We start from the raw sequence: 126,899 nt of genomic DNA, 5'->3' as shown, positions 1-126,899 counted from the left end.
GTCTCTGTTTTTTCTAATTGTTCAAAGTCAATATTCTTGTTAGGTATGACACCCTCACTCAAGAATGGAGGACCTTTCCACCACAGATCAGCATCATGCAGCTTGTCAAAATTCAGTCCTCGGGAAATAAGGTCTGCCGGGTTTTCCTCTGAACGCACATAATTCCACTGGCATGTCTGTGTTAGGTCTTGGATCTGCAACACTCGATTAGCAACAAAAGTTTTTAGTACATGCGGAGGATTCTGAAGCCACGCTAACACTATGGTTGAGTCACACCACAGACATATTTTACTGATGTCCAATTTCAATAAAGGCACCATCTTTGCAACAAGCTGTGCTAGCAGTACAGCTGCGCAAAGTTCCAGTCGAGGTACTGTCAGCGGTTTTAGTGGAGCTACTCTGGACTTGCTGCAAAGCAAATGTGAAGATAAATTATTGTCACTTCTACAGCGTAAATAGATGGCTACTCCGTATACGTGTTCTGATGCATCTGAAAATCCATGAATTTGTATATCAGAAAAACTATCCTGTAAAACATATCTACTGACTTTCAAATTGTTGATAGATTGCATTGAATCAATAAAAAGTTGCCAATCCTTAATTATCCTTTCGGGTAGCGGATCGTTCCAATCAAGCTTCAATAACCAAAGTCTTTGGATGAAGATTTTTGCTTTTGTTATCCCTGGACCAAGCAGTCCTAATGGATCATAAATGCGAGCAATAACACTGTTCTCTTTGTGTAAGTAGTTGGTTTCTTGATGGTTGATTTGTACGAAAAACAATCTATCTTTGGATTCCATAATAATCCTAAAGTTTTGATGCTCTGATCGTCATCGAAATTACTGAAAGAATATTCCTCTTGTCCATCCGGAAACTGCAAAAGATCAGGATGATTAGCACACCATCTGTGCAGACGCATTCCTCCACGTGATAATAGGTTAATCAATTGCGACTGTAATTCTTTAGCCTCTATTAGAGTATGGGCTCCTGTGAGTACGTCATCGACGTAAAAATCCCTTTGTACTATTGGCTCTGCTAACGAAAAATTATTTTTCTCGTCTTCTGCTAATTGATTAAGTGTGCGTGTTGCTAGATATGGTGCGTTGGAAGTACCGTAAGTTATAGTCTTCAGTCTATAGACCTTAACTGGTTCTTCTTCACTACTCTTCCATAAGATGCGTAATAAATCTCTTTGATGTTCTTTAATCAAAATCTGACGATACATTTTTACAATGTCTGCTGTGAAGGCAATTTTATGCGTTCGAAATCTGCAAATAATATCAAATAGTTCGTCTTGAACTAACCCTCCATTCAGCAGAATATCGTTTAACGAAATTCCAGTAGTCGTAGGAGCAGTGGCATCGAACACTACCCTAAGTTCAGTGCTAGGTTTCTCGGACCTGAAAACCCCATGGTGAGGAAGATAATATGAGAAACTAGAGCTATCCCCTTCATCAATTTCTTCGGAATGGCCTAATTCATTATATTCCTTAATGAAATCTTCGTATAAGTGTTTCATTGCGGGATTGCGAGTGAAGCGTTTAAGTAGATAATTCAGTCTTTTGCTAGCGTTTTCTCTCGATTCCCCTAAAAGGCTAAGTCCTTCCTCCTTAATTGGCATTTCCACTACATATCTGCCATCATCTTGCCTCGCGTGTGTACGAAGAAAGTGCTGTTCACAAAATTCCTCTTCCTGACTTTTCACTTTTTTTGCTTCATTAATACCTTCAATCTCCCAAAACCTTCTCATGTTGTCAGATAAATTATCCCCATTTTCCACAAACCCACAAAAATTATCAACACTGCCTTGCTGCGGCATGCGTACTGACCCGCTAACGATGTATCCAAAAACTGACTGATGGAGAATCAGGTCTTGCATATTTATTCTATTTGTCCCCAGTAAATCAAAAAATATTTCGTTAGATAATAAAACATGTATTTGACCAGGTTTATAAAACTCTGGATCAGATAAACCAATGAGTTGCAACTGCTTAACATCAGGAATGTTTATATATCTAGCAGGCGTTACGCGAGTTATTTTTGGAACAACAAAAAATTGTAAGGTACGAATAAAATCTCTAGTAGCGTTAGCGATGGTTGCTATAGCTTTTTCCTTAACACCCATAACTGTACCATTGATACCTGAAATAGAAGCGTTTATTTTTCTTTTCTTCAAATTCAATAACTCAGCACCTTCTTTAGTAATGAAATTATTTTGAGAACCGGAATTCAGCAAGGCTCTCAGCGAGATAAATTTTCCATCATTACCCTTAACGAAAATAACTGCAGTTGAAAGTAGAACTTGTTTATTAAGAGAACTGCAAATATTCAACGCAGTACCGTTAATGGACTTTGCTTGGTTGGTTTCATTAGTGTCACTAACCTTTTGGCTGCTTCCCATTGGAGTAAATGTATCAGCATTTGGAGAAAGATTACTGCTTAATTTATTAGTCTTGTTTGTGATTTGATTCGATGCGCCATTTGCTTTATCGAAATTTTCTTCATTTCGATCAAAATGTAAGAGCGAATTGTGAAATTTCTGACATTTTCTGCATGTATTAGAACTTTTACAGTCCTTGATTGTGTGGACCGAAGATAAACAATTGAAACATAGTTTTTTTGTCTTTACAAATTCCAATCGTTTCTTGACTGTTAGATTTAAGAATTGCGCACATTTCAACAATAAATGATCAGCTTTACAATAAGGACAACTTTTTGAATTTTTCGAAAGTGATGTAAGAGCTTTGGTATTAAATGAACGTTTCGATTCCTCATGCGGAGGTTTGTAATGTGATAGGGTGCGAGCGTGTTCCTTCAAAAAACATGTCAGTTGTTTAACCGTTCCTATCTCGTCTTTTTTAAGTGACCTTTCCCACCAACACCGAGTATTTCTATCCAACTTTTCAACTAATAAATAAACAATTAACGTGTCTGAAAATTCTTCCACCTTTTGCTCCAATGCTTCCAAGGATCGTAAACATTCATGCACCTTATCGATAAATTTTAAAAGCGACGAAGTAGAATCACTCGTTTGAGGTATAGAAATTAATTTCTTTATGATAGAATTGATCAAATCTTTTTTGTTGCAATAGCGATCAACCAACAGATTCCATGCTATGTCATAATTCGAATCTGAAATTGGAATGGACTGAATAATATTTAAAGCGTCTGCCTTACACGAACTCTTTAAATATTGCAATTTTTGCGCATTAGTTAATTTGCAATTTTTATGCACAGCTGCGGAAAATAAATCCTCAAATTCAATCCATTCTTCGATTTTCCCATTAAATATTGGAAGAGACAATTTAGGCAATTTTATATTCGAAACAATTATGTCTTTACTCGAACCGTTTTCATTTGAGCAGCTATTCCTTTGAGAACGGATCTCAGAAATTTTTCTTTTAATTTTCAAATGAATTTCATCGAGATTATCTACTACATTTATAATTTTCCTTAATGAATTCGTCAGCGTCCTTTTCTTCACAATGTGCGAATAAATAATCGAAAATGTTACTTAATTCCTTTTTAAATTCTAATATTTTTGATTCGTATAACTCCAATAAGGAAATATCTGCTTCATCCACTGTAGAATTTACCTTATTTTCAAACTTTCTGATACTGCATTTTAAACTTTTTTTGTTAGCTTTAATCGCTTTCAATTCACTCATCATGAACAAATAAATAATTTATCACTTACCGTGATTGCAGATTTCTCGACAGCAACACCGGAAATGAACGATGACACAGTATTCAATCTTAATTGCGTAATCCACACGAAAACGAAAGCATTCCAAACACTCTATATGAAGTTATGCGTAATACAACCAAACGAAAGTATTACAAATGTTCTAAAAGGTTAATTTTAGCAACGATGTCTTTTACCTCCGGCTCGGCGGGCCATAAAGTGTTCATGCGATGCGTGCGTTGTTATACAACAATTTCAAATTAACTAGAAGTGGACTGTACTAAATATTTTATTCAACAACTTTAATCAAATGCGTGCCATCTTTCAAGCGATGACTTACTACTAACAACAACAGCAATAAAAAATAAAACTGAGTAAGCGTTTACAGGGTTGCTGTAATGAACATCTGCGCCATGCAAGGCGCCAAGAAGAGAAAAAATGACGTAATTTTACAGTTAAATAGTCTTAATGACTTAACACCCTTTATTTTCTCTCTTTACAATGATTTCCGGACTTCGGAATACAGAGACCAACCACTTGTGGTCTGAACGTAAGAATATAAAAATATTAACTAAATTCTAACTAAACTAACTTTGGATTAATAAACAAGTGTCTACTTGAAGATTGGCCGTATATTAACAGAAAGGCCGTATGTAGTACAGAGAACTGTTAACACTACAATACGTTTAAAATTATCAAGAGGATTAAACCTCTGGCCTTGAAGGCAACCAGCAACCGAGTAAAACTGCTATGGCAAGCGGCCTGCTCCTAATCACTCCTTCCTCTCTCTTGCTTGGCAAAAAGCCACAACTTAAGTACTTGGCGTTCGCAAGACAAATTTGCATAAATAAGTTAAAGCTTTTAATTCTGCCCGGAAGTAGAAAATAAGAAGTTATAGTAAAGATTTAAAATAAAATAAACGTTAGTAAAACTTAAGATCCTTACAACACAAATGAAAACATGGATATGACAGAGATTGTTCATACACTAACAAAACAACTACAAATGTCCGAGAGTAAGAAAAGAGAATTTCAGAAAGCTACATTAGAAGATGAAGGGTTAATGTTAGTGAAAGAATATTGGCAAAATGGATGGCCTTTGAGTGTTGATAAAGTTCCTAATGAAGCAAGATCTTATTTTAAATTTAAAAATAAGTTGGGTGTTGAACAAGATTTAGTTTTTTTTTAATAATCGAATTGTAGTATCTGTTGCATTAAGAAAGTGTATATTAACATTATTGCATGAAGCTCACTGTGGGATTGAAAAATCAAAAGCTAGGGCTCGACAAGTACTATTTTGGCCAAGAATCAACAGTGACATTGAGAATATGATTTCTAAATGCCTAATTTGTGATACGTTCAGGCCTCAAACAGTAAAAGAACCTGTTTCTCATGAAATTCCCAGTTTACCTTATGAAAAGGTTGGTGCTGATATTTGTGAGTATGCGGGGAAAAGTTATCTAGTAATAGGCTGTTACTTAACTAAATGGGTAGACATAATTCCTCTAAAAAATAAAAGTGCAGTGGAAGTTACTAGTAAATTGAAATCGATATTTGCAACACATGGAATACCCAAAACTTTAATTTGTGATAACGTACCATTTAATAGTTGGAAAACGAAGAGTTTCGCAAGGGATTGGGGATTTGAAATAATCACTAGCAGTCTTCGATATCCTAAATCTCATGGATTTGCAGAAAAGTTGGTAGGTATAGCTAAGAGTTTATTTAGAAAAGCAGAAATAGAGAAATTAAATGAGGCTTTACTGGAATATAGAAATGCTCCAATTTCAGGTATAAATTTATCACCAAGTCAAATGCTATTAAGTAGGAATTTAAGAACACGATTACCAATTACACAAACAGAATTGAAACAAACTGTAAAAGATCAATATAGAGAAAAGGTGAGGAGTAAGCAGAAACAGGCTAAAATCTATTATGATTGCATGCAAGGGAAAGACCTGAATTTATTCCATGGGAAAAGGTAATGTTGAGATGAAAAAATAAATGGGAGCCTGTTATAGTTTTAAAAAAGCATTCAAATCCTAGATCATATTGGATTCGAACAAAAGATAATAGGGTAATTAGACGGAATAAATTCCATTTAAGAAAAACTAAAAATCAGAATTTAGTGACATTAGACTATTATGATCTATTTAATGAGAATGAGGAAAATATAAGTAGTGAACATCCAACAATACATAATGATCCTCACCATCAAAATAATAGCAATAATATTAATCGTGATTGTGTATATAAAACAAGAAGTGGTCGCAATGTATATTGACCATCCAAATATGATAATTATGTAATGCATTGATTCCTATGAGTTTCCCAAAAGAGGGGAGATGTTACACATGTGTGGCAACACACTAGTTGCTGGTCAAACTGAAGTGAAGTAATTGTCAGTTAATGTTGGGCTGGAATAAACAATGTGCTATGTGAGAGTGTTGTAATGAACTTAATTATAGATCAATAAATATTAATATGATTAAAACAACGCCAAGTACGGCAGCCCAAAAATAATGAAGCGGTGATTTCTTCAGGGAAAGTCTTCTCCAGCTACCAGATGTTGGCTGCTCTCACTGTTCGAAAAATTCAGCCTCCAAGGCCACTACAAGAGGTCAAATACCCCTTCACGGAAAGGATGACGTAAAACACTAACCTTGCTTCGGGGTCAAAATCCGATACATGGAAAAGCCTAGCCGCTAAAATTTTCACCACCGTAAGAAATCCACAGCAGAATATTTCTTTTCTCGACATCCCTGAGCAAAGGGGTGCAAATTATGCTAATCCGCACATATGGTGCATTACTTGGCGAAGGAATTCGGTGCGCAGCAGGACAAAGATAAGGAAATTCTGAGAACCAAAATTCGAAGTGGACAATTTTTGATCGGAAAAATTACTAAATAGAGTTTTCATCACAATTAAACAAATTTAGTACTGTAATATTAAAACTATTATTTGACAACTTGTAAGGATCTTAAGTTTTACTAACGTTTATTTTTATTTTAAATCTTTACTATCACTTCTTATTTTCTACTTCCGGCCAGAATTAAAAGCTTTAACTTATTTATGCAAATTTGCCTTGCGAATGCCAAGTACTTAAGTTGTGGCTTTTTGCCAAGCGAGAGAGAGGAAGGAGTTAGTCGAAGCAGGCCGCTTGCCTTAGAAGTTTTACTCGGTTGCTGGTTGCCTTCCAGGCCAGAGGTTTAATCCTCTTGATAATTTTAAACGTATTGTAGTGTTAACAGTTCTCTGTACTACATACGGCTTCCTGTTAATATACGGCCAATCTTCCACGTTTATTATTCCAAAGTTAAGTTAGAGTTTAGTTAAATATTTTTATATTCTTACGTTCAGACCACAAGTAGTTGGTCTCTGTATTCCGAAGTACGGAAATTATTGTAAAGAGTGAAAAATAAAGGGTTTCGTATACCCTTCCTGTGTATCTTGTCTACTTCCCACATTTATTGAACATAGCTTTAGTAAGCTCCCTGTTCCGAGTCAGGTCTGTGTATGTTCCCAAAGAAAGTAAGACGGAACATTGAACCTGATAGTGGCGCCCAACGAAGAAGAATAACCATGGCCGAGTTTCAAGAAGAACCTGTGCTGCCTGCAGAAGCGGCTCTGAATCCAGAAATGCCAGCTGCCGCCCTGGAAGGATTTGGTTACATCGTCCAGACCATGCGCGCTTCGATGAAACCAGAAGCAACATTTAATGGAAACTCACCGGTAACCAGTTTTTTGGAAAAATTGGATGACCACTTCATGCTCTACCCCGTGCACAAGTTTCAAAAAGTTACCTTAGCTACCAGCGCTTTGAGGGGCCAAGCGCTTAACTGATTCAAATGTATAGGCAGAAGTCTCTTGGGTCAAGCAGGAAGTCCCCCTATACTTACGAAAATTTCAAGACTGCCCTAGTAAAAGCCTTCCCTGTCGTAAGGGATCGTGCGAAATTAGAAACGGAACTTTTCAGCATATATCAGCAAAGAATCGAAAATCTCTCAAGCTTTATTTTAAGAAAAATTCACGTCTTCAAACTCTTGTATGGAAACCGTCCGGATCCTGAGATAATTCAAGTGATTTTGCCGAGGTTACTTCCCCAAGTGCAAGACTTTATTGAATTAAGGAATCCGACTACACTGGAAAAGTTATTTTAGCTAGCAATCCAGTTTGAAAGTAGAAGAACGGCGGACATTGAAAGAAGACGCCAATATCAACAACGAAACCAATTTGGTGCGCCAAGACCACAGCAAAGTCAAGCACACGGCTACGGAAGCAAAGCGAATCAGTGGGCTAGGAAACCCGAGCATTCAAAAATAGCCGGCGAACGTCGACAGTTCAATAGCAATCCAGGAAAAAAGTCTCAAGGCCAGTGGAAAAGGAAAGCATGAAAATGAAAAATGATTTAAACTAAAACGGATTTCTGCTGACGGGAGGGTGCGGAAATCCGAAGGCCAAGAAAACCCCTCTTCCTTCAAGTTAAATACAGTAATGGTGAAAAATTTGAAGTGTTGGTGAATAATATCCCAGCCACCGCACTCCTGGATACAGGCGCGCAGTGTTCCTGTGTGGCAGAAGATTTTTTTAGGAAGTATTTTCGTAAATATCGCATATATAATTCGGATAATACGACAGTGTTAGCTGCGCAAGGAGAAAGATGTAAGTGCATAGGTAAATTACCGCTATACGTCCGTATCAAGGACGAACAAGTAAAGGTTATGTTTTTTATAGTAAAGAATCTGCAAGCACATATTATCTTAGGAATAGATTTTCTTTCAGAGGCACAAGCAACGCTGGATTTTAATGAAGTGTCCCTTATGCTGACAATGAAACCAGTTCGAGAAGAAAAGGCTGAACCGCCGATGTTAAACCTTGACCACCTGCCTAATGAAGAGCAACGAAGAATCCGACAAGTGGTAAGTGAATTTGCTTCGTTATTTAGTGATATTCCAGGATTTACTCAAGTTACTAACCATAGTACTGACACCAGAGGTTCAATGCCAGTTCGCCACAAAGCATACCGGTATGATAAGAATAAGGAAAAAATTATAGAATGGCACATCAGCGATATGCTACGTAAAAAGATCATAACGCCCATCTCAAGTAGTTATGCTAGCCCGCTGGTTTTATGTAAGAAAAATAATGACTATCCATTGACACATCCAAAAAGGTGGCGATTTGCGATTGACTACCGTAAATTAAACTCCATAACTAAATATCCGGTATATCCGTTACCTATTATTGAAGAAATTCTAAGGAACATAACGTCGACCAAATATATGACGACTTTAGACTTAACGACTGGTTATTTTCAAATAGGGGTTAGGCCTGAGGACGTGCCTAAGACTGCTTTTATAACCATGTCTAGCACTTATGCATTCCTGCGTATGCCGTTTGGCCTTTCAGGGACACCGGCAACATATCAGCGTTTTATGGACATTGTGTTAAGGCCTGTTCTTGGAAAGTCCACATTTATCTATTTAGACGATATCATTATTACTAGTGATAATCTCGAGCAACATGTACAGGATTTAAGACAGGTGTTTTCTTTATTAAATAAGGCCGGTCTAAAAGTTAACGTCAAAAGTGCAAATTTGCAGCCCCTGTATTAAAATATTTAGGTTACAAAATATCTCAGAAAGGAATCGAGACAGACGAATCAAAAATAATCGCTGTACAAAAGTATCCGACTCCAAACATGGCGAAGAAGCTCTCTTCTTTTCTAGGACTTTGTTCATATTATAGGTCCTTTATAAAAGATTTTGCAGCTATTGCTGAACCATTGTTAAAATTAAAAAGGAAAAAGGCAAGATTCTCGTGGACGGCCGAAGCCAATAGTGGGTTCGAAAAATTAAAGCAAGCATTAACGCAAGCCCCTGTGTTGAAATTTCCTGAAAAAGATGAGAATTTAGAAATTTCAGCGGATACTTCGGATTATGCGGTAGGAGCGGTACTTTCGCAAAATCGGCAGCCCGTGGCATTTTTTACCCGAACTTTAAATCAAACACAAAGAAACTATTCCGCGACCGAGAGAAAGGCACTTGCAGTTCTGTTAGCAGTGCAAAAGTTCCGAGTCTATTTTGGAAAGGCGCCAATACCAGTGTACTCTGATCATGCGGCGGTAACTAGATTGTACTCAGGAAAAAACTTATCCCCAAGGTTAATAAGATGGGCACTCAAGCTACAAGAATATAATCTGGTAATCAAGCATACCCCCGAAAAGGAAAATATCGTAGGAGATGCCCTATCCAGAATTAAAATAGATGAAGAAGGTAATACTGTAAAGGTGGCAATGCTCACAGCATGTACAATAAACTCCCGAGAAACTGTAATAACTGTAATAATGGGTAAGGATCCTGAGTTTGGAAGCATTAATGTGTATTTAAAGGATCCTGAAAGGGAAAACCTTATCCCCAAGGTTAATAAGATGGGCACTCAAGCTACAAGAATATAATCTGGTAATCAAGCATACCCCCGGAAAGGAAAATATCGTAGCAGATGCCCTATCAAGAATTAAAATAGACGAACAAGGTAATACCGTAAAGGTGGCAATGCTCACAGCATGTACAATAAATTCCCGAGAAACTGTAATAACCGAACTGGGTAAGGATCCTGAGTTTGGAAGCATTAATGAGTATTTAAAGGATCCTGAAAATTTTAGCCACCAAGATATTGTGGCGATAAGAAATAGGGCGGCCCATTACGAACTAATAGATGGTCTATTATTTTATACAAAAACTACGAATTCCAACAACGAATTTCGACCTGTTATCCCAGCTAGTCTTAGATTAAATATCCTGCAGGAATTGCATGACAGCCCTTTAGCTTCTCATGCTGGTATTCGAAAAACTATACAACGCGTACGCGAGGCAGTCTATTTTCCTGAACTGCAAAAGTTAACAAGGGCGTATGTCCAGTCCTGCCCAACATGTCAAGCAGTTAATTATATTAATTTCCGCCCAGCCGGGTTTCTAAATAGTATTAAATCCGAATTTCCAAATGAAATAATTGGCATCGATTTATTGGGCCCTTTCCCAGAAAGTCAGTTAAATAAAAGTTGCTATCTCCTTGTTACAGTTGATCATTTTAGTAAGTGGACCGAAATTGTTCCCTTAAAACGAGCCTCCGCGAAAGTAGTTACTTATTCTATTTTAAATAAATATATTTTAAAATACGGGGCGCCCCTAAAAGTTATATCGGATAATGGTTCTCAATTTGTAAGTAATGTATTTGAAGACATGTGCCAAAAACTGGGCATACGTCATTTAAAAATGGTCCCGTATCGGCCGCAATCAAATATAGCGGAACGGGTCAATAGAAATATAGTGAAAATTATCCGTAGTTATGTTAAAAATTTTCATAAAAGCTGGGATAACTATGTCAATGAATTTGCTTTCGCCCTTCGGACCGCAAAACATGATACAACGGGCAAAACTCCTGCTGAGTTATTTTTAGACAGAAAGATTATAACGCCGTTAGATAAATTATTTTATGTGCAACAAAGAGCCCCAGAATTTAAAATGGGTGATATAGAAAAATTAATTAAAGAAGCAAAAAAGAATACTGAAGTAGCACAGAGAAAACTGAAGCTTTATTATGATTTGAAACGACGGGGAGTAACTTATAAAAAAAGGGATGAAGTGTTAAAAATTAAGTATTCTCTTTCTTCAGCACCAGAAGATAAAAGAGCCAAATTTTTTCCACGATTTGAAGGACCATATGTGATAGAAAAAATAACTCACGCTGTAGTGGTGTTAAAAGCCAGGAATGGTGAAACATGCTCCTCAAACATTGACCAAATAAAACCATACTCTGACCGTAATAAAATGCAAATATTCAAAGATCTTTTGCAGGATCCGGCACGGCAGGCACAAGCTCCAGAGGTGGAACAACGACAAGTACAAGGGCAAGCCATTAGGAGGCAGGAGCAATTGAAAAGAAAGTTTCCCCGTTGGAAAATTGAAGGTAACACGAAAAAGAAGCCGTTCCACCGTCCAGAAAAGAGAGCTCTCGAACACCCCCAGAATGGAGAAGGGAGAAGTACGACGAATGCAAAGAAAGCCAGGAGAAATAACGGCAACTATAACCCGGCTCCCAAACGGAAGATCTACTCATCGGACAGGACTCTCCGCAGCAAATGTCGCCGAACTGCGGAAGGGCCACCAGCGCCGTAGGAAAACGTACAAGGAAAATTTGAACGGCCAGCAGCGAGGTCCAAGCAGGAACGCGAAAGAAGTGTCCCGGTTCCGCCAAGACCAGCTGCCATCAAACGGCCAAGACCACAGGCAGAGGCGAAAAAGAAGGTATTCAAGGGTGACCGAACTGGAGAAAAAAGAAAGCTTCTAGAGGAAGGCACTGAAGGGCGAGCCCGCACATGAAGGAGGATAAATTAAACTAGAATCTGCGCTACCTTCCAGGACTGGGCTCAGAAAAGAATGTCCGAATATCACAAAGATAAGTAAAATTTTATGTTACTTTGCAAACTTAAGTTAATCTTTCATTCTTACTGCAAGTGGTAGATTTCAAGAAGTTTTACCTCATGTGAGGTCTACCTTTATCGCCAAAAAGGCGAGAAATGAGTTGTTACCGATTTTGGTATTATGTTTTTCAATTACTCGCGCGTAAAACTAAAGTTGATGTATAATAGGAATGTGTAAATACTTAAATATTGTAAAAGTTCTTGTATAAATTTTATTTAAAAACATTCTGGCAAGAAAGAAGTTTTAGTCTGAAAGACTTTTTGAAATGTAGTATTTCAATGTAGAAGAATTGGCACTTGCTTGGAAAAGAATAGAAGTTAACAATGTACTACTAATGTATGTTTTAAAATGCATAAAATTAACGGCATGTTAATATGTTTTTATATACAATGTGAACTGTTATTTTAAATGTTAAGAAATACTATGATATGGTAAAAGTGAAAGTAATGCAAAAAAAAGAAATTTAAACTTATTCGTGTGACTGAAAAAAGACCAAATTATGGTGAATATGTGTTAAAGGTTGAATGAATGTAGTTAGGCTCTCTGACGCTACACTTCAGAGTTAGCCACTTGCAGAATAGTACCTCAGGATTTAGAGTTGAAGATAGGGTGTGTTACGAGGTTTTGTTATGTTGAATTTTAACACGTTAGTGTTTTGATTGTAGGAGGCAGTGTTGAACACGTATACATAAACACATTCGTGTTTGGTGTTCTTTTACAACACATGTCAGAGAGCACGGGGAGAGATAATTAAAATAAAATCATGAATGAAATAAGAATGTTAAGAGAAATGTAAATATTTATGTTACTTGCCATTTCATTGTGTAACATTTCATTAAACTAGTTTTCCTTCCAGATCTCTGGAAGGAACCAGATTTGAATAAAAGCTCCTGTTTAGATGCAGTACAGATGAAAAATTGGTTGTCCATGGAGCTGATATTGTAAAAACAAATTTTTTTTTAAATTTCTAGTTTCTAGTGTATGTTTGTAAAAGATTGGCCTCGCGTTAGATTCTAGAGCTAAAAGTTTTCAACAAGTCGTTTTAGACCTCAGTTTTAAACTAATTAACTCTGGCGGGAAGTATGTAAGGATCTTAAGTTTTACGTTTATTTTTATTTTAAATCTTTACTATCACTTCTTATTTTCTACTTCCGGCCAGAATTAAAAGCTTTAACTTATTTATGCAAATTTGTCTGGCGAACGCCAAGTACTTAAGTTGTGGCTTTTTGCCAAGCGAGAGAGAGGAAGGAGTTAGTCGAAGCAGGCCGCTTGCCTTAGAAGTTTTACTCGGTTGCTGGTTGTCTTCCAGGCCAGAGGTTTAATCCTCTTGATAATTTTAAACGTATTGTAGTGTTAACAGTTCTCTGTACTACATACGGCTTCCTGTTAATATACGGCCAATTTTCCACGTTTATTATTCCAAAGTTAAGTTAGAGTTTAGTTAAATATTTTTATATTCTTACGTTCAGACCACAAGTAGTTGGTCTCTGTATTCCGAAGTACGGAAATTATTGTAAAGAGTGAAAAATAAAGGGTTTCGTATACCCTTCCTGTGTATCTTGTCTACTTCCCACATTTATTGAACATAGCTTTAGTAAGCTCCCTGTTCCGAGTCAGGTCTGTGCATGTTCCCAAAGAAAGTAAGACGGAACATTGAACCTGATAAACTAAGTTCAATTAAATAACACATAATAAAAGTGTTTCTTCAAAAGAACTAAGGATGAGTCTCATTTTCAAGACTGAGTTTCTTCTACAATTAATTGACGTTACAACCAGTCAGGAAATATGAATTCCAGAAAACTTTAATAGAAAGAGGGGGTAAAAGTTAAGCAAACTTGAAATTAACACACCAAAAGTGCAGCAATAAAATTCTATAAAATTAATAATGTTACAGTTAAATAACCTTAAGAGTCAGAAACAACCAAGTACAAAAACCAAAGTAAAATTTTAAGTTCCTAAACTCTATTAAAGTTAACCAACTTGAGAAAAAAAATTAAAAAATTTTAAAGTTTCAAAACTTAAAGTTTAATAAAAGTTACAGCTTAACACTTACAACCAAAATTTAAACAAACTAAAGCAAAATAATACCTTGAACACTGACCAAACTGAATTAAGAAGCGCTTAACTTAAAGCTTGAAATTAATAAACAATTAATACATAACAACTAGTTTTTCTCATTAAATGGGTGACACATTCTTTTAGAGGACATAGACCTATTATTAGGTAACAGGATTTCAGATTTAAAGGGTAGTGGCAATTTATATCGGCCATCAAGAATATTTAAATTCTCTTTAAATTGCTTAAGGGTGTCAGAGTGAGCAAGTTTACGTTTTAACATCTTTAGTTGAATCTGTTATGGCAATGGCATCTAAATTCTAATGTTCGGTTGCACTAAAATTAGCACAATGCAACGAAACTACATTCTTGCGCAAATTATTTTCTAGTAATGCTGGGATAGTAACTGAAGTAAGTTCTTTACATAAGTTATTTACTTTGCGAATCTCAGTGTATCCGAATTTAGTCTCAACCACAGTTACACCCGAGTTCAGTTTCAGAGAGCTGCCAGTTTGTCCCCGATGACATCTGCTCCTAAAACAATTCGGTGCAAGTCAGACATATTTATTCTTTTAATTCTTTTAGGGTATTGTGGTCAAATACTTTTGGAGCAGATTCACATGTTTTATTTTGAGTGATTCAAAATTATGGCCATACGTTCCCTCAAAATTTCTTAAATTAACATCTAACGCTAAATGGGAATGAGGACTCGGAACAAATTCTATGGAAAGCCATGTATGAAAAAAATGCAGAGTATGACATACAGTGATGTTCAGCTTCGTGAAGAATTACAAACATCGGAAAACATCAATTTCATGTAAGTGGATTTTAAGACAAAAATAAGGCCTAAGTATAAAGCTCGACTGGTAGCTCGTGGCTGCACGCAACAAGAAGGTTTTGACTATAATAATATATTAGGGTTCAAAAGTTTAGCATAACTCGTAAAATGTGGAAGAACGTGATTTCACGTGCCATATGGAGATCAGATAGGTTATGTGCAATTGCTGTGTTGCGAGCGAGTTAAACGATCGCAAAGGCCGAAGGATGGCACAAAGATGCCAAACAGAGATGTTTTTGAAAGGAAGAATTCTTGGAATGTTGGAGTGGGGGCGATCTTGAACTAAAGTGCCTCAAATTCTAAATGTTCTTCAGTGTGTGATCTCAAGACTGTGGCAGAAGTTTCGGGCGATGCTACTCGCCAACCAGTTCAAAGTCAACCAAGACTAACAACCATTCGTTAAGACCAATATTTGGCAATAACTGCGTGATGACGTCAGAGGAAGAGCTTTACAAAAGAACTCAATTCAGCGCTCATATCCGCCACAGGAGCACGAGTTAGGCAAACTATAGGAGACTATCATGCTGGTCTGTATACCAGACGACCAGCCGTTTGCACTTTCACGCTTGGGCATAAACGCGCTCGTCTAAACTGGAGTTTGAAACATTAGCATTGGCGTCTGCAAAAGTGGGCGAATGTGATTTTCAGTGACGAGTCTCGGTTTACTCTGAACACTGATTCTCGTCTGATAACGATATGAAGAGAACTTAGAACTCGTTTTCACCCAAGACACATCATGGAAAGACATCATTTTCCTTCAAAGAGAATCATGGCGTGGTTGTGTATACAGTCTTTCAGTTTATGAGAAAAATTTGTATTTTATGTATTATATCTTCTCTCCAGGACTCACTTAGGCATTTCTGTCCTTGCATCGCTACATGAAGCAACCAAATGAAGATAGCCGGTATACAGCGGCGGCAACGGCAAACAGAACGAGTTACAATGCAATTTAGTTAACAGTACAGCCAGTGCTTAAATTGCGCCGGAGCCCACCGGTGCTTCTCAATTTTCTAAGATAAATTACAATTTTAGCCGGAGCGCACCGGAGCCCTAAATAAGATGAGCTTCGGTACTTCTTTTTATAAAACTAAACCAAAATTTAAAGGGGAAAAAATTTTAGAATTCCTAACGTTTTAATTTAACAATAAGCAGACCTTGCAATACTCTATTTCCCTAGAAATACGAACTCATGAGACGTTCAAGTAAAGTCCCCTCACTCACATGCGGAAACCTTTCCCTTTAAGAAACGCAATAAATTTGGGGGAGTTTGTTTAGGAACGCGTAAATTTATCGCCATGCCATCGTATCTAGTGCATTGTTATCGATGCTTACAGTTAGTTATCCTCGCAGGAAGGAAAATTTGTGTTCTTAAATGTGCGTAAGTGACAGCGAGTATAATAAGAGTGAAATACTGAGATAAACTGCTCAAGCACGTCCTACGCATAGTCTCCCCACAGTATCCACTAATGGGGGGAGGGAAAGCGTAACCAACAACTTTACGTTCATCCTTAGGAATCAGATTCAGGACTCATTATACCCCTGACCACTGGCGACTCGTAATAAGCACTGTGGAACTGCAGCACCCCCAATTTCCACTTATTATTATTTTTAATATTTAATATAGTTAAGACACAATAACACGCCGAATAAATACTAATTCAGAAGTCAAAAAACAAAAAATCAGCGTTATATTTACAAAATTTTCACAGGACTAGTTTCGATGGTTTTACCGAACCACCATCCTCAGCTGCAAAACCGCAAATGAACAAGATAGGAAATAATGATTAGATAAGATAAGAAAGCGTGGACAAGAATAAGCCAGTGGCGCCATCTGTTGAAACCAGAACTAAAACATAATTTCTTTAAAGGTCGAAGGCAAATTTGGATTGGAATTAGGATGGTTAACTAGAACAGAAAGATTTTTATGAATGTAAAATGCCTCTAGAAAATCCAGTTCTCCAATGGAAGATGTTTTTTGAATAATTTTGGCAGCAGAAAAATTGAAAGTGTGATTTTCGAACCAATAATGTTGAGCAACAGAAGACTTCTGTGTTTCCTTTTTTCCAACATATGCCTCATCTTCCTTGACGCGAAATTTTAAGGCTCTCTTAGTTTGGCCAATGTAAATTAAACGACACTGGCAAGGAATCGTATAAATACCCCAGGAATTCATATCCGGAATGGGGTCCTTGAGTAAGGAACTCTTAATTTTATTGATGGGAGAATAAACAACCCAAAAGTTAAATTTCTGCAAAATATGTGCAACTTTATAGCTAGTTGATGGAAAGAAGGGAATGACAACAGAATTTTTATAATCTCCTAAAACAAGAGTGTGTCTTTTAGTGTGTTGAGATGAGAATTTTTTAACTGCTTGATTAATAATGTTGGGTGAAAAGCCACTGTCAATAGCTATTGCTTTTGAATAATTTAGTTCTTCATCAAGGGCTAGTTTGGAGGAGCAAACTTGAAGAGCATGGAAAACATAGGAATAAAATGAAGCTAACTTTTGTTTAGTCGGATGACATGATTTAAAGTGTGGTGGAAGGCAAACCGATGAAGGTTTACGGTAAACCGTAGTACTGAAGTTGGATGTGCTATGTGTGGCCAGAATGTCGAGAAAAGGAAGAGAATTGCAAGTCTCAAGTTCAAAAGTGAACTGAATAGCAGGATCAGTAGAATTCATTGTTGAAAGAACTTTATTTAAATCATCTTTATTGCCTTCAAACAGGGTAAAAGTATCGTCTACGTAGCGGAAGCATGCCGGGAAGTTTAAAGTTTCAAACAATTTTGATTCGTAATAATGCATGTAGATATCAGCCAGGATGGGACTGAGGGGGCTTCCCATGGCTAATCCATCAGTTTGCTTGTAATATGTTTGTTTGAACTGTTTGAAAAAAACACATTTTGTTTTCCAAAATAAATATTACGTGCTCTTCAAGTTTGCTCCTCCAAACTAGCCCTTGATGAAGAACTAAATTATTTAAAAGCAATAGCTATTGACAGTGGCTTTTCACCCAACATTATTAATCAAGCAGTTAAAAAATTCTCATCTCAACACACTAAAAGGCACACTCTTGTTTTAGGAGATTATAAAAATTCTGTTGTCATTCCCTTCTTTCCATCAACTAGCCATAAAGTTACACATATTTTGCAGAAATTTAACTTTCGGGTTGTTTATTCTCCCATCAATAAAATTCAGAGTCCCATACTGAAGGACCCCATTCCGGATATGAATTCCTGGGGTATTTATACGATTCCTTGCCAGTGTGGTTTAATTTACATTGGCCAAACTAAGAGAGCCTTAAAATTTCGCGTCACGGAACATGAGGCATATGTTGGAAAAAAGGAAACACAGAAGTCTTCTGTTGCTCAACATTATTGGTTCGAAAATCACACTTTCAATTTTTCTGCTGCCAAAATTATTCAAAAAACATCTTCCATTGGAGAACTGGATTTTCTAGAGGCATTTCACATTCATAAAAATCTTTCTGTTCTAGTTAACGATCCTAATTCCAATCCAAATTTGCCTTCGGCCTTTAAAGTAATTATGTTTTAGTTCTGGTTTCAACAGATGGCGCCACTTGCTTATTCTTGTCCACGCTTTCTTATCTTATCTAATCATTATTTCCTATCTTGTTCATTTGCGGTTTTGCAGCTGAGAATGGTGGTTCAGTAAAACCATCGAAACTAGTCCTGTGAAAATTTTGTAAATATAACGCTGATTTTTGTTGTTTGACTTCTGAATTAGTATTTAATATAGTGTGTCCTTTAGTCTTTAATTCTTTCTTTATACTTTTACAATACATAATCCTTAAGCTTTATGTCAGTAGCCATCCCCCACTTTGTCAAAAAGGTATGAGTCTTTGGAACTGCGCGCTTCACAGTTCCAGCGACGTGGTGTTTGGCTGTTCTGCGCATGCGCACACAGAAAGCAGCACGCGAGCAGGGTAGAGAGAAGAGCACTGTCGCTCTTGCAGTGCCAAAATTCTGGCATGTTGTTCGAAAAGTGATTTCTTTTTACTCCGCGCGTGTGGTACTCCTCCATAAGGTGGAACTTCATCATACGGACCATAAACAGAGTTCATGAAAATTTGCAACCTTTTAAAAAATTGCCTTAGTGAAATTCAATCAACATCAAATGCAGAACAACAAATGAAACAACTGTTCCTATAGCAAAAGCAATATGAATTTTAAAATATCTAAATGATGATAATTTCAAGTTTTAGTTAGAGCTTTTTTACCAGATGCCTAATGTTGAAATAATATACAATCAAATGCAATTCAGAGAAATTAGTGTGTTTAAAGTTAACGAATATATTACAAATTCCAAATCTGCTATCTTAGAATTAAGAAACTCAAAGTACTCTGAGAATTTTCCAAAGACACCGATGGCAGAAGAATAGAAGAAGGAAATATGTGACTTTATACTATGTATTGATATACTGCAGAGATATTCTTCCACTAATCACTTAGCAGCTTCTAAATTGTTAAACAAGAAATGCTTCACTAGTTTTAGGAATGAACATTCTACGTAAGAAATAGTACTGACCGCTGAAGCATATCCAATGATTGACAAAGGAAAGCTTGAAACTGAACTAAAAATATTCTATTGTAGGTCTGATATCCATGAATGCTACAAATATAACCTAACGCTAAATGGCAACAGTCAAAAAAATTTTGAAACATCTGACATCTGAATCGTTAGTTAAAGAGATTTGACACATTTTTGATGGACATAACATTTCCTCTTATCCAAGAGTAATTGCTTTATGTTACCTTTATTACTTTTGACATGTAATTCTTCCATGTAGTGTTTTTTCTTATAATTATAATTCTTTCTTATTTGCTTGGTTAAATGTAAAGTTTACATGGCCCTCTGGTTATAAACTGGCAGCCCAACAGTGGGCCCGAAGCCTCAAAAATTTAAAACTTATTACCGAAAGCGGAGCGCAATTTTTTTCTTCGAGCTCTTCCTGCGTTAAAAGAAGAAAATTACCACCCTGGTGATATGGAAAATTTTTATTTTTGACAATCTGGAAATTAACAGCCACCCTAGGAGACTGCACTTAATGCTGGACTGGATTAATCCAATATCCTTGCGCTTATTGTAAAGCAATCATGTAGTAAGTAGGAATTGTATTTCATATAAAGTTAAATTGATTATGATAGTTTAACATAGAGTGAAAGCATGTTTAATTTTCTAAATAAAAAGAAATAATATTTGAGAATAAAAAATAAATGGATCAACAGAAGGAAATGACTGAAAATATGTCATTAAAAGTCAAAGCTACTGGAACGGATGAACCAAAGAATAAATGTGGAAATTCTTCAGATCCTAAATTCAATCTTATTAGTCTCAGTTATCATTGGTTAGAGAAGAGACCTAAAACTCTATTTGAAAAACCTGCGAAGAAATGGAGCAACTCATCAGAGGCTTGGAAGAAGAAAAATAAGACCTTGACGATGAAGTGGAGGAAACGGTTTAAAAACTGAAAGGCTCTAGTTCTACAACAGATGATTGTTCTAGTAAACTTTTTAATATTCTCATAAGAATCAAAATTCAAATTTAGAAAAGGAAAATAAGTGGCTCAAAAATGTGTTGCATTAAGTGCAGTCGTCTAGCAAAAGTAATGAAGATAAGCAAAATAGTAATTCCACAGGTGCTGTCAAAGTTGCCTTCGAACTATTCTGAAATTTTCAAAATGTTTACTTTAAAAGTTCCTTTCATAGTAGGGTGGATCTGATATTGTGATTTGGCTTTTAAAATTCGAGAGTCGCTTCAAACCAGGGGGAGATCCAACCCCATATAATGAACTTTTCAAGAACTGATTCAATGTTAAATGAAACATCTCGATTCAGTGATGTTTCAGGGAATCATCCCGATTCCATGTTAAATGAATCATCTCGATTCAGTGAAGTTTTAGGGAATCATCCCGATTCCATGTTAGATGAATCATCTCGATTCAGTGAAGTTTTAGGGAACCATCCTGATTCCATGTTAAATGAATCATAACGATTCTGTGAAGTTTGAGTGGAATAACCCCGATTCCATGTTAAAAATGAATCATCCCGATTCATTGATGTTTTGGAGAATCATCCTGATTCTGTGCGGTTAAATCAATCATTTTAAACTCGTCATCAAAAGATTCCCGGTTTACTCCTCATAGAGATGAATGTGAAATATCTTGCGGACTCTTCGTCGAGATGTCATCAGGGCCCGAGGGGAGTCTATAACCTAACGCTAAATGGCAACAGTCAAAAAAATTTTGAAACATCTGACATCTGAATCGTTAGTTAAAGAGATTTGACACATTTTTGATGGACATAACATTTCCTCTTATCCAAGAGTAATTGCTTTATGTTACCTTTATTACTTTTGACATGTAATTCTTCCATGTAGTGTTTTTTCTTATAATTCTTTCTTATTTGCTTGGTTAAATGTAAAGTTTACATGGCCCTCTGGTTATACAAATTAAATGAACTACCGAAATTTATCTTCGAAAATAATCTAGATGACGTTCTTAGTGGAATTACGAAACTGATAAAAATTCTCTTGAGAGTTCCCATGACTACATCAGAGGCAGAACGTTGCTTTTCAACATTAAAAAGAATGAAAACTATTCTAAGAAGCACTAGAATTCGGAAAGACTAAATACGCTTGCATAGCTTTCAATAAAGAAAAATTTCCTCAGTTGTCATCCAGAGATCAAGGAGAAAATTATTGATTGTTTCGCGCGAAGTAAAACAAGAAGAATGGATTTCATTTTTAAATGAATAGATAAAGAGTGAACTGTAAAAATTTTGGTTAAAGTCATTCAGAAATGTTTAATATTTTTATTATAAGATTTCCTGATGTTTTAAAATAAATTTTCTTTTCATACGTTTGTTTTCTTTTAGACAATTTTAAAACAAAGGTTAAATTTTTTTGGAACAGCACCCCCACTAATTTTAGCCACGAGCCGCCACTGCCCGTGACATACATCTGCTTGATGACTATAATTATATCAGCAGAGAGGCGCGGTGAAAGAGAACGTTCTCTCTCACCAAGATTCCCCTCATTTTTTGTTTCTACCCACTCATACCCTCATTCTGTTCCGCCTTGGAATTTTCATGAGCTATACTTTAAGTACATTTAAGTTTTGTGAAGATAAAAGAACTTCCCCCCCCCCTACGATCAGAGCTTACATTGGGCCGGAGCCCACGGGGTCTCGGGTCCGGTGCTTCTTAGTTTTTGTAATAAATCATAATTCTAGCTGGAACGCACCGGAGCCCTGAATAAGAAGGCTGCGGCATTTTTTTATGTAACTGAATAATAATTTCAGTAGAAATTTTATTTCAACAATTAAATTTCAATTTATGTCTTTACATTTTATTTAATTACTTCAATATATAATAATTATCAATTAAACTAATTATTTATCTAATAATTATCAATTAATTATATAATTATTGATTAAATAACAATTTATAAACATTATTTAGCTATTAATTTTATAATAATTAACTATTTAATTTTGAAATTATTAACGAGTCATTTTATTTATTCACTCTTTGCTGACGATCTTCCATAGGGCTCCGACACTTCTAATCTTAGAAATTAAACCCTGAGTATAGTACAGGGATGGGCAAACTTTTTCGGTCGCAGGCCAAAAATCGAAAACAAAAAGTTTGGGGTGCCAAGATAAATTTTTCAAAAATTTTAAAAACAATATACAAGTATCACAATTTAACTATGTTAATCAGATGAATGAAATTGCGATTTCATTTTTAAAAGTTCCTTATATTGAGGTTCGATGTGAGATGTACTGATTCTAAGGAACGAGGCTAAATGCTCATCTGTCAGTCTATTTCTGAAATAATTCTTTCTAAGATTCATAGTTGAAGACACTTGCTCACATATATAAGATGAAGCAAACATAGCACTGATTTTCTGGGTGTGAGATATTAAATTTAGGAAACTAACTTTCGATAATGATTTATAAAACTGCTTGAAATGATTGTTAGATTGCACCTCAATTAATTCAAGCTGCAAATCTGAGCTTACTTCTTCACAATTTACGTTAAAAGGCATGGTAAAATTATCCAATTCTGTTTGAATGGCACTGAAATCTGTGTTCGAACTCAAAATGCAGTTTTTTTTTCAAGCCATCTTCATAATGCTTAAGCTTCTCTTCATTCACTGAGGGTATTCAATTTAACCTCGGGAAATGAAACAAATCGTTCTTAGCTAGCTGCCCAGCAAGCAGATTAAGTTTTCTTGTTAAGTTTTAGATTAAGATAATTAAGATTTTAAATTTTTTGTAAGAGGTCTAAATTCACCTATATCGGATTCCCATATGTCTGCTCCCCGAGAAAGAGATAACGCTTGTTGGCTACAATCTACAGCTATTACTAACAACGAACTTCCGTTTCTGCACTTTACCAATTGAAAGCTGTCTGTGCTTGCTATTTCTGTCAATTTATGTTTTTAGAACGAAAATAGAGAAAGTAAAAAGACCATCAGCCCTTTGAAAAAAAGGGGAAAAAAATAATATTTAAACAAAGTAGAAATGGAGATGGTATGTAATATATAAATAAATCTTTCTGTTAATTTGCCTTGGATCGAAAAATTTAAATTCTATCCACGGGACGGATAGAAACTTCCGGAGGGACGGAGTTGGCACGTGGGCCGTAGTTTGCGCATTCCTGGTATAGTATGTTGCAAATAAGCTTAGTAGATATAATCGCTGTTTGCGGTTTTATTGCACAAAACCTTTTATAATGAACTGTGTCTTTTCCTATGATATCTAAATAAAACTTATTTTCTGTCCAACAGAAGCTCTGAAGTTATTTACCTGACAACAGGAGGAAATTACAAAATTTAGTTATTTCTTAATACTTGTCCTCATGATCAAGTCTTATGATACAATTACCATTTCTTCTAAATGTGACTTCTTTAATTCAGTCACTGCACCCACAAAACAACGAAAAATCAGAACATTTCCTTCAACAACAGATTAACAGAATGAATACAGATAATAAGCACGACATGGTTTCAGAATATGTTTAGCATGAGAGAGATTTTGTTCACTGTAAACACTTGCAGCAGAATAACTAATGATATATATACTGCTTAGCATATTTCTGTCAAAAAAATGATAAATAGGATTCAACAGGATTCTTTAAATGCAAAAAATATATCAAAACCTGGAGGAAGTTGTGAATATTAAAACTTAACGTTATACATTTATTTGCTATACAATAGTAAAAATGGTTTCGAGTTGAAATAACTAACAATGGAAAATTAAAATGCAGATAAAGTATTACCTGCAAAGCAATGACAAAAATGTGGCTCAGTATAATTGAAGAACTACAGCAAAGCAATATGCATTTCCATTAGTTGAATTGTTATCACAGTCAAAAGTCGTTAATTCGGACACCCATAATCCGGACCTCAAAGCTACAAATTTTCTGCGCATGCGTCGCGTTCACGCATGCGCACAGGCGTTTAAGAGTGCGCGTAAGACTTTTACGGCTGCGAATATGTTTGTGCGCATGCGCGTTTAATGTGTAACGGAGGTATAAGCTAAGCTAAAATTATCTAATTCAGTTAATGTTGCAGATCGCATTGTTCCTTAATCTTCGAATTGGATCCGGCTTATTATTTTTTGCAGACTGTTAGAGCAATTTCATAAAAGTAAGCTTGAACTTTCGATTATGTCAAATAGAATTTCCGATATATATTTACTAATATGTAATTTGTATCTACAAAGCGAAAGTATGTTTTGAAATCCGAAATCTGTTTATCAGTTTCACGCCGCGGATTGGAAGTTGATCTGTCAGCACTATCCTTATCTTCAGAGCAGATGTTTTTATTTTATTTGGCTTCCTTACTATCCTACTAAGTATTATAATTCCTTACTGAGTGTAGTATTTCATCTCGATGTACTCCGTCTTTGATATGATTTAAATCAAGTTCCTCGTCATTATAATTCGCTTCCGATAGTGAAGAAAGTGACCCAGAGGTTATTGAAAACGAAAACATTTCGATTGACAAATTATTCGGTATTCTCAACACAGCAATTATAAGACTTGAACAGCGGAACTTAGTAATTAAACAAGAAATTATGTCTGTTTAATAGAATTAAAGAGAAAGTATTATCACATGAAACGAAGCAACTTACATTGAAAGAAATGTTTAATAAAGTAAACAAATAAATATTAAGCTTTTTCTTTTTGTAAATTTTGATACCCTTTACATCATAATTGTTCTTTATTTCATAAATTACGGTTTCATATTTTTAATTTTGTAATTTCTGCATGCCATCTTACCAGATTTAAACTGATGATCTATAATCCGGAATCGCCGAAGTCCCGACGAGTCCGGATCAACGACTTTTGACTGTATTTTTTTTTTTAAATACCAGTACAACACCTATGAGAACATATCACATTTTTCAAACATACATTTATTATCTCATACTAATGTCAAGTTTGGCTTATAATACACATATACAAATGAGAAGTTTGGCTTATGATACACATAATACACACTGTTATTTTAACTGGATCCAAACATGCACAAAAAAAGAAAGCAGTTTTTATACTTTCCACCATTATGCAGACAAATACTCTTGTTATACCTAAAAAAGTATTCTGCAACAAAACTTTGGTTGTATTTGCAATCTAAACTTTCTTAGAAAATTAAATACACTTCACATATTTCATCAAAAACACTAAATGTAACTTAAATTCTTATGTAACATAAAAAAAGTAAATGCAAGCTGTCAATTCTACTTCTTCCAAACGAATTAAATAAGTCCCTAAAACTGACAATTTAACAAAGCTATATTTTATATCTAATCTACATAAATACTGCTAACTGATAAATTAAGAAGAGTTGCAATAAATGAAAATTTTTGATCCTTTAGACATGAAATAAGTGCTTGACATTTAATAACATTGGTGCTTGACATTTAATTCTTGTAAAGTACATGCATTTTGCAAATACAATATTTAGTTTGAAATGGTTAATTTGGTACACTCAAAAGTCGTTAATTCGGACACCCATAATCCGGAATGATCTATAATCCGGACCTCAAAGCTACGAACTTTCTGCGCATGCGTCGCGTTCACGCATGCGCACAGGCGTTTAAGAGTGCGCGTAAGACCTTTACGGCTACGAATATGTTTGTGCGCATGCGCGTTTAATGTGTAACGGAGGTGTAAGCTAAGCTAAAATTATCTAATTCAGTTAATGTTGCAGATTGCATTGTTCCTTAATCTTCGAATTGGATCCGGCTTATTATTTTTTGCAGACTGTTAGAGCAATTTCATAAAAGTAAGCTTGAACTTCCGATTACGCCAAATAGAATTTCCGATATATATATATACTAATATGTAATTTGTATCTACAAAGCGAAAGTATGTTTTGAAATCCGAAATCTGTTTATCAGTTTCACGCCGCGGATTGGAAGTTGATCTGTCAGCACTATCCTTATCTTCAGAGCAGATGTTTTTATTTTATTTGGCTTATAATTCCTTACTAAGTGTAGTATTTCATCTCGATGTACTCCGTCTTTGATATGATTTAAATCAAGTTCCTCGTCATTATAATTCGCTTCCGATAGTTGAAGAAAGTGACCCAGAGGTTATTGAAAACGAAAACATTTCGATTGACAAATTATTCGGTATTCTCAACACAGCAATTATAAGACTTGAACAGCGGAACTTTGTAACTAAACAAGAAATTATGTCTGTTTAATAGAATTAAAGAGAAAGTATTATCACATGAAACGAAGCAACTTACATTGAAAGAAATGTTTAATAAAGTAAACAAATAAATATTAAGCTTTTTCTTTTTGTAAATTTTGATACCCTTTACATCATAATTGTTCTTTATTTCATAAATTACGGTTTCATATTTTTAATTTTGTAATTTCTGCATGTCATCAGATTTAAACTGATGATCTATAATCCGGAATCGCCGAAGTCCCGACGAGTCCGGATTAACGACTTTTGACTGTATAGATTCTATCGCTTAAAGAGTCACGTGGATACAAATGAACTAGCTGCACATAAACTGAACTTGTAAACGTTTAAAACCAGATTATAGAAAAATTACTAATGATACAATCAAAATTTCTACTTAAAACTGTATCTTAATAAGTACATTAAAGACCTTTTTTATAATCCAAGCACAAGTTTAAGGCTTTGTTGAGAACAGCCAAACTCATTTATGACTTTGTCACCAACAACGTATTGCACATATGAAAACAAAGCATTTAATGCTAAACAAAAGATTAAATTTTTCATAACTTAAATAATACGTTTCATAGAATATACTGACCATTGAAGGAAAAAATTTCAAAATATATAAAATAATAAATACACTAAAATATTTAGCAAGTTCACTGTACTTAAGTAATAGCTACCATTTACAACCCATATTTCTATTTACGGCATTTTATCTTTACACACTTTTAAAAATTTCCTTGAGAATTACTGGCCAAAGACTTATAATACAAAATACAAAAGGGTTTTTAATAAACTCATATACACAAATAACGCTACACATTTTATAGAAAAATATAACCAATCTAACGTTCATATATAAAATAAATGTTAAAGTCAGTTTTCCCACAACAACAAACTTTCATCTTTTCTTTGCTTAGATTCAGGCATTTACAATTTAAATGTAGCACAAAAATAAGGATCAACGTTCAATGGATTCAAACAAATACCACTAATTATGTAAACCAAACATTTGAACAAAAACTGAGTGACATTTAAAATGCACCATAAATAACAATTTTTAAGTGAACAGCAAAATTATAATCATCAAAACTCTTGCTAAACCCTGCAACAGAAAATTATTAAACCCCGTAACAGAAAATTTTAATGTTCAATAACTGTGCAAATCATAAATGAATTTTAAATACAAGTTTGTGAATCTACACATGTAATATTTTTTACATTACCAGTTTTCAACAATAAAGCTGCATTAAGAATATTTTGATCATTTCCTCAGAAGTGAAGAGCACTACAAACATTTCAGACATATGCATATTACATCATGAGACTGAAGACTATGCAAGTTTGACTATTTATATATCACTTTTCTTCACAACAATTATCCACAATTTGTACATAAGTGAATTTTCATATACAATTTAATAATTACTGCATTTTAAATAATAATTATGTACTTTATTGCCAAATATGTCTCCAGTAAATAACATATGAACATAATTTTATTTTGAAAGCAGCTATACATCATATTGTTGCTTAACAACAATCAAATGGCAAATTATGTATAGTTTTTACACAATATGTACAAATGCAGCGAGGTGATATAAATCTTTGGTTTTTGAGCATAAAAGCAGAAAATGTACATATTAAACAAAAAAATATACACATTATAGTACAGCAACAAACATGACATACTGACATTAAAAAATTACACTGAGTATGATTCGTGAAACAAATACTTTGTTCAAAATATACATTCACATTGAATTTAAATAAAAAAAAATCACAGAAAATCATTCTCTACATGGACTATTGAACAACCTGAGCTGCTTGCATATAAATTTTTAAAAAGATATGTATATCACAGATTTAAAGAAACATAACTGTACATGCCACCTCATATCCTTCAATATATTCCAGCTCTTCAGTTATTTTTCGAGCAATTTCCCACCCACAGTCAGTTCCTGGTTCAGATGCTTGGTGGACAAGACCTCTTAGTACACTCTCATGATAATGAAGCTGTTCACGCAAGAAATAAAACGATTCTAAACTTTTGCCATCTAGCAATGTTACATCTTTAGTTATATGAGATAAGTCTAAAGTATGAAAGCCCATACCACTCAGATGCTTGTAGTAACGATCTAAAGCTCCATTTTCCTCAAATATATCCACGCTTAACATTATATTCTTATTTGTTTTTTCGGAATAAGTGTTTGAGGAATGCAAATCACTGCAATCTGATTTAAATATCAATAAGCGTTTATTAGCATTTGACTTAATATTTACATTTTCTGAATCAATATTAGTATCTGACTGAGTTATTTTAATACCAGTAACATTATTTGATACATGCAATTCTTGACTATCAGGAGTGATAAATGCGAGTTTTGCAAGGCTATCTGTAATTTCATTGACAGGAATGCATTCAGTATCAAATCCTACAGAAGGAAGAAGCTTTGCAACACAATCTGATGCTAACTTTTTTATATCTGCCTCATTTGCAGTCACTGAATTTATAACTGTGCTCTGAGAAACAGAATTTAATTTTTGTTTATCACTTTCAAATAATGGAACAGATTTAAATTTTTCAAAAATTTGTCCACCCAGATTGGAAGAGTGTGAAGCACAGTTATCACTTTTTGTATCACACTTCAGAGATACACTCTCTTCAGTATCAAAAACCTTTGCTACAGAATTTAATGCTATCTTTTTTATATCAGCTTCACTTGGAATCACTGAATTTATAAGCAGGCTTTGAGAAACAGAATTTGATTTTTGTTTATGACTTTCAAATAGTGGATCAGATTCTAATTTGTGAAAAATTTCGCTATCCAAATTGTCAGCATTTTCTGAAGAATAGCTCATATCCTTAAAATCACATTTTAGAGATGTACTCTCTTCAATATCAATAGATGGAAAATGCTTTGAATTTGGTGCTACTTTTTTCACATCAGCTGCATTTGGAATCACTGAATTTACAAGTGGACTTTGGGAAACAGAACTCGATTTTTGTTCATAACTTTCAAATAGTGGAACAGATTCTAATTTTTGATCAATTCCTCCATCCGAATTTACAGCATGTACTGAAGCAGAACTGACAGCTAAATCTGCAGTATCACATTTTGGAGATGAACTCTCTATTTGTGGATTTGTGGACATTTTGGAAATGCACTCTCTACCTACAGAATTTGGTGCTACTTTTTTCATATCAGTTGCATTTGGAATCACTGAATTTACAAATGCACTTTGGGAAACATACTTTGACTTTTGTTCATGACTTTCAAACAGTGGAACAGATTCTAATTTTTGAAAAATTTGTCTATTCATATTGGCAGCATTTTCTGAAGAACAGCTCACATCCTTAACATCACATTTTAGAGATGTACTATCTTCAGTACCAACAGACGGGAAATGCTTTCCTACATAATTTGATTCTACTTTTTTCACATCAGCTGCATTTGGAATCACTGAATTTACAAGTGGACTTCGGGAAACAGAACTCGATTTTTGTTCATAACTTTCAAATAGTGGAACAGATTCTAATTTTTGATCAATTCCTCCATCCAAATTTACAGCATATACTGAAGCAGAACTGACAGCTAAATCTTCAGTATCACATTTTGGAGATGCACTCTCTATTTGTGGATTTGTGGACATTTTGGAAATGCACTCTCTACCTACAGAATTTGGTGCTACTTCTTTCAAATCAGTTTCATTTGGAATCACTGAATTTACAAGTGGACTTTGGGAAACAGAACTCGATTTTTGTTCATAACTTTCAAATAGTGGAACAGATTCTAATTTTTGATCAATTCCTTCATCCGAATTTACAGCATGTACTGAAGCAAAACTGACAGCTAAATCTTCAGTATCACATTTTGGAGATGCACTCTCTATTTGTAATAAAGTCTGCATTTGATTAGGAGAAATTCCTTTACTTTCTGTAATTACTGGAATGGGAGATGTAATACCGAGTCTTAAAACATCCGACATTTCTTTTATATCATGCTTTCTTGATGAATTACTGACTGATGATACTGACATTCCCTGCAGTTCAGATGAGCATGCACTATTAGATTTCAAATTTAATTTTAATAAACTATTTGATGAAATATTTGAAACAGCAGCTGATGCAGTCTCATTCTTTGCAACATTTATTAAAATGGCTAAAATTGTTTCTTTAGAAACCTCAGCATTTTCTGCAGCCTGCTGTTCAACTGTTACGCTTTCATCTGTGGAAATAGCAGAACTAGAAGCAAGCAATGAATTTCTATTCTGAAAATTCTTTTTGAAACTTCTAGCTCTAATACATTTAGATTTTTTTAATGAGTTTTTTGGCTTGCTTTTTCCATCCGAAGCTTCATCAACAGACTGCATCATTTTATTTGTGGGATGTTCTTTCTGATAACCATTTATTAAATTACTGAAATCTTTTTTTACATCAGCTTTTTTTGAAGATGGAGAAACAGACTCGCACTGCAATTTTCTATCAGATTTTATTTCACCTTTCAAATGATAGTGCTCAACACTGATTTCACTTCCCAGCTCATGTTCAATTAAATCTTTATTTTGTTCAGATAAAATAACATCAGATAAGTTTCTAGTTTCTTTTGACTTCTCTTTGTATTTTTCAATTTGATTTACATATCTGTTTTCATTTTCTAACCTGCAAACTTGTTTGTGCATATACTTAGTAGGTGTATTACTTTTATGTGAACTTTTATTTTCCAGTTCTGATACATGGAAGGGAAATTTTATTTCATGTTGTATGTAACTTGCAGTACTACTAACCTTTTGAAAATGCTTAGCTGTAACACCACGTGTAAGACGAGGATCTTGTAATGAATAGCCATTTATGCAAAGCTGCTGAACTTGCTTTTTTTCAGGACTATTTTTTGAATATGCATAACCACAATTACTGTTAGTTCTATTATTATGACAGAAACTCCATTTCACCCGCTTCAGAGAAATGCCATCTTTCTGTTTATGGTTCCGATAAAAATGAAGGCGAGGATCTTCTGGTGCAACTGATATTTTATCTGTATTAACTGATGTCTCATCAGATTCTAAAGAAGAAACACATTTCTCAGTAACTAAAATTTGCGATGCAGAATTACTGTGGCTGTGACTTGGAATCTGTAAACTTTGAGTGTGATAGTCACCAGATTTGAGGCTGTGGTGATGAATTTCCTGATCTTCTGCTGATGCAAATAATACTTGACATGAATCAATTGTTGCCTGATCAGACTCTGCATAATGAAAAACACCGCTGTTAGTTTTTGAGGTTTGTGATACTGAATTATGCTGAATCGCCAGATTGTGATGAGAATCTCCAGATTTAAGAATATGATGATGAGAAGACATAGGACTGGCACTTTCTACAGATGATACATCTAATTTTCGTTTCTTAGAGCTAAATGCAGGATCAGTGACCAGAAATGTTGACCAGGTTTTACTGCACAACTGCTCAAGTTTCTTCCAGTCCAATTCATCGGAATTTGCTTTATTTGAACTAATGTCAGGCACATGAAATTCTACAGAATTAATGGTAACAGTTTCTTGATCAAAAGAATTGCTCTGTTTTCTTTTAACCTGTGAACTTTTATGCACCTTATCAGAATGTTTATGAAAAAAGTCCTTACAAATATGGCACTCGGATAATAAACAATTACATTTATAATGATAAGGAGACATCAGCTTATATGTTACCGTATTGCTTTCAGTAGCAGAAATTTTACTGTAGCAATTACATGAACTATTATGCAAGATGTAATCTTCACTTGTCTTTAAATTACCAGTTTTTATATTGCTATGAGAAGATAATATATGGTGAATAAAATTCTGATTTTTTTTGTTTTTGCTGTTCCAGATATTTAAACAAAAGTAAAAGTTTGATATAATGTCCTTGTGAAAACAGCACCAATACTTTTTTAACATGAATAATAAGATTTCATTCACAGAAGCAGCTTGCAGAGTTTTATAAAATACACTTCCTTGAATAACTTGCCATTTCCAAAGTCTATGTTTTCTTTTTTCTATTTTATCTTTATATTTTCTCCTTACTGGGTGGCATGAAGTTTTCTTTACAGCATGAAATGGAAGTAGGGTTGGTTTTCGACTGAGTATCACAAGACTGACAGCCATCATCTAATACACAGGTTCTCCATGAAGCAAACAGAAGTTGCCAATCTTCAGTAGCATCCCACTTCAGTCAATATATTTATCAGACCTGCAATTAAAATTTATTTTAACTTAGAGACTTGTCAGACATTTTTCCTGCATAATAATTCTATACAAATGCAAGTAACCACATGTCAAAGCATTTAACTGATAATTATCATCTTTGATCATATTTACAGGGTTCATACACATTTCTGCACACAGAAATTAAGTACTTTTAACAGGGTTGCCACTCAAACAGGAGAATGAAATTCCCTGACTTTTCCAGGTTTTCCAGGTGCGTTTCAAGAAAATTCCAGTCTATCCGCGTAATGTACGTTGGCTACGCTAAGAGGTAAATTATGGTATTACTTGTATTGTGTAGCAAATTAACTAATTATTCAATAAATCCCAGAGGACATTTATTCTTAATTATTCTTGGTATACTTAGTTTGATAATTTTGTTTACTTTTCCACTTAAGAAACTTAATAAAATTTAAGATATATACATTAGATAACAAATGTATGTTTTATTTAATTATTACTCATGATAATTACCAGTTCAACACGAGGCTAATCCGGTCCTTATAAATCACTATGCAATGCTAAATAGTTAGGTTAGATTTTAGGTAAATTTAATTTGTGTGAGGTATGTTCTTAAAAAGCACCTTAACACTTGAAAACACAAATATAATTATAATAGTTGTTGTTTTCTCCATTGAAGATTGAGATTAGAATCTTCCCAATCTGGAATAAAATAAGGCTTTTTTTGCAGACATTCTGCAGCTAAACGAAAGAAAGAAATCTATTTTAATAAATTGAGGTATTTTATATTTAGTTCGCAGCATACATAAGAAAAAAATATGTGCATTAAATTTCGTGATGGTATGTCATCATACTGCTAGAATTAATTTCAAGATTATGCCAGAGAAAATTTCCTGAAATTTAGAAATATTATTTACTAATAATTAATAAATTTAGAGGGAAGAAGCATCATTAAATTATACGAATAACATAAAAATAAAGATAATTACTTAAAAATTGAATTAGAATAATCAACGATATTTTAGCGAATATAGTTATATTACATGGTAAGCCTAGATGACAGATTACTATTTTTTATTTTACTGCAAAATGGCAAGGTATTAAAAAGAAAAGTTTAAAAAGATTTTGCGGTAAAATTCTAGTATACGGTAAGGCTTTGGCACGATTTTGAAAATTGTCGCCAAGACCAAAATGACCCGTTTACTGCGCATCATCATGTCGCCAAATCCATACATGGAGATTATTTTAACCAAAAAACGTCTATGCAAAGAATCTCTAATTCTTTGGTCTATGTAAAGAAGAAAATTTTCCATACAAGTAAAATGCTATTACGCCGCTAGAATGCGGAGGGAAAATTTGCCAAGGAATTTGGCGACGGAACCTGGCGGCCAGAATTTCCCTCTCCGCGATCGTTTCTTCTTGGATTTTTCGCAATAATTTTAAAAACGGATTTTCGTAGTTCCCCCCCCTGAAAATTACTAACCTATGAATTAATTTACTTGCGCCAAAAAATATTTTCTTTTAATTTAGAGTTTAACTACTTGCGCTAAGACTAAACTTCACGGTTGCGGTGCCGTGCGCTATAATATAGCAAGTGGTAAAGTGTCTCATTTACGCCGCTCCGCATCTGCGAGTGCAATCCAGAGCTGTAACTCGAGAAATAAACAATCTCGTTGTTAGGCGACGTGTGCACAATGTTATTTTCATTTTTGCGATAAATGCTTATCGACGTGGTGTTCACGTCGCTCGCAGTTTGAAACAAAAACATCTCGACGTGCGTGGCACGTCTTTTTAGCGCAAGTGGTTAAAGAAATTTTAAAGGATATTCATTTAATGAACTCTTGATAACGTGACCTTCGAACTTCGACACCGGTTTCCAGCTTTGGCGGCAGATATATCACGCATGCACAGCTGTTTCCCTCTATGATGGAACGGAGCCACGTCTGTTGCAGAGAGGTTTTCCTTCTTTACAATACATATTCTTTGATTCTAACCTCTATGGTACCGTATGCTAAGATTAAACCCATTTTGTTTTATACGAGAACAGGTACTTTCTTTAGTTCATGCACTGCACATGCGATTCTCGAGAATACTGGAAACCAAACCATTGCGGGAAACTTGCTTTGCCTTTCTGGAAGGTAATCAAATTGGAGCTGCGAAAATTGGCTCTATGCCAGCAGACACTCACGTGATAGGCAATTCGCCAAAAAAGTTATCTCTTCCGACGTTGGCGCAAAAATCGCTTTTTTTGGCGGGATCATTGTATGAACTTCCCTGACTTCCAGATTTTGACAAAAATACTTAAATTCCCTGACTTTTCCCCGAATTTTTTGGTCAATTTTCGAATTCCCTGACTTTTCCCGGTTCTCCCGGTTTTCCGGGTAGCGTGGCAACCCTGTTTTAAGGACCATTAATGAAAAAAATTAAGGACCTATGAGCAAATGGGAACTGAATAAACTCTATTGAAGATATTATCTATGCTTAAATTTCACTTTTGTAATACCATCCTAAAAATAAAATAGATCCCTAAGTAGTACGCATTATTACTAAACATGAATTAAGATAATTGTTAATAAGTTTGAGAATAAAATAAACTTTATGTAATTTATCAAGTAGCATTAAATATTTTACACTTATAATAGTTGGTCATATTTGAAAGAAGATAAGCGACATTTACGTTTTACTAACAGTTAGCTTAATGTCTCATTTTGTCACATACTTGGTCCATCTAGAGGTTTAGTAAATAGTAAGTAGATTTAATGTCAAACTGCATAGGTTAAAATGAGAAGTAAGATCATAATCAGCACGATTCATAACAAAAGACTGAATGTTGTCACTATTGTTGTTTGTCTAGAGAGAGACCTGCTGATTAGAACAAATCTGAAAGGCCTGATGTAGGCAAAGTTGGCAAGTGTTGAAAGTTAGTCAGGCTCTGTTTGATGCAGTTAGTGTCATAGCTTCATCTACAGTTCCAAGGTTTGTAATCCAGTTAATATACTTTAAGGTTCCAATAAGCCATTAAAGCACCAGAGGTGATAAGTTGTTTTGTATTATTTTAAGTCTCAGTAGATGCATTGAATAGGTTTTACTTGAATTTTTACATTTTTATATTTTATCTTGTGACCACAGTGAGCATTAATGAAAGGCAATAACTCACTTTAATGAAAGGCAATAACACACTTATGTAGAGATAATTTTTAAGGGTAAGCAGTTAGTTATAAATAATTAAGTTAGGTAGTTTGATAACCTTAGTCATTATGGATTTACATGACCACTATTAAATTTTATTTTTTAACAATATTTGTTAAAAAAGCCCTATTAAAATCAAAAGCTAATAAAATTTCACAGTTTAAAATATATGTAATTCATGACACAGATTCTTAAACGATATTAAGATAATTAATTACACATTAAAAGCTACAAAACATTTATATTTTGTAACAACACCAGTCAACAGCGGTGTAGCTAGAGTGCAGCAAGGGGGGGACATCTGTCCCCGTGCCAAGCATCCAAGGGGGGGGACCAAATTGATGCTATGAAATTTTTTAATGAAATGTTTTCCATTCTAGGCACACAAAAAGGGGCGCAAATTCTTCAGTTGTCCCCGGGCGCTTGAAACTCTAGCTACGCCCCTGCCAATCAACAAGATATTTATCCATCATTTTAATTTGAAGCCTTCGCAGACATTTTGGCTAGTTTATATCAATTTCTTTCTCCTTTAAACATCTTTTCTAACAATTAGAGATTTGTCTCAATATTCAAACCAATGCACTCACTAGTTTCTGCATGCTTTATCTCCTCACTTGTGAACCTCTCCACAATGTACCTATGAGGGTTTATTTGATCTGGGAAAAGTTAAATAGTCCAAAACCCTCGATAAACGTGAAGCATATTATCGCTATGCCTGAAATTAACTCCAATATCAGACAAAGGTTTAAATAAGCCGCTTTTTTTAAAAAGAACTTAGAACATAAAGACATGTTCTGATGCTAACAAAATCAATTACAGCTCACAGTGATGTAATTAAACAAGAACACTCAAATTCAAACTAATAATGTGGACTAGTGGTCAACGATTATACAATTTAATTTTAATTTAATCTGGCTCAATAAACTATCATATGAGGAAATAGAAATGGGAAATTATAGTAAAGGTTGAAATCATAAACAATTGGATAATTTACATAATAATAACTGCACCTATCTTTGAAGAATAATTTCCATTATGTATTCAGTTTTTCTTCTTCAACACGTTTCCTTTTCATTTTAGAATTTTTGGATTTAACTAAGATTTATGTTATTCTAAAAACACTAAATGCATTTATAATGTACAGAAAAAGCGGCTAATTTTATTTCATTAGTAATATGAACATTCAGAAGCAATATGAAATATATATAGTGAAGGCCAGTTACAGAGCTGATGTTGCAGAATTTCTAGAATTTAGTGACACACCGAACAACAAAATCTAGAAATAGCAAAACTTTTAGAATTTAGAGCAGGCATTAGAAGCAGAATTTAGAAAGGCACTAGGCAGCAGAATTTAGGATCCACAGAGATCACATCAGGTGGGAAAATGCTTAGAGCCAGCTATGTGTATGATGCAATAAGACATATTAGATGAATCTTTTAAATTGTAAGTTTTCAGTTTCTTTATTAATAAAAAAAATTCCTCTCTATAGTGCCTGCCCATAAGACAAGATTAAAAGCATTTTTGATATTTTCCATGCCTCAGTCTAGTGAAAAGTAGAGAAAATAAAGGGAAGATAAACATGTTAAGATTCTAGTATCAGAAGTAAAACATTCAAATATTATGTTTTCATTGTTCTTCTAGATATTCTCCATAAAGTAAGAAATTCATTGCAAACTTTCTTAAAATACATCCATTACATGTTGATACCATGGTGACATTTTTTATATTTTTCATTTTGTCACATATTTCTCAAATCTTCTAGAATCGTGGGTCTATAAATCTTGCCTTCTACACCTTCCAAACTGCAATGTCTAAAATTCTAAAGAAAAATTATTCCTATCAATTCTGTAACAGCAAAAAGACAGAAATATTTTGGGAAAAAAAAAAAAAAAAAAAAAAAAAAAAGGAAGAAAAAGTGTAAAATTAATTTTATAGAGAAACCTGATGCATATTCTGAGATGCATATGGAAAAAAGCTCTTACTATGAAAAAATTAAAAAGAAGACATTTTTAATTACATAGCTAATTTTGCTTTTGCTAAGAGCTGTTTCGTAAATTGTGCTATAGAGCACAATCTTGTTTATATATCTTGTTTATTTTTCAGATTCAAAATTTTATATAATAAGTTGAAAAAATGAAACTTTATAATATGACAGCGAAAAATAAAACACAGACACAGAGATTGCATCAGGTGGGAAAATGCCTAGTGCCAGCTATGTGTATTGTGCATTAAAAAATATTAATGCCTGCTCATGTGATAAGATCAGAAGCATTTTTGATATTTTCCATGCTTCTGTCTAGTGAAAAATAGAGAAAATAAACATGTTAAGATTCTAGTATCAGAAGTAAAACATTCAAATATTATGTGAAACATTCAATATTGTTCTTCCAGATGTTTGCCACAAATTAAAAAATTCATTGCAAACTTTCTGTAGAATACATCCATTACATGTTGATACCATGGAGACGTTTTTCATTTTGTCAAATATTTCTCGAATCTACTAGAATCGTGGGTCTATAAATCTTGCCTTAAAATCTTTCTAAACTTTCCAAGCTGCAATGTCTAAAATCCTAAAAAAAACTTATCCCAGTATTTCTGTAACAGCAAAAAGACAGAAATATTTTGGAAAAAAAAATGGAGGGAAAAGTATAAAATTAATTTCATAGAGAAAACTAATGCATATTCTGAGAATTTTGAATATTATGATACAATTACATGGGAAAAACTCTTACTATGAAAAAATTAAAAACAAGACATTAATTAATTACATAGCTTATTTTGCTTTTGCTAACAGTTGTTTCGTAAATTGTGCTTTATAGCATTATACCTTGTTTATTTTTAAGATTTAAAATATTGTATAACAAGTTGTCATATAATACGACAGCGAAAAATAAAAGTGTTTTATTTTAATGTTAATTTTTAAATATAATTTCAATATATTACATTAATGAAATTTATTAATGTTGCGATGTTTTAAAAAAAATCGTCGAAAAATTCTCAGATCTCGGAATTAAAAAGTTTCTATAGAAACTAATCTTAAAATCGCCAAAATGTTGAAAAGTCGCCAAATTTAGAACCGTTTAATAATTCACATCCCCAAAAGCGAAAAGTTGTTTAAGAGCTCTTTACTAGAAAAAAATGAATTTCGAAATGCTAATGTTTCACTTCTTGCTTAGAAACTCGAGTATCCCATCATTTATATTAGGAATAGAAACAAATTATAACTCATGAATCCATTCAAAAGATAACCATATATACGGCAGTGAATCGCCAAAAATATTCCTCAAAATGCTGATTCACACTCAAAGTACCAGTCGTAAAAGAAGACAGAAATTTCAGATGATTAAAATTAAGGACCTTCTGCTGATTTTGGCCAAAATTAAGGACTTTTAAGGTTCAAAAATCGATTCCAAAAAATCTAAGGACTCTTAAGGACCGTACGAACCCTGATTATTTATCAATAATTTGCATACATCTCAAACCGAAACATTCTACATAGAAACATCGTTGATTTTACACCTAATATTTTAAATTCCTGACGCCAAACTGGCGAATCATTATTTACTATATTTTGCTTTCAACACTGCATGTTTATCAACACATGACAACTTGAGTAATGACGTAATGCAGCGATGCCTAAACAATTTTATATATACCGGTGGTTATAATTAAACTGCCCCTATAAACGGCATCTTACAGAGCAAGCGGGTGAACGGAACGCAACGAAATTTTGTATATGGGCTATAACGACTATACACGAGATGCGCTCACGGAAATTCGGGGTAAAAAAAAAAAAAAAAATAGTTCCAAAATGTCCACAAGACGGCGCCTTTTCGAGAAAAACAGGAAATTTAACACAATAAACAACCAAAATAATTTCCCGACTCACCTGCAAATGTATGGTGTGGACATTCCCTGGGTCAAGCAGGTCCCTTATCTTGGGGTGATCCTCAATTGATTCAGTCTCTTACATGGAACCCACACGTTACACATATACTCAGGAAGTTTCGAGCTAGTAAAGCTTCACTCTTCCCCTTAATTGCTCGAAACAGTGTTCTATCTATTGATAATAAGTTGCTCATTTACAAAACCATGTTGCGTCCAATTCTTAGTTATGTATGCCTCATCTGGGCATACTCGCGCAAAAGTTTGAAATGGCAATTACAAGCTGCCCAAAACGGGGTATTGCGTATGATATGTAATGCCCCCTGGTCCATTCGGAATAGCCAAATTCGTAAAGAGTTAAGAATAGAGGATCTTTGTGATTTTTATTGCCGCCTATCTAGGGCATTTTATGATAAACAGGAACTTCTGGACAATCCTGTGGTTGTTAACTATTGTTATGATACTAGGGACCCCAATTTCAGTAAATGCAAGGGCGATCCTAAATGTTAGTAATATGTAATTTTGTATATGTATTATACAAATGGTTGCTCAGATTCTTTATTGTATATTGTTCTTTTTTCCTCCTGATTGCATTTTGTTTTTACTAGTGGCACTAAGGCGTCGCACTTCGTATTTTGTTTCTCTTGTGTGTACATGTAATCAATCTTCTGTGAAATAGTTGCTAAAAAAATAGTTAATTATGTATGGATTAGTAATTAGGTACTTAAGGAAAAAAATATGTATTTAACTATTAGCAATTATGTACTTAAACTCTTACTCATTTAATTATTTAGCACATTCATAATACAGACAAAAGTCGTTGATTCGGACACACATAATCCGGAATGATCTATAATCCGGACCTCAAAGCTACAAACTTTCTGCGCATGCGTCGCATTGAGGCATGCGCGTAAGACTTTTAAGGCTGCGAATAGGCGTGTGCGCATGCGCGTAATACGTTTACGCTTGTGCGTTTAATGTATAACGGACGGTATAAGCTAAGCTAAAATTATCTAATTCAGTTAATGTTGCAGATTGTGTTGTTCCTTAATCTTCGAATTGGATCCGGCTTATTATTTTTTGCAGACTGTTAAAGCAATTTTATAAAAGTAAGCTTGAACTTTCCATTATGTCAAATAGAATTTCCGATATATATTTACTAATATGTAAAGGATCTACAAAGCGAAAGTATGTTTAGAAGTCCATTACATAAAAAGTGGAATTGCTGCAAAAAATGGACAAAGGCATATCCTTCGTTTCTCAAACCATTCTGAAATCTGTTTATCAATTTCACGCTGCTCTGCGGACCGGGGGGGGTAAGGCCTAAACGCCGCGGCGCGCAATGAATTGGAAATTAATCTGTCAGCACTATTCTTATCTTTAGAGCAGATGTTTTTATTTTATTTGGCTTACAATTCCTTACTAAATGTAGTATTTCATCTCGATGTACTTCGTCTTTGATATGATTTAAATAAAATTCCTCGTCATTATAATTCGCTTCCGATAAAGAAGAAAGTGACACAGAAGTTATTGAAAACGAAAAAATTTCGATTGACAAATTAGTCGGTATTCTCGACACAGCAATTATAAGACTTTAATAGCAGAACATTGTAACTGAACAAGAAATTATGTCTGTTTATAGAATTAAAGAGAAAGTATCATCACATAAAACGAAGCAACTTAAACAACTTACATTGAAAGAAATGTTTAATAAAGTAAACAATTAAATATTAAGGTGGTGGTTTTTTTTTTTATTATTATTTTTTTTTATTATTTTGAAACCCTTTAGATCATAATTGTTCTTTATTTCATAAATTACGGTTTCATATTTTTAATTTTATAATTTCTGCATGCTATCTTACCAGATTTAAACTGATGATCTATAATCCGGAATCGCCGAAGTCCCGACGATTCCGGATTAACGACTTTTGACTGTAATTTACTACTGTCCGAAAACAAAAGAATTAAATTTACTGTGAAGGAAATAAAAATTGCAGTTCTAAAACAATTCAAATTTCCAATTCTTGTTTAATGGAAAAGCAACTCTTCACATTTTTTCTATAATATTTGACACTGAAATATGATTTAATGTCACAATTGGTATTTATTTGTTAACAACACAACCATCTTTAGAGCTATTTGGCTATTTTTTACAGATGAAAAGGTAAAATATACTTATCGGGTGTAAATCGGATATTTTTCGATACTTTAGATTCCTTAACTACCAATGTTTATCGCAAGTCAGCAGACATATTCAACATATCAAAAAGACTTCAGAAATTTTACATACAAATTTTATTTTTTAAATAAGAATTGTTATAACACATTTAAAAAAACTAGAGAAACCCTGGCATTTTCTTCATATTATTCTTCTCCCCATGTACTCTCCTTTTTTTTCTTTTTTTTTTTTTTTTTTAAATTTTCTTGCACGAAGTAAAAAGGAAGTATTGTAATCGCGAAAAGTTTCAGGCAGCATATTTCAACGAAAATATCCATTTTGACCGCTGTCGAATGCAATTTAACTATGTTTTTGAAGGACATCTGTACGTAAATACAAAATAAAACTTTTCCTCCAAAAAAATTATAAAACTGCTTTAAAATGAATTCTGAAGAGAATTTTTAGTAGCATTTGTACGTACGTATCTCGCATAACTCAAAAACGAATAGCCTCAGAACGTTGAAATTTTGTATATAGGACTGCTATAACATGCAGATGTGCACCTCGTATTTTGATTGCAATCAGCGGCACCAAACGTTATATATCCGAAATCACCTCATATGCGGTCAGGTCGTAAATTTACCATCCCTTTTTTCAGAGGGAGAGCCGACGAGGAGGGGATAATCTTGCTCGGGGTCTTGAGAAAATGTGGGAGGCCGTTTAAACATGTTACTTCTCTACATTCAGTTTTATACAGAAAAAAATACAAATTGAATTTTTCTAATGAATGGAATTTTGTACAATGAAAATTTATTATTGAACGATAAACTGTAAGATAAATAGCATCTTTTTTTAAAGCCATAGGTGTAGAAAGACAGATATTTGTTACACGAATGAATTTGTAGTAAATATTGAGTTTTTCGTTTCGAATGCTATGTTCCATGTATGCGAAGTAGCTGAGTATGTGAGATAATAGTCATAACCGAATGGCTTTCAACCTTTTCACGGCTAAGGACTGTTTCTCAATTACATTGTGGTCGCTGCTCTTTGGTTAATTTTCTAATGACATATAAACAATAATTTTTTTTTATTTGAGACTTATGAATAAATTAACGCAAACTAGACTTCAAAAAATTCTTCAGAATGAAGTTAAATAATACCTAAAAATACATTATTGGTGCACTTTTGGGTTTTATATGTAGTAGTTAATATGGAATCCTTAAATTATATATATCTATGTATAATTATATATAAACAGAACAAAATATAGAACAAGGTATAAAATATCAAAGAAAAATATCTTTATTATACAATGTTCATTACCATACGTATGTTTCCGTAATATCAATATAAATGGTTAGTTAGGTTTCGTAAACATATAATTTATTTTTATATTTTGTATTTTTTGTATTATACATATCTGAAGTTTAATTTTACTTGTTCTCCTTTTGGGTTACGACTTTAAGTGAGAAAGAATTGTTAAGGCATTTATAGGGATTACATTACATGCAATCAGTTAAGATCCGACTTTTCCTTTCTTTTAATCATTGTATATATTTAAATACTACTTTATAAGTATACATAAAATATAGCAGTTTTTTAAGCTACTTATTTATATATCTATTGTTTGGTCTGGTTTGTTTGATTATAGCAAAGCATTCGACGGCTATTTGCCTAAGGGTAAGGGTGCCACGCGGAGAACTTTCTAAGCAAAAATGACTCTTACGCACGTTACACGTGGGGAAAACCACGAAAACGCCAATACAGCCATCCCGTTCACCGGGATTCGAACCCGGATCGATCTGCCGGAGTTCAACGACTTTACCGCTCAGCTGCTAGTAAGCCACACACACACATCCACACATATACATTAAATTATATTTACATGTCGTTTATTAAGTATAATTGAATGTAATTTAATCATAAAGAGTTAGAAAATATTCTACGGAATTACTTCACTTCGTAGACTTTTTGTAAGCTTCACCATATTTCCTCTTTTCTAATTATTCTTGAAGCATTTAACTTTTTTAAAAAAGGGCACATTAATACGGATCACTGAACTAAGGTACTCGATACAAGACAGATTAATCAGCTACTAAATTTTGATTTTCATTGAGTAAAAATGAATTCATCTGCATTCTATAAGAAAGCAGATATTCAAAAAATGTTTTTTCTATTCTCGCAGTCATAATATTTTTTTTAAATATTCAGCTAATTCATATTCAAATAAATACTCCAATCCATTACAATTAGTAATAAATCGATACAGTAAATAAATAATTAAAATCAATTAAATGGAATTTTAATTGCCATTTTCCCTCTGATAAACCCCTCTTTAGAGTTCAATAACAGTCGATCAGCTTTTGTTGGGGTTCATTTTTCTTTATGGTATGCTTACGTTATATATAGTATATGTATTATTGCTCATACTCGTCAATTGCAACTTTTAATATCTCTTGGAAAAAAAATCAGTATGGGAATCCAGAAAATTATTCTTAGTGACTCTAAAACTATTATTACTAAGCATTGTCATTGCACAGTGTTTAAAAAAAATCCCATTTTTTAAAGGTAGATCCTATGCTCATATCCTAGTTAGTCTACAATTAAAAGCTGCGAGTCAAAATTAAGGGGAAAGGAAGGAAGCCTTAATTAGAAGTAGTTATAGGAAATGTTAATCAATACTTATTATCTTATGGATTAAACACTTACTCCCTATTTGATCACGTGTATGGCAAACGGATATTCGTCAATCATAAAGAAAAGAAAGGTGAATCAAAATGAGTTATATTCTTGTTTTTCAAACTGCAAAACCATCTTAAGCTACTATCGGATTTAATCTTTAAATTATTCCAATAATAATCAGAACAATGGGGGCCACTATTCTTAACTATAATTTATTAATGCAAATCCTATTTTGGTTTCAAATGCTTTTCATTAATTACATTAATGATATGGATATTTACTAATTATTACTATTACTAAAATAGTTGTAAATACTTTATTACTGATATGTTTATGTACTATTTTATTAAAAAACGTATTTATTAATTTATTAATATTAATTAATTATTTATTGATAAACCAAAAGTGCATACTAATATTATTAAGCTGTTTAATAAACACGTAAAAGAGCACTTCAAAACTTTTCGTATCCTATGTAATTTGTCTCCATTCCGGTACCGTGTGCATCCTTGTACGCGTTACTGACTTAGTGAAACACAGAGGAGAGCTCCATTCAAGATTTTATTCCTGATCTACTGATACTGAATGAGACCTAAAAACACTTTTTTTAAAAAAATAAATCTCCTCTTATGATCCCTGACACAGCCGTTTACTTTCCCCTTCCGTAATTAACGTCAGTCTCCTGCTCTTGACCGCATTTGCCAAGCCACCCCCGGCTCAGTGACCTCAGTTTCTTTACTCTTATATGTTTGTAAATTGTGCATCTTTTGCTTTAAAAATGATTGAATTATGTTGTTCTTATCCTTCCGGTTAAGGTCTTTATACCTTTAGTGGCTAAAATTTCATAAGCCGGGTAAGTTGGCGCCAAACTATTTTGGCCTTCCAAATTTGGCGAATTTTTTAGGCGCACTAAATGAAAGCACTAAAATGTGATTTTTAAACGTAAACAGAATAGTAACTTTTAAGTTTTGCAGTAGTAAAACGTAGTTATTTTATGTAAACAGAATAGTAAAATGAGATGATAAAATACTAGATGAGTAAAACAAAGTCCAACAGCTTTGTAAGTAAAAGCATAGTCCTATATACAGTGTCTCACAAAATCTCACAAAAGTGATGGGACACTTGTGCTTTACAAAAGGAAACTGTAATAAAATAAATTTTAAAAACATGTACAAATTTTTTGCGGGTGTGTTTCATACTTAAATTTAGTAACAAATTATTACATAAGATACATTTTCTCAAAATATTAAAATATTAATTTAATAAAAATACAATTGTTCAGAACGGAGCAAAAAATGGCTCACATAAGTGATGGGACACCATTAGATACTAACTACGTACTACAATAACAATATTTTTGGAGGTTTTTATTTTTACTCAAAAGCAATTGGCAATAATTTATAAAATCGTCTGCAGTATTTCTCTCCAGTTTGGTTTGGCAATTTTGTGTTTTTTAGCTCTGTGCAGCCATGAATGCTAAACGAAAAGAAACTTTGCCTGAAATTCGAAATAAGGAGTTATTAATTTGCATATTGAACGTGGAAAATCTATTAGAGAAACTGCTGAAACAGTTAACTTGAGTCATTCAATAGTTTTCAATATCATTAAACGATATAAAAAGAATCATATGATTCAGGATAAAAGAAGACCTGGCCGACCATCAAAGCTACTATCCAATGGAATAAAGCGAATTATCGTTCGAAATATTAAAAAGAATCCAAGAATGAGTGCTCCTAAAGTTTCTGCTGATTTACAAGCATTATATGGAGTAATTGTAATTGTTAATCCTGAGACTATTAGAAGAGTAATTTAATCTGCTGGATATGACGGTAGAGCAGCCAGGAAAAAATTCTTCGTAAGTGAAAAGAATAGAAAACTCAGACTGGCTTTTGCAAAATCCAACATAAATAAGAATTCTGATTACTGGAATGAAGTTATATTTGCTGATGAGAGTAAATTTAATATATTTGGTTCTGACGGTAGAATCTTGGTGTGGCCCACATAGCACAAAAACATCCTTGGGATATCCCAAGGATGTTGCTCGCGGGATATGCGCACATCCTTAGGACATCCCGGAATATCCCGCGAACCTCCTAAACACCTCCTCCCGAGTGCTTAATGTCACATCCCGGGATATCCTCAGGACATCCTAACCAAGTCCCATCGACAGCGTGCGGGATGTTATTAGGATATGAACTCCTTACTTACTACATCCTCAGGACATCCCGGGATATCCCACAAACCTCCTAAGCACATCCCATTATATCCTAAAAACATCCTATCTATGTCCCATCGACAGCATATGGGAGGTTATGAGGATTTAAAAGTCCTACTTACTACATCCTCAGGACATCCCGTAATATCCCAATTTCCTCTTAAACTCATCCTCCTGAGCGCTTAATGTCACATCCCAGTATATCCTTAGGACATCCTATCTACGTCTCACCGACAGCGTATGGGATGTTATCAGGATTTGAAACACTAGTTACAATATCCCTTTAACCTCTTAAATACATACTCTCAACTGCTTAGTGTCACATCCCAGTATATATACAGAGGAAAATTCCAGTGAAAGTATGTGAAGGTATGATGATCTAAAACCTACTTTTTTTACACAGATAGTCTCAAATCCTTTTCCTATGGTTGCTATGGAAAAATCAGAAATGTTGAAAATATTTATACAACTTATTTTGTTTTTAAATCTGAATTTGTGAATATATTAAAACTGAGCAAGGAATTTAAAATGAATTATTAATAAAAAATATTAAAACTGAAAATTTTGCTTTTATTTTTAAGATATTAAAAATCTTTTGATCATTTTTAAACATCCAATAGACCCCAAATTGAATTATTCATAATTAAATTATTTTACAAAATCAGTTAATTTGTATTAAAAATTGAATAATAAAATTAGCCATTTAATAATCTTTACATAAATGAATCATCTTTCTTTAAAACATGTAAGGAATTTATAGTGTTTTGATGACACTGTTGGGAAATTGTTAAAAGAAATAAATTGTATTTTTAAAACTAAATCAACTCCTAGCCTCAGAATAAATAAATATGTTTTCGTAACATGAGAATGCTGCAGGCTTTTTTATATATTTAATATTTAGTTGTAAAAATTTGACATTATGTTAACAATTCTTTATATCATTCAAAAGGTAACTCAAGAAGCTCTTCTAAAATTCTATCTTTCTGCTCACACAATTAAAAAAAAAAATCTGAAAGGCCTCAGATTTTAGCAGTCACTCAAAGAGGCTAAAAGTTTATGAATGCATAGATTATCAATACAGATGGGGCAGTAGAAATAGCAAAACATTTTATAAGATACTGACACCAGAAAGTTATATATCTTCTATATATTTGAAAAATGAAGAAATATATCATGTAATTATGTAAAAATATTAAAATGTTTTCAATTAGATATATCATGAATTAAATGCATTTTAAATCAATCAGATTAAAAATTAAAAAAAGCATTGTTAAGAATTGTGTGTAATGCTTTTAAATAGCTTGGCTTGTTAGTCAATAATATATTAGATTTTAAAGGTAAATATGTTAAATTTTGCCAAATGGCAAGACTTGAATGAAAAGCGAAACAAGTTTACGATTGACAATATGAAGTCACATTTCAAAACTAATAGCCCTTTTAGATTAAAAAAAAAGTTTTGAAAATAATTTGCAATGGTTCATCGGTATTATTTTACGCAAAATTCAGTAAAATGAAATTTACCCGTTGAAATCAGCACCAAATTAAACTTTGTAAATTCTAGCGCATGTTAAAGGTTGTCTCATCCATAATTTTATTACTAACCATTCATTTAAGAGCAAAATAAAACAGTAATTGCCATTTATATGACAATCAATATCAAAAATTTAAATCTGCATTTTACGCAACATAGAAAAACTTCAAAAGATCTACTGTTTACCATGCAATTAAGGCATTTTATTCTGCAATCAACTCCACCAATTATTAATTCCATTAAGTATATTCAGTTTACACTTTCTGCTCAATATATGCTATGTAAAATTTTCCATAAATTTATTAATTCATTTTATTTTGAGGTGAGCTTTTATTCAACTCTCAATGTCAACGAGAATGTTTAGTTCAGTTTTTATTCGGTCTCAAAAGAGAAATCAAAATACGTGGATTTATGTACGTGTATTTATGAATCAAAATACATGAGAAATCACAGTGAGAAAAGCACTGCTACCTTAAACTGTGATTATATATAACAAATGCAGTGAATTATAGTTAAAAAATAGTGAAAATATTTATATTTATGAACTATTTCATATATAACATTTTCAGTTTCGCATATGTGGCAATTTAAGAACTTTACGTATACCAATTTTTTGAAATATCTGCAAATTTTTGTATTTTCAAGGAAAGCTTATTCTTTCACCTTTAGTATATAAGTAATGGTAATTTACCAGATAAAATTACTTAATGGGGAATACAGAAAAATATCTAACCACTTACCTTTGTGACTTCATCTGCAGAGAGACTAAAAAAGTAGTTCAGCTAAATCTGCTATAATAAATATGTATAATAATGCTAAATTATGTAATATCTATTAATATGACAAATTTTTGTAAAACTATTTATTTGGATGAAAAATAAACACATTCAGAAATTTATGGCGCTATATTATGATTAACAGAGGAAAAACACTTTTCAAAATTCAAAATAGTTTTTATTAATCCAATTTATCACATTTTATTTGAATTCATGAAAAACAATCTTATATCCATGTATTCTTATATATATATAAGAACTCTTGATAAATTGGATCTCTGTCATTGCCTCTCACAGCACCTAAAATAAAAAAACACTCACAATTACTATATGTGAATATAATTCATAATTAAATTTAAACAAATGACTATTAGAATGCAAATTAAAGGAAACATTTAAAATATTTTAACATTTAGCACCTATAAACAGAGTAGCAATTATTTGATTTTTCGATTATAGTAAAATAAACATGGGGGATGCCTTTTAAAATTTTTTATGTCAGAAAATAAACTCAAACCACCAGCTGAACATATGAGCAGTTTTATCAATCAGCCACTGGTAGGTAACCTGGATACTGAATCAACATATAAAGTTGCCAAGATAAAGAGAGAAACAAAATTATGATAATCACATCTTACCTATTCATAAAACTATTTTAAATTTAATGTGTAGGCAAGTCCAAAAAGAGTGAGAATGAATTTATTTTGCAACACAAAGTAAAGTCTTGCAGGAGCAAAAAAAAAAAAAAACTTGTCTCACGAGATTGGCAAGTAAAAAATAATTAACTGCATCTGGTAACATTTATCTGACAACTCATAAGTAATTGTTAGCTATGTGCAGAAAATAAAATCTGATCATGTTAATGCAATTTTAAACTTTTGAATTTAACCGCAGAAATTTACCAAAGTACTTGTAACAGTAGTAAATGAAGATGTGGCTAATCTTTACTGTATGGTACACCTTGGCTTCTGTCTGAAAAAAAATCGCAAAGTGGTATTGGTTGTTTGTGAAATGTGGAAGCCCGTTGTGTCAAATAAGTTTTTCGGTAACCCTAATGTTGATAATGTTGGCGAAAGTAGCCTTTGGAAAAAAAAAAAAATTTTTTTTTGTCAATAAAAAGGAGTTATTTCTGCAAATATTGCCAATGTGTTGTGATAAATTTAGTTTTGGGCTACTTTTTTTAATAGTAAACCTTTTGTACGGACCCAGGTTTTTGGTTCTTACCATTCTTTTCAATTGCTGTGTTTGGTTGCACGGAAGTGGTATGGTCTTGTATTTTGAACATGCTATTTATTATTTTGGTGTGGGTACCATCGTTTGAGTATGTCTGAGGTGACTAAGAGATGAAAAATTTAATTGAATTGCTTACCTGGAGGATGGTGGTGGGAAGCCTAAACATATGCATGTGAAAAAAAAAGGTATGTTAAAAAAATGATGTTTCATTTATTTTTTTGTCTCTGTGTGTTAATTTTTGTTAGAAGATTTGTTGTTTAATGTTTTTATGTTAGGAAATATGTATTTTTGGTAACTTATTCCTCTCTGTTTGTGTATTTTTGGTTGTCTGTGTGTTAGGCAGTGGCAATTTTTTTCTGGTAACTATGATATTTTTAACTTTCTGATTTTCTTAAAGTGAAAATAGATCAATGTGTACATGGACAAAGTTAAGGCAGTGCACAATGCCCAGTTTGTGCAGTTCTCTGTTTTAATAGGTCGATGTGTACATGGACACAGAGTTCGTGTATGCCTTTGACTTCTTATTTTGGTTTTGTGTAGCGGCCACCTTGAAATTGGTGCCGATCCTCTCAGGTGACGATCTTGACATAAAAAAAAGAAATGATTCGCCAAGGGTTACATTAGAGTAAATTTTTATCAAAGATGTTCTACCATAATCACCATTTCAGTGGTTTAAACACTAGTGGAGCAGTATGCAGAGATGAAGATTTGAGTTTTGTTTACACAGCATGATGGTTTAGGCACTACAGCCATTACAGTGAACAAAATTATAATAAACATAGCCACAATAATTGTCTATAAATATTGATGTATAACACTGCATTAACTAATATATTTCTTATGCTAGTATAAACAGAATCCTTATTCGAAGGGAAAATCAGAAGACTGTGCATACATTTTCCTTTAACTGAAACATGGATTTGACCATACAAATCTCAGTCTTACGGGACATGCCACACTATGCAGATAGACAGTAAAAAGTGCTTGTGTTGTTTTTATTTGTTAGAGGTATGAAATAAATATACTTCTAGATTTTAATTTTTTCTTTTCTTGTTTTACATTTGGATTACCTATCAAAAAGTAAGGAATTTTGATATTATTACAATATCGAAGTTAAAATAACAATTATTGGACATGTTAAAGTAATGAAAATTTTAAATTAGGTTAAAAAGTAACCCTTAATGTGGCATATTTTTGAATTAAACTCTATCAACATTAAAAACAACAAAACGTCCCTCTTTATTAAGGACTCTAACTAATTTTAAATACGGAGCTATGAATGAATTTTTTCCCTTGCATGTTATAATAACTGAAATAAAATTACTCTGATACAGTCAAAATTCCTAAATGCAAGTACATAAAATTTACTTTAGCAATTTAAAGAGATGAGACACACTGAACACATGAATAAATTTCTATCAAAGAATAATTTATTAAATTTAGCCCATTCCATAGTAAACTTTAACCATTAGATTACATTATTACACCATGTTATCAGTTTGAAAAGCAAGTCATATGCCAGATCTTGGATGTAAAAGAAATGCACAAAATATACAGATTATTGAAAAATGATGTATACCAATGTTTATAGATATGATTAAATGTAACAGAAAATTTACTGTCACAACCACATTTTTAAGTGAAATGTATTATTTTAACATTTTACAATATTTAAGGTATGGCATTAAATGCAACATTATGTGCCTGGACATAAGTTAGTAAATTAAAAAAATAATAATAATCAAAGAATGAATGTCATGAAAAATTTCAAAAACAAGCAGAATTTAAGTTAGAAGACCTTTAGACACTTATGATAAATAAATTTGAGAATTCTTCACCCAAAATTAAATTATAATTAACTAAAACCAGTTTGACTGACCTTCTACAAAATCCTTCAGCTGCAATTTTTTCTAGCTTGAAAACCAAATTCTTCTCCACATGGTAATAACATCTCAACCAGTTGAAATTCCTGCAGAAAGTTTGATAACACAGTAATAGAATTAATAGAATAGAAAAATTAACACAAAAGTATAAAACATCATTTAAACTTAACATTATTACAAATTTTGGTGCTTTCTGACTATCTGCAAAGCTGTGAAAATTGGCAAAATGGTTAGTTTATGGTTCATATCTACTGCTCTGTTCACAAGTAGTAATTCAAATAAGCACTTTATAAGAAACAAGAAATTTTAGGATGCACATACACAAAAATATATATATTGGGTCAATATTCACATATTTTTCATCGAATGGAATACTATTCAGAAATAAAGATTAAATATAAAGCATGTAAATACATGTGTGTGGTATGCATATTCATAGTTTGCTATTATCATGTGCATACTCTTGCTGTTTTAGCTTAAGTTGAAGCTGTGAGGGTAGATGATAAGAAAGTATCAGAATTTTTCATGTATAAGAAAAGATTGTCCTGACAATAGTATCTCAATTGTTTAGCACTGACATTTACATAGCGCATTAGAAATATATAGTAATATATGTATAATAAAAAGATAATTGCATATTATTAATTCATTTTTTTAAATGCCAAACTTTAACAATTCTTTCACATATAATTAAACAGAATTCTTTCACATGAACATCTAAAATCCATTCTTAACTAAAGAATAAATAATAAAACCATGTAAATTTCTTATCAAGCCCATCATTTCCGAAATGTCTACTTCTGAAAGTTCCCAGCATTTCTCAATATATTATTAAACTAAGCATCAATGATCATCATGTTCGCTAATGTGGCAATATCTTTCACACTTCTTTGTTACCACAAGTAACAAGTAGGCTTCAATAAATCTTTAACTGTTACATGCTACTTTTGTCTAAAATTTGTACAAATAATAAAATTAAATGAGCTCTTTATAATATGCTCGAAATAATTTTGTATGAAAATTTGTACGTTATATATTGGCCTGATTAATGATTCAGGAAATAATTCAGGTTTTCAAAGTGCTTCCAATAATTCAAATTTCAGCTTGTGTCAAAATAAAATCTATAACACAAAGATAAGCAAATTTCCTTATGAACAATGCATTTTAACATTATTCAATCACACAGTACTGATTGCTTCAATAAACATTACTGTAACTGTGTTATTTAAAAGACTGTAATGTTTTAATTATTTCCTTAATTAAAACATTACAATCTTTTCCTTCCTTCTAACACCAAAAGAAAACCCAGATAAGAAATATAAAAATATCAGCAAAAATAAATTATATTATTGAATGACACTTTACATTAATTAAACTTATGCATACATTATTTTATTATAAATTATTTCAAAATCAAAGAAGAGAAGGGGGAGAAACTTTAATATTGACATTTCTAAAATGATATAAACATTAATCATTTAGTACAGTTTGTTATTTCAGGCAAAAAGAATTCACTTTTCTGGATAGCATTTGTATTTCCATCTCACTTTCAATGAAACATTAAGAGAAATGCATATAATTTAAACACCAGTTTATTTTATTTATCAGACAGATTATGTCAACTCGAAAAAACCTATCAGTAAAATTCGGAAGCAATAATTCTGAATGTTAGGCAACTTGCAAGATTCAACAAAAATTATCAATACTTTTATTACGTATAATGACAATACTACAGTAACATGAACATAAAATTAAACTGCATATAACTATAAAATAAGCCAGCATATAATAATGGTGCATTGGTTTCTAAAACAATGGGCTCGATGAAAAAATACATGTATTATGGTAGCTATTCATATTCTTCAGCTTTCCTAATATTCTCATGTTCACTTTACATAACTAAAGTATCTAAAATACAATAAAAATGCAAACAATATTTATGAGAAAATGTTAAAAGCAATCATAAGCATTTGATTGAATGACCATATTTTGTCTTCCTGCAAGTCGAATCTTAAAATGATATGCAGTTTGAAAAATGCTTAATCATTTTATAAAATATTCAAAAAAGATTAAAAAAAGGTACTGTTCTGTTATCAGGACCGGGTTCAGAAATGTATTTATGTATGCTTGTATATTTGTATGTGTGTGTGTCTACATTCAAACATCTATGCACATACTTACGAACACAGGTTCATACATTTCCGATTCTGGTCCCAATAACAGAACAGTACCCCCAAAAAAACTTGAATTACAAACTAGATTAAGATAATGTTTCAACCATACATATTTTGGACAAAACAATGCAAACTCTTATTTTTATATAATTGTTCAAACTATTTAACATAAATTTATTGCTGCAATAAAATAATAAGCAATCTGATCACACATATTATTTTGAAACTGAATGCATAAACTAGACTAAAAAAAATTCAGTCATAAAGATTTGGATAGCAGGGCAAATTAGATATTTGAAAAGATAGCCAGCCATTGAGATACACGTAATTCACGACAGAATGGTAACAATTCATAAAGCTGTGAAACATTTAACTGTCAAAATGACATAAATAACACAAATTCGAAAAGCAAAAAAAGTAAACATACAAGTATTGCAACTGAACTTACCTTTCATGCAACAAGAAATATCCATACAAGTTAACCTCATGGCGCAGCCATTTTGGATTTCGTTTCAAATCAGACAGATGTTTACGGATTTGCGGAAGAATACGAGGAACTAGTAGTTTGCCGGATACAATGTACAATGACGCGAAAGAATATAGTTCTGTAGAACTTCCTACATTATTCCGTAATAAACCTATTTCCTAATTTTTTCTTTATCTAATTAATTAATTAATAGGGAAATAGTTAAATAATGCCGAATTCATTTTTAATGAAATGTAAAATTTTGCATGTATGGGACGACCACCTTCCATCCAATATTTCTGAGAATATAAACAAATTTTGGAATCTGAGAGTATCAGTAAATAAATATATAGAGTATCGCCTCTCAAACGACCACTTCTGAAAGTGACCAATAGTTCTGAGATTATAAATAAATATTGATATTAAGCATTATTTCTATAAGACGACCATCTCTATATAAGACCAAAGTTTCTAGAATCTTGGATAGTCATCAGAGATGTATCTTTACTGCGAAATTATCGCACGACTGTAATTCAATATCAATAACAGATCGCGCGATTGAAAAACATTTTCTGTCCTGTAATTAGAGGAAAAAAATTTTCCTTATGAGGTATTTCTCCCGCTTTCCTAGCGTGCCTTCGTGGTGTAATAGTTCTGCACGCTGGGCCGGTATTTCAGAGGTCCGTGGTTCAATTCACGGCGAAGGCGGTTGCTAATTTTTCATCTCTACGGCTTCCCCAAAAAATCCTAATGTCTCTACAGTGGCGCCCGAACTAAAAAGGTGTTGGATGAAGTATATCCACACCCAGGATTTAGTGATTGGATCCCCTTAAAAAAAAGTCGGCCTTTAAAAAGAGAAGTAATATAAGGTATTTCTTCCGCTTTCCTAGCGTGTCTTCGGCCCACCAGCGGCCGAGCGGTAAAGTCGCTGAACCCTGGTAGTGCGATCCGAGGTTCGAATGCCGCGAACGGGCTGGCTGCATGGGTGTTTTCGTGGTTTTCCCCATGTGTAACGTGTATACGAGCCAGTTTCCCTTAGAAAGTCCTCCACGAAGACATCCCTCCCCTTAGGCAGATAGCCCTAGTGTGCTTTGCCATAATTAAATACACCACCACCACACCTAGCGTGTCTTCGTGGTGTAGTGGTTTTGCACACTGGGCCGATATTCCAGAGGTCCGTCCTTCGATTCCCGGCGAAGGCAGTTGCTAATTTTTCATGTTTCCTGCTTCCAAAAAAATACCTAATGTCTCTATACCCAAATTTAAAAAAAAAAATCGTTTCCGTAATTAAATATATATATATATCTAATTTTACCTATATTTGTAGTAGGGTTTGTAATCTGTAAGTAATTATACATGTAATTTATTCATTTTTTATAAAAAAAATATACGTTATTTAGAATTTTGCAAATATTCTAGAAAATGCTAATCCATTAAAAAAAATCTTTTCCATGACTAAATAAATTTTTAAAACGTCAGAAAAAATAGCAGTTAAAATTAATAACAAAATAACAAGAATAAATCATCAATCATAGCAATATTTTTAATGTACAGCATTTAGAAACAACTTAGTAAAATACATATGAAAAATAAAATAATGTGCACGTTTCAGATGTGCAATGTCAAAAAATTAAAACTGGTAAATTTGAGAACAAATATCCTCAAAATATTTGACAACGAAAGTCCTCCGGACAATGCAGAATGAATGTCCTCAGGATGTGAAATTGGTGAACTCCTCAGGACATCTGAGAATCAACATCTTCAGGACATCCTGTCATATCCCGGGACATAGCGACTTAAATAAGACATCCTCAGGATGTTAAATTACGATCTCCTCAGGACATCTGAGAATCAACATCCTTAGGACATCCTAAGTATGTCCCGGGATATTGCGACTTAAATAGGACATCCTGAGGATGTTTTGTGCTATGGGGGGGGAGAATTTTAAAGAAAAATTTAAAGAAATTAAAATTTAAAGAAAGTAATTTAAAGAAATCCAACAAAATATTAAAACCTTTTAAAAAGTAAAATTTTTGGATAAATATTTGATGGAAAATTAAGTTTCCCATCACTTATGTGAGCCATTTTTTTGCTCCGTTCTAAACAATTGTATTTTTATTAAATTAATATTTTAATATTTTGAGAAAATGTATGTTACGTAATAATTGTTACTAAATTAAGTATGAAACACACCCACAAAAAATTTTTACATGTTTTTTTAATTTATTTTACTACAGTTTCCTTTTGTAAAGCACAAGTGTCCCATCACTTTTGTGAGACACTGTATATGCAATTCATCATAAAATAGTAGAATGAACAATTCTTATAAATAATTATTGAGTAAATAAATGTATACACTTATCAGATCAGAGCACTGCGAAGTCAGTTTTAACGTAAACAGAATAGCAAATTATGCGTATTCAGCATCATAAACTAACTAAAATATTCAAGTTACTATCGTCGTGGAATTCAACACACTAAACAACCTTCTTTCAAAGCTTTAAATATTCCACATCTTTCGATTGCCACATGCAAGAAACAAAACTAAAAAAAAAAAAAAAAAAAAAAAAAAAAAAAAAAAAGAAAAAAAAAATTAACTAAATAAAATTAAATGAAACATTCATAAATTATAAACTTCATGTTATATGAAATCCAACATTCTCCAACCAACAACAGCTTAACCTTCTGCAAATATTTATATAAATATAATATTAAACATATATATAACAATAATATTAAACAGTAAACTTTTAAAAACAAACACCGTATTTCAAAATTAAATTTTTAAAAAATCTGGCTACACTAAATTCGCGCTCTTACAGTTACCAAAATAAAGCTCTAGGTTTGCCACAAGAAAACATACAGCCGGAAACTACAACCAAATTAAAATCGCGCCAAATAAAAAAACTCTCGCCAAGCTTGGCGCTCACCCCGATTATGGAATTTTAACCCCTTTAGTAAATCTGCAAGCAATATTTGTACAATTATCAACAATTTAAAAGCTGTTTAGCGGCTCAGCCTTAAATAACATGGCGGATATATTTGTTTACATTTGAAACAGCAGAATAGTAGATTTGTTGCCAATCTAGAGACACTAAGCTTGGCAACAAAGATAACGCCTTCATTTATTATTACGAATTAAATCATGCTTAATCCTTTCAGGAATTTTTTCGAGGAAATACGTGTTTAAGATTTACTTCGTAATTTTTAATACAAATATTTTGAGTTTTTATGTTTTTTGACTTGTCGCGAAGTGAGAACTGAATTAATTGAATGAGAAATACTCAATCGTCTATGAAAAACTGTTTCTTTTTTGTTTTGTTTGCTTAATTTCTTTTATACATCATTCTAGCTTTATTATAGTATTTGAATAGAACATGTGGCAACGATTAGATAATTCTATTCTTTAAATTATATAAATTTTGTGCATTCTGAGTTATAATATGAACGAACTATAATACTGTTAAGTGAATCTAGCGCCAGAGTGTCGCTATGGTTAACAAATACTAGAGTGAATTTTAAAGAATGCATTTATTCTATTGTGGTTTATGCGCTGTCGCGAAGTAGATTTAATTCAATCCAATAGTGTTTGTTTAAATGAAATGCAAGAAAAAATGCGTATAATTTAATATTCCGTACAAGGAAGTCATGTGGTGTACACATCAGATTTTTTAGCTTAAATATCAGAACTCTTCAAACTCGGAGTCTCGCACAACTTCGAGCCCTAACTATCTAGGAAATACATCATCATTGTTGCCTTCAGCGATTTTGCAGCAAAGTACTGTATTCTTGCGGTAGTTTTACTTCAATTTCTTTCATTGCTGACAAATCTCACAGATACATATTTGAAAACTGAGTTTTAGGCCTCTCCTCAACAAATATTAACGATTTTGGTGTGAAAACCGTTGAAACTTGGATTAAAACTAAAAGAACACATATGACAATAGCTATGCTGCGTGAGCGAAAAGATTGTTACAAACATGGCTGTCATAGTTCGATACAATTAGAAAATTCGGCGACTAAAGTGAGTGTAATATTACGTAAGTACCATTAACGGAAAATGATTAAAATAGAATCTTCTGTAAGGTTGCACAATGAAAAGAGTACGGACTACCGAGACTCCTAAGAATTATGAAAATAACAATAGATTTCATGATTATGCCTCTGATGACCTTTCCCTTTTTACCAAAATCAGATTTCTTAATAGAGCAGAAATTATGATTTATCGGCTTCTTAAATCCCCTTCCAGACTTTAGCATTAAAGGAAAGTCCCTTGAGCCTTATGCTAATTCTTTGCTAACCGACAGAATTCAGCCCATAGAATCGATATAAAAGTTCAGACACTGTTTCTAATTATGAAACTATACTTTTTTTCTATGAGAAATTCTTAAAATTGTTTTCTTTAGCTAGCCAACTTGGCAACGTGGGTTGGGTACCGGCGGTATCTGCAACAAACGTATTTTGGAAACAATTTATGACTAAACGTATGTAAGGGAAATTCAGAAAACAGAATTGCATGTAATAAATTCTTAATTTCAAGTGTTTCAGTCAAAAGTCGTTAATTCGGGCACCCATAATCCGGAATGATCTATAATCCGGACCTCAAAGCTAAAAACTTTCTGCGCATGCACCGCGTAGGCACATGCGCACATGCGTTTTACGCGTGCGCGTAAGACCTTCACTACTGCGCATATGCGTGTGCGCAAGTGCAGAATACGTTTCCGCCTGCGCGTTTAATGTATAACGGACGGTGTAAGGTAAAATTATCTAATTATCTATTTCAGTTAATGTTAATGATTGCGTTGTTCCTTAATCTTCGAATTGGATCCCGCTTATTATTTTTTGCAGACTATAACAGCAATTTTATAAAAGTAAACTTTAATAGAATTTCCGATGCTGGAAGTTCCAAAGGATCTACAAAACGAAAGTATGTTTCGATGTCCAACAAACAAAAAATGGATAAAGACATGAAGAATGTGACAGAGAGGTTAGTGAAAACGAAAAAATTTCGATTGACAAGTTAGTCGGTATTCTCGGCACATCAATTAACGGGACTTGAACAGCGGAACTTTGTAACTGAACAAGAAATTATGTCTGTTTATAGAATTAAAGAGAAAGTATTATCACATAAAACGAAACAACTTACATTGAAAGAAATGTTTAATAAAGTAAACAAATAAATATTAAGCTTTTTTTTTTTTTTTTTTTTTTTTTTTTTTTGTAAATTTTGATACCCTTTAGATCATAATTGTTCTTTATTTCATAAATTGCGATTTCATATTTTAATTTTAGAATTTCTGCATGCCATCTTACGAGATTTAAACTGATGATCTATAATCCGGAAAAATCGATAATCCGGAATCGCCGAAGTCCCGACGAGTCCGGATTAACGATTTTTGACTGTATACTTTTTTTCTATGAGAAGTTCTTAAAATTGTTTTTTTTAGCTAGCCAACTTGGCAACGTGGGTTGGGTACCGGCGGTATCTGCAACAAACGTATTTTGGAAACAATTTATGACCAAACGTATGTAAGGGAAATTCAGAAAACAGAATTGCATGTAACAGATTCTTAATTTCAAGTGTTTTCTTAAATTTATTTTGGGAAGACAAATTTACATTAAAATACTTCACTTTGAATAAAATGCTTCCCAAATTTACATTAAAATACTTTTACTTTTCACTTCTTCAATACATTTCTTGTACACTTTTTATCATTTCACTCATATACAATTTCATGTTTGGAACAGAATTACCGATACTGATACAAATTACTACGTTATAGCAAACACACACATTGTCTTTCCTGAAAAATAATTTGCACACAGACTTTACATGAAACTTTTTGTTAATCATTAGTGACTAATGCTATTTCCAATAGCGGAATGTTTTCTTTGATGGCAAGATGAAAACTTTTTAAAGGCTTTTTTATCAATGACCCCATGAGAAATAAACCTTTAAAAAAAAATGTTTGGTAAAAGTATATTTTAGGGTACCCCTTGGCGAAACTTGGCGGTACATGGATACCGAGTTTGTGCAATTCTTTCATTTATTATTTTGGCTCGCGGCGATTTTTGCCGCGAAAATCGCCGCTACACAAAGCCAAAATAACAAGACAAAATTTAACAAACTCGGTATCCATGTACACATCGACCTATTTTCACTTTTAAAAAAAAATCCTCGAATTGCACAAAAATGGCATTGTGCACTCCCTTAAATTTATCCATGCAAACGTCGCCTATTTTCGCTTAAAAAAAATCCAATAATTGCACAAACTTGCATTGCGCACTCCTTTCACTTTGTCCATGTACACATCGATATATTTTCACTTAAAAAGTCAAAGGAGCACCCAATTCTACAATACAGGCAAACAAAAAATACATAATCTCAATAAACTAACTATAAATCAAATAATAAAATAACATAAAAAATGAAAAACGTTATACATTTAAGCACTACAAGAAGCAAATATCCACTTACACCATTTAGAAGTTCCTTCGTCTTTAGTCTGTGGGCACACAAAATTCCTTAACAGCATCCTAAAATTATCTGAACTCGAATCCGTATACAGGCGTCACCTCATCTAAATCTTTCTTCCTACAAACCCATTCAAATCCATCTAAACGGATTTTACGTTCGACTAGACGCATATCCTTCCTACATACAGGACACTTATAATGGCTACTAAGTAAACCTTCATTTACACGCCAGTCAATGCTCTTTTTCCCTTTCGTTCCAAATTGTACAGAAACTTCAAATTAATCTTACTACTTTCAGCCATTCTACCGTCTAAACAATAAAACCAAAACACAACACAAAAGCGCTTACAAAACATCCCAGGATTCAAAATTTCCCAGAATCATGCACCCGATTACGTCACAATAGGGTTTCCATAACATTCAACTACCATAAATGAAACAACAACTTCGCCACAATACAAGGGGGTACCTTAAAATCTACTCTAACCATTTTTTTGGGAGGGGGCTTCAAAGATGACTTTCCGCTGTTAGAAATAACGTTAATATCCTTGTCGTGCTTCTATTTCCTCCTTCCGTCAATTATAAAACTGCACGAATTCGCCATAAGTTCAATTTTCAAGTCATATTCTCGTCTATCAATAAAAATCCATGGTTCGATTCTTAAAGATTCTACTTCTGAATGAGAATTTTTAGTATACTTTAGTCAGTATGATTTGGATACAGAGAATTTATAGTATATCTTGTCAGTATGGTTTGACATACAAACAGCCACACTAAAACAACGTTAAATTTCGTGTCAAGGGACAGGAATCTTACGTCCGAAAAGGCGAAATTAGCAAGTCTTCAAGAAGTAATATTTGGAAATTTAATTATAATTTTGACTTTGGGTCTGCCAAAACCATTCGAAAAGCTTCTTCCATTGACTGGTGAATTGGATTTTCTTAAAGCTTTTTTGCAGTTACAAAGATTTATCTTGTTTAGTTAATGACTAATTCCAAACGCTTTTAAAATTTTATTAACTGAATACCCCTGGACATAAAACTTCCAAACAACTTAGGTAGCCCCACTGGACATAAAACTTTCAAAACCGATTGGTATTGCTTTTTGGTGAAAACTTAGCAGTTGATTTAAAATTGAACTTACTGTTAGTTTACCAAACGGAAAAAAAAAAGCCAGAGCACTGAAAGAGAAAGAATTGTTTCCAATTGTTCGGAAATCAAATAAAAATGCCCAAGTTACTGCATTAATATTTAAAGATAGGTCCACTTTTTATTTCGTGCCGACTGTTTAGCAATATTGTGAAAATAGACAGTTTCTTACAATTTAAAGCATTATTAATTTTAGACCATGCTGCAGGATACCCAAGATCTTAGCAAAATTTACAACCGGAAATCAGTGTTGTGTTCCTTCCTCCCTATACTACCTGCAATGTTCTGATTCGAATCCTGTCTTAATCCTGTTCATAATAATTCGCTTCAATGCAGGTTAGTCATAATTTTACTGTGCAAAATACGGTTCAATAAAATCACTCAATATGTGAACACATCAGCACACGCACTAAAACTATATACAAAATTTATTTACAAAATTTTAACTATTCTAAATTACTCTCAAACGAGAGTTCAAATCATTGTTACCGAGTCAGTCGGTTTTTGCTACAATTCTTCAGAACAGAGTGCAACCCAAGTAGGGTTGCCAAAAAGTACAAAGTCTAGTTATGCGCTTCAACGCTACCTGACGGCAGTAACAACACTACCTGCCTCATACAGTCCATGGACCAAACAGCAATAGCTAAGTTTAAAATATATTATGTGTGGACAATAATAACCAAGACCATCAAGGCAACTGACAGGAAAGATGGGCCGACATTAACAGATTTTTGGAAGAACTATAACATATGGAACCCAATAAACAATACTGAAAACTCGTGGGCTGGGGGGGGGAAGTCGACAATCAAAGATTCCTGGAAACAGTTATGCCCTCGAATGATGAGTAATTTTATAAGTTCTGAAGAAACACCGGAAGCTGTAACAGATAAACTAGCCTAACGAATAACTAAAATTGGATGTCAACAATGAAGATATTCATGAGTTGATTGAATCTCAGTGCCTCAGTCAAATGAATACTTAATTGAGCAACAATGAAAATGAGGAAGAAACAGTTGAGAAATTCAACTAACTTTTGGCGAGTTTATAAAGAAAATATCCGAAAGCACTTAAAAGGCCTCGTTAACTTCATTATATATACACTTATAAATAAATATTTTAAAACACAATTTTTGGTGCATATCTTTTTACATCCCTCTGCTTTCGTACTATTCGACATTCGCAAATACTTTCAGGAACAAACTATGGACGAAATAGCCGTCCGTAGTTGAAAATGAGAAAGTAAAAACTTTACAAGCAAATTTGCGGAAAGCTCGGCAATATTTATGGATTGCTGGGGATGTTATACAACACTCAGTAAGACTGCTAGAAAGATCGTACACATCCTCGTTTCATTTCCGTGTACTTATTAGGGTTTTCAAACCCGGTTTTAAGTAAATTTGTCAGATTCGAAAACCGGTTTTCTTATAAAGAATTGATATTATTAAGTAAAAATTAATTTTAAGCTTATTTGATTTGCTATTCATTCTATGCAACTGGCAGCAAGCACATTTCTTCAACGTGCTTGTGCATTGTGCAGCTACGTGGAAAAAGACGTGTCTAACCAATTTATTTTATGTTAGTAATACATATGTGCAATTCGTCCCGTGTCACTCGTGTCACTACAAGTTCGCTTAATATTGTAAAGTGAAAAATGGAAACATTTCTATTTTACATTTTTAAAACTTCAACTTTATTATATACATTTCTTCTCTCAAAAATTAATGTAAAATTAAAAGTTCTGGCTTCTGTCTAACGGGATTTTAAATAAAACACAGGGTATTAAAATAATCTATATTTTCTTTCGCAACGTTTCGACATAATTGTCTTTATCAAGTTTCAGAATTAGATTAAGAAGATGCGTGTTTGCGCATGCTCTAAAAGCAGCTGCGCACGCGCGGCAGAGATGAAAAGAATTGCTGAGAGCTGCTGTGTGTGTGATATGCGAATTCGATTATTTAAATTATCAATAAACAATTATAGCAATCCCAGTGATTTGAGGTAAGAGCAGTTTCCTTATTTAGCTTTTAGTAATTAGAGTAAAGGATCTGTAATTCCAGAATTGAGGAAAGATTAGTTAAAACTCGTAGCTGCGGAATTAGGTCTAACCATTGCGGAAAAGCACGAAAATAGTTGATTTAAAGAATTTGATAGAGAACAGTAAGGTTTTTCAAAACCGATCCTGAGTTAGTTAACAGGATAGCTGATTATGCACTTGAGGAAGCGAAAAAACTCAAAGCCGAAACCGAGTCAAAATTTGCGTTACAAAAACTTGAAAACGAAATAAAGCTACAATTAGAGAAAATCAAAGTAGCGCATTTGGAGAAAGAACTTGAAATCGCGAATATGCGAAAGGAGTTGTCTTAGAATAAGTCATATTCGACAGAGGAGAGTTTAGAAAATTTAATTAAAAGTATTAAAACGCTATGCATCCTAGTACCTTCGAGAGTAGAGTCGTTTAATCTTTTTTCCAGTCCTTTGAGAAAGCGTTTAAAACCAAAAGTGTGTCCGATGAACTAAAATCAGAAATTCTTTTAAATATTTTGGGTGAGAGAACAAAAAATTTAATGGTTTATTTGACTGAAGAAGACTTACGCAGTTATAATAAGCTTAAAACAATAATGTTGAAAGAATTTCAACCAACGTCGCAGGAGTATTTAAAGTTTCCAAAGAGCACAAAAATTACATTCAGAAAGTTATGTACAATTAGCGTCAAGATTAATTGCTACATTTGAGTATTTATTGTCAGTTGCCTAAACTGAGTGATTTTAAATCAGTATGTGAATTAATTGTATCAGATAAAATATTCGGTTTACTTGATCGCGAATTGATGACACATATTGCAATAAACAAGGAGAATCATATTTTAAACCACAACGGCTAAGACGAGAATGTGACATATATTTAACTTCAAAGGGTAAAAGTGAATATACGAAACCTTCTAACGGAAACAAAATTAAATGGCATGAAGGTCACGAACAGCAAAAGTTTCAGACAGCCGGCGCCGACAATAGGTGCAAGGTTGTGCAGGGCACGACGGCGCCGAGTCATAAAGGCGCTGGGCAATCATTAAAACAAGCAATTCGTCTCACTGCCTGTCTGAACAGTAAAATTCTTGTCATATTTGAAAGCTCCTCCGGGTGTCAACTGAGGTGAAACCTGAGAAGCTACTGATTAGGATCTGTACTTAGGCAGTCTCGGCGGCGGGTGTTTAAAATCAGTCTGCACAGGACTGGAGTCATCGCTAGCGATGGCTGTTTCAAGCTTGGCAGGGACCATATCTCGTCCGTTCCGTTGGTTGTGGTTGAGCTACACAGTCAGATATTCATGGTTCTCCGGGGCAAAACACCCCCGTCTGTGGAGTTAGCGAATTCAGCGAGCCTTTAAACTGCTTGAGATTACCAGTGGGTGCCTGGAACCTCAAAACTGTATATTCATATGCTTTCTTGGTTTCCTTCTGGGGGCGCCTAAAGACGACATCTGTATACCATGACAGGCTGGATTGGTGGCCCAGTCCGTCGGCTCAGGCAAACTCGAAGCAGTTCGCAGAAAAGTTTGCCCGCGTATGATCGCTAACCCGGCGTAATGGTAGTCGATTTTCGAGTCCTTGAGTTGTACAAGCACTTAAAATCAAAAATAACACAGAAGTCCAACGGGATACGAAAGTCAACAGATGCAGGAGACCATATGGCAGAGTCTGAACGAAAACACCCGCGGCAGCAGGCCTGAGGCGAAGGTAAGTATGCAAGTAGGAAACGTAGTGCATGTGCAATTATTATGGCAGAATAGCAAAAAGAAATGCCTAGTATTGCTCTAGTATATGAGAGTCCTAATAACTTCGTGATAGACGTGGGATACATACAATCATAATATTACAGGTACATTAGAAATACACAATATTTACAGGGAAAATATACAAGCAACAAGGGTTCCAGAGAAAAGACAATTTGTAGTGGGATGATGTACAGGAATAATATGGTGTAATAGCGAGGCATAGGTGACAGGAACTAGACTAACTAGTTGCATGAATCAATAAACATAAGCAAAGTTAGTTGTTGAGGTATCTTAGTACCGCAAGCGGTCTTTTGCGGTTAGTATAGGAGAGCACGGGAATGGTGCTGTTAACACTTCCGGGATCTTATTAAAAAAGTTCTCCGCAAGTTTTGGCACATAACAGTTGAGTTCGGGAATATGTAGCTCATGGTGAACTGCAGAGTTTCGAATGAACCGTCGACAGTTCACCGCTTGCCTGAGTACAATATTTTGAAGAACTTGGAGATTCATCAGATTAGTTTTGCAGGCGGAAGTCAGAATGGGACGCAAAAGGGTCTTGTAAATGAGTAATTTATTGTCGATAAATAGAACAGAGTTCCGGTCAATTAAGAGGGTAAGTGTTCGTTTACGAACACGGAAACCCAGTCCGTCTGACAGTGTTTAAGTGACTTCGTTCTGCTTTCCGGATTTGGGGCTTCTGTTGACCATTCCTCCAGAACGTGGACGTGGAACGTGAGTTTCTAAGTATTCCTGTCGACTCAGCTTAGCCTTAAGCTCGTCGGCCTGACCGATAGGTTAGCGGCCTCTTGGATCGCCTCTAGGGGTTGGGGCTTTTAAACTGTGTTAAGTAAGTCTCGAGCTTGCCAGGTCTGAGTGCCCCTTCCTCCTAATGCACTATCGTATTTCACCGAAAGTTATAACCAGGGCAGGAGTTTGTCGCTGGTGCTCTCTTCTGTCTTTTTTGAACGTGAAACTACGTGATGCCGATGCGTATGTAAGGGTACACGCATTCGACATATTGCTTAATCCTTATTTTGTGTTTACTGTTGCAATCGTAGCAATTTGTGCAACATTTATCTTTTTTGTGATTGCTTGTTGTTATTGTTTTTCTACATAAAAACGGTAAGTGCAGTTACATATTATGTTAAACTTAGATCAATTTTTTTTAATGCGGAAAAGCAACGATTTGAGCTTAATTATTTGAAAACTCTTTGCCTCTCATGTTTGAGCCATTGTCGTATTCGCCGTGTAAATTACTAATATCGAAACCAGTTTCCTCCAAAGTCTTTAATAAGAATGTTGTTTGTCCTTTACCGATGGTATCTGTTGAAACACAAAATACTAAAATCCGTTCTTCAATACTCATATCTGTATTTTCTAAATTAAGATACTCAACAAATTAATATTTGCTCTTGATGCCTGGCATCAGGGGTACAATCAAGTAAAATATAAAAATACTTTGCTTGTTTGACCTTACTTAAAACAATTTGCTTTATATTTTCCTCTAATAAGCTAATTATTCCATTTTAAATTTTTATCTTCAAGGTAATGAAGCATATTTTTTTGAGTTTGAATTTGATTAATATATGCAGACATGAATAAAAAATTATTATTTATTCCGAATAACTTGTTACTGGAACCACGAAAAGGCTAAGTTTTATTTGGTTAAAAACTGAACGGCATAGATAATTCTTTCAAATACATCGCGCCAATGCTTAGTCTTTTTAATATATTTTGAAATTCCGAATCAACAGGTTTATTCTTTCGTAATCGTTCCAAGAAATCGGAAAGATGTAGATTTCAGAAATGAATTTTATTTTTTTCATGAAATTTTAAGTGCTCATTTAAGTGGTTTCAGTCGTTAAATTCAGAACTAATCAGTTTTACGTAGCTGAAATTTAAAAATTTTGCAACAAAAACAATAAACAGAATTTTTTTCAGCAGAATTTAGCAACTAAACCCTTTTAAATCTTTCTTGTTGATGGACAACTAATGCTAGTAGCGTTAGCTTGGGTATTCCCTGGGTTTTGGAAAAACTGAGTAATTTTAAAGTTCTGGTTTATTAAGTCTTCCTCTCACTTTCTTATTCTTCATTGCATTCTGATACTTAGATTTTTCTGTTTTTGTCCGACATCTCGGGGAAGATGAAAACAGAAAAAGCGGAAGTAAAAACAAAATAAATAAATAAAATATTATAATAACTATTGCGTAAAACACTTTTTAAAAACACTCGTCACCGTTTGAAATATTTTACCTTACTTCTGAAAAAAACTAAGTACATCTTAAACCATTGCTAGGAAAATATATGAACTATTAGATAAATACCAAACAATTCAAGGAGGTGGGAGTACTCTTTTGTTTATTAAAGTTAGAAGGTATTTCTCCCACCTTTCCTTCGTGTTGTAATGGTCAGCACACTAAGCCTATATTTCAGAGGTCCGTGGTTCGCTTCCCAGCGAAGGCGTTTGCTAATTTTTCATCTTGCTTGTTTCCAAAAATTCTAATGTCTTTACAAAGTAAATAAATCAAATTTAAAGTATGTATTTAAGATTTAATGAAGCAACTAAACATTTTCCTTCCGTTCTCCATATAAGCTAAAACTCGGAAAATGGCCAATTTTTAATTTCAGAATACACCTTGTATATTTTTACTTCTTCAAATTTCAAAGGTAGATTTTAAATTCAGTGGTACTCCGTAAGCATGTCAATCCTTTCTTCTCAAAAGATAATAATTTTTAGTTTAATAAACAAATGGTTCATGTTAAAAAAAAAAAAAAAAAAAAAAAAAAAAAAAAAACATTTTTTGAGTAATCATGCTCAAATCGTCGCTTTTCTGAATTAAAAAGCTAACTTAAGTTTGACATAATATGTAACTGCACTTACCTTTTTATGTAGAATAACAATAATAACAAGCAGTCAAAAAAAAATTACCCCCCCCCCAAAAAAAATACATGTTGCACAAATTACTACCATTGCAACAGTAGACACAAAATAAGGACTAAGCAACCCTTATATACGTATTTTCGTTCACATATATTTACAAGATTAGCTCAACTTGTGTCAAAAACGGCAAAAACCATTAACTGATAAAAATCAAAGCGATATAAATAATATAGATCTTATGCATGTACTGCAGTTTTTGCAAACTTTTGGAGGAAATGTAGTATTGCCGGTTCAACTTTGGAGGAAATGTAATAAGCTATACCGTTGTCAACAGCATAGCGGTGTGCAAAAAGAATTTTGGATATATCCCTAGATATCAGTCCTACAGCATTTTTGTGCCCTTTGTAATCACAGTTTTAACCTTGTCGTAAACTACGCTGCGAACAACAATTTATTCAGTGCAAAAATATTAAATATCTAAATTAATTTGTTTTTATTTTTAAGATAAAAAATAGTGTTCAGCAAATAACGCTCACTTGTCTGACTTATATTCAGCCCCAGCCCACGAAATTCCTCGAGGCAAGGAGCACAGGATACACCTGCCGTTGGCAACAGCCTTGAGCACCTTACAGGTGACAGTGGGATTTTCGCCCCCCAATTTTGATGGAGAGCATTCTGGGTAACGGGTCCGATTGTCTCCCAGCACTATTTCCTTATCAACCTTTCGAGAGGGCTTTCGCCTCGCATATTTAGAGCGCCCCCCATGCCACGCGGACACTATACATTTACAAACATCCATGCCTTCGGTTGGGCGGCTTTTTATAACATAAATGTATGTATAATTCTTCAATAAATATGTTTGAGTGTGGGGTTTTAACAAAGCACAAAATGTTTGCATATTTAGACAAATTAAAAGATAAAACGTATTTTTTTGTTTGTTTTTTCATATTATGTTAATAATTCTTCATTTAAAATATTAATATATATTTATTAATATCATCAATGCATAAAGGCGCTCGCTAGACATTTGCACGACGGCGCAGATTAGGCTTGGCGCGGGCATAGTTTCAGAATTCGCGTTTTCAAGAGAAAGGTCACGAATGTGTTTTTATAAAAAGAAAAAAGTGTTAAATGTAATTTGTGTAAATATAATAAAGTCCACGCTTTAAACTCATGCCCGCAATTTAAAAAAACTTCCGGTTCCTGAAAGAGTAGGAGTGGTTAAAATAAATAAGGCATGTTTCAAATTTTTGTTCCCCGAATGTAGTGAAAGAAATTGTTCATTGCTTCTGTGGCAAGCCACATAATAAATTAATTCATTTTTCTATTCAAGACACATGGAAAATGTTTTGTCAAAAACCCCATCTAGTATCTGCCAAATTTGTAATTCGGGCATCATGAATGCAGAACATGTTCTTATATCCCCATAACTAGATAAAGGGTCTCAGAAATGTGGTGAGAAGTAAACTATATTGGAATGCCAGAGTTTCATGAACTCCTTGTAAAGACATCTCTTACGTTCCTTTTCTTCCCGTTTAACTTTTTATTTTTGTTCTCAAGTTCATTTATTCTGATTCTTACTTTATGTTTGTTCTTTTTTATTATTTATCATTGTTCATGTGTGATACTTGAGCTGTTTTAAATGTTTTGATTGATATTTCCAATAAAGCCAGCATTTTTCAAGCTCGATTGCAGGATTTCATCGAATGTCCTTGAACTGCAAACCGGAAATGAAACCGGCGGGAGAGTGCCGTTTTTCCCCCGACGCTGGATTCAAACGAAAATAAATCTGTCGTCGCTTCTAGCTTTGCGATAGCTAACACAAAGAATGTTCTATTGATACTTATGTGTTTTATACAGACATTCTACTGCATAAGACAGTACTATCCTTTTCTATCAACTGTGTCCACAATGGGTCTTGTGATGAAAATTCTAAGTAAAGCGCTCGAAAGGCGAACGTGTATGCGAGAAATTTGAGACACTTTGTCTCAGTAAGACATAATCAGTAAGTAAGACGTGTCTCAGTAAGTAAGAGTTCAATGTCCAGAGAAATCAAGTAAACCGCAGGTGTAACGCCATCTGCCGGTCAGGGTTTCTGGCAGTAGCTATCGAGCTGTATTTTTAGAAAGAAATACAAAATCTAAAATCAGGTCACGTGTCCACTTCGAGAAGGATGTTCTATTGAGGTACGAGTATTAATTAAAAATAACAGTTCGCAATGGGAAGAAGGTGAGATGTATATTGGACTCAGGTTCTCAGACATGTTTATTACGTGAACAGTGTGTGAAGCGCTTAGGTCTAAAAAGCGAAAAAATAAACACATTAATCTCCTGATTAAATGATTCGTCAATGGTTGTGAAAGGTCGCGTTACGACAACAATCGCAAATAAAAATAGGAGTTTCCAGAAAGAGATACATTTACTTGTACCCAAAAAAATTACCGATTACTGATCAGGTACTCAGTGTAAATATTGAAGTTTCGAGTTTGGTACCACTAGCTTATTACAGTTTTAATAACCCGGGGAAAACTGATATATTGGTTAGGTTAGATATGCATACTGAAAGGGTGATCGATCTAACTTTCGAAGACTTTATAACTGCGTTAAAGAGATTTATATCTGGTAGGGGTAAATGTGCAAAATTATCGGACAATGCCACAAATTTCGTTGGTGCCAACAAAGAAATAAAGACTTCATAACTTAATTAAAATCCCAAATGAAACTCTAGCTAATTATTTATCTGCCGTGACTATCGAATGGAAATTCATACCACCCAATTTTGGAGGCCTTTGGGAAGCTACAATTAAATAATTTAAGTACCATTTTAAAAGAGTTGTAGGCAGAGAAAATTTAACATATGAAGAGTTCTTAACAGTAATTATACAGATTGAGGGAATTTTAAATTCAAGACCTCTGTGTCCGTTAACAGCTAACGAAGATGATTTTCGAGTTTTTAACTTCTGCGCCGTTTTTGATAAATAGATCAATATATTTAGTGATTGAGCCTGATTTAACCGATTTAAATGAAAATCGATTTCAGAAATGGGCGAGAATAAGAAGAATCGTAAAGTTGATTTGGAAAAAAAAATGGCACCATAATTACTTAAATGAACTGCAACAACGAAATAAATGGAGATTTGAAAAAGATAATATTCACGTAATTTAGTGTTATAGGTAAAGGATAATGTACCTACTCACAAATGGATTGTAGATCGAATAATTGTTATTACGGTGATGATAAAGAAAATTCGGGTTGTTAAAACTAAAGCAGGTATATTTAAAAGATTTATTTCCAAAATCTGTGTTTTACCTATGTCCGAATGAAAATTGTTATATATTAAGTGTATAAGAGATTGTTTTACACTGCACATAAGTGAAGTTTCAATGAGAATTGTTTCTTGTGCTATGTATTCTGATGAAGAGTAAATCGAAGAAACTACTCATCAGAGCAATGCTTTTTTAAAAGAAGCCATGGAAAAATCATTTCACAAGTTCCCTGGAAAAAAACTTACAAATCGAACCTCACTGAAAGCTGAATTTTCATTATTTGAAGCTACCAATAAAAGAACAAAAAACTTAAATTTGTTATTTGATGCCATGAAAACTATAAAACCAAGCTCAGTAGCTAGTAAACGAGTATTTTCAATTTCAGGCAATATTGGATCTAAAATAAGAACAAGACTTAGCCACTTTCAGTGGATATTTTATGTTTTTTAAAATCCTATTTTCTTAACCCGTGAGCACACGCAACGGGTATGTCATACCCACGCGCATTTTTCTTTTTGTATATTTCTCACCCATTCTTTCATAAAAGGACGAAACTTGGTGTAGCTGAGTTCAAGGTCGCGTACTTAAATGGGGGAAATTCCTGAGGTGACAGGTGCAACGGTTTTTTAGGAACAGCATTGTTCGGGCATGTCATACCCGCGCGTGTACTCGCGTTTCTCAGTGAGTCGCTTCACACTTCTCGTTTTCAAGCTTTTAGTATAGGTTTTTCTTGAGTTGTAAGCATGGTGCCGTATATTCCTTACGATGAAGAGATGAAAAGATTGAGAAATCTTCTTGAAACAGTTTCTTCTGATGAGGATTCATTTAGTGAAGACGATGAAGATGTTGATGACGAAGAATATAATAGTAATCATGATTCATCCATAGAGAGTAGTGGTTCAGATACAGAAACAAAAAATGAAACTTTGGAATGTAGCAATGAGTTTTATGTTGGAAAAAATGGAGTAAAATGGAACAAAAATAAATTCCGGACTAATGTTAGAATTGGCGCCAAAAATATTATAACTAAACTCCCTGGAAATACGAAGTATTCTAAAGACGTCTCAACACCTTTAGATTCCTGGTCACTGCTTATCGATGAAGCTATGTTAAAAAGTCGACAATACAAATATTTATATTGATTCACTACGTGGAAATTTCACTCGTGAACGGGATGCGAAATCAACAAATGAATTGGAAATCAAAGCTTTAATTGGATTTCTGTATTTATGTGGAGTTTATAAATCATCCATGTGAACGTAAGAGATTTGTGGGCAACAGACGGAACGGGAATGGACATATTTCGGGAAACAATGTCAGTGAACCAATTCCTCTTTCTTTTACGATGCCTCCGTTTTGATGACATTAGAGATCGTTCCAGTAGAAGAAACGTTGATAAATTAGCTCCGATCAGAGAATTTTTTGGAAATTCAAATTTCCAAAAGGCTGATACTGTAGGGGAGTATGTGAGCATTGATGAGAAGTTGGAATCATTCAGAGGTCGTTGTTCCTTCAAACAATATATGCCCAACAAGCCAGCAAAGTATGGCATAAAAATATTTGCTCTTGTAGACACAAGGGTATTATTTTATACCTGGAGTATGGAAATTTATGCTGATAAACAACCAGATGGGCCATTTCAAGTTGAAAATGGTGCAAGCGAAGTTGTCAAACGTTTAATAAGGCCCTTATACAACACTAGTCGAAATTTAACAGTTGATAATTGGTATATGGGATATGAATTATCTCAAGATCTCCTAAAGAAGAAAATTACGATAGTAGGTACAATGCGTAAAAATAAGAGAGAAATCCCACCTGAATTTCTGGCAAAGGAAAGAGAAGTATATTCTTCAATTTTCGGTTTTCAGAAAGAAGCAACACTTGTATCTTATGTGCCGAAAAAAAATAAGAGTGTGATCCTGTTATTCACACTGCATTCTGGCGATCAAATCGATGAATCTACTGGGGAATCTAAAAAGCCTGAAATCATTACATTCTATAACATGACAAAAGGAGAAGTCGATGTTGTAGATGAGATGGCAGCTGCGTATTCTACAGCAAGTGTAGCACGTCGATGGCTTATGGTGATTTTCTTTTCAGTGTTAAACGTGGCTGCCATTAATGCAAGAATAATTCTACTATCAAAGAAGGAACCACCAACGGAATAACGTACCAGGCGTACTTTTCTCAAAGCCTTAGGGATGCAGCTAATAGAAAGTGTGCAAAATGAACGACGACGAGCATCTGTAGTTCCTGATTCTAGACAAATACTGACCACCGATGAACATGTTAACAATGAACCCCCCCCCAAAAAAAAAATCCTAAAATTACTTACAAGAGGTGTACAGAGTGCCCCAAGAAAAAGATAGAAAGACTAGATTCATTTGTGAAAATTGTAGCAAAAGTATATGTATGGAACATATGACCTCATTTTGTAAACAATGTTCAAAAAATTGTAAGTAATTTTACCTCTCCTTATTCTTTCATATTTTGTCTAAAATGAAGTATTAACCTGGTTTTACATTTTAATTTCTTTTAAAAACCGATTAATTTTCTTTGGCAAATTTTTAATTACAAACTTTTTATTCGGGTATGACATACCCGGCGCGTGTTCTCGTGTTCGTCGGATCGGTGCATGTGCTCGCGGGTTAAGAGAAAAAAAAAATATAAATATTATTTGAAATTTTTGTTTGTGTTTCGTTATTTTGTGTATATTGTGTGAGAATGAGAGATGTCTTATATGTAATACTTAAATTTTTTTTGGTATATATTTTGATATTGATTTCGGTTTTTGTTATTTTATATAAATTAAATAAAATATTTTTCCCTATTCAATTCTTTTGACAAAAATGCAACAGTTCCATCCCAGTTTTAATCGAGAACACCCCTCCCCCCAGGCTCTAGCACCTTTTCATACATCTCCGGAGAACTTTCGGCTATTCCCTATGCCATAAAAATAGTATACAGTTACAAACATCGGTGCTTTCCGAATCCAAGCCTAGTGGTATAGCAACTGGCCTTTCTAATCACCCTACTAATGGCAGCGCAAAGTTACGAAAACGGCATCCTTACAGGCGCTAACTACATAATTTGGTATTCAACGCATGCGTGACCCGAGCTGAATACGATTGTCAGCAATGATAAATTTGCTCAAGTGTAAGATGTTTCCTACATTCTTCGTTAACTGCATGAAGTTTAGGTGTCTAGTAAGTTCAGCTGGGTATTATTGCGCGTTATTTGTTACATGTTCCTCGTTCACATCAAAAGTTTGTAAGTATATCTTCGATTTAAGTTCCTGCATGTAGATATTATTAAAAGAGTCTGCATATTTATTGTATTAACTTCTATCATAATATTTATTGACTAACTTCGCACATAATTTCTCTAAATGACTTCAGAACGAACGCATAACAAATGCGTGCACCGACTGAAAAATGTATGATAATTGTTCATACGAATGATGACACTCGGCTCGATGCCATTGGTTAACGAACAGCATTTTCTACCACTTATACAAAGAAATACGGTAACTATTGTCGTATTTTATTAAAGTACATTAAAAATGGGGTATCCAACACGAAAAATACTCGTTCTGATCGGTAAATAATCGTAGTGTATCATCACATTTCTTTATTTTTTACATCATCGAAACTGTATATTGTTTTTTTCATGCGTTCCTCGTTGCTCGTACTTATTTAAATCTAGTTTTATTCGTTGCAACGAATTACGAGTCACACTTCTGTTTATTTACTTATTACTGTTATGCGATGATATTTACTTATTACTGTTATGCGATGATAGTTACTATATTTATTTTTACACATCAGTAGCAGGAATTGCTATACGTTAACTGATAAGTACCTTCGGCCCTTTTGTGAAAAGATATCTCATCAAACCACCATAACAAGATGAAAAAAAATTAACTGTCGCACAAGCTTCTGATAGACTAACACTCTTCTTTACAATTCGAATGAGCGGAGATCCGAAGTTTATCACTTAAAGGATCCACAACTTCAGTGCGGGATTTACGTATAAGCTACACAACCTTTAGCTTAGCCCCTCCCAAAAAAATTAAAATGTAGCATTAAAATACAGAATAACAGACTTAAACGGCACCATATCTCAAATAGCTTATGGCCTTATGTCTAAATCCGGCTCTGCACAACTTTTTAAAAAACAGAATGTAGTTAATTAACTGTACGTATCTTGTTCAGCTCGAACCAAAATGCTTCACTCACTCCGTTCTGAGAGGTGTATTATGAAAATCTTCAATTTGTGTCAAAAAATATTCGATAGAGAAAGAAAAGACACCGAAAGTATGTTTGTTACTTATAATGCTTCTTCCCATCCAAAACACCAAAAAGGACAGACTTTCTAAAGATTTGAAATATGCCCTTAACGCAACTTCCTTGCTTAAGCCTATGAACAAACAGATAACAGCCAATTTCCATAAATTGTACACAACAGCACGTTTCAAATGGTGTTTCGACATCTGTCAGTTTGTAACTGATGTAACAGAAAACTGCAAGTATTATTTGATACTGTGGAAGTCAACACAGTGATCAGGAAGAAATAATCTAAAATTACTCAAAAAATGTCCAGTTTGTTAAGAAGTGTGTATCTTGTTTATGCCCTAATTAAACTCATGAATGGCGAAGTAGAAAAGCTTGTTTTTAACACCACTGGAAGTAAATGTGGAAACTGGAATTAAATGAGCTTCCCACTGAAGAACTGCAAACCCTCTTTGAGCAAGAACATGATAAAAGCCGAAGACGTTTCTTTGGGGAATAAGGGGAACATAAAGAGAGTGATCTTATTCTAATCAAGGACCTTCAAAGGAAGCGAGAGGAGGTATAGGCCATAACCAAATAAAGGCACTCTAGTTAAGCTGAGAGTAACAGAATGGCTATATGTAAAACGACAATGCTTGACGATCATCTTGACGAAGTAGGAACCAGTTTAAAGAACTAACTTGTTAACTTCTTGGAACCTAGATTCAAAAAAAAAAAAAAAAAAAAAAAAGCACTTGTGGATTTAAGGATAGCTGAAGAAACTTCAATGAAAGGCTGGGAATACGTAAGACTAAATGAAATGGGGGGGATATATGTGCATTGTTATAAAAAAATCACGTACTTTTCCGTTTCGCCGGCGCAAATCTTGCTAAGCAGACTTTATTGGCGACAACCTTCAGTATACACATAAAAAACGTTAACTAATGTTAGTTATAAGATTTTTTTTATTTTGAAGGCATAAACATTTTAATATCGTTTAAAATTTTGTAAAAAGCCAATAAATAATAACAATAAAAAAAATTTAAAAAAAATTAATTTAAGAATTTACTATGCTTTCACGGTTCAACATCCTTATTCGCCGGTTCATATCACGCGATCCCAAGTGATCTCATGTCACGTAAACTACGCTACAAAAATCTAATTTTCTCAGTAATTATCTGCATTAATTTCAAGTTAAATCTTAATTTGGAATACAAGTTAAAATGCAAGAATTATTCCACTTCGTACGAACAGCTTACTCAGAAAGCCGCCCAGTCGGTATAGTGGTCAGGGAAGCTGACTGCGATGCCGAAGGGCCTGGGTTCGAATCCCGGAGAAGGCATGGTTGTAACTGTCCGTCCCCTTCATAGGAAAGGAGATAGTGGCCCACCTATTAGTTGCCTCCTTAATAAAGAGACCATTACATCCGGCCTGGTATAGAGTATTAGACTAGGTTACATTTGTAATCGTTCACAATCTGCCATTTGAAGGAAAAAAAAAACACTACTCAGAAATTATGTAAAACAGCAGTGCTTTACTTCGCTAGTGCATTCTCATTAGAATTGATGACCCTTGACTTTGCCTTTTTTATAATTTTGCCTTCCGGTGAGCGGTGTGATTGCATCCTAATTGATTTAATTACCGCGAATGGTTTTAGGACATAAAATTGAACTATCTGGTAAAAATTCTGTGTATGCCAGTATTGAAAGAAATAATCAATCTGATAAGAAATGGCTGCTGCTTGTTTTGAAAATGAGGCGTAAAAGGTTACCAGCGAAGATATTCAGTTTTGGTATCAGTTGTACTATTATAGGCGACTTTATCGCCTGCGCCGGCAAAATGGAAAGTACCAAAAATCCCACTACCACTTTTGAGCATTTTGGACTGGGCTAGGAAAATGTTTAAAATTATTTAATTAATTTCAATAACTTATGGTTAATAACTTCCTCACTTCAAAACAAAAATTATAAACTTTAAAACATCTTTCATTTTAAATATATAGTCATAAGTTTATATTATGATAACCAACCGACAGATATTTCTTAATATTCCTTATTATTTGGACAATTTTATGCTGAAGCCAAGAAGACTGAAAGCTATGCATTTCCAAAGCAAACAACGCGAAACTTCCGTAGCTTCATGTAGCACAAGATAACATATTCGCTTTCCTTCAGAAACCGATCTTATGTCTGGTTATTCACATTCAAGTATTGTGAAAAGAACACACTTTCCTCTCATCTTTTGTGTGGTCAGATATTAGCTGACTAATTAAAGCTGAATAAAACTAATAAAGCTGTTTTAGCAGCAGATCTCACTTTCCTTTTCTATTTACGGAATCCTAAAATCTGATTTCCTCAGACTAAACTCCAAAGACGAAGATTAAAGCCATTACTTGTTAACAGAAGAATACTTCATTTATTATCCAATGAAAATAGTTCTCAGACATCTGCCAAAACTGGAGTTTACGATGAACGGTACATACGTATTAACGCAAACACCTTGGCGCAATTCTTCTCCCCAAATACATAGCGCTCTGATTTCGCTTAAAAATTAATAACCAAATACAAAATCCGTATCGCGCAAACCTCCGTAACACCGGCTATCTACCAAACGAATTTCCTAGTTGTTCATGTTAGAGATTTTGCGGTAAAATTCTGTATTCCTGCACAAATTTTACCAAGGCTTCTTCCATTGCTGGTAAATTTCACAACGCATACTTTAAAATTGAGTTTAAGGGCAAAATATCACGGTTTACTAATAAAAACCGTTGAAACTTGGAATACTGCATAGAGAACACGTACGAAAATGGCGACGTTGCTTGACAAAGATTGCTATGAGCATGGTTGGCTGAAAAACTGTTATGCACATATGGTTGCCAGAGTTTGGCACATTCTAAAAATCTGGTGGTTGCAGTAACCCGGTGAACTTACGACATCAGAATATTGTGAAAAAAGGTGAAAAGTTCACCAGCAAATCGAAAACTACCAACTTTTTTTCTAAAAAGCGACTAATACATTCTGATTCTGAACTGACGATGGAAGCTGATGCGATAAAATCGCATCAGTCGATCTGATTTTATCGCATCAGCTTCCATCGTCAATCGTAAAATTTGAAAGTTTATAATTAATCCCAGGTTTTAAGGCTGGCGAAACATTAGGCAGTATTTCAGATGCAATGCATTCCCCCCCCCCCCCAGTTTTAGTTACAAGATGCCTTAAATGTGATACCGTGAAATACGGAAGAGGAAGAAACAACCTAAGCCGTAATTTGGGTCATCCCGCGAAATACCATGCAAGGTCTTAATTTCCTATATTTAGTGACTCTTGACAGAGATTTCGAAAAGAAATACATTCAAGCCCTGGCGACAAAAACTGAATAATTTCTCACCGCATGACAAAAGACATCATAATGTCTACATCGATTCGGGGTTCAACAGGAAAAATATTAAAAAAAAACAATCTCCTGTGCATATATTTCATTTGCCGTCAGAAGTATTTCGTAAGCTCGCAAATATAAAGTATTTTCCAAAATTTTTCTTACGGAGAAATACAAGCGAAAAAAATTCGCTAATATTCTTAAAATCGGCTAGACAGTTAATTGATAGAAAAGTTACAGTAAGACTTGATTTTTCTACTTTTCAAAAATAAGTTACTTCTATTTGATGTATATTTTCAATTCCAACCGAGTTTACTCCTTACCTTGTTCGTCTACAGTTGTCATGTGATTGGACATATTGAAAAATACTGACTTTGTGGCGTCACGTGTTGCAATGCATTTCACGTACCTTTATCAACGTTACTAGCTCCCAGATGATTTCTTGATTTCTCCCTGTTCATTCGTTATTCTTATTAGCTGATTTTATTAGATGAAGCTCTATGCCATTTCCTTCCCATTTTCTCTTCTCTGCAGGTTCAAGTGAGTTTATTTTCAATTTGGGGGTCTAGGCCGGAGGCCTACCCCAATCTAATAATATCAGTTGGTAGCGTAAATCTGTATTTCGCAACACAGCTATAGTCAAGTAAGACAATCAAGATTCAAAACTTCAGAGTATCGTGGTCTTGTGAATTAAATCTTGAATCAGTAGTTTAGCCTGAGATGGGAACAGAAACATTCATTGTTCGAACAGTGCAAAACTAACTTGCAAGCAAAATACCGAGAATTCAAATGGTGGTAGTGGTGGAAAAGATTTTTAGAGTGGTATTGATTCTGAAGAGACTGCCAAAATAAAATGAAGATTGACGGGGAGGGAACTGAATGTAGAATTAATTATGTAAAAACAATCTCCTTGATGTAGCAATGCAATCAATTATAATGTTTAGTTCTCTGATAGCTTTTGGCTGTTTTCCGTTAACCAAATCGTTAATATGACATGAAAAATTAAGAACAGTACTGTTTTAAATTTCATGAATATTTAAATTTTTTTTTTCTTACTACGGGAACGTAAATTTACTTATTATTCAATTTTTTGTGGAGATATGTGCTTTTAAAAACCATTTGGCATTTGTAATTTGAATCAACGTTATATTTTGGATTCGTAAGGAATCCTATGGAATTTCTAATGGAGTAAATCCGTGGCGTCAGCTAGACAGTGGGACGCAATAAGATCCTATAAATGAGTAGCTTGTTACCAATGGTGACAACAGAATTTAGAGCAATTAAAGGGATGCTTTATGTGTTAAGAATTTGGAGGTTACGTGCGTGACAGAAGCTTCCGCGTGTGATGATTATCGGGAATGATACCCAGATATTTGACCTGCTTGCCGCACGAGATAAGAGTTCCATAAATTTGAACGCTGCCATCGATGTTCCTCAAGCAAATAAAGAGAACAGCTTCTGATTTCGTCATGCCCATTTCTGAAGCCATGATTCAAACAAATATTTTTTTAATGCATGTGCTGAGCTCACAGCTGCGTTAAGTAGCAGATGCTAGTCTTCTGCTAAGTAATCAATGCATGCGTTGTACACAAAGCATTTTCAGGACAAAAATTGGTTCAAATGTCAGAAAAATGATAATTTAAGGGGGGGAAACAAAGACAGTATGAGTAAGGGTGGGATATAATTTCGCATCCCTAATTGTGATCTGCTGTATGGTAAACAATATCGTATGTAGTTGGGCATTATTCTGAAACAGAACTTCCATGTCTTATTCACAAGTGCTGGTTGCTTAAGGCACAATCTTTTGAAAGCAAAACAGCCTTTGAAACCCTTCTTGGAGAGTCCTTTCCTCAACCATAGTCCATTCCTCAACCATATATTCTATTATAATAGTATATGTACCATCTAGGAAGCAAAACCAAAAATGGGCAAAAAACGACGTGTAATTTTAAGGCAACAAACGGCTTAACGTATGAAGGTGGACTTAATTTAATTAATGTAATCTTATAATATTTGTATAGGCATATGTATGTATATACTCCCTGATTTAACTAAATTTTTAAAGAATTTTAAAGAATAGTCCATTCCTCAACCTGAACATATACTATTATAATAGAATACCTATTTATAGTCCACGGTCAATATTCGATGCAGGTATCTTCTTGAGAGAACACACTTCGACCCGCCATGCTTCGGTTCCACGAGTTCAAGAGGTACTCATTTGACCAGCTTATTTATTTTTCCTATTTTTGTCAAGTGGTCAGAAACAATTCAAAATTTAATACCCGTTAATCTTTCGAATTAACGGCCTAAGAACGATCACTATGGGTTCTTTTAGTAGCCTCAAATCTCCCGACAGAAATTTTGCAAACCAACAGCGAGTGAATCGCTAATTAGATGGTTCTTCCTTCCACAACAGATGCAGAATTTCACAGTTTCAACTTTTAAGCCTTGATGTTTTTCCACAACAATGCAACAAACAAGAACTTAATTTGAAATGTTTATGGTAACGGAGGTTCCGAAATTCTTTAAAAATTTAGTTAAATCAGGGAGTATATACATACATATGCCTATACAAATATTATAAGATTACATTAATTAAATTAAGTCCACCTTCATACGTTAAGCCATTTGTTGCCTTAAAATTACACGTCGTTTTTTGCCCATTTTTGGTTTTGCTTCCTAGATGGTATACGTTTTAAAAGAATCTCTTTCTCCCTTTTACAACTGCTCGCACTGCATCATCTTACTCCTTTTTCTCCTACACATTCATTTAGTTTTCAAAACACAAGACCAGAGCACTATTTCCATCTATTCAACTTAGCTCCTGTAAGTCACCCTACCACAGGTACTCGCTGGGCAGATGAGCTAGCTCCACCCATTTGCAGCCAACTGGCAGGCATCTCGAAAGTCTGAGTGAATGATAAGTTACGCATTATTCGGAGCGCTTTCCTCTGCCGAACATTTGAAAAAAATATATACTAGCACAACAAAGTAACAGCTCCAGTTAGCCAGTTTTCTGTACTCTCACCTGGCAGTGAGACCTCAGAGGCAAAGTGCCTAGCGTACCACGCCATTTGCTCTCATCTTTTATGGAGTGAGACCCCTAGTGGGATTCATTGACTGATCTGGTAAAAGCAGAGTAATTTCCTGCTACACACCAGAATAAGACATCAAAGCATCAATAGGTCCAGTACACGTGTTACATACAGGATAGTCTTCCTTCCAATTATCTGCCTCAGTGACTGTCGCCTGATAAACAGCATAAACCTCGGAGCTTTCTTCCGCAACCAGTAGACATCTGACGTCATTCAACGGATATTTCATTTGCAACAACCCAATACGTGTTTGAGTAGGTGAACTGGAACGTTTTCCTGAGGATGATGGATTCTGCAAAATGACCCAGCCAACAATGCAGCTTTTATCTATATCTACAATAACTAATTACAACATGCACAAACTATTGCCATCTAGAGGCAGTTTTTCAGTTAGAACATTCTCGAAGGACGCGTGGATCAGCAAGTTAAAAATCCGGTATGACGTCACAACAGCATGCGCATGCTGACGTTCACAATGACATGGAACTCTTTTCGGACAGCATACAAAATACGCATGATTCCGCGATTTGCAATCCCGCAGTCAACTCTATCACGGCCTTGAAGCGCAAAAGTCACGTGATCTTTTGTTTATGTGGTGTTTGTTAACATATGGTCGTAGAATTTTGATATTTTTTCACTAATGTTACGTAAGTGGATTATTTTGCTGTCCTAAGTGATTTTAAATAACTCAAGCTTTGTTTTATCTATACCTTATTTTATTCTTTTTAATCTTTAGATTTATTTGGGAAAATTCGTAGGTGTTCTGCTCAAGCCTAATCGCACCGTATTTCATTTTACCTTCGAATGCTTTTGCTCCAGTTTGAACATTTTGCATAATATTGTTTTGAATATTTGTTAGGTGTAGTATTTTAGGAATTCTTTATTTTGGTTAAAATATTTCTTTCTAATGGCATATTTAAACACAAGATACCTTGACAATACAGTGTATTTAGTTGCAAATTTAATTACGACAAAAATTAGCATGTCGCTATTTATAATTTACCTAAAAGAAGGGCTGAGTGGCTAAGAAAAATTGCGCGAGATTTAAACAAATTAAAAAAAAAAAACCGTAATATGTACAAAACATTTTGATGAAAGCTTTTCTTAAAAAAGAACTTGCAGTAAATATTATTAGATGAAATTTACATTCAACCATTACATTTATTTTAAATGTGGTTCTAATTAGAGTTCCCCATGATTTAAAAGGTACGATTCAGCAGATTTATTAGCACTAAAAAAATACAGGATTTAAAGTTGTTTCTTTAATTTTTAATAATAATTCTTTGAATAAGCGTGCATTTTATTGGTGAATGGAGTGAAGAGAGATCACTATGAAAATTCACATAGCTGTTGCAATAGTAGGAGAATGGAAATATTGTGCCTTTATTTATTTTACTACTAAAAAAATCTGGATAAAATTTACATCTCTAAATGGATCTAATTTTCCCTTAAACGGATATTATATTACTTTGGAAATAAATTTAATTCAGGTTGCATAAATGGATTCCATATTTATTAAAATTAGGGAAAGAAAGTTTACATTTCAGGATTCCCAAAATTTTTATTATACAAAGAACAATCGTTTTAAAAAAATTCGGCAAAGTTAAACTCAGCGATTGTAGCGGAGAGTCTGCATCAAGTGACCTTTCGAAACTGGTTTTGCTTCAAGGCTATAATACAGTCGGCTATGTTGCAATCCGGGATGACGTCAAGAACAAACAGGTTGTAACGTGCCCTAGATAACACAGCTGCGGCAGGCTCCTCTCAGCGCCTCAATAAGCTCCGCCTCCGGTGCAATGAACGTAATGCTTAGTTAAAACAGGAATGGCTCCGTCATACCTCAGAAGGAAAAAAGTATACTTTTTATCCAACCAGCCTTAATATCTTTCTGCGCATGCGCGAAATAGTTGTCGACCAAACGTTTATCAAGAGTTCAAACGGCTAATCTTTGGAATATGGTAACAGGTAGTTTGGCGACATTTTGGTAAGGCGATAAAGGTTACTAGCTAGGACTTCAGCAGTGTACATGGATAAAGTCAAGAGTGTGCGCAATGCCATTTTTGTGCAATTCTGGTTTGTTTTTTTTAAGTGAAAACAGGTTGACGTGTACATGATGATATCGTGTATGTGCAATTCTTAAAAACGCGGCAAGCAGTGGGCGATTCTGCACTTTCTCCCAATTTCGCACCTAATCTTCGTAATGATTAAGCACTTTTGTTCCATAAGTCGAAATAGCACTACTAAGGCTTCAATGACAACGGATTTAGAGTGACTAACAGCTACGGCCTCTATAATGAAAAATTATGTGATTGTTAAGCACTTAAAATTATACTTATCTTACATATACCCTCTCCTGGACTAAGTTTGTTCTTAGAGTGTACCGTCAGTGCAGTACTCATTTATAAAAACACTAAGTTCGTGAACTCTGTTGGAAAGAACATTTGCGTTCAAGTAGTATTCCCAAAGGAGTTAATATATTAAAATGAAAACAATCATTATCACATGCTTTAACAGCATGCACATACTTGCTCTTCTGAATAAGAGATCCGTTGCCAAATATTTTTTTAATTTCCTTAACGCTGTTATACAAATTCATGAATCCGGATAGTGGGTTACTAGTGTATCAATTTCAGGTATTTTTAAGCGGATTAAGAGTACAATTACCATTAGAAAGAGTAGGGACACAATTGTTTGCACAGTTTTAAATACCGAACATGTTATTGGATCTGTTTTTGCCATAATGGAGTAATGATATATTAGGTGCAGGTTTTACCGTAATTGGTGGTTTAGAATGTGATTGAAAGCCGATAGGCCATTCAACCACAGACTGACTCTCATCCTCATCTAAGGCGTCTCAAATGCCAAGTTGCATTTTTTTTAAGACAGCGGTTTCTAGCCGTTTTGGAGGCTTAAGAAATTTAGTCTTATCGTTAGAGTTATACTTAACAGACTTACTTTTTTTTAGTTTTTGATATTAGCTTTTGGATTGCTTGCAAGAAAAGTTTTGCACTTACCTCGAAGCTGAACAGTTTCGCTTTTGATGCAATCCAGTTTCTCCTTGAAGGCTGCAGTTGTGGCTAAGTCTTCAGTTACAGAGAACTTGACCAAACGAGCTGATTATGACTCAAGCTACGGCCAAATGAACAAAATTACTAGAATGTCAATTATTTCAGGTACTTTCAATGCTTCTCACTATCAGTTTAGACACATCAATGCGAACGCGTCGATGTATTGGAAAATCAATTCATCAATGCGATTGCATTGATGTTATCTTACGTTATATTTTTCACACACACACACACACACACACACACACACACACAAAAAAAAAAAAAAAAAAAAAAAAAAAGATTTTTGTGATATTTTTTGACGCCCGATTATTCCAAAAATTTGAGATTTTATCCTCTATCAGATAACATGATTTTGGTAACTTTCTCATACACAGTAATTGGCATTTCTTACGACAAGGGAATGGAACAGGTAAAATTCTAAAAATATGCTTTTAAAATCAAACACAAGTTAATTAAATTTCAATTTGACGACATGCCTTAAACACCCACATTTGTAAAATGGAAAAAACAGGCAGTAAAATATATTTAATAGCAAGTTTTATAAAGTATATTTCGTATTTATCGTATAAAAATGAATTCTTGTAGTACATAACTACAAAAATAATATAACTACTAGTCCTGACTAATCCACAACCATATGCACAGCCGAGCAGCATAACTTCTATGCGCTATTTTCACTGGCCCTGCATTCACGCAAGACAAACTAAAAACATAGCCAATTCGATACATGGAAATCAAATCCAGGACACAACGAAGAAAGTTCTGCAGATTTGGCCATTTTGAGAACCGCAAATTATTTATATCAAAAATCCACCAATATGATTCTTTCAAAAAATCAAAGATATATGCTATAAAATTATAAAGTCTTTTTCTAGAAGAAAATATATATTTTCCTTATAATATACAATGTCTGGCGGCAAAGTAAGAAAAATTGATTTAGCTGGTTTGGTTTTGCCGGAATATTGCAGAGAAGGAATGTGTGCGACTCGTTAAGGTAATGTCACAGGTGACCATATCACGTGCGGCAGTATTTCAAGTGAGTATTCTTCAGTTCTGCCGTAAGGAAGACTCGAAAAGCAGGTGCGGGCGCACACGCACACACACAAAGATGATAAATAAAAATAGAGAGAGTAAAACAAAATTCAAGTTCTATTCAGTTTCTAAAGATTGGATAATTAAATTCTCATAAAATTAGTGGCTGAATTAGTAAAAAAAAAAAAAAAAAAAATGCTACTGTTGGGATTCGAAGCAGCGCCCCTTAACCGATTCGAAAAGCAGATGCGCACGCACACAAACACAAAGGGGGGGGGGGAGATTATTATATAAGAAATTTTAAAATATAAAATTCAAGTTCAAGTGCTATTCACTTTCTGAAGACTAGCTTTATGGGCTTCTCGATCCCAAACACGGCCCACCAGCGGCCGAGCGGCTAAGTCGTTCAATACTGGTAGTTTCGTCCAAGGTTCTAATCCCGCAAATTATGCATGCGCGTTTTCTCTATGTGTAACGTCTTTACGCGCCAGTTTGTCTTAGAAAGTCCTCCCTCCTCTTAGGCAGATAGCCGTCGAGGCTCTGCCATAATCACACAACCAAAACAAGCAACACGCGGTAACGACTGTCTGGAATTGGTCCAAAACAGGTTCTCTGCTGTCTTCTAGTGCAGAGATTTCCCTTTCAAAAACATCCGAAAAGTTCGCTGCTAATAAGGTACGTACCAACAAGTTCTATAATTTGACTATTACAAGCGACATCCTCCCACTCTTCCCCCTAAAAAGTACAAAAATTTTAAATTATAAGTTACTTTACACTTAAGTAATAAACCAATTTCATTTGACACTGAAAAAATTTAGAATAATGCAATACATTTTTAAGAAACACAATTTTAAAACCAAAAATTATATCCATATCATACTACACACATTTAACTTTGAAAATTCAGTCAGTTTATGTACACAATTAAAAAATAAATTTAGTAGTAGTAAATGCCAAATAAAAAACATCATAAAATTTTCAGAACTTTTAAAACATGAAATGCAGAAGCAAAAACTACTAAATTTTCAAAATATGACAACATATGAACAGTTTATTCAAAAATATGTTATATTAATATATATGTTAAATAATTATTTATTATATATAATTATATATGTTTATTTAACATATATAAAATACAAGTTAAATAAAATGCATCAATTTTTTCAGAAATTCAACGTCAAATGTTAAAGCATAAAAACATGACAAGATTTAAAAAAAAAATAAAAAAATGAAGGTACTTAATTGTAATAAATACCTGAAATTGATTCAGCTGGTAACTGAGAAAAAGACAAAATTATTTGAATATATTAATAGTATAATAGTACTTAAGAATATTTTCACTTAAGAATATTTTCACAATCACGTGGTGCTACTAGCACCACGATACTCCGCTGAAGACTGAACAACATCTCCCGCGCGAATTCGTCTTACATCTCTGTAACACATTGTTGGCGACTTATCGCGAAATTGGCGATCAGAAACTAATTGATACGACAATTCTATGTGGATTACTGTATTTATGAAGTTTTGTGAAAACTCCGTAATTATATTCATCGTCAGTATATGCTTGTTATTTGAGAGTTTGATACTATTACTTTCATGATAATTAAACAATCGCACTAAGTGAATTTAAGATCATATAACATGATAATATATATATCTATAAGCTGGCTTAGAATATAGTTTCTATTAATAAAGTTAATGTGCTAAGTATGTGAAATATAAAATGCTCTATGTGATTTAAATGTCATACTAAAGAATTCAAGAAATTAATTATTATATTGCGAGAATTAAAATTTGATGGGTGACGAAAACTTTTGCCAACGAGATAGATATTTTTGCTTATTGAAGTAGAAAAATTATTCATATTTACAGTGTTCAGATCGTCCTTAACATCAAAATTGCGAATAAAAAATTTAAGAAATTGTCTCCTGACAAGATATTACTAAGCTGTACTGTGGATCCCCCCCTTTCTGAGATATTTTGATATTACTCTAATATATAATACATTTTCCGTCTTCCAGTGCAAACATAAATCATTACAAATCATTAATATAAGTACCAAATATAGATTTATAACATTTTTTTTTTTTTTCCATTTTATTAAACTTTGAGCAATCTGTTATGTTTTTACGTCTGTTAATGTGTTTTACTTTTAACAGTCTGCTGCAGATAAAAAAGAAAAGTTTTTCGAGAACACAGGTCAAATTCAGAGTCTGGTTCCGAGACTTCTTAAATTCTACGTGAAATTGTAATTCCAAAAATGACAGCCGGTATTTTAATTAACTAGTTGTCGTTAATTTAGCGTAATTTATTAACTTTTTATTTATCTCTCCGCAATTTATTTAATTTCAATTACCAGTTACTTTATTATTTTATTTAATTACTAATTTTTCTTAGTCTTTCCTGGAGACCTACAGTAGTGTCTCGACACTTCTAATTTCAGAAATTACGTTTGTTTAAGAAAGCTAAGTAGAGAGTGCTGTAACCAAAGAGAGAATTTCAAACTGAAGAGGTAAGAGAAACAAATTTATATTAATTACATAATTATTCTTAAAATTTATATTTATCATTAAAGTGTATAACATTCATGTATAAGAAATATAATTATTTTTTAATAAAAATATAATTTATGTATAAGAATTTAAAAAATAGATTAAAGAAAATTAACGGACATAATTTTATGCACACGATATCATGTAACGTGGTACAAATTTTTATGCAATTTCGATTTTTAAAAAATCAGAAAAAATTGAATAGGTTTTATTTTTAATTTATTTTCTAAAAATGTTTGTTTATTAAAAAAATGTAGTTTTGTGATATAATATTTGTGGATATACTGCTTAATGATACCATTCGGACTAATAAAATCCCTTGCATTGTAAACGCACATTACATTGTAAACGCACAGTTTTTACAGTATTGTCTATCTTGGATGCAACAACAGCAAAATTCACTTGTTACATAAAAACATTTTACTTATTCATTTCTGTTTTCTGTGTTAAAAATTTCTCCTCCTGTCATTATCAAGAAATGTAATTTGCGTATTGGACGTTACAAAAACGTGTTTCGTAAAAATCTCGCCAAGTTCTCCCTCTCTTAATTAAAGAATCACTGGACACATGCGCAGAAAGGGTCTAAGGCTGGCAACTTGAGAAATCTGAGCGCCAAAACCTGTGTAGGGTCGTGAAAGACATCGGTGGGAACCATGGAGGTAGGAGGGTGGGAACAGGCGTTTTAGTCGTTCGGTGGTTATCAGTAGACAGGTGGGTAATAAAGAAAAATTTCTAGAAGGAATAGGAGGGGTAAAGGGGAAGACTTCTGCTGGAACTTCTACGAGAAAGGCGAACTCGCTTATTATTATATGTAATCATTTATTATTTTTTTAAGACCCAGACTAGAATTTATAACCGAATGCTGACGATTCAAAATTAACTGAAAATACATTTATTGAAGGATTATAAAAAATAGCGGTATTTAATTATTTCTTTTTAATTTAATTTTTCTCTTTTATTTAAGTGAAGAGCCAGATTTAGACTTAATAAGCTATTTGAGATATGGGGGCCTTTATAAGTCTGTTTATAATATATTTTAATACTATTTATACCATATTTTAATTTGGGGGGCCTAAGCTATAGCTTGTGTAGCTTATGCTTAAATCCGGCCCTGGGTAAGTGGGTAAAGAACTGAAATATATATCGGATTTGTGCTGTATGTAAAGGAAAATGTGAATAACCAATGCAACCAGCGTATCTTTACAGAAGATATATAGATGAAAGATTTTGCCAACTCCCGTGAAATTGGAATCTTTGTAGAATTAAAAATTTTCTCGTTCTTGAGTAAATACGTTGAAAAGTAGCAACACTTTTTTCTTTTTTTCCTTCGGCTAGTTTGTGTGATACCATTACCGTGGCTAAATGGCTAAGGATAGTTCAATGATGATAGTTGTTTTAGGTTTGTTTCTTTTGAACGGGCTAGCTGCTGTTAACGTTTCGTTGGTTTTCCGATGTACTCTATGAATACAAGTCAGATTCTGTTAAAAAAGTTGTAACTGAAAGCAGAAAGCCTTCGTAGCTAAATTGTTCAAATATTTTCGGTAATTTTTTATTTTTATTTGTAACTCTTTTTTATTATTATTTTCTCCCCCCCCCTTTTTTTTTTTTTTTGAAATAAGTGAGTTTATGCATGATAAATAAATCGATTCGGTTCTTTCTATTCTTTTAGGTTAATGACCAAAATATAAACAATTCTAGTAATTTATTTTAGATGCGTATTTAGACGGGAAATGGGAGGTAGTCCTAATGCTACTTCATTTGATTCCTGAGCATTAAACGTTTTGGTCATAAACAGCGAAATTTGTAACATCAGTCATCTTCATTAATAGATGCAGAAGGCATTCTAATAATGGATATTCCCCTATAATATTTTCGTAGTTTTAAGTGTTGTATTATAAGCGTTTGGTAAAGCTTTCGGTATACGTTTTCGCCCACCAGTAAGCCGTAAAGTTGCTGAACTCTAGTTCGATCCGGAGTTAATCCCGGCGAACGGACTGGCTGCATGGGCGCTTTCCTGGCTTTCTTCATGAGTAACATGCATAGGAGCCAGTTTTCCTTAGAAAGTCTTTTACGAAAGCTTTCCTCCCTTCAAGCAGATGGCCCACGAGTGCTTTGCCGTAATCAAAATAAACCAAACCAAATCCGTAAATTTGTTCATAAAAAACTACTGAAAAGTATATTAGAACTGTTTTTAAATTTATTCGATAATAAACTGAAATACACTTTGCTAATATGTAAAATGAGGCTCATTAGTTCAAGCGAATCAGACTTTTGAATATTAATAATTTAAGTCAAATTTGAATCGCGGTGGTAGAGAATTTTCCATATGTGGAACTTGAATGCATTTTTTTAAATAAATTTCTCCACGAATATATCATCTCCGTACTTTTCCGTAATTAACTAAACAAGCGTAAGTAAAAAGAGAATTTTTAAAGATCTTTATTCATTCTTTTTTAATACGCACGGCACATTTAGACTATGGATATGGTCTTTTGTGTTCATACTGTTAAATTAAAGATGATGGGATATTATTTGTAGTTTGGTTTACGTGATTACGGCAAAGCCTAAGGGAAGGGATGCCTTCGTGGAGGTCTTTCTAATGGAAACTGGCTTATATACACGTTACTCATGGAGAAACCACGAAAACGCCCATGCAGTCAGCCCGTTCGCGGGATTCGAACCTCTAATCGAACTACCAACCAGTGTTCAGCGACTTTACCACTCTGCCGCTTTTGAGCCCTAGGATAATATTCGTGAGTTTAAATAGATGTAGGAAAAGAAATTCTTTAAATTTCACAACAGTGTGTAATTTAGCAATTAAAAAAAAATTTTGTGCATATTACTTTTAAAAATACAAGATAGCATGTATGATGGTGTTAATCCATGAAATATGAGCAATATCGTGAAAGTCGAAGAGAAGTAATTATTCTAACTAACATAGGAGGCTAGAGTTACCTGCTGAGAAAGTGCGTGACGAATCTCACGCAGTACATTATACACAAAGATATCTTTATGCAGCTAGGTGGTTCAACCAAAGAAAAATCCTACTGAACCTTATTTTATACTCTATAAGTTCTTCCGTTCAACTATCTCACGCAGAACCACGCAAACTCCAGTCTCAGCCATTTGGTGAATCCCGAAATCAAGCGGTATATACATGCTGCTGGTTTGAGAGGATTACCCCCCCCTCTCCTTTTTCAAAAAGGAAACAAGTCATCTGTTACGAGAAAAAGAAGCACAGAAATTTAAAACTATATAACTTAAACTTCAATTAATTTCAACTGGAAACTGAAGTTAGTGTTACTTAATTTCGTATATTTCGAAGAAAACTTCTCCTCGAAATGCATACAGAATTTTCAATAAAATCGAGATTGATCTAAGTTTAAATTTTATTTAACTTTGGAAGCCTTGCTGACTCCTTTATTGGGGATTCATTAAGTGAATTTTCTTCACCTTCCGGATAAACGACTAAGCGAGACTTCAACAATGAAGCGGAAATCAAACTTAAATGGAACTCATTCATAAGCTCACTTATTATTGACTAAAGTAGTTTTCTTTTATATTAGGTTGAGGATAAATATTTATGTAATTTGCACACTTTACGTACTTTAAAAATGTAAAAACAGTTTTATTGAAAAGAATGTTGGTTATTTCCTTATCAGTTGATTTCAAGATGGTTGTGCCAGTCCTAGCCGAGTGAAAAACACTGCTTGTTCGACCGGCCAAGGGGGAGGGGATCAAATTTTGTCAATCTAGTTTCTGTATGTGTGTTTTAGTGTTTTCTTCCTAATGTAAATGCGAGGCAGTTTCTTTAAGATATCTTTAATGAAGTGATTCCTTCCTATGCCTTTTTTAATAAAGAAAACAATAATATGTTATGAAAGAATGAAAAGATGAAATTAAAGAACACATATTAAACTTAAAATTCCGTGGATAACTCTTGTATACTGTGTCTCTTTCAATTGTTGATGACTTTACAACATACAAGCTCATGATGCTATGTTATCGCTTATTATAAGTTTTTATGACGCAGTAGTTCCCGAAATATGTGATACGACATATAAATGAATTGCCAAATAGTTTTTGTTTGGTCGCGAAACGTTTTGAAGTTTCTGCCGTGATAGGTAATTATTAATTTCTTTAGAAACAACCAATTTTACTGCTTTACCGCTGGGAGGGGAAAATTATATTCTTTTTCCAATTTCACGCCAATATTTTTTCTATTGCACAGTATGATTGTTATTTTTAAATCAGGTGCTTTATGGAGTATTATCATGATGATCGAAGTAAAAGCCATTAGTCTGATGTCACTCAAAGATTTTTTAATAAAATGCCACAAGTTCAAAACTCCACAATTCAGATGTCAAACTATAATTATAATGTAAGGGCGAACAGAAGAAGACCGCTTGCGGTATTGAGACATCTCTCGTAATTAATTGCCTTGAACATGACTAAATAAAATAATAATTATTATTATTATATCAATAACTCTATGCTTATCTCCTGTGTATCTTATATAATTGTGCCTTATTTCATATAATTGTGTTATTTCCCATGTATATTGAACTTTATCTTGACCACTATGTATGCTTTTATGTCACGTCATTTTTGTGTAATTTTCCCATATTTCTTTGCTGAGTATGATGGTTTGTCAGTTAGATTTAGCTACTTACTTATGTCACACATAGACTCATTGCAAACTCAATGCAATTACTGGCATTTCTTTTTATGCTTTGCACCGACTCGTTATCTCCTTACTTGCACTTCACTCCGCTTAAATTGGTCGATCGGCTACAGCCGTTGCACACTGGTTATCTGTGGACTCATCACTATATCCGTCGTGGACTGTATTATTGCCTCATCGTGCTTATCACATGCAAGTATTTTTCTATCTTTCATTACCTTAGAAGCATTACAAAATCGAAAATCGGCTCATAGTTACTCCAGGGTAGCGCGGGAACCTATGTGCGAACACTGTTTTCCTGAGCCGAGAGTAGAAGGTCATGGTAAGGGTAAGTACTGCTTTCAAGAGACCATTCCCCTTGTGGTCAAATATTTCTTTCTCTGCTTCTCTAGGGCGACATCAAGGAAGCCCTAAGGTCACCACAAGAATGGTTACAATCGAATTGAAAGCTAAAGAATTTCGCTTTAGTGAAAGGAATCTGCTTGAAATGTTTTGTGCTATTGACATAAAGAAAATTTCACATAACCTAAGAAATACCTCAGGTATTGCAAACTGCATTGTAATCGACACTCACAATGTAGACTGCATTAAACACCTGTGTTCTTTCCTGGCCATATTCTTCTACCCCAACTTGAATTCAATTAACAAATTCGAAATCATTGCCAAAAATAACTTAAACGAAAATCTAAGCGATTTAGAGACTATAAAGAAAGCACCACCACAGCTGCCGAGCTGGTGAATTTACCTTTAGGAAGTAAAGTGCAGAATCACGTTGACCACGCCACGTCAATCCATTTCACTACCGGGAGAAAAACAGACAACCTGTTCAAAACTGAAAATGAGAGAATTTAAATTCCATTATTACAGAACATCATGCGCCATGTGTAGCTGGATAGAAATCTTCGCCAAATTATAATTCTTAATTTTTAGTCCAAAGGGGCTTTGTCTCTGAAGCACTATTGTTTTAGTTTTGCGTTGAAAACTTTAAAAGGTTGTATCACTTTTCAAATCGTTGCCACCAAATACTATCGCCCTGTATAATAGCTGAAGAAATTAAATAATGAAGAATCTGCATAAATGTATGTACGTTTTTCTCATTGTGATAAAACAACGATACCTTGAGCCGTCCAATTTTGAATGACGTAATCCTACTGCAAATCTGGGCATCTGAAAGCCCGAATTTGAAATTTCGAATTTATTTTATTATCAATTTCATAGTTTGTAAAACTTTAATGAATTTTTGATTAACAAACTCAATGATTTAAAAGAGAGCAACGGCAACACTCTACGGGGGGGGGATCATTTTTATCTCCAGCTCACGGAACTGTGCATCGGAAATTCTAATTCTCATTTTAAAATCATTTTGCGACATTGCTGTTAAACTGAATTTTATGGATCGAGTACAAAGAACATGATAGTTAATAAATAAAGGTAACACACGAAACGTTAAAAAAAAAACGCCTCTTTGGACGTAATTTAAAATCTGAAACCTTTCAGAATTTTTTCCAAAGTTTTTTTTTTTTTTTTTTTTTGTTTGTTTGTTTGTTTTTTCTTAGTGAAATTGAAATATCTTCAAGAGTAAAACCATCCATTCTCAGGAAAGGAAGATGGTTTATAACGTTGTGTGGGGAAACTGCGTAATTATTCTAAAATTTTATTTTGTAAAATTTGTTATCATATCATTTTTATTTAAACTTTTATATTTAACAGATAAAGGCGAATCACTTATCAGTTTAATATTTCTTAAAAGAAAACTAGAATAGCAGCGTTATATTTTAGATCTGGATTTGACAATAGTCAAAGTTTTGAATAGTGTTTTGAAACTGCTTTAAAGGCTGTGCGAGTGCGCAAGTGCTTAAAAAATGAGGTGAGAGATATATTGTAAATAATAAATTATTTAATGTCAAAAACTTTCTTTTGATTATTAAAAGGCGTAATGTTAATAATAGTGCAACTAAGATTTTTCAAAATAAAAAAAGGCTTTTAAACACCCGATTCCAAGTTCCTAAACGCAAAAACGTGCTGCTGTGGCCACGGGTTTTCTTTTACTAAAAAATCTGATGTGTACACCACATGACTTCCTTGTACGGAATATTAAATTATACGCATTTTTCTTGCATTCCATTTAAACTTATTCGATTGAATTAAATCTGCTTCTTCGATAGCGCATAAACCACAATAGAATAAATGCACTGTTTAAAATTCACTATCTTTGTTTACCATAGCGACACTCTGGCGCTAGATTCACTTAACAGCGTTATATTTCGTTCATATTATAACTCAGAATGCACAAAATTTATATCATTTGAAGAATTTTCTAATCGTTGCCACACGTTCTATTCAAATCCTATAATAAATCTTGAACGATGTATAAAAGAAATTAAGCAAACAAAACGAAAAAGAAACAGTTTTACAGACGATTAAGTATTTGTTATTCAATTATTTTAGTTCTAATTTAGCGACAAGGCAAAAAAACATAAAAACTCAAAATATCTATATTAAAAATTACGAAGTAAATCTTAAACGCTTATTTCCTCGAAAATATTCCAGTAAGGAATAAGCATGATTTAATTCGGAATAATAAATGAAGGCTTTATCTTTGTTGTTCTGAAGCTTAGTCTCTCTAGATTGGCAACAAATCTACTATTCTGCAGTTCCAAGTGTAAACAAACATGTCCGCCATGTTATTTAAAAATTAGGCTTAACCGCACTTAAACAGCTTTTAAATTGTTGATAATTCTACAAATATTGCTTGCAGATTTCCTAAAAGCATAAAAACCTTAACCGGAAGATAAGAACAACATAATTCAATCATTTTTAAAGCAGAAAATGCACAATTTACAAACATATAAGAGTAAAGAAACTGAGATGACTGAGCCAGGTAACAAAGCGGATATATATATATAAATATGTAATGTTGTATGATCTTAAGTTCATTTAGTGCGAAAATAAGTTACTACTACTTGCGCAATTGCTGCAAAGTAAAGATATGATAATTATTCCTAAAACCTGAGAAGGCGGTATAAGTTGGATGACTATCAATTGAAGGATTAGTATATAGGGTAATTACTCAGTGGTATTTATTGTAAAAAGCTAATTGTCTTCAGACTTATGCTGTTACTAAAAAAATGGGCCTATTTCATAATCTTTAGTCTGTCAGATAGCTCTTTGACAGTGAAAATTCCTTTTTTCCTTTCTTAAATTCTTATCGTTTCGACACGACAATTAGCCAGAAATTAATTAATTCCCATTCAGTAGTATTTTCAAAAAAAATTTAACAGACGGTTTCACTCGAATAAGAACTCCACAGAATACACCCCTCAAGAATTCCTAGTCTCACCCACTACCATAAATTACTTCACCCAAGTCTTACCGACTGATATTATTCAAAGCCCCCGCTGCCGCTAAAGAATTTTCGGAAACACTACACATCTGAGTCAGACGCAAAGAAAACACTTTGCCCACTCCACACTAGAAAGAACGTAAGTTAATTAATACTTTTTCTGGCCTTTAATCTTCATGTACATTCACTTTTCTTATAATAATTTTTATTTTTATTTTATTTTTGATTTGTTTTTACAAAGTTTGCATTATTTACCTTATATTTTGTAATTTTCTAATGTTTATTTCAACTACTTTGAATTCTGTTTCATAAAGACAATTTCCAATGTTTAATTTTTACAAATAATATTGAACTCAAATGCATAAACACGAGGTATCGGGGGACGGTTACTCGAGCATTATCGAAATTTTACTGCAGAAATTGCTTTTCACTCAAAATTGAATTGGCTAAAATGCTTAATAGGAATAAGTTTTTTGAATATCAACATTGGTTCATAATCCCTTCTATTCACGAAAATATTTGGCCTGACTTGAATTGCCGGTTTAGCTTAACCTTATTGCTCGAGTAAAGATGAAACACCTTCGTATTTATTTATTAATTATTGTTCATTGAATGGGAGTTGGTTTGTTCCCCTTGAAAAGTCAACTAATTTCCGATCAATGACAATGATTACATGCATTTAATTTAATTCTTGCCTTTAATTTATTCCTTTTACAATTGAAATTTTGTTATTCATGATTTAATTCCAGTCCCCGTTAAAACATTTTTAACAATTAACTTTCAAGTTACTTCAAAACATCTTTCAAAATATAACTTACTAGTATGGATTCACTCTTTTAAGACAATTCTACTATAATTAAACTTAGGAGATAATATAATCAATTGATCAATATTATTTAGTAAATAAATTATATATATATATATATACGTTTGGTGCGGCCGATTGCAACCAAAATACGAGGTGCACATCTAAATGTTATAGCAGTCCTGTATTCAAAATTTTAACCTTCCTGAGGCTAAGCTAATCGTTTTTGAGTTATGCGAGATACACACGTACGTACAGACACCACGAAAAATTCTCTTCAGAATTCATTTTAAAGCAGTTTTATAATTTTTTTTGAGGAAAAGAGTCTTTTATTCTGTCCTCACGTACAGATGTCACTCAAAAACATCGTTAACCCGCGAGCACGCGCGCCAAAATTACGAACACGAAAAGGCGCGTTGGGTATGTCATACCCGAAAGTACTTAACACGTTTAAAATTATATTAATAATATGACTATAAATGTGGATTAACATAAAAAACAATGAACTTTAGAATATTTTTAAAAATATAATAAATAACGTACTTAACATACAATTATTTTGCACATCTCTGGCAGACTAAACACATATGCTCTATATACAAATGCTGATATTACATTTCTCGCATAGAAACCGTGTCTTTCTGTTCGTGCTTTTGGGGCACGAATTCTATTTTTCTTTTAGTTTCAAAGAAAGCATGATTGGCTGCCGCCGTTGATTTGAATAATCTTCTACTTTCGAATAACCAGTATTTCTTAGAATTTTAAAAGATAATGCTTTTAGAACTAGTCCTAACATTCGTTCGGAATTTGTTTTTCTTTCATACCAAGCCATTTTTACCAACATAATTTTCATCATTTCATTGATTTTCTAATTCACTATGTAATTCAGTGTTTGTATCACTGTATGTTGATAAATTATAATTGCTGTTGTGTTCCTCATCTATTAATTCTTCCTCTTCTTCTCTAAACGTTTCATTATCTGTTGAAATGGTTTCTAGCATATTTCTCAACCTTTTCCATTTCTTTATCATAACTTAGATGCCGCCCCATGCTGACTAACTAAGAAAGTGAGGGTGAAAATCTGAGAGACGCGAGAAGGCGCGTGAGTGTCACATACCGAAACAGTACAATTCCTAGAAAGGAATTCGAAGAATCACTGCACGGATTTCTCAGCTTCATGAATGTGACCTTGAATTCAGCTACAAAAGGTTTCGTCCATTTTCAGGAAATTGGGTTTTCAGATAAGGGACAAAAAATATGCCCCCCTCCTGGGTATGAGATACCTAGCAAGTGCCAACACCTTCTTAAACACAAGCCTCTCTACTGAAGGCTCGTAGTTTAGTGACGTCACAAACTGTTGGCCTTCTCGATGGGGTGCGAAAGATCGCCCCTAGATGCCCCTAAGGCCATCTAGATGGCATTAGCAAGTTAGGGGAAATTTGTCCATGGTCGTGAGAAGGCGCGTGAAACATGTCGCCTTAATTTGCCTTAATGATTATTTAAATAATTTTAATTCTATGCGTGATGTAATCAGCTCCCTGATTGGTTACTGAATATTTGTGCATTACCGCGCCATTTTAAAATTTTATTATTCATCTCTTCGAATTCCTCAGATTTCAAATGGAACGGATACGTCCGTTTCGCAGATGAATGTTGTTATTGGTAATTACCAACAATTAGTGGTATCAGAATAAAAAAATTGACCTTTGAGACCTTATTTTGGCCAACCTGGCTTTTCTAATCAAAGATTTATTTTTAAGTTGTTAATAGCGTCAGAGGAAATTTATTTTAAATTTTTGGAGAAAACCTCGCTAACTGCTTCTTCAATGAAATGCGAAAAATGTGGATCACAGATGAAGATCGTTAGAAGACCCCCCCCCTTTTTTTTTTTTTTCTTTTTGTTTGTTTTTGTGGTACTTATCAATATACGACAGGTAAAATACTTTAAAAAATGTAAGTACTTAAATTTCTTTCACTTTATAACTGTATACTTCAACTTTTATTAAAAAATTAATACAATGTTTTCAAAAATTCCTGAGATATTTATTGCCACATATGTTTTAATGTTGAATAATTAATTCCTATAAAACTTATTTTAAAGTATTTAAGTAATATTTTAATTCTTTTAAACGTTGGTATATGATGTTTTTAATTCGATATTCAATTTAAGTTATATTTTAATCCAATTAAATGTTGGCGCAATGTTTTTATAGCGGTATTTTTATTCCATTATATGAAAGTAATAATTTAACCTTACTTTAGCCTTTTATACTCTTAGTAAATGTATTTATTTACATTTGCCAGCCATCTTAAAAAACAACGTTTTCAACAAAAAATTAATCCATTATTTTTAACGATATTTATTTTTTTAAAGTTTCGAATACTTTACTATATGCGTAAAATACGTAAAAACAGCATTTTTCAAGATGGCTGATGACTGTAAAAACCGCGCCAACAATTGCGCCAATGTAAATCGCCAAAAATCCGTGCAACCGTCTACCAAAGTTGTACCTAATTTTTTCTCTTGAAAATATAACATAAAATATCATTAATTATACATTGCTTTTCAGAATTTTTTGTTTTTTGTATTTTTTTATGTTATTTATTGCTCATTTCACTGTTTTTAAGATATTGAAAAGTTTTGAATGATTTTTTTAAGGAAACAAAGTTCTTAACCTCCTTTATACCATTTGAGTACTTAAGATTTTGCAAAGGGAAGTTGGTTAATTTATTTATTAGGATAATTAATATTTGTATATATAAGAGATATTGCTTATTTCATTGTAATTTTGTTATACGTAATAATTTTTTTTTATGAAGTTGTTTTGCAGAGTAAAATTCTACGCAGTTTTTAAATTTAGCGTTTGGTGTTCCCTTCAGCCATTTTCCCGGTACATTTAAAAGCCAGACGAAGGTTGGCAGCGAAGCTACTAGTTGATAATAAAAGTGGAAGAGGAAAGAAAGGTATTCTGAAGTGCTGTCACCAAAAGGAAAATTTTAAAAGATATCAAGATTGATCCTTAAGTAAGTGTAGTCAGATTTGCTGCAGAAATTTCTCAAATCATTGCCAGAAAGATAAGTGCTGAAACTGAGCGAATGTAATTAGACAAGTCAGATATAAAAGTAGAGTTGCTAGAAAAAAACGATGCATCAGCTTGCAAAATCACAAAAAAGCGTTTGGAATTTGCAAAAACTCGTCAATGGAAGATGAATAATTTTTGAAAGAAAGTTATATTCACTGATGAAACTAAATTCAACATTTTGGGCACTGACGGCCTTCTCATCGTATGGAGAAAGCCCAACACCGCTTTGGATCCAAAAAATGAACGTCCTACTAGTGCTTAATTTCTAAAATTAGAAGTGCCGTAGCCCTATGGAAAACTGTCAAGAAGAAAGGAAACAAAAAATAAATAAAAATCAAAATATTAAAATAATAAAATTAAAACTAAAAGAAATATAAAGAGCTAAATAGAAATTAAATAAATTATTAAATTAATTTATAAATAGTAAAATAAAATATAAATTGTCGGACTTCACCTTATTTTTGGCTCTGATTGGAATTATAATTCCAGTCAGAAGCTAAGAAATACCTCAGCCGATCTTCGTTTGAAATTAAGCCCTGATTATATATATAATGTACTGTTTCAATTGAGAATTCTAGAAATGAAATATGAAAGGAAGTTTTAACGGAAAAGGGTAGCATTCAAAATAAAGAAGGAAAAATCCAAGACTTTCTGATCGCGATGCCCTGTCGATATAATTCTAGCTGTCAAGCAGAAATTTTTTCTGAATACGATTTGATAACAACGGGAGAATAAACGTAAGACTCCTCTATATAAGTGACAGTAGTGGTCCCAGGCGTTTGGTTATATCGTTCAGAAAGTGTACAGGAGCTCTGCAGTAGGAAGTCACTAGCGTGGCACGTGCACCACCAGTGTGATGCCTTTTAGCCCTTTCAGATACGAAAAATTAACCCGCTCTCCTACATTTCCTAGAAAATAAGCCTTTGGCACGTGAGTTTCTTTCCTTAAAAGTCTCAACATGTGTCCGAGGGAAAGACAGGCCTGCATTCAGAAGTCAGAATCGATTTTTCAAGCATATTTATTATTAAAATAAAATGTGTTTGCTGAAATTGTGGTTAACTTACGTAAAAAAAGAGTCGGAGCCCTTCTATTTCGAGCTTCGGAGCGCTTCGGCTAAAATTATGATAGCCGGGCTCCACTGGGTTCCGGTGCGATTTAAGCTCTGTATCCTACACAGTGGCGTAGCTAGGATTCTAGAGCCCAGGGACAACTGAAGAATTTGCGCCCCTTTCCGTATGCCAAGAATGCAAAACATTTCATTAAAAAATTTCGTAGCTTCAATTTGGCGCCCCCTGGATGCTGCGCCCGGAAACAGATGTCCCCTCTTGCCCCACCCTAGCTACGCCACTGATCCTACATTTAAACATGGTGGTGGGTCCGTCATGGTTCAGGGTTATATGGCTTCAGCTGGGGTAGAAAATTTAGTTTTTATAGGTGGCATTATGAAATCATATGGTTTACTTGGATATACTCCACAATAATCTAAGAAAGCGCTGAAAAGTTAGCTTTAGCTGGAAATTTTATATTCCTGCAAGACAATGACCACAAACACACGGCACATGATGTCAAAACGTGGTGTCTTTTACATTGTAAACAGCCGTTACACACACGATCACAGTCCTCAGACATCAGTGTCATAGAAAATCTGTAGACCACACTCGAAACAGCAGTCCAAAAACAAAATTAAATGCAAAGGGAATCTAAAACAAATCTTGCATGAAGAATGGGATAAAATATCTTCAAATACGACCAGAAAGTTGGTGAAATCGATACCACAACTTTTGGAAGAGATGATAACAGCCAAAGGACATCAAATAAAATACTAACATTTTCTTTGTATGGGAGATATTACAAAAATTTTATTCGTGTATTCTTAACTTTTTGATGCTAAAATCTGCATATGTTTATTTAAAATGCTTCTGAATTTTTTCATTTTAGAACTTTATAGTTGATTGTTCTTTATATAAAATTCAAATTAAAAGATTTATTTTGTGTAAAAATAAAAACGTGTTCGCTCTTCTTGGTAATGTGTTATTTATATTGAAAGTTAGATTTATTAAGTAAGGTATATTCTTTGACTTAGTAAATCTCACTTTCAGTATAAATAAAACTTTACCAAGAAGGTAATGCGTGTATTCTAAATTGTTTGAGGCATTGTATGTACCATGTATGTATGTGTGTGTATACATACGTACATACATGTGTATTTTTTAAGCTATAATTTCTTAAAGCCATATTTCTTCAAGTTAACTATATTTTAGAAATAATATTGCTTGCATAATACTAATTTTAAAAGAAATGTGTTAATCATGTCACTGCAGCCATCTGGCTTAAGACTGCCGGATACTGACAGTTCTACCTGAGTTGTAGTCCTGGCAACAGCAACTGGCATCAAAGGCAGTTTTGTGGTTTTTTTCCATGCGTTACTTGAGCACGATTAGATTAAATTTAATTATTATATTCTAAGGAAATTAATTAATTAAGGTTTTATGGAAAATTAGCTCGTATTCACATTAAACATGGGGAAAGTCATGAAAACGCTCATGCAACAAATTCGCTTTCGCACGGATTTGAACCCAGATCGAACAACCAGCATTCAGTAGTTTTATTACTTGGCTGCTGGTAGGCCTACTTGAATACTACAATACTATTTCCCTTTAGAAAGACCTCGGGGAAGGTATCGCTCCATTGAGGTCAATCGACCTCGTGTGCTTTGTCTTAACACATAAAACAACTGTAATAATCCAGTTTCAAAACATATGTTTCATTTCAGTTAGTTCTCTCTTATTAAAACTGAAAATTTCAGCTATTTTAATAAATTACACGGTCACTTTTATGTCTCCATATTTTCAATGAGTCAGTTTTAATTAGTCTCCATTTGTTAAGTAACTCATTTCAAACTCTAATACGTATCTCAGTTTCACCTTTGGTCTTTCTTCTGCTAGGAAGCTGCATTACATCTTGGCAACCCTGAAAAGATACAAATCTCTCATCCGCTCCGTCACGTTACAAAGATATTGATTGTATTGTAGTATATTGAGATAATCAGTTTCGTCGTTAATTGCATCAGCTCTAGTACAAAAAACAACATGTGATTTTCAGAAAGAAGTCATTTACGGGTGTCAACATGAAAAGAATATTTAAACTCGAAAGTGAATTCAGAATGCTCGTATGGTTAATTTTATGAAAGTATAAAATCCAAAGATTGAGTTTCTGAGAAAAATATTAGCTAACGAAAAATAAGTATGCTGCAAGCGTGAAACTAAAACAAGAATCCCAGCCATCCACCTAATCTTCAGAGCAGAAATGTTGCAAAAAGTGGTATACTACTCCTCTGCCATGCAGACTTGTATTCTTTAATCGAGGGTTCACAACTAGTTTATAGAATACAGTATTGTGTCAGTAATACCACAAGTATTATGCATACTTTTACACGCATCAATACATAACACATTTTTTTATTCGATCCAGTTAGGTCATCGTAGCCTTAGGGATAACATTTCCTTTTTTAATTCACAGCGCGCTTTATTCAATTACAGCGCTGACCTTGGGTCGGACACATAAGTGATCTAGAATTGCAATGAACCAACTATGTTGTGCCATTGTCCTTAGAAGACAGCCTCCGAAAATGGCTCTTGTCCTGAGAACATAGTAAACGGCAGTAACTTTATCGCGATGTAAATTTCTGTGATATTTTTTCGCGAATTTTCTTCCTAAAATTTCGGAAAAAAATCAACCGACAATTTTGGATCTTTTTTTATCATGTTATTTTTTAAAATTTTATTGTAACTGTTAGATTGTATTTAAATAACTTTTATGCTGCTTACCATTAGAATTTCTGCAAAAGTAAACTGTAAAGTTTGCCTATTTCAAAACGCAAACTCAACTAAGTGGCGCAACAGCCCTAGTGGGCCACGGCCTGCAGTGCCCCGAAATCTGCGTTCTTGACCTTGAGCCCCGGGATGCATCAGCATATATTATGGGCATCGGGGTTCAGCTTGCCGCTGGACCCCCGGTGTTTAGCCCCCAAGCGAACTTGGCACTCGTTTTATCGACCCATTCAAGGGATGAAAGGCGAAGTCAACCTTACCCAGCCCGGGGATCGAACCCCGGACTGGTGTAGCTTCACGACGCGCTAGCCACTTCGCCACCGGGAGGTAAAACGCAATCTAGAAAATCGAATTAAGTTTCACTAGACTCCTGCAATACTAATGCCTAGAAATGTCGTTTGCCAAAACCTTGAAGTCATTTCCCGTTGCTGTTATAATTAATGCCAATTATATAAACAATTCCAAAGTCAAACGATTTCTTTTTAAAAACTTACTATTTAACGAAGAAAATATGTGTATTATAAACAAACCTCAGTATACACTTTTTAAACCAGACTACCATTGAAAACTTGTTGGCAATGATAATTTTATGAATTCTCTAACCACAGGACAGCTGGTTTTCAAAAAGTGAAGATGTTATTTCTTTATCATATTATGGCAAAATACACTAATGCTATCTTTATAGAGGATATTCAGAAAGAAATTGGCTTGTGTTCACGTTACATACCGGGAATACCACGAAACGGTCAAGTAGTCAGTCTGTTCGTCGGTTGATATGGTTTGGTTTATTTAATTATCGCAAAGCTCACTAGAACTATCTGCCTAAGGGGAGGAATGCCTTCGTCGAGGACTTTCGAAGGGAAACTGCCTTGTATACACGTTACACATGGGTAAAACCATGAAAAAGCCCGTGCAGCCAGCCAGTATTTGAATCCATATTGAACTACCACTGTTTAGCGGTCTTATCCACTCGATCGCTGGCGAACTTCTCAGAGTGAAGAAAGCAGCAGGTGCCTGAGAGAAATACATAGAATAATTTCAATACCATCCAATTAAATTAGCATCATGATCTAAAATAACTGAATGCATTTTCAGAATTTATTTTTTATAAATGCAAATTTCGTTTAAAAACTGTACAATTTAATTTTTTATTTAATTACATATTAGTTGTGTTATTTCTTCATTTTCTGGTGAAGGAAATGCATATGTAAATCTTCCACCATGAAATGATTAATCTAAATTGCTGATGGTCGAAAGTTTGCAAATTTTTACTATTTACTTTATTCCCATCTTGCGTTTTTTTTTAAATTTTATTTATTTATTTTTTTATTATTTTTTTTTAAAAAAATTTTATAGTTATTGCATATTTTGTAAAAAATTTAAAGAAATTTCGTTTAACAAACTCAAGAATTTCAAAGCGAACAATGGCAACGTTGTACAGAAAAAACATTTTTATCTCCAGCGCGTGAGACTGTATATCGGAAATTCTAAAGATATGCTGAATTTAAAATTATTTTGCGATATTGCTGTTGAACCGAATTTTATGGTTTAAGTGCGAAGAACATGATATTTAATAAATAAAGGTAACAAACAAAATGTTTAAAGAGAAAAAAAAAAAAAAAAAAAAAAAAACGCCCCTATGGACGTAATTTAAAATCTGAAACCTTTCAGATTTTCCTTTTTTTTTTTATTTTTCTTCTTTCAAAGTTGATAATACAGCTGTCTCAAACTGGTAGCCCTGGAAGCAATTTTAAGCATCCCGCGAATTACATTTTCTCTTAACTAGCATTATTGTAACAACAATTTAAAGAAAACATTTTAATGGTTCGCAATCCAATTTTACATTATTTTCAGTACCAAAAACAAACGTAACTGTCCGAAAAATCTAGAAATGGAGTTAATAAATTGATTTTTATATAAATCTCCTTCAAGATTTGAAGATACAAATTACTTTGATTAGCACTCGTCGAAGAATAAATATTCTTAGTTATGAGTTTTTGAAATAAAACTAATCGCTTTGATTCGGAGTACATTTACAGATGAACAATATCTTTTTCGTAGTGGAAAATTAATGAATCTACGAAAAGAGCCAGAGACTGCCGAAGAATATTTACAAATTGTGATGAAGATACTTTCTATTAATTTTCCTTCACATTTACAAACTTTATGAGCTAAACGAAACGCCATGGAGGGTTGTAGTTGAAAGGTATAGTACGAAACAAAGAAGTTTATCATCATTTACATACAAATATTATTTTTTCTGTATGCGTCATAGAAAAAATCTAATAAATAAAAGAAAGATTTTACTGTTTTTCGTTTTAAGTTCTTTTCCTCTCGGGAAGTTTTCATATATTTCTTCTCAGTTTGAGTTAAAAGTAAGTTATTTAGTAGCAACTTCAATATATTACATTTGTCAGAATAAATGTCAATCACAAAATCTTAATATTTTGCTGTCACTGAGTTTGAATTTCAAGTTTTCACCAAGAAAATATCTTGCAGGTACCAGCTTTGATTTCAGGCAGAAAGTAAGTATAGATTTTAATCTTTTCATTAGTTTTATATGTACGTTTAGAAAAATATATAGTAAAATGTTTTTTAATTTGAACAAAAGAAAAACATCGTTCTTTGGCCTTCTTTTTCTAACCCCCCTTTTCTTTTAGACCAAAGGCAGTCAGCCCAGAAGGGCTATTAATTTTGTTTTGGCATTTTGTGTTGATTCACTATATGGCGGCGAATCATTTTTTAAATTGTTGCCACCAAATATTAGAGCCCTGTATCAGTATCAATATCAGTAGCGGGCGCAGCCCGACCCACGTAACCAAACAAGTTGGTCTTACGGTCATGACAGGCCGCGCCCATTTTAATAAAGGAAGAAATGAAACATAAAATATCTAAATGAGAATAATCATGTGTTAATAATAATTATAAACATAAAAGTGAAGAAAAAGAACAAATACCAACATTTAGACAAGAGCAGACACCAAAGACAAAAACAAAAACGCGAATAACAAACACAAACAATGTTAACAACAAATTAGTAAAATAGACCAAATAGTGATGGCAGTAAAATGCAAATATCATACACTGATTCCCACTGCCCGGCGCTCACCGTCAATAAATTTCATCACAGATTTACATAATTGTGCGAAATCTTTATAGCATAAAAAGGGATTTTCAAAATGAATATTTTTATTGTTTCTTAAGCCATCAAAGTAGGGACAGACCTCGAGGAAATGCTTAGCATCACCAAACAGATGTTAGAGCCCTGTTTTGTTAGGGCGCAGCCCGGTCCACCTTCCAAAACAAAGTTTGCCCTATGACCATGTACGGGCTACGCCAGGTTAGAGTCCTGTATTCTATTAAAAGAAATTAAATAATGAATCTGCATAAATGTATGTATGTTTCTCGCATTGAGTTAAAACAGCGGAACATAGAGCCATCAAATTTTCAATAACGTACGACTCCACCCGAATATGGGCATCTGGAAGCCCAAATTTGGAATCTATTTCCTATTTTGTAAAGCATTTATGAATTTTTGATTAAGAAACTCAACGATTTCAAAGCCAGCAATGGCGACACTGTACGGGAAAAAAAAAAAAAAAAAAAAAAAAAAAAAAAAAAAAAAAAAGATTTAAAAAAAATTATCTCCAGCGCGCGAGCTGTGTATCGGAAATTCTAAAGGTATGATCATTTTAAAATTATTTTGCTACATTGCTGTTGAACTGAATTTTATCGTTTAAGTGCGAAGAACATGATGCGTGTGTGTGATTATAGCAAAGCCTCGAGGGCTATCTGCCTAAAGGGAGGGATGCCTTCGTGGAGGACTTTCTAAGTGAAACTGGCTCGTATACACGTTACACATGGGGAAAACCACGAAAACGCCCATGCAGCCAGCCCGTTCGCGGGATTCGAACCTCGGACCGAACTACCAGTGTTTAGCGACTTTACCGCTCGGCCGCTGGTGGGCGCGAAGAAAATGATATTCAATAAATAAGAATGACACACAAAACGCTAAAAGAAAGTCCCTTTGGGCGTAATATAAAATCTGAAAGCTTTCATGTTATTTTTATTTGTAATCCGTCTGCTTCTTTCATATCGCGCCGTTGGCCTGCGTGCAATTTGAGTTTGAGACCACTATGATAGTGTATTAAACCTAAATTATTAAGTGAAACTTTTTTTTTTTTAATTTGAAGCATGGCTAAAAATGAAACAGACGGGCTTTTAAAAAGCTTAATTCAGCCGAAGGTTAGAATTTGATCGTCCTCCAATAAATAAAAATTACTTAAAGAAGATAAAATATAAAACGAATTTGCATATAAAGGTCAAAACACGAAGCATACTCATACTCTACATAATAATGAACTTACATCATGTATAAATACTCAACCGTATTCGTAACATGATCAGTGAAATTTATGAGACTGGGAGTAAATGATTTTGCTAATATCAGCATTAACTGTAGCACCGTTTAAATTTAATTAGTGATTAACATAGTTCATTTGCAAATTACATTTCGAAATATATTACAATACGATCTCCATAAATGAAGCAAAACTGAATTATGATGCAAACTGTCTCCAAACCTTACCTGAAAAATCTCCATTTCAAGCCTTAAATTTGAGGAATTAAAATTTTTTATGATATTCATTTAATTATTTTTCATATTATGTAATGTTTGAAACCGTATTAATACGCAAATACTATATTCGACTTTCAAATACTTGTAATTCTAATTTTCGTTTATTAATATAATTTTCGAAATATTTGGTATTCAGCAGCATGCCCTTTATGGAAATTCAGGATACACCTCTCGTTCCAGCACCCAGCAAAAGGTTAATATACGAGTATACACGTCATACTCAAGGGGGGATTTACCAGAGTAAATTCTTGAGTGTAAGAATTAATAAGTATGTTCAGAGTTCTCCTGAGTGCAAAGCCATTCAAGAATAAAGAATGGCTTCTAGGTTTACAAAGAATAAATCTCACTCTAGAAGTTATCCTCTACAAATGGAGATTAGAATATTTTCCGTTATCCGACAAGACGAGGTAAACAATTTTTGACTAAGATATTTACTATGAGCTAAATTTGTCTATTGGCCGCAGTTAAATTTAATGTGATGTCCCTTATATTTTATAATAAGACTCCTGTTTTAAAAGTAAGTACTGTCTAAAAAAAGTGCATTATTTTATTTCGTTCTTCCGTTACTGAAATAACTAACCTAAAAGATATAGTTCTTACATTTAGAAACATTTTACTACAGTCGAAACAAGCTGATGACAAAAATATTTCATCTGATTGGAAGTATCAAGTTGGCGTGTATACACATATCTCCAGAGAAAACTATCTGGCGCTTGTTATCCTATACAACAAAAGTTCCCAAAGTCGCTAACATGATTATTGTGTGAAAGCGTTAGGTTTTTCACAAACTATGTGTAAAAAAAAAAAAAAAAAAAAAAAACGTTTGAAGAAAATGTATTTTAATTAAGGCAAAGCAGACGTGCATAACGGTCTGAACGGAATCATAACGAGAGCAATTACCGAATCAGTGATCCGAACTCGGCGCTGCTCGTTTTCAGTCTGTGGAAAATCAGCTGAAAATGAAAATTATGTACTTTCAGACGAACGAATTCGGCTTGGAGTTTTCCACTTCAAGTTATCCATACCTAACAACTGTCCCCAAATGTTCGATATCTTCAGTTTGGTTCACATTTGGCGAAAACTTGCTAAACTCAGCGTAGTACTAAATCAAAGTAGCACTTTCCTTCGATAGAGCTGTCGATCTACATTTTCTTCATTTTGTCTTAAGCGAAATTACTCAACAACGGTGAAATACAATTCATATAATTTGATCGTGCTTATAATAAATCATAATTTAAACTTAAAATGAAAAAAAAGCGAATTGTAATTTAAATTAAAAACAAAAATTAATTTGCGAATTATTATTATACGCCAGACAACAGGGGCTCCGTTGCCTTGCAGTCTAGCAGACTGTCTTACGCAAATTAAAGCCTCTGCCTCCGGAAGAAGCTATCTACTTACCCGCTCCACCACAACCGGGTTGGGTGGCAGGTCAGACGGCAATTACTGAGTCTTAAAACAAAGAGATACATGGGCAAACAAGGCCGGTGTGCAACAGAGGTTTCAATACATAGTTTCTGGATTTATAATTTTTCTTCTAATACATACGTCATACATTTATCACAGCTAATTTACAATCAGTCCTATGCGACATACTTCAGCCATTAATATTGATTTCAGACATGCAATTTTACACAGTTCTATAAAAATTCCTGTGACCAGGGTTACAATTACCGTTTTCAGAAAAATAGTCTATATAAACATACATCTTAGATATACAATTATAAGGCATTTCTTATTCAGAAAATTATATACAATTTAACATTAGAATCTTAGGGATACGAAGGAAACACCAGTCAATTTTAAGCCAAATCTTTTTTTTTCTTTTTTCTTTTTTAAAGAACTTCCTAAATAGCTATATAGAACGTAGAGATTTAATTCTAAAAACCTCTAAATGCATCTTACCGTAAGATAGCAGAATTAGGTTAAATTTACAGCAGACCATAAGCAAAGTTCCTATTTATCATTACTATTAACTTCTTTAACCTATCAGTATTTGAATACTGTTGTTGCAATTTAAACCAAGAGTACCAATTAGTTATGTGAGAACTATATACCACAGCATTTGCAATATTTTAGTACCTACTTTTACCTTTCTATTAAATTTATATTCAACTCAGATTTTAGAAACAAAAAATCTTCCAAATATATTCACCTAAACCTAAAATATAGCAGTATCTCCCTCGCATAATCTGTCTAATCGGTTTCGCTAGTATCCCGGGATATTTGAAATCGAACAATAAAACTCAATGCATACAAAAAATTATAATTTTCTCCAAAGAAATTTTTTATCTTGTTTTTCAACAATTAAAAACGCGATTTATAAATTCAAATGTCGTCAGTAGAAATAATTTTTAAAAATGCATGTTTTTTCCTAATTCATCTTTTTATTATGTAAAAAACTGCAATACCTAATCTGCAGATGGCAGATCTTCTTTGGCCTTTTTGTTTTCAGACATTTCTTTGTAGCGCCATACAGTGAGTGTAAAAAGTATTCATACAGTAAGTGTTATGATTCAAAAATACCTTGTTAATAAAACCTATAAGGTTAAATTCCACAACAAGTAATTAAATATGTATAATGAAATATACTTTAATATTTCCGAAATTTACATGAAACTAAAGGCATGCATAAAAAATACCTTTACAAAACAAAAACGATCCCTCACCTTATGGTCTAAAAAGTATTCGTACATTATACATAATGTTGAATATTCTCATAAATATATTGTATTTAAATTAATACCTTGTAGGATGTCCTTTAATGTGAATAATGGCTTCGAGTCTCCTTGGCATTGATTCAATGAAATCTTATATTACTGAGCTGGATATGGACTCCCATTTAAGAGTATTAATGTAAGTAATTTTTTATTAGAAATGTGTCTGTATCTAACATTTTTATCAAGAGTTTCTCATAAATTCCCAATGAAATTGAGGTCGAGTGACTGAGGAGGGGATTTTATAAACTTTGGGGTGTTATATCATATCCAGAGTCATGTATTTAGGGCTCTATTGCTTGGGATCATTGTCATGTATGAACACTATCCACATCCATCGTTGTCGCACTAGACTGTAAAATATTTTTCAAAATAATCAATATATAGCAGATAGTTCATGGTGTCTTCCTGTTTCCGCGAAATCATTACCTTCTTCCCAAAGGGGATATATAGTGAGAGGCCGAGTGGACCTTCGCCTCTCCCGAAATGTAGGAAAGCAAAAAATTTTTAGACTTAAAAAAAGAGTTTTTCAAAGAAATAATCAAAAAATATTTACGATCTCAGATCTTTGCATGAATGAAGCTAATACTGTAAAAGGATAGAGAGATTTGTTCAAAGTGTGCGATGATTTTGGGAATGAACTAAAAGATCGTTTCCTAAAGTAAAAAACAATATTCTTATAAAATTCTGCATAAAGGTGAGTTAGAATAAAATCTTTCAGACTAAATATTCGTTCGAAAACAAAGTTCTGAAATGATGTTCTTTCTTCTAAAACGACATCTGCTTTGATCTGAATTGCGCCTTTGCAGCTTGAAAAATCCAATAAACTACATTTTCTTTATATCTGTTCCAAATTCAATATTAATAACCTTTATAAAGGGTTAGAGGATTTTTTTTTCCCTTTTAGTTTCAATAAAGTCTAAAACATCCATATTGATTAACATGAGATGCGAGAATAGCAGCTCTTATTAATAACTCATCGTGACATCTCCTGAGGATCTGTCGGAAGGGTTTGTACTCTCCAATTTCGCGGGAACAGGAAGATTTTTTAAAAACGCGGAAAGAGGAATCGCGGAAACAGAACTAATTCATAGTTCGTAATGCCATTAATGATGACTAAATTACCAACCCCGGAAGCACTCATACAAACCGAAACCAACACGCCTCCACCTCCATGTTTCACTTTTGGTAGTAAATTCCTTCGATTCATTTCTGCATTTCATTTCTTCCACACCATTCTCCTCCCATCCGATTCAAAAATATTGAATTTACTTTTATCTGGAAAAAAAAAAAAAAATTGTTCTTCCGGAACTCTGGGCTTTTATTCGCTCATTTTTGGCGAAAGATAATCCTAACTTCGGATTGCTCTCATTCATAAAAAATTTCCGCCGTCTCCCAACACGGCCATGTCTTTGTAAGTATGCAGAGTGTATGTGATGATGTCCTATGAAAAAAAAAAAAAAAAAAAAAAACAGACCTACAATATTAGAGTTTTCAAATTAACGATTTATTTCGATTACAGCAAAATCGAGCTTAATAACAAAATGAAAAGTAATTAAAAATACAAATATTTAATTAACAATATGAGCTTAACTTAAAATAGGATGTAATTTACATCATAAAAGTAAGTATGCAAACAAAAACAAAGACATTAATATCGCAAATTTTACAATTTTTCAAAAAAATTAGTAATTTGTTGGATAACCTTTGGCCTTTATAACACCTCTCAATCTAGATGGCACTGATTTTACTAAATTTTGAGTGACAGAAGATGGTATTTTCTGCCACTCCTCCAAAAGGGCTTTTTTTAGATCATTCTTAGTTTTGATCTCTTGCTTTCTAATTTGACGATCGAGATAATCCCACAAGTGTTCAATGGGATTAAGATCAGGTGACTGCGGTGGTGTTTTTAGCTGTTTTCGCACGTGATATAGCAGCCATACCCGAGCAGTATGTTTGGGATCATTATCTTGTTGGAAAGTGAAGGATCCATCGAGTCCCAATTTAGAAGCACTTTGGCTTAGATTATTCTTTAAAATATTCAAATAGCTATACTGATTCATTATTCCGTCGATTATAACTAAATTTCCTACTCCAGTTGCTGCCATGCAACCCCAAATCATAATCGAACCACCACCGTGTTTTACAGTTCCTCTCATGTTCTTTGGTTCTAGGGCTGCATTTGCTTTCCTCCAAACTTTTTGGTGTCCATCTGACCCGTGGATGTTGAATTTACTTTCATCCGAAAAAATCACGGTGTTCCAAGAATTTGTGTCCTGTTTTACATTTTCTTTTGCAAAATCTATTCTCTTTTTGCGATTCACTTTACTAACAAATGCTTTTCTTCGCATATTTCGACCATGGTATCCTGCCTTCCTTAACACACGGCGAATTGTTTCAGGATTGCAATGACTTCGCAAAATTGTTTTTCACATGAGTTGTCAATTTTGGTGCGCTAATCGTCGGATTTTTTTTTTTTTTTTCACATTTCCAACAATAATTCGCCTTTCTCGATCCGTCAAAATGGGTGGTCGTCCTGTTCCTGGCTTGTTTAAAGTATTTCCCTTAGCCTGGAACTTTTCAATGATTTTTTGCACTGTTGCAGGACTTTTGCCTATGACTTTAGCAAATTGTCTTTAGGACTTGCTTTCCTTATAGAGCTTTATTATTGCATCCTTTAGATCTTTTGATAATTCTTTTCCACGTGGAACCATTGGTGAATTGATGATGTACTTAAAGCTCAAACTTACAAGCTTCGCAACAGAACTTCTAAACTTATCACTGAAATACGAAAAATACTCGAGAAGTTTCATTCAGCCTATTTAAAAGTCAAAAATTCAGAGTGCATATATACTTTTGTGATTTAAATTTCTACTGGTAGTTAACAAAATTACTCTTAAAGTTTTTTAAAATATAATGATTTGGTTAATTTCTCATTACTTTATGACTTGAATCAGAAGCTATAAACAACACTCTCCAAAATAATATTTTTCTTATATTTATTTTAGAACTAGAGCTTTTTCACTTAAGCTATGAGTTGCGTACTTACTTTTGTGAGTGTATTTGCAATCATTTCGAATTATATTTACGGATATTGCTCTTTCCATATTTCTGCATTCTGCTGTAAGATTAGGAGCACTTACTTTTGGATCTTTCTTCAATGAACGTGCCAGAAATCGTGTGTCAACGGATAAGTTGATATGATCGTCCTGAACGAGTACTATTTTACACTGTTGTATAGAGATAATAAATTTTTGAATAATCGACTGCGCAGTTGAACGTGGTCTGCCGAATAAAACTGAAATTCCATTGTACGATTTAATTACTACCTTTACCAAGCTCAAGATTAGTTCTATCAGTATACTGGCTTACCAGCAGGAGATATTTTTCCTTGCTCTTACCAGTACCTTAGAGATTCCCGTTTAGGGTCTAAGCTTTGTAAAATCCGTAATTAAATACATCCTGTAAATGAGGTAAATTTGTCTAGGAAGAAGTTTGGATCACATTTAAAGCTACACCCGGTCATTTTATAAAATTCGCAAGATAAATTACGTTAATTATCAACGAAAGACTGACTAAACCAATTAGAAAATGCTACCAAAATTTAGCATTTGTTGTGCTTGTACGAATACTTTTTACTCCCCAATTTTTAGTTTCCCGTATGTTTAAATGCTAATTCAGTAGCTTTTCCGTATTATTTTTTTGCACTCGTATTTTTTTTTTTTTTCCTTTTGAAGAAGTTCCGATAGAATTAACACTCCGAAAGAATAGTTTTTTTTTTTTTTTTTTTTTTTTTTTTCCACCCCCACGAAACCACTTTTGTACGAATTATTTCTACACTCACTGTAGGTCTGTTTCCATGCAGCAAATAAACGTTGAAACCATGTTAGCACTTTTTAATATTCGAGTTTTATCTTCTAAAAAGATATACAAAAATGGATACAAAGCATCTCTTTGCTAAATATGGCAGTCCACGTGAGTTGTGTAAATCTGTTAACATTGTAGCAGCAATTCTTAAAAGTACCAACTACTTAATCTAAACATATGAAAGCATTCTGAGTAGCAAATAACAAAATTCTTATCATATATCAGAAAATTATCACTAGTAATTATTAAATCTTGCTTAATGAATGATAATGAAGAAATACTTAAAAGTTTTACGCCGATTTCTATCAGTAGATGATTTCATTGCTTAATATTCTGGATTTCCTGATACGAAATCAAAACCTGTATCAAATGATCTGGAAAACGATACTTCCTAAATCTGAAAACAGTATTCAAATTCTTGGTGACAATTTTTTATTGTATTTTCTGCTTGTGCAATATTTAGAATATATGAACGACTTCTCTCCCCAACCCCCAAGATTTTTCTCCTTCCCTACTAATAAAATTCTGTTTGACAGCTTTACCTTTCTTCTTGAAATTTTTATTATCACACTTCCCTTAGAATAATATCATCACGTTGAGCGCGGCGCCGAATTTGCTGTCCTTTCCGTTCAGCCGGCAGCGAGCTAAGCCATAAAGCTAAGCAGTATTTTTGTTTAGAATGTTTCAATACATTTCATTAAAACTAAATTTGATCACATTTCATTGAGACTATATTTATTTTTTAACTTTAATACTGTCGGTCCCGAGGACCGACGCCAGCCAAACGAAAATTCCAGTGCCTGTCCCCAGGGACCGACGCCGGCCACGCGGAAAGTTACACAAGGTGCGGGTTCCTGGGCCGAAGACCTATCCCAGTATATCATTCGTTAAGTGTTAGTTCATAACGTAAATAACATATATTTTTTGCCACTTTCTTCAGTATCGGTAGCGATATTTTCTGCATCTTAGAACCAGCCATAGAGCAGATTTGGAGTAGTGTCTTATTTAAGCGCATCTTAACGCTTAGCTACCTTCCACTGTACGCTATTCGCCACGCATCTTGAGATTGGTGATTAATCACATATTGTTCTAAATTTTTTCTTCCTCTTGTCGCGCGCTGCGGAAATCATTCGGAAGGGAGTCGAGGTGAGAGTAGGTCCGTCGTCGTTATTGCTCCTGCTGCCACAAACCCAGGGCCGCATGTTCCTAAAACGTACTCGCTGTACCTCCTGCTGTGAGAGCTGCTTCGCTGCTATTGGCTAGAAGAATTTAGACGTAACATAGAGCTTTCGACGTCATTTGTTTTGTCACGTGGTAAAGCTTCTCGTACTCCAGCCATACTTGTTCGGATTAGAGCGGTTATGTTTTAATCCTTTAAAAAAAATCAGTTAAGTCAGAGGTGATTTTATGTACAACTGAATTAATTCATATGTTAATATATATTTTCACTTTATGCAATACACACTTGAGAAATACCGGATCATTACAAAGGAAGGAAAATGGGCTATTTGCTTGAGAGGGTTATATCCATATAGCATTTTGCTAATGGAATGTTGGAAAAACAATATTTAACATAGTTTATTAATCTTTTATCGTGATACAACCACATTTTTAAGAACAAGATTACAAAGTTTACAATTATACACCTAAATTTATCTCAGTTTTCACTCTGAGATGGAATCCCAGGAAAAATATTGTTAATGATGGACTAGATCAAAGTAGTTATATAGAGAAAGCACACGTGAGATCTTTGCCTTTACTGAATAACATTTGCCAGTCAATTTACAGCAAAATATATATGCCTACATTGCCTACTGTCCATTAAATTAAATATAACCTTTGAATCGCTCTTAATATTCTTGTTTTAAAAGTGACTTGTCAGTTAATTTTATCAGTAACTTTTAGTATGCATTAGGTAGTAAGGAATATACTTTTTAGACACATAAACATTGCTTGGATTATCCTAAATTTTCATTTATATTTTAAAATACACAGTGTCATTTCCATTATCTATTTCTACTTCATTACTTTTTTTTTTTTTTTTTTTTTTAAAGATGGGGATGATCTAGTGTGACAAATTGCATTTTTAATGTATTTTAAATTTACCATTAATATTTTAAACTACATTTTGCACCAATATTTATGTTTGCTCTCCCATTAAGGGAAACAAATATAATAATATAAGTTATTAAATTAAAATTCCTGTGTTTAATTCCATCTTTAACAACAGCCATAAAATATATGGAATTTACATTCTTACCACAGATGTGGTAAGTCATGAACTCATTGGCACTGAAAAGTCATGAACTCATTGGCAACTTTGAAGAGCATTTGCAAACTTGTTGGTGAGTTAGGAGAGGGATGTTTGTTTGCATATCTTTAAATTTATTTCAACGATGCATCCACCACCACCTATTGTTTTACATTTTTCTTCTTCAATACAAGACACACACAATTCTAGGCTTTTTTTTTAATAAAAAAAAAAAAAAAAAAAAAAAAAAAAAAAAAACAGAAAATTGCAAAATTGCAAAATTTTGGCACCAGAATTCTAAAATGAGAAAGGAAAGAGAGGCATGTGATGCCTGTTATGTTGTATGCATGCAGAAAGCAACATCGCGAAAGATTTTACCAGAGACAACAGAAACTGCGGTATGTGGTCCACCCGAATGCTGAAGTACTGAAATTCCCATAGGAGGGATCATAATCTGCAACCACACTGGTGAAAATATCTGGAGAAGTGCTGTCTGGGAGAATGCTATGTGTATACTTGGGTTGCCATATAAATGATTTTTAGTGACATGTGTAGCCACATAAATTTTTCTTCGCATCATGGTTTAGACCATCAATACTTTTTCACAGCATTCTGGTGAGGTTCAGAAAATTAGAAAGTACCAAAATTCATCATTTTAGAATTATTTTGAGTAAGTTATACACTTTGTGAACTGTGATGAACAAAAATTAATAAGCTGTGCTTCCCTCAAACCAATTTCCTTTCTTCCACATAATGATTTATTTGCACATATCAGAACTTTACTATTGCAATATGCTTTTGGAATGATTATTATTTCAATCTATGAGATTTTTATTTTACCACCAAAGAAAACGCACAGACATCATTGCTGGGAAATAACTACCTCTAAAAATCTTACATGTATTAATAATAAATAGATACCTTTGTCACAATTTGAATTATCATTTTTAAAGCATATATGCTTTATACTTTATATTTAATTATGTTAAAAAAAAAAAAAAAAAAAAAAGCACTATCCTACTTGATCTGGTTTTCCTACCTGAGTTGGTGAATGAACTCACTAGTTTGACTCATTGATTAAGATAACATAATCTGTATGTATGGCTGTTACAGTTATATTATTCTTCAGTTCAGAACTAAGTAAGTGCTACATAGCAAAAAGTTAAAGTAGTTTTTTTTTAAAGTGACCATTGTTTCAGCTAACTTTGGTAGAAAAAATAAGCAGCCCTTAGATGCTTTGCCATGTTCAAGTAACCTAACCAAACCCTCGTTAGAACATTATAAGTGACTACAGCTATAGTTGTGCATAGAACTTTGCAAATAGAAGGATAAATAATATAAATGAATTTTTTCCAGATGAATCTTAATACATCAACACCATCAAGGATCACATCCATGGTCTGCATCAAAAAAATGCCACGTTATGTCATGCATTATGCATCCCCATACAGGTCTGAAACCAAGTGTAATCGTATGGTCCATTACATTCCAGTTGCCTTCACGTTTAATGCTCATCGGTGGCCAGGGCAACCTGTATGAGTGCAATGGGCAGCAAGACATAGGAGCGTCAAAATTTTTAGAATTTTGGCAGGAACTGGAAGGCATAATTTGCAAGCAGCAGTTATTCTATTTAGGTGATAAAATATCTAGCTCTGGCTTCGCTAGCAGCCAAGCAGTAAAGTAATTGAATACTGATAATTCGACCTGGGTTTACATTCTAGCGAACAGTGGCTGCACGTGTTGTTGCTGCACGTGTGTTTTCATAGTTTTCTGCATATATGAAATATGTATAAGCTAACTTCTCTTTGAAAGTACCTCTAACCTTAGCCAAGTTACTATACTGTAATCAAATAAATTAAACACCCCCCCCCCAAAAAAAAAACAGCCTCCACGTTTAATGTGCAGTTGAACAGGCGCCATTGTTTAGGGCTACTGTAAATGATTTATCAGATTTAAAAATTCTAATATCGAAAATATTATGCATATTATAATGATTGAATCCAAGTAAAGAATGAGAAATTATCCAAATTTTCTTTACGTACAACAAATGTTTTGCTGTGTATGTTATGTGAGCACCAGCTACATTATGTACAAAAATACCATGTGAGCACCAGGTGCATTTTGTACATAACATATTAACAGTACATTATGTACAAAATGCACTCCTTAATGTTTGCCCAATCGAAGACTTCAAATGTGATAGATGATGCAGTATGGAAACTCGTACAAAAAATGTGAAATCAATAGCCATTTGGAAGTGTGCTATGTGATCAATGTTCATAAAATGTATGTAGCATGCGAGGTAATTTTTTAGTTTCTAGTTCATTTCCAAAAATTGATTATTGTATGTATACCATTTATGAAAAGGCAGTGTTTTTAAAATCTGATGAATCATTTATTATTACTCTGAGGTTTTCGAAGCTTACTGCTGTCTATCTTTAGAGGTTGTCTAGAACTAGTGATCAACAAGGAATGTATGGCACATAACAGAGAACAAATCCTAAATTCCCACCATTTTTTTTATTGACCTATTAATCCCTTGATCTATGATTTCATCAGATCTGTTATCTACTGAATATATCAGGCCTATGATTATAAAAAAACTAACGTACCACAGTCTACCCATGGCTACATCAGCTGAAAACTGGTAATAACTGAAATCTACTTTTCTCACATATTCTAGGTGCACATCCAGTATCTGTTTATCTTCATGCAATGGCTGTACGAGGTGGTATACTCCAAGTTTAACTGTTTTTTAAACCATGTACTTTAAGTCTAACTGATTTGCTTACACATGTACAGTTAAACCATGTATTAAAATTTATTTGTATAATAAATATGGCTTTATCTCCCGTCTTCAATAATGTTATGCTTTTAAGGGCCATCAGTGTTTTAAGATTACAACAGTTATTTATATTAATGTTAACCCCCCAAAATATTAAATCATTGTGGAAATCTACAAATTAGACAAACTGCAATTATCATTTTCTTCTAATATTTAATCTAAAGCAACGGTTCTCAACCTTTTGACTAACGCGTACCATCTAAACAAAAATTGAAAACCTTTAATATCACCACCACTCCTGAACAAAGCTCAAATCACATAAATTTACAAGTGTTAGAAAAAAAACTCAATCAGGATGTTGGGTTTTAATTTTTTAATTAATAGTTAAAAATACTTTGCTTCTTTGTATACCATGGTTGAAAACCCCTGATCTAAAGAAATGTTCCTATGTTGTTTAAATTCATCCACACTCATTCTGCAAATAAATTGAGGAAATTTTTATATTTTTGTCTATTAACAGTCAAATGGTAACTGCGTTAAGTGATAATATCAGTAGAACATATTCGCTGTACTGATGATTTTCATACTCTTTCTCAAATGTACACATAACTACTAATAATTTATTCATAGTAAATCATTAATAGAAGATTTTACTCTTTGATGAAACACATTTTACTTAACTTATCTTTTATGCACTTTTGTAACATACATGTTAAACGTCAGTTTACATATTTTCTAATTAATATTTTTTTCACTTAAATCATCATTTCCTAGAAACCGGTATTGCTGTTTGTTATTAATTTTTCATTAAAATGCTTTCATAAGTTTTTTTTTCCTTCTCAGAATTTTACTTCATGTGATGAATAAGCATTATTTCCATTAAGTTGGAAAATTTGGATCTAGGAAAATATAAAGTTTGTCCAGTTTTGTCTGACATCATTCTAAATCTCAAAACAAATCTATAGCACATTACTTTAGAGACAATTTTGATTAAAAAATCTATGCAAAATAACATTAACAAGAGAAGTTATCCTAGCTGTATCTAAGCAAATGTTCTGTGATACATATTTATGTAGGTATAATATATTTATATATATTTTATTATAAAGATTAAGAGTTTTACTAAACATACATTATTTAACCTAGCTTCATATTTAAAGACACAAAACATTTGTACACTGATCTCAGGCAGGTCATGGCTGGCTTGGTCTTTCATGTATTTTCTATTCAGAAAAGCAGGTATGAGACAAATATCATTTAGTAGCTTCCATGAGAGCATCTCTCAAGCAAAATACTTGTCAAAATTAATTAATTAGCTTTTAAAGGTACATTAAAAGCATGATGTTATGAAGAAGAGAAAAGTTTCACAAAACAGAAAAAAAATCTAAATTACAAATTAGCAGGAAATCCAGCCTTAGTCCTACGAAGCTTTATTATAGCACTATTATATTTATTGTTTTAAACTCTAATTCATTTACTCAGAAAAACCATTCTATTAAGAAATTTTATATAACCATCATTAAGAAAAATATATTGTTTTTATATGACTACTTCATTTTAGACAACATATTACTTTATGAAGCCAAATAATAGATATACAAGACTTAGTTGAATATCAATTGTGTAGATCTTTTGAAATTTTAATATATAATTAGGTGCTTTATTAGTGTTGGAAACATGATTTTGTAAGTAATTATTTTCTTCTCAGAAGACATGCTGTATTTTTGTCTTAAATCTGGCTGGTATTTTCTAGGGAAGATAATCTTTTAGAAGACTTTTGCTTACATTTTTGTTTGATTTATCCCTTAGAAAATTTCATGAATATCATGATGTTGACTGAGCAATGCTACTAAGGCATTACTTTTATATCATTATGCACAATGGCAAATGGTATGAGAGAGACTAAATGGCTAGTCAATAAGACAGTGATTATTTCTGGTGTTTTTTAATAAACACGATTTGTAGCTTTCATAAGTATAATAAAATCTGAGATAGAGTTAGTAATTCATCATGAATCAACTTGACTGCTTTATGTAATCTTAAACAATGCCTAAGACCTATGGAAAAGCCACTTTAATAAGGGAGTGTACCAAGTGTCTTTCTAAATTTACAGCTGATATCACTCAAAACAGTTTTATGTATCTTATCATGCACATAAATTATGTCATGATGCAAAATATTTTCCCAACATGATGATAATGTAAGTTGAGCCTCCAGCAATGCACATTTCACATTATCAGATATACCCCATTAAATAGAGAGTTCCTGATTTCGAAGCAGAGAACCACTGTACACACGTATAGCAATCCTGTAACTGTCTAGTAGTGGGTGGTTTTACTATACTTTACCTTGTTGTAATGATGCTATTAATTATATCTTCAAAGATATCCCTAATTAATATATATTCAAATATTAATTTGATCCAAGACACTCTGATATTTATTAGTAACAAAGTGTCATACACATATTATGCGAATATAATTATTTTGGCTTTGTACATATTGTTAATGTTTACTTCAGGACAGTTTGGCTATGTTGTAATTGTAAGTCCCTTTGTTTTTTATTTGCAATCTACTGGTGGTTGGGAAAAGTATAAAAGAAAATCATCTAATATGAATGTGTTGTCAACTCCATTGATGGCTGCATGAAGTCTTTAGGCGCTATCTATCCTGCATCAATAATTTTTTATACAGAAATATGCAATAGTTTTATAAACTATGTAAAGTACTTACTCTTAAAGTCTCTTAGATAACTGTTAATCAATAATACACTAATAGCCATTAAAATTGCTATAGCATGAAGGAAAGCAAATAAAAAAAATATTTGTTGTGCATAAATAGTATGGCATGAAGATAAAATGATTAAATTTGTAAGCAGCTTGGGGGTTTACAAGGGTGCGAAATCAGTCGAAACAACTGCTCCACCTGGCAGCTAAAAACGGCCCTTATCCAGTTAGGCACTGAGTAGAATTTCACTTGAATGACAGAATTCGGCATCTCATTGCATTCTGCTTCAAGTCCATGCCACACTTCATCAACCGTATTAGATGGAGAGGGTTGCTAGGCCAGTCCTCAGCAAACCACGAGCAGGTATTTTCAATGAGTGACAGATCTGGAGACCGTATAGGCCAGGGCAGCAATCAAATGCACTGCATACTGAGGAAGGTCAGAACACAATGTGCAACATGTGGTCTTGAATTATCCTGTTGGAAGATTACATTTGGCAGGCCTCAAAGATAGAGCACAATCCCTGGATATAAGATGTCACAAATGTACCGATCTGGAATTCAAATTACCATCGATCCGAACTAAAGATGTGTGTGCCATGTGCTCAGTGGCTGCCTATACCATCACATTAGGGTTCCTATGCTGATACTGAATGCAACCAGGCGATGTGCGGTCTCCTTGGAGCCTCTAGACACTTATACGACCATCAGAATAATGCACACAGAAACGGGACTCGTCTGAAAAGACGACATTGTACCCCTCCTATATCCAGCTTTGTTGTTGGACACACCACAGTAGCCATCTTTCTCTGTGCTGCATTGTTAAGGAAAGCTAAAGTAATGGACACTGTGCTGATAGTCCATGCTGATGCAAACGTTGACACACCGTACGAGCAGATACTGGGCATGCTGCAAATATGCCCGTTTTCTGACTAATGGTCTGTGATGTGGTTGTAAATTTGGAGGACTGACCTCACAATATGCCTGTCCTTTCGGGTATTAATCATGGGACGGCAATGAGATCCTGCATGCCGTTCAGTATAATCCGCAGCATTCCATACATGCCATATTCGCTTAACAGTGGTTGGATGTCGACTAGTGGAACGGGCGATATCACAGAACGATAATCCACACACTCTATAGGCAACAATCCTGGCTCTAATGAATTCTGACCCTTGCTGGTAAGCATTTTTTCTTATTATTCAAGGCATACCATGATATTCTGAGCACATTCCAACCTTGCAAAGTGCTTTCCGAATGACAAATCCACTACAAAACATTTTGAAATTATTAATTCACCATGCCAAACTTTACCTAGAAATACCATAATGACTGTTTCCAAGTTTTTGAATGCTTATTTTTTTCCTGTGATTCACATAAATTAGTATGCAACTGAATACCCACATCCAAAACTGAAACAATGTTTTTTGATACATTACTTGTGACAAAGTAGTGTTCTAGTTTGCCTTTTTGTACCTTTTTAAAAGACAGACGTCAACAGAAGTTGCTCTATATTTTCAAATAATCGAAAACAATATTCTTTTTCAGAATATCGATTATTACTGCAAATATTAACAGTCCTCAATTTTTTAATTTTAGTTCCAGAAAATATTAACATACCAATGAAATATTAAAATATTAAACTGTTCTTCTGTCAAAAATTTTCAAAAATACAAAACCAATCTTGTTTTATTAAAAAATAAATAAAAAATCCCTTCATGCCAAGCTCCAACTCCCTCAAAATTGAATCTCTAATGTTAAATCAAAATTCTCTTACATTATATCACAACCTCTGATATTTGAAAATATAAAGTACAATAATAAATACTTTTACGCTCCGGTAACGAAATTTCTTTTGCATAATTATATATTTTGTTTGCCGAAATTTGTCTTCCTAGTAAACATATCTTATGCCGTGCAAATAAAATACTTCAAGCGTTATGTCTGAAAAGGTTTGTGTTCTATATTCTTTACCAGCTGTACCTTTTAGCGGTTTATTATTAATTCAGAATTGGATATGCATACAAAATTTAT

General features: G+C 33.4%; 1 protein-coding gene and 1 long non-coding RNA gene across 6 annotated transcripts; both read right to left on the bottom strand.

Moving 5' to 3' along the window:
* Window positions 1–25,487: 25,487 nt before the first annotated feature.
* On the bottom strand, window positions 25,488–88,976 carry LOC118197241 (uncharacterized). 5 transcript variants are annotated; one of them, XM_085823394.1, is made up of 2 exons: window positions 88,837–88,976; window positions 25,488–33,019 (listed from the first exon to the last, which is right to left on the bottom strand). In XM_085823394.1, the coding sequence occupies exon 2, from the start codon at window positions 32,935–32,937 to the stop codon at window positions 28,660–28,662; it is 4,278 nt and encodes a 1,425-aa protein (XP_085679520.1). In that variant the 5' UTR covers window positions 32,938–33,019; window positions 88,837–88,976; the 3' UTR covers window positions 25,488–28,659. The 5 variants fall into 5 exon arrangements, 3 of the variants coding, with proteins under 3 accessions (XP_085679520.1, XP_085679522.1, XP_085679521.1); XM_085823396.1 differs by lacking the exon at window positions 88,837–88,976 and adding an exon at window positions 80,787–82,288; XM_085823395.1 differs by lacking the exon at window positions 88,837–88,976 and adding an exon at window positions 34,849–35,252.
* LOC146995335 (uncharacterized) lies at window positions 49,588–55,243 on the bottom strand. The gene is made up of 3 exons (XR_015043200.1): window positions 55,170–55,243; window positions 52,544–52,633; window positions 49,588–49,731 (listed from the first exon to the last, which is right to left on the bottom strand). It is a non-coding gene; the product is annotated as an uncharacterized LOC146995335 (long non-coding RNA).
* Window positions 88,977–126,899: the final 37,923 nt, after the last annotated feature.

This window comes from Stegodyphus dumicola, chromosome 9, assembly GCF_044657685.1.
Source record: "Stegodyphus dumicola isolate Sdum_Otavi_A_Nest chromosome 9, ASM4465768v1".
NCBI lineage: Eukaryota > Metazoa > Arthropoda > Arachnida > Araneae > Eresidae > Stegodyphus > Stegodyphus dumicola.
This window is presented reverse-complemented; position numbering and strand designations above follow the sequence as displayed.

Coding starts and splice junctions, on each gene's coding strand:
- LOC118197241 (XM_085823394.1), bottom strand. CDS start 32,937: ATGATGGCTGTCAGTCTTGTGATACTCAGTCGAAAACCAACCCTACTT.